This window comes from Aotus nancymaae, unplaced genomic scaffold (genome assembly GCF_030222135.1).
Source record: "Aotus nancymaae isolate 86718 unplaced genomic scaffold, 86718_ANA_hifiasm-v0.15.2.pri h1tg000006l, whole genome shotgun sequence".
Lineage (NCBI taxonomy): Eukaryota > Metazoa > Chordata > Mammalia > Primates > Aotidae > Aotus > Aotus nancymaae.
In genome coordinates, this window is record NW_026988417.1 from 38833709 (window position 1) to 38966555 (window position 132847).

At 39.8% G+C, this 132847-nt stretch overlaps 1 protein-coding gene and 3 pseudogenes across 5 annotated transcripts; 2 read left to right on the forward strand and 2 right to left on the reverse strand.

Annotated features, from left to right (window-relative positions):
- Positions 1-209: 209 nt before the first annotated feature.
- On the reverse strand, positions 210-16422 carry LOC105732683 (cytosolic acyl coenzyme A thioester hydrolase-like; annotated as a pseudogene).
- N4BP2 (NEDD4 binding protein 2) lies at positions 15650-114808 on the forward strand. 5 transcript variants are annotated; one of them, XM_064366525.1, is made up of 19 exons: positions 15650-15831; positions 30108-30204; positions 42946-43288; positions 45764-45855; positions 47804-48947; positions 52371-52495; positions 57024-57112; positions 58990-59066; positions 63466-63621; positions 65882-68244; positions 69397-69482; positions 70711-70756; positions 72358-72554; positions 77130-77248; positions 81867-82005; positions 90903-91091; positions 93248-93416; positions 99149-99272; positions 100591-114808. In XM_064366525.1, the coding sequence occupies exons 5-19, from the start codon at positions 47815-47817 to the stop codon at positions 100634-100636; spliced, it is 5058 nt and encodes a 1685-aa protein (XP_064222595.1). In that variant the 5' UTR covers positions 15650-15831; positions 30108-30204; positions 42946-43288; positions 45764-45855; positions 47804-47814; the 3' UTR covers positions 100637-114808. The 5 variants fall into 5 exon arrangements, with proteins under 5 accessions (XP_064222595.1, XP_064222584.1, XP_064222588.1 ...); XM_064366518.1 differs by lacking the exons at positions 15650-15831; positions 45764-45855 and adding an exon at positions 41272-41351 and having other exon boundaries at positions 100591-100666; positions 101516-114808; XM_064366514.1 differs by lacking the exon at positions 45764-45855.
- LOC135271978 (U6 spliceosomal RNA) lies at positions 32131-32227 on the forward strand (annotated as a pseudogene).
- Positions 89448-90591, reverse strand: LOC105732759 (heterogeneous nuclear ribonucleoprotein A3-like; annotated as a pseudogene).
- Positions 114809-132847: the final 18039 nt, after the last annotated feature.

Here is a 132847-nt window from a genome sequence, read left to right on the forward strand (position 1 = left end):
CAGCAGCTTTATTAGTGGTGCTGGGTTCTTCCCATACCTTGCAATGTGCTCAGAAGCATTCCCAAGGGTTTCCATGGAATGCCTCCTAGAGCCCGGGACAGCACTGTGTAGCACTGACGCTGGAATCATATAAATAAAGCTTTGATGTGTAGGTTTGTAGGGGAGAGTACAGGTTAACACTGATAGAAAACTTCAGACAACACCAGCTCTCAATGTGAATTGGGTTTTTGGCCAAGGAGGTAACTTCTAAGTGACTGGACACTGGCCCGTTGCCATGGCTTCTCAAGGCCCCAGCAGCAGGAGGAGGGCGTCTAGGGCTGAGGCTCCACGTGGCCCTGTCCCTTCACCTGCATCTGCAGATACCGCCCTTTGCCTTCCTCCAAGCCCTTCTCGTCCTCGGTCTTGGGCATGAGCTGGGGCACAGCAGCGACCTGCCCTCCTGGCTCAGCAACACATAGGTGAAGGCACTGGCGGCCTGGTAGGGCTTCTGAGAGCTGTCCACACCAGCGTCAGCGTCCACCGAGACCTTGATCTCCATGGACTTATTGCTTGTGAAGGTCATGCATCCTGAGATAGTGATGACGCAGCCTTTTCTGATCTTGTGAAAATTAATGGTGTTCACAGAAGCTGTGACGATGTTGGTCTTGCAGTGGCGTGCAGCCACAATCCTGGTGAGCTGGTCAATGAGCTTCATGGTCATGCCTCCATGCATGAAGCTGTACAGGGTACAGTCTGAAGGCTCCACCAGGTGGATCAAGCCGTAGCTGACAGCTCTGGGTTGAGGACTGGCTGATGTCCTCATTCTTCCACTTGGCCTCCATGCACTCCAGCTGCTGGGCTTCCTACTGCTTCCAGCCCTCCTCCTCCTGCTGCTGCTGGGAATACTCAACAGGAGGCACCTCGGGGACCTTGTCCGAGTTCTTCAGCGACAGGGGCAAATACCAGAGGGTGGCCTTATTGGCCAGTTTTTTTGCACCTGTGAGGATGTTTTCGGATATCATGTTGACCTGCAACTCCACAGAGTGCTTGGAGGTGTATGTAGGTGATCTCCAAGCTGACATGGGCCACCTCACTGATGTACTTGGGCGACAGGAAGTCGGTGTGCCCAACCCGAGCCAGCATGGCCACACAGCTGGGTGCTGATGATGGCACCCGCCTCCTTAATCAACTTCAGGACGGTCCCCCCGTGGACATTGCCGGCCACGTTGGCATCATTTGGCTGCATGATCCGGAAGATCTGGATGGCGGATGGTGTCTTGAAGTCTGGGCCCGACCATGCTGGCAGCTGGAGAGGGGGGTGGCGGTGGTGGCAGGTGACTGGCTGCAGGAGGGTGCAGGTGTCTGGCCGGCCCGGTGCAGAATTGAGTTTTAGTTTCGAGAAAATTAAAGTTTTGGTTGTTAAAATGATTGAAGTTTTGGCTAACTTCAATTTTAAAATTCACCAATAATAAAACTATTATTTATCAATAAGAAGAAATGAGTTAGAAAATATTCAATCCCTTCAATTCAGCTGGGGAATAAACTATGTTTTTTTTTTGAGATGGAGTCTCGCTTTGTCGCTCAGGCTGGAGTGCATTGAGTGGCGTGATCTCGGCTCACTGCAATCTCCGCCTCCCAGGTTCATGCGATTCTCCGGCCTAAGCCTCCCGAGTAGCTAGGACTACATGTGCATGCCACCATGCCTGGCTAATTTTTTGTATTTTTAGTAGAGATGAAGTTTCACCGTGTTAGCCAGGATGGTCTCCATGTCCTGACCTTGTGATCTGCCCACCTCGGCTTCCCAACGTGCTGGGATTATAGGCATGAGCCACCACGCCCAGCCCTAAACTATTATTTTTTGAACATCTGACACATATCAAGCATTTACTTAGGTATCTGGATCCATATTGCAATTTAATTCTTTCAACTGTCCTGTCTGGGCATAGTGTCTCAGGCCTGTAATCCCAGCATTTTGGGAGGCTGATGGGGGAGGATCGCTTGAGCCCAGGAGTTCATAGACCAGCCTGGGCAACACAGTGAGACTGCCATCTCTAAAGAAAATGAAACAAAACCAAACCAGTCCTTTTTTTTCTTTTTTCTTTTTTTGAGACAGGCTCTCACTCTGTCACCCAGGCTGGAGTAGAGTGGAGCCATCTCGGCTCACAGCAACCTCTGCCTCCCTGGTTAAAGCAATTCTCCTGCCTCAGTCTCCCGAGCAGCTGGGATTACAGGCCCATGCCACCACACTGGCTGAAAACTAGTCCTTTAAATTTAGCGTCCTGGCTGGGCACGATGGCTCATGCCTGCAATCCCAGCATTTTGGGAGGCTGAGGCAGGTGGATCACTTGAACTCAGGAGTTTGATACAGGCGTGAGCAACATGCCAAACCCCATCTCTACCAAAACTACAAAAATTAGCCGGGGATGGTGGCATGTGTCTGTAGTCAACAGCTACCTGGGAGGCTGAGGTGGGATGATCACTTGACTTTGAGAGGCAGAAGTTTAGTGAGCTGAGATAATGTCACTGCACTCCAGCCTGGGCAAAACAGTGAGATCCTTTCTACAAAAAAAAAAAGAGAGAGAAAAAAATTAGTATCCTTATCCTCACTTTAGAATTAAAGAAACTGAGGCTGGGAGCAGTTAAGTAACTTTGCAGAGATCATACATTAATGGGATGGCAGCACTAAAAATACGAACCTTCCAATTCACCATACTGCTTCTCTTAGTAAAAGTAAGTGATGATACTTTGTATCTGTCTTGTTTCACATAAATTATAATAAAGCTCCTTAAGGACGGGGCCATGTCTTAAATTTTTACAATATCCCTAATGAATTTTCAAGAAATACTGCTTGAATGGTATGGTTGGTCCCTGGTATTTAAATAATGTTATTTAATTTTTTTTTTTTTTTTTTTTTTTGAGACGGAGTCTCGCTCTTGTTACCCAGGCTGGAGTGCAATGGCGCGATCTCGGCTCACCGCAACCTCCGCCTCCTGGGTTCAGGCAATTCTCCTGCCTCAGCCTCCTGAGTAGCTGGGATTACAGGCACGCGCCACCGTGCCCAGCTAATTTTTTTGTATTAGTAGAGACGGGGTTTCACAATGTTGACCAGGATGGTCTCGATCTCTTGACCTCGTGATCCACCCGCCTCGGCCTCCCAAAGTGTTATTTAATTTTTAAATGGTACTTCAATGATAGAAATAAATTACACTTTTCTAACCTTAGTATTTATAATGCAATTACTCTGACTTATATCGGAGACCATTTTGTCATTCATCTTACATAAAAAATTATGTAAACAGGCCGGATGCAGTGGCTCACGTCTGTAATCCCAACACTTTGGGAAGCTGCAGCAGGCGGACTGATTGAGCTCAGGAGTTTGAGACCAGCCTAGGCAGCATGGCAAAACCCTGTTTCTACAAAAAATATAATTATTAGCCGAACACAGTGGCACATACCTGTGATCCCACCTACTGGGAGGCTGAGGTAGGAGGATCACCTGAGCCCAGGGAGTTCGAGGCTGCAGTTAGCTATTATCATGCCACTGCACTCCAGCCTGGGTGACAGAGTGAGACCCTGTCTCAAAAAAAACAAAACAAAACAAAAAATAAAGCATAAAATATATGTAGCTTTTTTTTTTTTTTTGCTGTCATTCTGCCATATTTGGAATGTACATTATGATACCATGCTCATATACAACATATTAAATGTATTTAACTTCATTTGCAGGCTATTTAACTCTAGGAGTTGCTTTATGAATACCATTCTGGGACTTTGAGGATTTTCCTAAGTACTTTCTGTCTGTTCAGTACTGGGAATACTAATAATAAATAAATAGTAAAAGGATAGTACTATCTATAGTGTTGAAAACACTGACAGAGAAATGGACTTTGTCTTTGGAAAGGTATTAGCCTCAAAGGGTTAAGTAGTCCTAGAACCTGAAAACATATTTTTTTCTTTTTTCTTTTTTCTTTTTTGAGTCTTGCAGAATTAGGCAGAATGGAAACCCATATTTGAATGTACCAAAATAGTTATCAGCCAAGGACTCTTCACCCTGGGACTGGTACTCTTGCCCTGGCCCTAGTGCCTTTCCTTTCATAATACAAACCAGACCAAACCAAACAAAAGTGTCTCACACTCCTCAAACTCCATCCTAATTAGCAACATTCAGAATTTATGTTTCAGGCAGGCCATCACCAAACACTGAAAAGTCTAAGTTCTTAGGCAGGGACTGAGAGGAAAGTCTAGTGGGTGGAATGTGTTACTTGGCCCCAGACCCAGCTCATATTTTCCATAAGCAAACACCACCTTAGCTTAAGGTGAATGTCTTTAAGAACACCTCTGGAGCTGCCCTCCCTCAGCTAAGGAAAGTTTTTTTGAAAAGTATAATCCAGTTTTGAGAACCTAAATAATTGCATTACGAAGAACTTTACATTTCCTTTTAACAAGCATTTACAGAAAACCTTTTATGAGGTTGGGCGCAGTGGCTCACACCTGTGATCATACCACTTTGGGAGGCCAAGGCATGGGGATCAGTTGGGGCCAGGAGTTCAAGACCAGTCTAGCCAACATGGTGAAACCCCATCTTAGGAGGCTGAGGCAGGAGAATCGCTTGACCCAGGAAGGGGAGGTTGCAATGAGCCGAGATCACACCACTGCACTGTTTGCAACATAGCGAGACTCTGTCACAAACAAACAAAAACAAGACAGAAAACCTGCTATGATAGATTTCTTTGAATGTAACTATCAAGGAACAACTCAAGTTAGCTTAGGCCAAGAAAGGAGAGATTTATTGTAAGAATATAGGGATGTTTCGAAGAAACCAAGGAGAGAGATGTAGCTGGTCCCAGGAAAGAACAGAAACAAGTTGTTGAGAGCACAGACATTATTTTCTCTCCACCTCTCCAATATCTCTTCTCTGCTTATTTCTTCTCGCTAGAGTAGCTAGCTTCCTCTGCTACCCTGGCCCAACGTAGAATATAGCTGCCTCCAACTCCTGAGTTAATCTCATACACACTCAGCAGCACAAAGAAACTGAGAAAGCCTAGGTGACAAAGAAACTGAGAATCCCAAATCTTTTATATTTTTACTTAAATGCTATTTATTTTTACACAGCAAATAGATTTTTTTTTTAAGAGACAGGGTCTTGCCCTGTTGCCCAGGCTGGAGTGCAGTGAAGCAATGATAGCTCAAGCCATCCTCTCACCTCAGCCTCCTAAGTAGCTGGGACTATAGGCACCCACCACCATGCCCAGCTAATTAAATTTTTTTTGAGGCGGGGCACGGTGGCTTATGCTTGTAATCCCAGCACTTTGGGAGGCCGAGGCAGGCAGACCACTTGTGGTCAGGAGTTCAAGACCACTGGTAGGTATGGTGAAACCCTATCTTTACTAAAAATACCCAAATTAGCTGGGCGTGGTGGTGCATGCTTGTAATTCCAGCTGCTCGGAAGGCTGAGGCAGAAGAATCACTTGAACACAGGAGGCAAATGTTGCAGTGAGCCAAGATTGCGCCACTGCACTCCAGCCTGGGAGACAGACCAAGATTCTGTCTCCAAAAAAAAAAGAAAAAATTATTGTTATTTATTTATTTTTTTTAGAGGTAAGAGCTTGCTATGTTGACCAGGCTGGTCTTGAACTCCTGGCCTAAATTGATCCTCCTGCTTCTGCCTTTCAAAGCACTGGGATTTTAGGCATGAACCATGTGCCCAGTACAAAGAGATCTTTTTGATTTAAAATTGGTACATTAGGCTGGGCATAGTGGCTCACACCTGTTAATCCCAGCACTTTGGGAGTCTGAGGCTGGCAGATCACCTAGGGTCAGGAGTTCAAGACCAGCCTGGCCAACATGGTGAAACTCTGTCTCTACTAAAAATACCAAAATTAGACAGGCATGGTGGTGCGCACCTGTAAACTCAGCTACTCAGGAGACTGAGGCAGGAGAATCACTTGAACCTGGGAGGTGGAGGCTGCAGTGAGACGAGACTGCACTAATGCACTCTAGCCTAGGTGACAAAGTAAGACTCTGTCTCAAATTTTAAAAAAGTTAAAAAAAAATTGGGGCCTGGTGCCATGGCTCATGCCTGTAATTCCAGCACTTTGGGAGGCTGAGGCAGGCAGATCACCTTAGGTCAGGAGTTCAAGACCAGCCTGGCCAACACAGCTTAATCCCAGCTACTTGGGAGGCTGAGGCAGGAGAATCTCTTGAACTGGGAGGTGGAGGTTGCAGTGAGTGGAGATCTGTCATTGCACTCCAGCCTGGGCGACAAAGCGAGACTCTGTCTCAAAAAAAAAAAAAAAAAATTGGTACATTAGCCTGGCATGGTGGTGTGCGTTTGCAGTCCCAGCTACTTGGGAGGCCGAGGCCAGAGGATTGCTTGGGAGTCAGGCTGCAGTGAGCTGTTGTTGTCCCACTGCATTCCAGTCTGGGCAATAGAGCAAAATCCTGTCTAGAAAAATAAATAAATAAATAAAATTGGTACAGTGAAAAGTCTTTTCATCCTCTATCCTCTAGCCACTGTTTGCTTTCTCAAAAGCAATTAATGAAGCAGTTTGTTCTATCTTCTTCCAGAGATATTCTATGTATATGTGAGGAAATCCATCCATCCAACAAAAAACAAAAAAAAGGAAAAAAAATCCATCCATCATCATATCTATCTATCTATCTGTCTATCTATCTATCTATCTATCTATCATCTATCTATCTATATCTATCTTTTTCTCCTCCCTCCATTTTTTTTACACTAATGGCAGCATACCATACACACATTTTTCACTGAGCACTATATCCCGGAGATGGTGCAGTATGAACATTTAGAGAGTGCCATCATTCTTTTCTGTTGCGGCATTCTGCTGTTTTTGTGTAACATACTGCTTTTAACCAGTTCCCTGTTGGTGGGCATTTAGGTTTTCCCCCATCTTTTGCTATGTTACAAACAATGCTGCATATATGTAATTTAAAACCATGCTTAAGAGTAATTCGTATTTCTTTTTCTGTGAATTTTTTAAATAATGTGTCCATTTTTAAAATAGTGGGTTGTGTCTTTTCCTTATTGATTTCTACATGTTTGTATATGAGAGAAATCAGCCCTTTGTCTCTGATGTGAATTGCATTTTCTTGTTATTTGTATTTTGGTTTTACTAATGGTCTTTGTCCCAATTCAAAAATTTCCCAGGAAGAGACTAATTGGATTAAAACACCCACTCTTGGTTAATTAACTGTGGTCAAGGGAGTAGAGTGATCTTTCAAAACCCTGGAGTCTCGTCCTGTAGAATTGGGGAGAGGGGTACAACTGACAGGGAAATTGTAAGCTAGGAAGTTACCCTAAAAGAAGTTTCGTACATTTCTTTCTTTCTTTCTTTTTTTTTTTTTTTTGAGATGGAGTCTTGCTCTGTCGCTAGGCTGGAGTGCAGTGACGCCATCTCAGCTCACTGCAACCTCTACATCCTGGGTTCGAGCGATTCTTCCGCCTCAGCCTCCTGAGTAGCTGGGACCATAGGTCTGTGCCCCCATGCCTGGCTAATTTTTTGTATTTTAAGTAGAGACAGGGTTTCATCATGTTGGCCGGGATGGTCTCGATCTCTTGACCTCGTGATCTGCCCGCCTCAGCCTCTGAAAGTGCTGGGATTATAGGAGTGAGCCACTGCACCTGGCCAGTTTAGTACATTTCAATGTGTACAGGAATGTTTTCTTTTCTTTTTTTCTTTTTTTTCTTTTTTTAACAAGAGTTTCGCTCTTGTTACCCAGGCTGGAGTGCAATGGCACGATCTCGGCTCACCGCAACCTCCGCCTCCTGGGTTCAAGCAATTCTCCTGCCTCAGCCTCCTGAGTAGCTGAGACTACAGGCGTGCGCCACCATGCCCAGCTAATTTAGTATTTTTTAGTAAAGACGGGGTTTCACCTTGTTGACCAGGATGGTCTCGATCTCTTGACCTCGTGATCCACCTGCCTTGGCCTCCCAAAGTGCTGGGATTATAGGCGTGAACCACGATGCCCGGCCCCAGGAATGTTTTCTAGTTACTGTGGATACATAGTTTGTCTAGGGGAAGAGAGTTCACAGTTTTAGCATAGAGACCAACAAATAATCACCACTGCAGTTAAGAAAGGTATATATACATTTCTGTGGGCGTATAAGAAATCGTTCTACGGCCAATGTGGGAGGATTATTTGAGCCCAGGAGTTCGAGACCAGCTTGGCTAAGATGGTGAAACCCTGTCTCCATGAAAATACAAAAAAATTAGCCAGGTATGGTGGCACATACCTGTAATGCCAGCTACTTAGGAGGTTGAGGCAGAATTGCTTGAACCTGGGAGGCAGAAGTTGCAGTGAGCTGAGATCATGCCACTGCCCTCAAGCCTGGGTGAGTCTCAAAAAAAGAAACTGTTCTATTTGGGGCATCTGGGAAAACTTTACAGGATAAGAAGGCATTTGGGTTGGGTTGTAAAACACAAATGAAAGTGAATGACTAGGTTAGCCAATGGTTCAACATCACTGGAAAGGATGTACTGTGAGGTGTATGATTGTCTCAAATAGAGGAGTAATATAACTGACAGAAAGACGTTAGCAGGGATGGTTACAGGATCTAGTTTCCTTATTGGCAAGTGATATGAAAACTTGGCTGGGAGTGGTGGCTCAAGCCTATAATCCCAGCACTTTGGGAGGCTGAGGTGGATCACCTGTGGTAAGGAGTTCGAGACCAGCTTGACTAACACGGTGAAACCCCTTCTTTACTAAAAATACAAAAATTAGCCAGGCTTAGTGGCAGGTGCCTGTAATCCAGCTACTGAGGAGGCTGAGGCAGGAGAATCGCTTGAACCTGGAAGGTGGAGGTTCCAGTGGGCCGAGATCTTGCCATTGCACTCCAGCCTGGGCTACAGAGCAAGACTATGTCTCAAAAAAAAAAAAAAAAAAAAAAGTATAGTTACATGAAGCTGGAGCTCCCACAACATGCTTACAGACAGAGGTATGGCTTCCTGTAAAGTTTCTCACAAAGACACAGAATTGTTGCTATCATACTCAAAGAAGGAGGATTATCCCGGGAGTGAGGAAGCTAACCTTGGCATTATCTAGATTTTTTTCTTTTTTTAATACTGTCTTTGCCAATCCCACCTCCACCCTTTCTTGTTGAGTTTGGAGATTCTGCCTCATGCCTGCCCATTCACTTACAGAGAAATTGGGTAAAACAAAGGTCTATTTCTCAAGCACATTTCTCAGGAGACCTACATTTCAGGGTTATTTGAGGTCATTTCTGCAGGAGTGGCAGCATTTGGAAGCAGAAGGTGAGGGGGATTTTGATTTTATCTTCAAACATGTAGACAAGTATTTCCTCCACAATGTGATATAAAATCATATGTCATGGGATACTCTCTATAAATAGAGGATTTGTGGTCAAGTAAGTTTGGAAATATTTACTACTATATCCTTTTCTTAGAGTTCATAGGCACAATGGCATATTAATAAATTCTCTGAGAATTTATTCAAAGAAAAAGCACAGAGTGCAATGAGAAGCCCTCCGGTTTCAAAGCAATACGAACTATTTATCCCTATTGAGAAAAGCTAGTAGAAATTAGAGGAGCTGTGAAATTTGTGAGAGGAGAGAGACACAATAAAATTTGATTTTTCTTTTCCTTTTTTTCTTTTTTTTAAAAAGACTGGGTTTCGGGGCCGGGCGTAGTGGCTCACACCTGTAATTCCAGCACTTTGGGAGGCGGAGTCGGGTGGATCACGAGGTCAAGAGATTGAGACCATCCTGGTCAACATGGTGAAACCCCGTCTCTACTAAAAATACAAAAATTAGCTGGGCATGGTGGCGCATGCCTGTAGTCCCAGCTACTCAGGAGGCTAAGGCAGGAGAATTGCTTGAACCCAGGAGGCAGAGGTTGCAGTGAGCCAAGATTGCGCCACTGCACTCCAGCCTGGGTAACAAGAGCGAAACTCCGCCTCATAAAAAAAAAAAGATAGGGTTTCATCATGTTGGCCAGGCTGGTCTTGAACTCCTGACCTCAGGTGATCCTCCTGCCTCAGCCTCCCAAAGTGCTGAGATTACAGGTGTGAACCATCACACCCGGACCCAGATATGATTTTTCATAAAGTTTTCACTCAGACTGGAATGCCACTGTCTTTTATTCTTAGAAGTTATATATATATTTTTTCTTTTCCTTCTTCTTGGAGACAGTGTCTCATTCTGTTGCCCAGGCTGGAGTGCAGTGGTGCAATCTAGGCTCATTGCAGCCTCCACCTCCCAGACCCAGGTGATCCTCCCACCTCAGCCTCCCACCTCAGTCTCCCAAGGAGCAGGGACTACAGGATGTGCCACCATGCCCAGCTAATTTTTGCATCTGTTGTAGAGATAGAGTTTCACCACGTTGTCCAGGTTGCAAAAATTATCTTCTTTTGGTTGGTTTTCTTAGTACCCTATTCCTTCCTTTAGGATATTTGTTTCCATATTTTAACAGTCTATGCTTGCCTTTTTTTTTTCTTCTTTTTTTTTTTTTGAGATAGGGTCTCACTCTGTTGTCTAGGCTGGAGTGCAGTGGCATGATCTCAGCTCATTGCAACCTCTGCCTCCTGGGCTCAAGTGATCCTCCCACCTGAGCCTCCCAAGTAGCTGGGACTGTAGGTCCATACCACCACACCTGGCTAAATTTTTTTATTTTAAAATTTTATTTATTTGTTTTTTACTTTGGTTAAATTTTTTATTTGTTGTAGAGATAGAGTTTCCCCATGTTGTCCAGGATGGTGCCTTTTATAGATAAATAACTGCACCAAGAAAATTACATTTTCAGCTGAGTGTGGTGGCCGAAATCCACTCACGCCTGTAATCCCAGCACTTTGGGAGGCTGAGGTGGGCAAATCACCTGGAGGTCTGGAGTTTGAGACCAGCCTGACCAACATGGAGAAACCTCATCTCTACTAAAAATACAAAATTAGCCAGGCAAACGTGGTGCATGCTTGTAATCTCAGCTGCTCGGGAGGCTCAGGCAGGAGAATCACTTGAACCCAGGAGGTGGAGGCTGTGGGCTGTGGGCTGTGGTGAGCCAAGATCACAGCATTGAAGTCTTGTTGCCCAGGCAACAAGTGAAACTTCATCTAAAAAAAAAAAAAAAGAAAATTACATTTTCTCCATGATTGAGTCCACTAATATCTGTAAGTAATAACTACTGTTTATTAAGCCTCTACTTTTATGTATATTCATTATTTTAATTAATCAGAAAGTAGTTTTTATAAATGCCATGAGAGATGAGAAAACTGAGTATTTGAGAGTTTAAGTAGTTTTCTCAGGGACAGAGCTTGAAGCGCCTTAGGTTGAGTGTGGTAAAGAAATCTTACATAAAGATGTTGATATTTATTTACTTATTTACTTTAGATAATGGCAATATTATCTACTATTTTGTTTCCACCAAATTTAAAATTGAAAAACACAAGAGTTCCAGCATACGTTGGTCCTACTTTCTTTTAGTAAAGTTCTTGCAACAATACTATTTTTTTTTTTTTGAGATGGAGTCTTGCTTTGTCACCTAGGCTGGAGTGTAATGGCAGATCTTGGCTCACAGCAACCTCCGCCTGCCGGGTTCAAGCCATTCTCCTGTCTCAGGCTTGTGAGAAGAAGCTGGGACTACAGGCACACGTCACCATACCTAGCTAATTTTTTTATTTTTAGTAGAGACAGAGTTTCACCATGTTGGCGGGGCTGGTCTGGACCTCCTGACCTCATGATCTGCCTGCCTCGGCCTCCCAAAGTGTTGGGATTACAGGTGTGAGTCACTGCACCCGCACAACAATACCATTCTTTTTTTTTTTTTTTTTGATACGGAGTTTCACTCTTTGCCCAAGCTGGAGTGCAATGGCGCAATCTCAGCTCACTGCAACTTCCACCTCCCAGGTTCAAGCGATTCTCCTGCCTCAGCTTCCGGAGTAGCTGGGATTACAGGCATGCATCACCATGCCCTCCCAAAGTGCTGGGATTACAGGTGTGAGCCACCAGGCTGGGCCTAACAAGACTATTCTTAGTTGGGAATGAAAACAATATATCAGTTATTGTGTACAAGAGGAAAAAATCGTGACACAGATTTTCTTGATTTGACATATATTTTGTCATAGAGTGATGCTCACTTATTCTTTCACTCAGTAAACATCCATGGAATGTTTATATTGTAAAAGGCTGGGAGTTTGGCAATGAGGAATACAAGGCTGAATGGGAAACTTCAAGGAATTGATGATCTAGTAAGGGAGATTATAAACATGTGAATAATTAAGCAGAATGCTTTAAGTCATAATCAAAGTATATGAATACAAAGGTGGCATAGATTATTAGTATTTTTGGTTGGAAGGAAATCATACTTATGTTCTAAACATAAACATAGACAATCATGTTTAGAATTTAGCTGTTAAATAGACCAAAGGTGGCCTTAGGTAAACCTAAAAGGTTTACTTTTGACAACTTGGCAATTTTCTTTTTTACAAAAATACAAGACATTTTCCAAAATATAAACTTTAGTCTTTCCTTAAAGGTCAGTTTTTAATCTAAAATGCCAGGATTCACTTTAAAGTATTAAGTAGTAGGCATTTTACCATTCCTCAGATTTGTCTGGCACTTTAGAGAATTCAATATTGTCACATAATTCTAACATGACCAATTGTAATAAAACCAATTGGAAAATTGAAGAGAGGAGAGTGTGAGCAGGAGTGGCACCCACAAGAGAGTTAATAATTCTTTTTTTTTTTTTTTGAGATGGAGTTTCACTCTTGTAGCCCAGGCTGGAGTGCAATGGCACAATCTCCGCTCACTGCAACCTCCGCCTCCTGGGGTTCAAGGAATTCTCTTTTGCCTCAGCCTCCCAAGTAGGTGAGATTACAGGGGTGCCCCACCACACCCAGGTAAATTATGTATTTTTAGTAGAGATGAGGTGTCTCCATGTTGGTCAGTCTGGTCTTGAACTCCTGACCTGAGGCGATCCGCCAGCCTCTGCCTTCCAAAGTGCTGGGATTACAGGCATGAACCATGGAGCCCAGCCCTAATTCTTAAATGTCTCCTTTTAAGTTTAAAGAGACTCAGCTGGGCGGGGTGGATCACACCTGTAATCCCAGCACTTTGGGAGGCCGAGGCAGGAGTATCACCTGAGGTCAGGAGTTCGACACTAGCCAGGACAACAAGAAGAAACCCTGCTTCTACTAAGAATACAAAAATTAGCCGGGTGTGGTGGCAGGAGCCTGCAATCCGAGCTATCTGGGAAGCTGAGGCACGAGAATTGCCTGAATCTGGGAGGCGTAGGTTGAAGTGAGCTGAGTCGTGCCACTGCATGCCAGTCTGGGCAACAGAGAGACTCTGTAACTGGGGGAAAAAAAAAAAATTTTAAAGAGGCATGATCTCCAATGAGAATGAGAATGATAAACAATACCTTTATCTCAGGTACTGATCTAATGCTGATTGATGCTTCACTCTTTAAAAGATGTGTTGTACTTTTCCCATTGGCTTAGAATTTGAACCAATAAGAAAGGAGGAAATCTTTATAAATATTCATAACCAAAGGCTGGCACTGTGAATGTTGAGTGAAGATTGCTTTGTTCTTCATTTGAGTCTCACTTTCAGAACTTTATGGTATTGATGTTCTTATTGCCATAGTAAGCAAACTTTAAAAACATTCAGCTCGGGTGTTGTCTTTGTGGCTTAAAATATATATTTTCCAACGTTAAGAAGACTTTATTTCTTATTGTTCTGACTTAAGATATGATGAATCCTTAACAGATGTTCAAAGGAAAATAATTTAAATGCCAGTTTTTATCATGATGAACATATTTCAAAAACAAGATATTAATTTCCTAGACTTCTTTGAAGTTGATAATTACCAGGGTTCTTTCATTTCTACAATGGCATATATTACAGTTTTTAGTCTCTTATAATGGCTGTTTAGAGGCAGAGTTAACGTTAGGTTCTCAGCAACAACTATTTATCTCTTGAGATTCTGGGTTATTACAATTTTTTTTGTTTTTGAAAATTTTAAAAGCATTAACGGTTTTTTGTATAGCGATTTTTTTTAAAAAAAATCAAGATGAAGTCAGTGATTTCTTAACATTGGGACTCAAGACCTCTATAAATACAAAATTCATAGAAAAGGAAAAAATTCCCTTATGTATTTTTCTATGTGGATGGTTTCATCAGAAAATGTACCATCTTGAGGTCTCTCCTTACATATTACTAGTTTCTTGAAAAACCACTAGAATGTTCTTATTGTGAGTAAGTGTTCCAATTAGATCTAAACGACAAAAACTATTTGCACTTGCCCCAAATTTACACTCTGTTTAAAGCAACTGCGTAACCACCATCAACGTCTCTTCGATGCAAAGGGACACTTTGTCATGAGGTTATTTCCTTTCTCAATTCTGGAAAAAAAACCCACTGAAAGTGGAATGAAAAGTAATTGCAAAGGGAAGGGGACAGAGGAAAGGAAAAAAACAGGCACCACCACCACCCAGCAAGCACAGGTGAAAAATTTACGTATCCCACTAGCAAGCACAGGTGAAAAATTTGCGTATCCTGAAAACACTGAACATTTCACATCAGAATCCAGAACAAATAAACCAGGGAAAGCAGAGTTCAGAGAAAAAAAAAAAATGGTGCAGGGTTGGGGGACGGACTCATACTAAGCGGTCGCAAGAGGGAAGAGTACGTCTTTGCTTTTTCTTGGCACCCGAAAACTCAAGCTTGATCTGGGGGCGAAGACCAGCGGCTCCGGTTCCACCGGCAAAGGCATACACATTTTTGAGCTTCCGCCTCCGAGCTCAGACCGCACGCTGGCAGTGCCAAGGAAAGTGGGCACCACGGCCGGCTCTCGGCTGGGGTTGGGCGGCCTCCCTCCGCCCTGTGGCCGCCGCCAGCCCCTTTGTCTCCCCGTGGGGTTCCAAGGCGGCCGCGCAGAGGCCGCCGCGCTCCCGGAAGACCCCCGCGGGAGGGCCGCGCACGAGTAGGCGAGTTCCCGTGCCCGCCGCAGCCCGGCCCTGCCCCAGGCGTCCACAGCCTGTCAGGCAATGCTGAGGCCGCTCGCTCGTCGCGCCGTCCCTCCCAACTTGCAGCCCGGACCCCGGGCGCAGCAGGGCCCGCCTCAGCTCTGCTTTCCTCCCTCCCCTCGCCCCAAGAGGCCCACCTTGTGTTTGTTTTATTTTGGGGGGCTCGGGAGAGTGCCGAGAGCTAGAAACAGCTGTGGTTTACCGCTTATTTTGGCAAAAATTCCGGGCCTCTTGTTGCAATGTTTCCCAGCGCGAAACAGCTCCCGCCTTCCCTCCCCGCAGAACCCGACACACGAAGAGGGGCTTGCTCCTCCAGGGACCCCCTGACAGGAGAAGTGGGACCCACAGTCAGCTCTCGCGCGAGCCCTGGGGGTGGGCGGCCGGAAGCCACCGAACCGGCGGGGCAGGACTTGCTCTCCTGAAGGAGCGGGAGAGGTGAGAGCGCCCGCGGGCTCAGGTCCCCCGGGCCGCCGCCCCGAGGCGGGGCTCGGGGACGAAGCAGAGGTCGTGGCGAACAGCCGGCGGGCTCGGGAGGGAGGGGCAGCGGTCCACCTGGGAGACGTGGCAGCCATTGCCGGCGCCTCGAGACCCCTCCCCACCCGGCCGCCCACCCGCCCTCTCGCGGCGGGCTCCTGCGCGGCTGCTCTTCCCTGGCCGGACGGAGAGCGGCAGTGTCTCCCCGCCGGGCGCGCTCGCCGCGTCTCCCCCCGCGGCCGCAGCTGCTCGCTAGCCCTGCGCGGCGCCGGAGAGCACAGTGGCGCCGGCGGGAAAGGGTTGCGGACCCGCGGCGCCGCGTTGTGCTCTCGACGACGCGGCCCCGGCTTCGACGCCCTCGGCCCGCTGCAGGAGCAGGTAAAGGCGGCGGGTGGGAGGCAGGGCAGCGGGTCAGAGGTGAGGGCCTTGGAGGGAAGGGGCCCCGGGGCGCCGAGCCGAAGCAGAGGGCCTGAGGCAGCGGCGGGCGGCGCGGCGAGCGAATCCCCAAGCCCTGAACGTGGGGCCCGGTGCGGGTCGCCTCCGGTCCGACTCGCGGGCCCGGCCGCCCGGACGGAAGGGAAGTGAGGCGTCGGCGAGAGGCGGGCCCTGGCGCGCAGCCCGAGGCCGGGCGAAGGCGGGGGCCGCGGTCGCTTCCTCGGCCTCCGAGTGCCTGGCGGGCCTCCAGGCCCCAGACACACCCCTCTTGCCCCCCGAGGTTCCTTTCGGATCTGTTCCCGCCGGGACCTGACCTTGCGCGCCTCTAGTAGCCTTCGGTGTTTCCCAGGCAGAGCCTTCTGGGAACTTCGGGCCACCTTCCTGAGTACACAGTCCTAGCAGAGCCGTTTATTTACTCCCTTCAAGTCCAGACACACCGCCACTCACAGGTTCGGATTTTGGAGACTGCGAGGAGACCTTCCCCTCCCGGGATTTGTGCGTCTTTGACCCTCGTCCCGCCTCCCCTGTCCCCATCCGCAACTTTGACCCTCACTGGGACCCTTCTAGAGCCCCGCTCTCATCGGGACCCTCTCCGAGCCGTCCCGTTGGAAATTCATCATCAATAGAGTGAGTCATTTTAGCGGGGGCACAGTTTATCCCTCATGCACTTTTGGTTAAAATACTTTTTTCCCCTCAGAAAGAGATCTAGAGTAATGGAATGTAGATGACAGGTCAGTGTCAGTGTTGGCTTCAAAGGCTCTTACTTTCGGCGGCAGTCTTTGGAACTAGGATCTGATATTAGTGGCACGGACAGGTTTGTACACATTCTCGCCATGCAGTGGTTGTAATGTCTCCATAGCACAGTTCTGGCTTGAAGGCAGGATTGGCTGCTTTTTCTACTCGACATCTTTGAGCCAATCAGCAAGGGCTGCTTGCCTGGAGACTGGTTAACTCAATAAAGGTGGCGATTGGTTGAGCTCCTGGAAGAAAATCCTGGAGATGAACCTAGCCTCTCAGAAAACAATGACTGATTTGCAGCTGTATTAAAAAAATGTTTTCTTTTAATCCCAACATCAGCCTTTCCACTCCATTTTTATTCCAGTGTTTTTCTTTCAAACACTAGCTGTCATTTGTAACTCGTTTTAACTCTCATCCTTTAATTTTAACTGTAAGACTTCTTACTCGCTTTAGGAAACGTAAACATCGTGCGTTCTGTGTTTTGATAAACGTGGTTCGATCTGCCTTTCTAACATTGTTTATTGCTAAAGGTCAGAAATTAAATCAACAGTTCTGAGTTTCGCTGCCAGGGGACCTTTATTATTTAAGTGCCGTGCTGGAGGGGGAGGGGCGGTTGGAGTGAGTGGCTGGAGGGGTGGACATAGCGGGAAGAGGAGGAAATAAATGGCTGCTCTTTTGTAAGGAGGCCACAATTTAGTTAATGAAAAAAGACTAACCTGTAAAACAATAAAGAATAAAGCAGTACAAATCAGCACGCAGTACGTACGAATGCCAGTTTGTGTACCTGTTGACTTTAGTTGATTTGAAGGGGAGATGGAAGTACTGTACTTCATAGGAAAAATGGGCTTAAGTTATGGTGGAGACATTTTTTTTCCTTCATTAAAGTATATTAAAGTAGGCATAGTATCTTGTACATGGTAGAGGCTAGATATTCACTGTAGTTGCACGTTTTACAATATTTATATTAAATCTAAATACTGTTACATAGTTGCATTTATTATTACTATTTTTTGACGTCTGGCCATATCACCAAAGCTGGAGTGCAGTGGCACTATCTAAGCTCACTGCCACGTCTGCCTCCTAGGCTCAAGCCATTCTCCTACCTCATTCCCTAGAGTAGCTGGGACACCCGGCTAATTTTTGTATTTTTTGTAGAGACGGGGTTTCGCCATGTTGCCCAGGCTGGTCTCAAACTCCTGAGCTCAAGCGATTTGCCTGCCTTGGCCTCCCAAAGTTCTGGGATTATAGTAGTGGCCAACGCGTCAGCCAGGTCATTCCATGTTTTAGAAAGCCGATTATTTTCCTTTTAATACCTCCCTTTTCTTCATGATTAGCCATGATTATGCATGTCTTTTGATATGCAAAGCAGCAACCATTTATTAGTCAATGAATTTCAGAAAATAGCTACTTACCTTCTTTGCTTTCCTTCCAGCTTTTTTTTTGGAGACAGAGTTTTTCTCTTGTTGCCCAGGCTGGAATGCAATGGTGCGATCTCGGCTCACTGCAACCTCCGCCTTCTGGGTTCAAGCAGTTCTCCTGTCTCAGCCTCCCAAGTAGCTGGGATTACAGGTGCCCACCAGCACGCTCAGCTAATTTTTGTATTGTTAGTAGAGACGGGGTTTTGTCCTGTTGGCCAGGCTGGTCTCAAACTCCTGATCTCAGGTGATTCACCCGCCTCGGCCTTCCAAAGTGCTGGGATTACAGGTGTGAGCCACTGAGGGCCCGGCTTCCTTTCAGCTTTTTATATGCAAGATCATATTGTAAATCTTGGGAAGAATCAATTGTCTATTAAATGCCTTTAGAAGTAGTTAATATTAGGAATTTAAGAAGAGATCGAGCATTTTTATTTTATTTATTTATTTATTTTGAGACTGAGCTTTACTCTGTTGCCCAGGCTGGAGTGCAGCGGCGCTATCTTGTTTCACTACAGCGTCTGCCTCCTGGGTTCAGGTGGTTCTCAGCCTCTGTTGTAGATGGGATTACAGATGCTCAGCACCACACCCAGCTAACTTTTGTATTTTTAGTAGGTATGGGTTTTCGCCATGTTGGTGAGGTGGGTCTATAACTCCTGGTCTCAAGTGATCTGCCTGCCTTGGCCTCCGAAAATGCTGGGGTTACAGGCGTGAGCCACCCTGCCTGGCCCAAGATTGAACACTTTTTTGATACCTACCTTGCCTGTTAACGAGTAAGCATACATCAAGCCCTATATCATTATCAACCTTATTACCCTCATCCTCATAGTAATGAGGTGGTGTACATGTATATTTACACACATACACACCACGCACTGTTTTAAGCACTTTGCGTATACAATTGTATTTAATTCTTACAACTCTGAGATTTGCACTGTTCTTACAGAGGAGGAGACAGACTGAGAAATATTAAGAAACTTGATGAAAGTTATCCAACTAGTGTGTGGGTGTGGAAGTGTATGAATGTATCAGGTAGGTTTCAGTCAAACCTAGATCTTTGTGACCCAAAACCTTCTTCTTCTTCTTCTTCTTTTTTTTTTTTTTTTTAAAGAGATGGAGTCTCACTATGTTGCTCAGGCTGCTCTTGAACTCCTGGGCTCAAGCAATCCTCCTGCCTCGGCCTCCCAAGGTGCTGAGATCACAGGTGTGAGCCACTGTGCCCATGCCTTGGGAAGAATATTTTACATTCTTAGCTGAGAGCTTGAATCTCAGCATTGCCCTCCAGCATTTTTTTTTTTTTGAGACGGAGTCTCGCTCTTGTTACCCAGGCTGGAGTGCAATGGCGCGATCTCGGCTCACCGCAACCTCCGCCTCCTGGGTTCAGGCAATTCTCCTGCCTCAGCCTCCTGAGTAGCTGGGATTACAGGCACGCGCCACCATGCCCAGCTAATTTTTTTGTATTAATAGAGACGGGGTTTCACAATGTTGACCAGGATGGTCTCGATCTCTCGACCTCGTGATCCACCCGCCTCGGCCTCCCAAAGTGCTGGGATTACAGGCTTGAGCCACCGCGCCCGGCCGAGACGGAGTCTTGAATAGTTGCCTGGGCTGGAGTGCAATGGTGCAATCTCGGCTCACTGCAACCTCCGCCTCCCAAGTAGCTGGGATTACAGGCACACACCACCACACCCGGCTAATGTTTTTTTATTTTTAGTAGAGACAGAGTTTCGCTATGTTGGCCAGACTGGTCTTGAACTTCTGACCTTGTGATCTGCTTGCCTTGGCCTCCCAAAGTGGTGGGATTATAGGTGTAAGCCACTGTGCCTGGCCCAGAAATTATTTTATTAGAACTATACATCTAGATTGTGGTTAATTCTTTTTTTTTTTTTTTTTTTGAGATAGAGTCTTGCTCTGTTGCCCAGGCTGAAGTGCAATGGTGCGATCTGTTTACTGCAACCTCTGCTTTCCAGTTTCAAGTGATTCTTCCACCTTACCCTCCCAAGTAGCTGGGATTACAGGCACATACCATCATGCCCGGCTAATTTTTGTATTTTTGTAGAGACGTGGTTTTGCCATGTTGGCCAGGCTGGTCATGAACTTCTGAACTCAGGTGATCCACCTTGGCCTACCAAGATGCTGAGATTATAGGCGTGAGCCACCGTTCTCGGCCTCGTTAATCAATTCTATCTGAGCTCACATACTTTAAAAATTCAGAGATTCAGAGAGCCTTTAATATATTTATGTGGCTAAGTAGCTAGATTTAAAAAAATTTTTTTTGGAGACAGTGTCTCCCTCTGTCACACAGGCTGGAGTGCATTGGCACAATTATAGCTCACTGTAGCCTTGAATTCCTGGGCTCAAGGGATCCTCCTGCAACAGCCTCTTGAGTAGCTGGGAGTATAAGCATATAACACCATGCCTGGCTCATTTAAAATTATTTTTCTGTGGAGTCAGGGTCTTGCTGTGTTGCCTAGGCTAGTCTTAAACTTGTGGGCTCAAGCAGTCCTCTCAGCTCAGCCTCCCAAGTTGCTGGGAATACGGGCCTGAGCCACCATGCCTGGCCTTTTTCTCTAAATGTAGATTGTGTGACCATATCCTTTGATCATCTATTGGCTGTTTTTCTTTTCATCTTTTTTTTTTTTTAATTTAAATTGAGACAGGGTGTTGTTGCCATGTCGCCCAGGCTGGTCTGAGACTTCTGGGCTCAAGTGATCCTCCCATCTCAGCCTCCTAAAGCGCTAGAATTACAGGTGTGAGCCACTGTGCTCAGCTGACTGTTTTTCTTAAAACTTTATGCAAGCCCCAGATATATGGTTATTAGTGTCTTTATTATTATTATTATTATTATTTTTTTTTTTTTTGAGACGGAGTTTCGCTCGTTACCCAGGCTGGAGTGCAATGGCGCTATCTCGGCTCACCGCAACCTCCGCCTCCTGGGTCCAGGCAATTCTCCTGCCTCAGCCTCCTGAGTAGCTGGGATTACAGGCACGCGCCACCATGCCCAGCTACTTTTTTGTATTTTTAGTAGAGACGGGGTTTCACCATGTTGACCGGGATGGTCTCGATCTCTTGACCTCGTGATCCACCCGCCTCGGCCTCCCAAAGTGCTAGGATTACAGGCTTGAGCCACCGCGCCCGGCCTATTATTTTTTTTTTGAGCTGGAGTATCACTCCATCACCAAGGCTGGAGTGTGGTGCTGTCATCTCAGCTCACTGCAGCCTTTGTCTGTTGGGTTCAAGTGATTCTCCTGCTTCAGCCTCTGACTAGCTGGGATTACAGGTGCCTACCACCATGCTTGGCTAATGTTTGTATTTTTATTTTTAATTTTATTTATTTATTTAGAGATGGAGTCTTGCTCTTGTTGCCCAGTCTGGAGTGCAATGGCACGATCCTGGCTCACTGCAGCCTCTACCTCCTGGGTTCAAGTGATTCTCCTGCCTCAGCCTCCTGTTGGGCTTACAGATGTATGCCACTGTGTCTGGCTAATTGTTCTATTTTTAGTAGAGACGGGGTTTTGCCATGTTGGCCAGGCTAGTCTTGAACTCCTAACCTCAGGTGATCTGCCTGCTTCAGCCTCCTAAAGTGCTGGGATTATAGGCTTGAGCCACTGCACCCAGCCTGTTTATTTGTTTTTTGAGGTGGAATTTCGCTCTTGTTGCCCAGGCTGGAGTGCAATGGCGAGATCTCTGCTCACGGCAACTTCTGCCTCGTGGGTTCAAGGGTTCAAGTGATTCTCCTGTCTTGGCCTCCTGAGTAGCTAGGATTACAGGCATAGGCGCCAGCCACCATGCTCAGCTAATTTTCTTTTTCTTTTTCTTTTTTTTTTTTGAGATGGTGTGTCGCTCTTGTTCCCCAGGCTGGAGTGCAATGGCACGATCTGGGCTCACTGCAACCTCTGTCTCCCGGGTTCAAGCAATTCTTCTGCCTCAGCCTCCCAAGTAGCTGGGATTACAGGCATGCACCATCATGCCCTGCTAATGTTATATTTTTAGTAAAGACGAGGTTTCTTTATGTTCGTTAGGCTGGTCTCGAATTCCCAACCTTAGGTGATCTCCCCGCCTTGGCCTCCCAAAGTGCTAGAATTATAGGCGTGAGCCACTGCGGCTGTCTCTAAAATATTTTAAAAAAAATAAAATGATCAAATAAAACAAAAAGTTAAAAAGGCGAGTGTAGTGGGATGATCATAGCTCACTACAGCCTTAAAAAAAAAAAAAAGTCATAGGTGAATTTATCATCCTGTCATTGCTTCATACTTCCACACTGAGAAATTGCCTTCTTCTACAGATGTGATAATTTTTCCCCAATATTTCTAAAATTAGCTCTTTATTAGAATTTAGTATAAAGTGTGATAGGCTGGGCGCTGTGGCTGACGACTGTAATCCCAGCACTTTGGGAGATTGAGGTGGGAAGATCACTTGAGGTCAGGAGTTTGAGACCAGCCTGGCCAACATGGCGAAACCCCGTCTCTACTAAAAATACAAAAATTAGCTGGGCATGGCGGTGGGTTCCTGTAGTCCCAGCTACTCTGGAGATTGAGGCAGAAGAATTACTTGACTCTGGGAGGCGGAGGTTGCAGTGAGCCGAGATCATGCCACTGCACTCCAGCCTGGGCTACAGAGCGAGACTCCATCTCAAAAAAAAAAAAAAAAGGAATTTCCCTAGTTACCATCTGCATGCTGATAATTCTCTAGTCTGCAACTGAAAGCTATTTTCTGGTAACTGGACTCATATATCATCTATCTTCATGACATGTCCATTTGGATGTTCCTATAGGTACCTCAAACTCCGCATATCCAAAACTATAGTTGCTAATAACCTTACCATCCCCAAACCAAAAACTAGAACAAAAAACTGCGTGTTTTCTGTCTTATCTGTAGGGGAAGATTAAATGAGATAGTGCATGTGTGTGGTAAGAAATCAGTATATAGTATATACTGCTAATAATAACTTGGTAGAAACCTGGCCTATTCCTTTTACTCTTTTTTCTTTCATATTCGGAATCATTACTCAGCCCCATTGGATTTTTTCTCTTTAATATCTCATGAATCTGTTCCTTTTCCCTATCCTCACTGCTGCCATCCTATTCCATGTGTTAGTTTCCTCTCCCACCTGGGTTGTTGCATGAGCCTCCTAACAGGTCATCCCTGCTTTCAGTCTTCCAGTCATTTTTTTTCCACTGTAGCTACAGTAATCTAACACATTTGAGCTTTGTTTTTGACTTTTCATGGCCTTATGAACTTCCTTTTTTTTTTTTTTTTTTTGTGAAACTTTTGAACTTCTTCACTTGGCTTTCAGGATTCTCATGATTTGGATCCCTATTGACACTTGGCTGTCAGTGCGCTACTTCCATTAAGTTCCTTGTATTTCCCCCTGAAGTGGTCAGAGTTCTTTAAATCTATGCCTGAGTACAGAAGCTTGTATCTGTCTGGAATACCTTTCCTAGTTTACTCCTTACCCTCACTTTTGTTTTTTTAACGCAGGCTTGTCTTTCAGGTCTCAGCTTAGGTGATAGCTCTAGGAGAAAGCCCTCTGATACTTCAAGTCTGGGTTACATGGGCCTCCTTTTTGTGTCCTTAGCACTCCATGTTCTTTTGTTACCTTGTAATTGCTTGGTTATTTGTCATCTCACTACATAGTGGTAAATGGACTGTCTTAAAAAATGTAATTTGCGTGGAGTGTATTGAAAAGAGAATGAGATAGTAATTTTGGGGTTTATCTGATAGGAAGAGGAAAGGGACATTATATATTTTAGATGAAAGTTTTCTAAGCTAGAGAAGGCATATCAGGCCCTTTTATAGCCTGAATGAAAAATATCCTTTGGTGTCTAAATTTTATCAATTCATTTCTCTATTAGTTAGGACTTTTTGGAGTTCAAGTAAAAGAAATACAGCTTGAAGTAGTCTGTAGGGGAAAAAGTTATTGGTTCATATAACCATATAATAGTCGTTGTATGGATAGAGATGACCATGAAGAGCTAGGGTGGGAACTTGCCCATAGTTGGGACCTTTTCATACTTACACTCTGTGCATACTGGCTTCATTCCTTTCTTTCTTTTTTTTTTTTTTCTTTTTTATCAATTATCAGTTTCTTCCACAGGAGGCTTCATTCCTGTTATTGCAAATATGTTTCTTCACATGGTGACACCTGGTTCCTAGCAGCACAGGGGTATCAGCTAGAACCTTGACCCAATCTAGCATTTGAGAGGCTGAGGTACCATGCCTAGTTCATTCTAGGTTGTGTGATATGCTCACTTACATGGCCAGGGATCTGTTAGCAAAAAGCAGACCAGACCTCAAGTAGCCGAGGGGAAGCAGTTCTGGGCAGACATAAAGAATATCTACTTTAATTCTTTTTAATTTTATGTCTATGTATCTATTTTTGAGACAAAGTTTCTCTCTTGTTGCCCAGGTTAGAGTGCAGTGTTGCGAGATCGGCTCACCTCTGCCTGCCAGGTTCAAGTGATTCTCCTGTCTCAGCCTCCCAAGTAGCTGGGATTACAGGCATGCGCCACCACACCCGGCTAATTTTTAGTCTTTTTAGTAGAGATGAGGTTTCACCATGTTGGTAGGGCTGGTCTTGAACTCCTGGCCTCAGATGATTCTCCCGCCTTGGCCTCCCAAAGTGCTGGGATTACAGGCGTGAGCCACTGTGCCTGGCCAATTTTATTTATTTATTTAGAGATGTGGGATCTCACTATGTTGCCTAGGCTGGCCTTGAACTTTTGAGCTCAAGTGATCCTCCTGCTGCAGCCTCCCAAGGTACTGGGACCACATGTGAGCCACTGTGCCTGGTCTCATCCACTGTAATTCTTAACCACCTTTCTGATTATTAATTTATTTTCATAAGTACTTTATTTGTGGTAAAGAGAGGCCCTGTATTATGGACCTGTGTATTCCAGGTACTAAAATAGTAAGTCTAGTATTTTAAAGAAGTTGGCCTTTTGGCTTGTGCTAGCTTATAAACAAGTATTATTGAGCTCTTGTTTGCTAAATAAAATACATATCTGCGAGAAGCTTACAGACTAGTAGTCTCAACAAGTAAATACAGAGATGCTAAGATAGATGCCTAGGGTGCGTTGGGAGCTGTGGCTAAATCAGGCTTTGAGATAGTGGGAAACTTTCCTGAAGGAAAGTAAATTGAACCAAGAAATATGGGTTTGGTGTGATGGGGTAGAGGCACTTCTTTGTTTGTTTTGAGATGGATTCTTGGTCTGTCGCCCAGGCTGGAGTGCAGTGGTGGAATCTCAGCTCACTGCAACCTCCGCTTCCCGGGTTCAGGCAATTCTCCTGCCTCAGCCTCCCAGGTAGCTGGGATTACAGGTGTGCGCCACCATGCCTGGCTAATTTTTGTATCTTTAATAGAGACGGGGTATCACTATGTTGGTCAGGCTGGTCTTGAACTCCTTACCTTGTCATCTGCCCACCTCGGCCTCCCGAAGTGCTGGGATTACAGGTGTGAGCTACCACACCCAGCTGGGGTAGAGGGACTTTAAGGCAGAGCATGTATAAGGCACAGAGCTAGCTGTGAAATGGCCTTCCTTGTGTGGGAAACAAATAACTAGATGCAGGTGGAGTAGAGAGTACCTGATGGGAAGGAAGTAGAAGAGGAGGCCAAAGGTAGTTAAGGGACCATGTCATAGAATTCCTTGAATGCTTTACCACAGAGTTGGAACTTGATCTTAAAAACTATAGAGAGTCATTGAAGGAAATTTAAGCTGGATCTCTCAGGTTTGAAGTGCCCATGGAATATTCAAGTGGATATATCTGTCAAGCAGTTAACTATATTGGGGTTTGGGAGAAGATTATTGAGTAGAGTCACACTTATAGGCATTGAAGCCATGGGTTTGGATGGACCTAGAAGAGGTGACTTGAACCAAAGATTAGAAACAGAACCTTAGCGAGCAATGACACTGAAAAAGTGAGCAGAAGACAGGAAATCCATGACAGAGACCAAGAAGGGCCAGCCAGAGAAACATCAGTAAATGCTGCTTGGAGTGGGAGGGTGGATTGTACTGAGTCAAGGAGTCAACAGAAAGAAGTTGAAACAACAAATATAAACTACTTTCATTTTATTTTATTTTTTAAAATTATTTCATAAAGATGGGGTTTTTCACCATGTTGGTTAGGCTGGTCTTGAACTCCCGACCTCAGGTGATCCACCCACCTTGGCCTCCAAAGTGCTTGGATTACAGGCGTGAGCCACCATGCCCGGCCTACTTTCATTTTAAGAAACTGAAACTGTATAGGAAATAATAGGAGTTTGGTTAGTCTGATCATTATCAGTTCTGTGTGCACAGAGAACATAAAATTTCTAGACAGTTTTTCCAATGCAGGAATTTCAATTTTGTAGCATTTTTAAGGACAAGTAGGAGAGGATGGAGGCTTTTTTGGTGGTGGTTGGGAAGAAAGAAGTGATTGACTAGGGGAAATGGATATCATACATGCAGTCCCTGGGGAGTACAAGTACCTAGTAGAGTATTTTGCACATAGTTTCTGGACCTATAAAGATCCAGTAAAGCGTTTTTTTTCAGGGGACCCAGAGTTAATAATTGATTATGTACTTGAAATTAAATTTAGTTCATTTCTCAGGATTTCTGTTGCCCAGGCTGGAGTGCATGGCACGGTCTTGGTTCACTGCAGCCTCTACCTTCCCGGTTTCCTGATTCAAGCGATTCTCTTGCCTCAGATACCCAAGTACCTGGGACTACAGGCATGTGCCACCACATCTAGCTAATTTTTATGTTTTTTTTGTAGAGATGAGGTTTCACCATGTTGGCCAAGGCTGGTCTCGAACTTCTGACCTCAAGTGACCCACCTGCCTTGGCCTCCCAAAGTGTTGGGATTATAGGTGTGAGCCACCATGCCTGGCTCTGTTCTCTTATTGATTCTATCTCTCTTGAGTGAACATTCTCTTTCTCTGCTAAATTACCTTCTCTCAATTTTTTTCTTTGTAGTTAAGCTCCTCATAGTTTTTTTAATTGTGGAAAAAAGTACAATGTATTTACTATCTTGATCACTTTTTTTTTTTAAGATGGGGTTTCACCATGATGGCCAGGCTGGTCTTGAACTCCTGACCTCAGGTGGTCCACCCACCTCGGCCTCCCAAAGTGCTAGGATTATAGGTGTGAGTCACCGAGCCCGGCTATCTTAACCACTTTTAAGAGTACAGAACAGTAGTGTTAACTACGCTCATTGTTGTGCAGTTTTTTTCATCTTGCCAAACTGAAACTCTGTACTCAGTGAACGCCTTTTGTCCCTCTTCCTAGCCCTTGACAACCATGATTCTACTTTCTGTGTCTAGAGTTTGACTACTGTAGATACCCCATTTAAGTAGAAACATGCAGCTTTTTGTCATTGTTATTGCTGTTTTTTTGGGTGACTGGCTTATACCACTTAGCATAATGTCCTTAAGGTTCATCCATGTTGCAGCATATGACTTGATTTCCTTTTTTTTTTAGACAGGGTCTTGCTCTGTCACCCAGGCTGGAGTGCAGTGGTGTAATCATGACTCACTGCAGCCTTGACCTCCCTGGGCTCAAGCCATCCTCCCACTTCAGCCTTCTGAGTAGCTGGAACCACAGATGTGTACCACCACACCTGGATAATTTTTGTATTTTTTGTAGAAATGAGGTTTTGCCATGTTGCCCAGGCTTGTCTTGAACTCCTGGGCTCAAGTGATCAGCCAGCCTTGGCCTTCCAAATGCTGGGATTATAGGCATGAGCCACTGTGCACTTTTTTAAGGTTGAATAATATTCCGTTATATGTATGTACCACATTTTTTTTTATCCATTTACCTGTTGATGGGCATTTAAGTTGCTTCCATCTCTTGAACTATTGTGAATAATGCTGTAATGAACATGCATGTGCAAATATCTATTTGAGATCCTGTTTTTAATTATTTTGGATATGTACCCTGAGGTGGAATTGCTGGATCATATGATAATTATATTTTTAATTTTTTGAGGAAGTGCCATACCCTTTGCATAGTGGCTGTGCCATTTTGTCTTCCTACCAGTAGTACACAAGAGTTCCAGTTTCTCTACATCTTTGCTAACACTTTTTTAAAAAAATTTTTAAATTATTTATTTATTTTTTGAGATGGAGTTTTGCTCTTGATGCCCAGTCTGGAGTGCAGTGGCACGATCTCGGCTCACCGCAGTCTCTGCCTCCTGGGTTCCGGCAGTTCCCCTGCCTCAGCCTCCTGAGTAGCTGTCATTACAGGCATGTGCTACCACACCTGGCTAATTTTTTGTATTTTTAGTAGAGATGGGGTTTCTTTATGTTGGTCAGGCTGATCTGAATTCCTGAACTCAGGTGATCTGCCTGCCTTGGCCTCTCAAAGTGCTGGGCGTGAGCCACTGCGCCTGGCTGGTGTTTTTTTTTTTTTAAATGCCAGATTTCAGTCAAGAGCTACCCATTGCATTTGGTTGTAATCTCTTGAGTCTTTTTTAATATATAGGTAGAACTGTTATCTCTTGAGTGTTTTTTAATATATAGGTAGAACTGTCTCTTCTACCCATACACCTCCTTCTCTACTCTGCTTCTCCGTCCCTGTGGTATTGACCCATTAGGTCTGTTGAGATGATTACATTTTATATTGCTGCTTGTTTCCTCATGGCAGAGTATGACTTTCTTTCTCTATCCCCTGTATTTATTTCCTTTAAATTGGGAGTTAGATCTAAAGGTGTGAGTAGACAGGTTAAACAGTTTTGGAAGAGTACTTCGTTTAGTAATTCTGTGTACTTCCTTCTGTTTCTAGTTAAGAGGCATATAATGTCTAGTCCCACTATTTTGTTGCTGTATTTGATCACCAAGTTAATGTAGTGAGAACCTTATCATTTCATTATAAAGTTATGATTTCCTTTTTGCTTCCAGCAAGTAGTAATCTGTAGGGTGGTACTTTGACATCAGGTAAATTTTTTTTTTTTGAGATGGAGTTTCGCTTTTGTCACCCAGGCTGGAGTGAAATGGTGCCTTCGCCTCCTGGGTTCAGGCAATTCTCCTGCCTCAGCCTCTTGAGTAGATGGGACTGCAGGCACACCCCACAATACCCAGGTAATTTTTGTAGTTTTAGTAGAGACGGGGTTTTACCATGTTGGGCAGGATGGTTGTGATCTTCCTGATCCTCCTGCTTTGGCCTCCCAAAGTGCTAGGATTACAGGCATCAGCCACTGCACCCGGCTCGCCTGGCTAATTTTTGTAATTTTAGTAGAGATGGAGTTTCACCATGTTGCCCCGGCTGGTCTCCAACTCCTGAGCTTAGACAATCTTTCCCCGCCCCTTCAGGCCTCTCAAAGTAATAGGACTACACTTGTGAGGCACCTCGCCCAGCCCCAAATACATTTCTTTCTTTTTTTTTGTGGGACTTTTTTTGAAATGGAGTCTCACTCCGTCACCCAGGCTAGAGTGCAGTGGAGCCATCTTGGCTCACTGCAACCTCCACCTCCCGAGTTCAAGTGATTCTCCTGCCTCAGGCTCCCTCCCAAGTAGCTGGGATTACAGGTGTGTACTGCCATGCCCAGCTAATTTTTATTTTTAGTAGAGATGGGAGTCTTACCATGTTGGCCAGGCTGGTCTCGAACTCTTGACTTTAAGTGATCCACTCACCTCGACCTCCAAAGCGCTGGGGTTACAGATGTGAGCCACCACCTTGGCCAGGTCAATTTGTTTATCAACTTTTCACCTAATGATTTTAGCATTAATTGATGATTCTTGATTAGCTATTTAATTACAGGTGAAAAAATGGTTTTGGGTTCTGTTGTTCCTTTTACGTTTAGTAGCTAGCCACCGTCTATAAAGATAAGATTTCTTTCATCAACTAAGGCTATTTTGTTACCTAGAATTAGTGTTCTACTTAAAGGCGGAAGAAATGCTTAGTTATTTTCTTTTATATAGACATTTTCAGAGTGCAGTAGTCACCTCCAATGGCAGTAAGTACAGTCTTTCTTGTCTTCTCTATTTGGAATATCATATATATTATAAATATTATATACATTTTTGACTTTGATTTCTTGGGTGATTATAGTTTGATGTGAATTTGACTTTAATATATAACTTTTCTTTTACAGTAAGAAGACATGTTGGATATCAAGAAGAGCTGTAGACTTTGCGCATATCAACCGTGGCCTTAATGAGCATGTTGCCAGCATCGATGCTGGACAAACAGTAAGTGTTACTAAAGTTGTAGAGTATGAATATTTTACACATAGTTTTTTGTTTGTTTTGAAATTGAGTCTCACTCTATCATCTAGGCTAGAGTGCAGTGGTTCAATGTTGGCTCACTCTAGCCTCAAACTCCTGGGTTCAAGTGATTTTCTCACCTCAGCCTCCTGAGTAGCTGGGACTAAGGTGCATGCCACCACATCTGACTAATTTTTGTATTTTTTGGTAGTTTTTTTTTTTTTTTTTGTGACAGTCTTGCTCTGTTGCCCAGGCTGGAGTGCAGTGGCACAATGTTGGCTCACTGCAACCTCCATCTCCTGGGTTCATAGAATTCTTCTGCCTCAGCCTCCCAAGTAGCTGGAATTACAGATGTGTGCCACCATGCCAGCTAATTTTTGTATTTTTAGTAGAGATGGGGGTCTCACCATGTTGGCCAGGCTGGTCTCAAACTCGTGACCTCAAGTGATCTACCCACCTTGGCCTCCCAAAGGGTTGGAATTACAGGCGTGAGCCACTGCACCCAGCCCAGAGATGGTGTTTCGTCATGTTGCCCAAGCTGGTCTTGAACTCCTTGGCTCAAGTGATCCACCTGCCTCAGCCTCCCAAAGTTCTGGGACAATAGGTGTGAACTACTACACCTGGTCTACATGTAGGTTTCTAAGCTTTTACTTATATATTTGAGTGACTTAAAAAAAAGCATTTCAGCCGGGCATGGTGGCTCACGCCTGTAATCCCAGCACTTTGGGAGGCCAAGGCGGGTGGATCACGAGGTCAAGAGATCAAGACCATCCTGGTCAACATGGTGAAACCCCGTCTCTACTAAAAATACAAAAAAATTAGCTGGGCATGGTGACGAGTTCCTGTAATCACAACTACTCAGGAGGCTGAGGCAGGAGAATTGCCTGAACCCAGGAGGCGGAGGTTGTAGTGAGCCGAGATCGCGCCATTGCACTCCAGCCTGGGTAACAAGAGCGAAACTCAGTCTCAAAAAAAAAAAAAAAAGGAAATTAAAAAAATAGACCACTCTTGCTTCTTCATATTTTACATATTTGTTAGCTATCCATAAATATCTGTGCACCTGTTTTATGTGTGGTACAATGCTTAGTACCATTTTGGAGTATATGTCATGATCCATGTTGTCAAGGAACATGGTTAGTTGTAGATACAAACACATACAGATGGAAATATAATAAGTCAGTAACACCAACTGACTCTAAATTAAGCAAGACTAGTACTGCAATAAATAGTTAAGGATTATAGAAAGTGTTGATGGAATATACAGAAATACACTTGGGACTAAAGCTATATAGTGTTCAGCAACAGGCTTTAACCTTTACAAAATATTTCAGAGGTCTATCTAGTTTTTACATCTTGGTTTTTTTTTTTTTTTTTTTTTTTTTTTGCATGGAGTCTCCCTCTGTTACCCAGGCCGGAGTGCAGTGGCGCGATCTTGGCCTCCCAAAGTGCTGGGATTACAGACATGAGCCACTGCGCCTGGCCAGAATATCTTTTTTTTTTTTTTTTGAGACAGTGTCTTGCTCTTTCACCAGGCTGGAGTGCAGTAGCGCAATGTCAGCTCACTGCAACCTCCGTCTCCCAGGTTCAAGCGACTCTCCTGCCTCAGCCATCTGAGTAGCTGGAACTACAGGCACTGGCCACCATGCCTGGCTAATTTTTGTATTTTTAGTAGAGATGGAGTTTCACTATGTTGACCAGGCTGGTCTCGAACTTCTGACCTGAAATGATCCTTCCACCTCAGCCTCCCAAAGTGCTAGAATTACAGGCGTGAGCCACCATGTTTGGCCAGAATACCTTTTTTGATTGTTACAGAGATCTGTTATTTTCTGGATATTGTTCCACCGAGGTAAGTTATTCAAACTTACTTGTCATGTATTACATATAGCAGATTTATTTATAAAATGATATGGAGTATAGCACATTTCCTAAAATTGGAATAATACAGAGAAGATGAACATGGCCCCTGTGCAAGGATGACACGCAAATTTGTGAAGTGTTCCATATTTTTAGCTTCAGTATAAAAACTGTACAGATATTTGTATAGCTAATAAGGTTTTTTTTAGAGAAAATGCTTTAAAAAATGCAGGTTGTACCTTTTTGAATTAGATTTTAAAGCTTCTGATGTTGAAAATTTAAATAAATAAATTTTTTTTTTTTTTTGGAGACAGTCTTGTGTTGCCCAGGCTGCAATGCAGTGGCAGGATTTCAGCCTCGTGGGTTCAAGAGATTCTCATGCCTCAGCCTCCCGAGTAGCTGGGACTACAGTCATGTGCCACCGTGTCCAGCTATTTTTTGTATCTTTAGTAGAGATGGGGTTTCACCATTTTGGCCAGGCAGGTCTTGAACTCCTGTCCTCAGGTGATGCCCCTACCATGGCCTCCCAAAGTGCTGGGATTATAGGCATGAGCCACCATGTCCAGTGCAATATTTCTAAATATTTAATGTTTTTATTTTTTTAAGTTTCTTGATTTGTGTATGGTAGCATAGCAAACTTGGAATTAATTATCTTTTTTTTTTTTTTTTTAACTTTTTGCTTTGAGTCAGGGTCTTGCTCTATTGCCCAGGTTGGAATACAGTGGCATGCTCATGGCTCACTGAGGCCTCGACTTCTTGGCTTAAGTGATCCTCTCACCTTATCCTCCTAAGTAGCTAGGACTACAGGTGTACACCATTACGCTCAGCTAATTGTTTTGTATTTTTTTTTTTTTTTTTTGTAGAGACGGGTTTTATCATGTTGTTCTGGCTGGTCTTGGACTTCTGGGCTCAAGTAATTCGCCCACCTTGACCTCCCAAAGTGCTGGGATTACAGGGATAAGCCACCTGTGCTTGGCCTCAGGCTTAGTATCAATAGTAAAGTTTGGGATTTTTAGTATATTGCATTTTGTTTTTTTAAAAAAATCTGTAATAAAATTGTGTATCTTGAAAAATGATGTTGCTTTTATTTTATTATTGTTATTTTTTATTTGTTTGAGACGCAGTCTCATTCTGTCACACAGGCTGGAGTGCAGTAGTGCGATCTCTGCTCACTCCAACCTCTGTGTCCCATATTCAAGTGATTCTCCAACCTCAGCCTCCTGAGTAGTTGGGATTACAAGTGTGTGCCACCATACTTGGCTAATTGTTTTTAGTAGAGATGGAGTTTTACCATGTTGGCCAGGCTGGTCTTTTTTTTTTTTTTTTTTTTTTATGAGATGGAGTCTCGCTCCAGGCTGGAGTGCAGTGGCACGATCTTGGCTCACTGCAACCTCCACCTCCTGGGTCCTGGTTCAAGCAATTGTCCTACCTCAGCCTCCCACGTAGCTGGGATTACATGCATGAGCCACCATGCCCAGCTAATTTTTGTATTTTTTAGTAGAGACGGGGTTTCACCATGTTGGCCAGTCTGGTCTTGAACTCCTGACCTTGTGATCTGTCCGCCTTGGCCTCCCAAACTGCTGGTATTACAGGCATGAGCCACTGTGCCCGGCCTCAGCTGGTCTTGAACTCCTAACCTCAAGTGATCCTCCTGCCTCAGCCTCCCAAAGTGCTGAGATTTTAGGTATAAGCCACTGCGCTTGGCCTGATATGGTGTTTTTTTTTCCTTCTTTTTTATTTTTATTTTTGTCCTGCAATTCACATTAATGTTTTTTTTAGTATCGATGATGTGGTTTTCAGTGGGAAGATTTTTTACTTTTTGTTTACTTATTTATTAGACATAGGCTCTTGCTGTGTTGCCCAGGATGGTCTTGAATTCTGAGCTCAAATGATCCTCCCGCCTCGGCCTCCCAAAATCGTGGGATTAGAGGTCAAGGAACATGTCCTCTAAACTTCCGTGTCCGCCCTGGAAGGTTTTTTTTTCTGAAGTGTTTATTTGTATATCTACTTTAATGGCAGTATTTATTTATTTTTATTTAGGGAAACCACAGGCAAATAATGGCAGTATTGACCGTTGTCGTAACACTATTAGAGATTGTTTGTTTATTCTGTTGCTATTTGTAGATTTCATGTTCACCCTGAATTTTAAAAAACTGCTTGAAAAGAACATATGTCCTTATTAAAAGGAAAACAAAAAACTTCACAGCAAGGTTGTAGTTATATAAAATTTATAAAACAAAAAAACTAAAATTAGCTGGGTGACACTAAAAAATTAAAACATGCTGGGATTACAGGTGTGAGCCACTGTGCCCAGCCTATATATCTTTTTATACATCAGAATTTTCTTTAATACACTAAACATTGTTTGGACACTAAAACTGCCTATATGTTTAGATCTCTTTACATACAAATAGACTATACAAATAGTGAAAAAAAGGGAATGAAAGGGATATATAGCTTGCAAGTTGGAGGAAGTATAGAGCGAAGTCCATGGTGATTCACCTTTAATTTTTTTTTTTTTTTTTTTGAGACAGTCTCTCTCTGTTGCCCAGGCTGGAGTGCAGTGGTGTAATCTTGATTTTCATTTCTCAGCCTCTGGAGTAGCTGAGATTACAGGTGTGCTACCATGCCCAGCTGATTGTTTTGTATTTTAAGTAGAGACTGGGTTTTGCCATGTTGCCCAGGCTGGTCTTGAACTCTGGCCTCAAATGATCTGCCCAACTTGGCCTCCCAAAGTGTTGGGATTACAGGTGTGAGCCACCCTGCCTGCATCCTCCAGGGTAGATCTAGCTACTCTGGAGGCTGAGGCAGGAGAATCGCTTGAACTTCAGAGGTGGAGGTTGCAGTGAGACTCTGTCTCTCTTTAAAAAAAAAACAAAACCCAAAATAATACAAGTTAGATGTTTACTTAGAGAAGGGATAAAAACAATACAACATGGCAAACAGGGTATCGTTGTTAATATAGTCAAGATAGAGAACATTCTATTATCCCAAGGATCTGTGAAATTGCCCTTATGTAGCCATACCCCTTCTCCCTCCCTCTCCCATTCCCTATTTTTAGGCTTGGTGCCACCAATCTGTTCTGCATTTCTATAATTTAGTCACTTAAAGAATGTTGTGGACGGGTGCCATGGCTCATGCCTGTAATCCCAGCACTTTGGGGGGCCGATGTGGGTGGATCACTTGAGGTCAGTAGTTTGAGACCAGCTTGGCTAACCTGGTGAAACCATATCTCTACTAAAAATACAAAAATTAGCCAGGCGTGATGGCAGTGCCTGTAATCCCAGCTATTCTAGAGGCTGAGGCGGGAGAATGGCTTGAACCCAGGAAGCGGAGGTGGCAATGAGCCGAGATTGTGCCTCTGCACTCCAGCCTGGGTGACAAGAGCGAGACTCCATCGCAAAAAAAAATATATAACCTTTTAGGACTGGCTTTTTTTTTTTTTTTTTGAGACAGAGTCTCACTCTGTCGCCCCAGGCTGGAGTGCAATGACATGATCACAGCTCATTGCAACCTCTGCCTTCCGAATTCTAACTGATTCTCCTGCCTCAGCCTCCAAAGTAATTGGGATTACAGGTGCGTACCACCATGCCATGCCCGGCTAATTTTTGTATTTTTAGTAGAGATGAGGTTTCACCATGTTGGTCAGGCTGGGCTCGAACTCCTGACCTCAAGTGATCCACCCACTCCGGCCTTCCAAAGTGCTGATATTACAGGCATGAGCCACTGCTCCTGGCTAGGACTGGCTTTTTTTTTCATTTTCTGTTTTTTTTTTTTTTGAGACAGAGTATTGCTCTTTCGCCCAGGCTTGAGTGCAATGGTGTGATCTAGGCTCACTGCAGCTTCCACCTCCTGGGTTCAAGTGATTCTCCTGCCTCAGACTCCTGAGTAGCTGGGACTATAGGCACACGCCACCACACCCAGCTAATTTTTATATTTTTAGCAGAGACAGGGTTTCACCATGTTGGCCAGGATAATCTTGATCTCTTGATCTCGTGATCTGCCTTCCTTGGCCTCCCAAAGTGCTAGGATTATAGGTGTGCCCACTGTGCCTGGCCAGGACTGGCTTTTTTTTTTTTTTTTTCTTGCCAGACGGAGTCTCACTCTGTCGCCCAGGCTGGAGTGCAGTGGCATGATCTCGGCTCACTGCAACTTCCACCTCCTGGGTTCAAGCAATTCTCCTGCCTCAGCCTCCTGAGTAGCTGGGAGTAAAGGCGCATATCGCTATGCCCGGCTAATTTTTTTTTTCCCTGTGGTATTTAAGGATTTTTTTTTTGTATTTTTGGTAGAGACAGGGTTTCACTGTGTTGCCCAGGCTGGTCGTGAACTCCTCAGGTGATCCACCCACCTCGGCTCCCAAAGTGGTGGAATTACAGGCGTGAGCCACCATGCCTGGCCAGGACTGGTTTTTTGTACTCAGCATAATACTCTGAAATTTCACCCAGGTTGTTGTATGCATCAATAGTATGTTTTTATTGCTGAGTAGTATTTCATGGAATGGATGTACTATAGTTTGTTTAACCCTTTATCTATTGGAGGTCATGAGTTGTTTCCAGTTTTTGGTTATTATGAGTAAAGCTGCTATAAACATTTGTGTACAGGTTTTTAGATGAATATATTTTTTCAGTCCTCAGGGATAAATGCCCAAAAGTGCAATTGCTGAGTTATATGGTAGTTGCATATTTAGTTTTTTAAGAAACTGCAAAATATTTTTCAGAGTGACTATCATTTTACATTCCCATCAGCAACTATAAGTGATATAGTTTCTTAAGTCTTGCCATCATTTGGTGTACCTGAGTAGCTATAATCCCAACTACTCAGGAGGGTTGAGGCAGGAGAATCACTTGAACCCAGGAGGTGGAGGTTGTAGTGGGCCGAGATCACACTATTGGACTCCAGCCTGGGCAACAGAGCGAGACTTGGTCTCAAAAAAAAAAAAAAAAAAAAAAAAAAAGGTTGTCGTTTACAAGATCCTATTGATGACATTAAGTGAGGACTTAGTGTATTTCTCTTTTTTTTTTTGAGCAATTGTGAAGGGTATTGTTTCTTTAATTTCAGTGTCTATGTGCTTTTTTGCTAGTATGTATAAATACAGTTGCTTTTATAAGTTTATCTTGTATCTTGCACCCTTGTTAAACTCACTTGTTGGAGATTTTGTAGATTCCTTGGTATTTTCTATTAATACACAGATAACCATGTTATCTCCAAATGGAGACACTTTTATTTCTTCTTCCCTAGTCTGTATGCATTTTATTTTCTTTTTTCTCTTATTTTATGGGCTAGAACTTCCAGCATTATTTTGAATGAAATTGGTGAGAGTAGACATCTTGCTTTTTTCCTAGTGTTAGGAGGAAAGCATTTAGTATTTCACTACTAAATATAATGTTAGCTGTAGGTTTTTGTAGGTGCTCTTATCATGTTGAGGATATTTTTGTTCTCTGTTCCTATTTTTCTGGTAGTTACCATAAATGGTGTTGAATTTTGTCATATTCTGCATTGATTGATATGGTTCTTTTACCCATTAAGATGGTAGATTATACTAATTTTTGAATATGGAACTAGCGCTGCCTTCCTGGAGTAAACCCCATTTCATTATGGTATATAATCTTTTTTTTTTTTTTTGAGATAGGGCCTCACTGTTGCTCAGACTGGAGTGTAGTGGTGTGATCATAGCTCACTGCAGCCTTGACCACTTGGGCCTAAGTGATCCTTTCACCTCACCCTGCCCCCCAGTACCTGGGACCACAGACATGGACCACCATTCTTGGCTAATTTTTTTTGTAGAGATGGGGTCTCACTGTGTTGCCCATGCTGGTCCTGAACTCCTGGGCTCAAGTGATCCTCCCAATTCAGTCTCCCAAAATTCTGGGATTGTAGGTGTGAACTACTATGCCCTGCCAAAATTCAGCAATATATAAAAATAATTATATCTGCTGCATTCCAGCCTGGGTGATAGAGCAAGACCCTGCGTCAAAAATCAAAAGAACAAAAGAAATATATATTGCTGAATTTTATTTGCTGGTATTTTATTAAGGATTTTTGTGTCTATAGTCATGAGGAGTATTGCTCTGTAGTTTTTTTGTACTGGCTTTGTCTGCTTTTAGTATCAGGATAATACTACCATCATAAAATGGATTGGAAGGGGTTTTCTTGTTTTCTGGAAAAGATTATGTAGGATTACTGTTAATTTTTCCTAAAAAATGTTAGAATTTTCCATTCAAGCTATTTGGCCCTGGAAATTTTTTTTTTGGGGAGTCTTAAAATTATGAATTAAATTTCCTTACAAATTGTAGTGATTTTATCTATGTCTTAGTGGATGAGTTGTGATAGTTTGTGGTTTTTGAGACAATGGTCCATTTCATGTAAATTGTCAAACTTTTATGTGTTCATAGTTTATTAGCCTTTTGATCTCTGCAAGGTCTGTAGTAATATTCCTTTTTCATTCCTGATACTGATAATTTGTGTCTTCCTTTTTCTTTGTCAGTCTTGCTAGAGGTCTTTCAATTTTATTGGTCATTTCCAGCAATTTATTTCATTGAATTTTCTCTTTGTTTCTCTGTTTCTAATTTAATTGTTATCTACTATTTATTATTTCCTGTTTCTCTTTTTGTTTTTTTCAGACAGAGTCTCACTCTGTTGCCCAGGCTGAATTCCAGTGACATGATGTTGGTTCACTGCAACCTGTGCCTCCTGGGTTCAAATGATTCTCTTGCCTCAGCCTCCCAAGTAGCTGGTACTATTGACGTGTACCACCATGCCCGGCTCATTTTTGTATTTTCAGCCGAGACGGGATTTCACCATGTTGGTCAGGGTAGTCTCAAACTCCTGACCTCAGGTGATCCGGCCACCTCAGCCAGAGTGATGGGATTACAGGTGTGAGCCACTATGCTCAGCCTGCTCTTTTTTTTAATGACAGAGTCTTGCTCTGGTCGCCTAGACTGGAGTGCAATGGCTTGATTTTGGCTCATTGCAACCTCTGCCTCCTGGGTTCAAGCGATTCTCCTGCGTCAGTCTCCTGAATAGCTGGGATTATAGACATGCACCACCACGCCTGGCTAATTTTCATATTATTAGTAGAGACAGGGTTTCACCATGTTGGCCAGGCTGGTCTCGAACTCCTGACCTCAGGTGATCTACCTGCCTCAACCTCCCAAAGTGCTGAGATTACAGGCGTGAGCTACCGCACCCAGCTAATTTTTGTATTTACTGAGACAGGGTTTGGCCATGTTGCCCAGGCCGGTCTTGAACTCCTGAGCTCAGAGTGGTCTGCTCACTGCAACCTCCCAGGGTGCTGGGATTACAGGTGCCTGCTACCACACCCAGCTAATTTTTGTACTTTTAGTAGAGACAGAGTTTCGCCATGTTGGCCAGCCTGGTCTCAAACTCCAGACCTCAGGTGATCCACCTTCCTTGGCCTCCCAAAGTGCTGGGATTACAGGTGTGAGCCACTGCTCCTGGACTGTAATGGCCTAGTTTGATTCCATTGTGGTTGGAGAACATACCTGTGTGATTTCATTTCTTTTAAATTTGTTGTGGTTTGTTTTTAGCCTAGATTTATCTTGGTATGTGTTCTGTTAATAACTTGAAAAGAATACATATTCTGCTGTTGTTGGGTGGACTGTTCTGTTAAGTTAATTAGATCCTTAATTATTGCTGTTATTGAGTTGTATATCTTTGCTGATTTTCTGTCTAGTTATTCTGTTCATTGTTGATAGAGTGGTGTTGAAGTCTTCAACTATAATTGTGAATTTTTCTATTTCCCCTTTCAGTTTTAGCTTCACTTATTTTGTAGCGCTGTTTAGTGCATATACATTTAGAGTTGCTGTATCTTTTTAATTTTTATTTATTTATTTGCGACAGAGTTTTGTTCTTGTCGCCCAGGCTGGAGTGCAATGGTGCAATCTCGGCTCACCTCAATTTCCACCTTCCAGGTTCAAGCGATTCTCCTGTGTCAGCCTTCCCAATAGCTGGGATTACAGGCATGCACCACCATGCCTGGCTCATTTTGTATTTTTAGTAGAGTTGGGATTTCTCCATGTTGGTCACACTGGTTTTGAACTCCCGACCTCAGGTGATCTGTCCCCCCACCGAACCTCCCAAAGTGCTGGTATTACAGGTGTGAGCCACTGTGCCTGGCTTTTTTTTTTTTTTTTTGTGACAGTGTCTCACTCTGTTGCCCAGGCTGCAGTGCAGTGGCATGATCTCAGCTCACTGCATCCTCTGCTTCCTGGGTTCAAGCAATTTTCTTGCCTCAGCCTCTCAAGTAGCTAGGACTACAGGTGTGCATCACCATGCCCTGCTACTTTTTTTTTTTTTTTTTTTGAGATGGAGCCTTGCTCTGGTTGCCCAGGTTGGAGTGCAGTGGCCCAATCTCAGCTCACTGCAACCTCCACCTCCTGGGTTGCAGTCTCCTGCCTCAGTCTCCCAAGTAGTTGATATTACAGGCACTCACCACCATGCCTGGCTAATTTTTGTATATTTAGTAGAGATGGGGTTTCACCATGTTGACCAGGCTGGTCTCAAATGCCTGACTTCAGGAGATGCACCTGCCTTGGCCTCCCAAAGTCCTGGGATTGCAGGCGTGAGCCACTACACCTGGCCAATTCTTAGTAGAGACAGAGTTTTGCCATTTTGACCAGTTTGGTTTTAGACTTCTGGACTCAAGTGATCCTCCTGCCCAACGTGCAACTTGCTGGGATTATGGGCACAAGCCACTGAACCTGACCAAGGTTGCTATATCTTTTTTGTTTTTTTGTTTTTTTTTGAGACGGAATTTTGCTCTTGTTGCCAAGGCTGGAGTGTAGTGTTGCGATCTCAGCTTACTGCAACCTCTGCCTCCCAGGTTCAAGTGATTCTCCTGTCTCAGCCTCCTGAATAGCTGGGATTACAGGCACATGTCACCACGCCTGGCTAATTTTTTGTATTATTAGCAGAGACTGGGTTTCACCATGTTGGCTGGGCTGGTCTCCAACTCCTGACTTCAGGTGATCTACCCAACTCAAACTCCCAAAATGCTGGGATTACAGGCGTGAGCCACTGCACCCAGCCTGGTGTATCTTTTTGATGGCTTGATCTTTTATTATTACATAGTGCCCTTCTTTGTCTCTGAAAATTTTCTTTGCTCTGAATTCTACTCATGTCTGATATTAATATATAAATGTACGTTTATTTAATTGTAATTAATTTAAATTTAAATAGGAACATGTTGCTGGTGGCTGCCATATTGACAGTGCAGTTCTGGAAGGTGGAGAGAGCTATGATACAAATTTAATTAAAAGGTAAATTTTATAATATAATAGAAGATGACAAGGGCAATGGTTAGCAGCAAAGGGGAGATTGGGGCAGAGGGAGCAGGGTATATGACTTTCAGTTGGATAATCAAGAGAGAAACCGTTGAACATGACACTTGCACAAAAATTTGAAGGAGTATAGGAGTTAGCTGTTCAGATATCTTGAGGAAGAGTATATCAAGGGCTAGCAGGGAGATAGGCCATTGTAAGAACTTTAGCTTTTTCTCTTGAGTGATGTTGAGAACTTATAGGAGTTTAGAGCAGAACCTTTTTACATTGTATAAAGCTCAGTCAGGCTGGTATATTGAAAATAGACAATATGAGGATAAGGTGCAAGCAGGGAGAACAGGTAGGAGGTTGGAATATGAGTGAAAGATGACAGTTGTCAGACTCAATGATTAGAGCAGATTTTGGGAAAAATGTTAGACATTTAGTTTTGGATATGTTAAGTTTGAAATGTTTATTAGATATATTCAAGCAGAGAAAACAAGTAGACTGTCTGTAGTTCTATTCCAGATATGATTCCTTCTCTTGTGGAGCTTACACTTTATTGGAATATGGGTGGTAAATACAATACATATATAAAAGTCCTATGGAGAAAATTCAAGTAGAAAAGTGGGATAAATGTTGTTGGGACACTGAGGTCCTGAGAAGGTAACATTTGAATAATGGTAAGAAGGTGATACGGAGATACTTGGAGAAAAGTGGCTCAGTAGAGGGAACCAAAGTATAAAGGTTCCTAGGGGAGAGCATTGCTGGTGTGTTTGAAGAAGAGTGAGGAGGCTTAGTGTGGCTAAGGGAAAGAGGATGGTACAGAGGTAACAAGTGTTCAGGTTATAGGCCATTTTAAGGACTCTGGCTTTTATCCTGAATTAGGGAGCTAGCAGATAGTTTAGTGGAAGAGAGGCATGATTCAACCTATGGTTTAATTGAGTCACTGTGGCTTTGGTGCTAGACTGAAGGGGCAAGGGTGGAAGCTGAGAGAGAGGAGACTTACAGTAATTCAGGCAGGAGGCTGTAGTAGCTAAGTCTAGGGTAGTAGCAATGGAGGCAGTGAGGAATGATAGTATTCTGGATATGTTTTGGGAGTCACACTGACAAAATTGGCTCACCAGTTGGATGTGGGATGAGAGGAGTCAAGGATTATTCCAAGATTTTGGCCTGAGTCATTGGTAGGATACAGTTGCACTGAGTTGGGAAAGACTGGGAAAAGCAGGTTTAAAGGGGGTGATGAGGAGCTGTTTTGGACATGTTAAATTTATGATGCCTGTTGGACATCTCTGAGTATAGGTGTTCAGTATGAATTCTAGTTTTATTTATGAAGACTGTTTCATGTTTTTAAAAATGAAGTAATGGTATTGAAACAGTGTATTCACTTCTGAAATATATATTGTTAACATCTTCATTTTTAACATGTTCAATCCTGGCAAAACCTGAATATTTTGGAGAGAGAGAAATTGACTACTTTTTAGCTCTGCTGTTAGAGTTGGTGGTACTTTCTTAGAGTTAAATAAAGATGTCATTCCGATTTTAGAAATGGAATATATATAGTCTGAGTGTTTTTAATTGCTTTCTATTTTAGGTCTTTTTACTGCTGGATTGTGCAAGATATTTAACCCTGTTTTGTTTGAATTATGACTTAACTATCAAACATCTTAACTAAGAAAAGGGAAACATTTTAGTTTTGGAAGTCAGAATGCCAAGGAGAAGGAAAAATCTTGGGGGAAATCCTTTTCGGAAGACTGCAAACCCTAAGGAAGTTGTCGTATCCAGTGTTGCTAGTCGTGAGGAGCCAACCACTACTCTTCCTTCCATGGGTGAGACAAAAGTTGATCAGGAAGAACTCTTCACCAGTATCTCAGAGATATTTTCTGATCTGGATCCTGATGTAGTGTATTTGATGCTTTCTGAATGTGATTTCAAAGGTGAGAAAAAGTTTAGTTTGAACCCTTTCCATCTTATAAGAAGACTTTGTGTACTATGCCATGATTAATAGTAATACAGAAAAATGTCTTACTTCTATTTTGTTCATCATCCGCTGTTGGCAAGTTACTAAGGTTGGTATTTGAGTTTGTTTTTTGGGATATGAAGAATAAAACATAGTTTCTGCTCTTAAGAAATGTCCAATTCTAGATGTAAGGTATTTGTATAGATATCATATACTATGTCTTTTGTCTTTACTCTGGAAAAGACTGGTACTACTGACACTTTAGGTTGCATAATCCTTTGTTTTCAGTGGCTCTCCTGTGCATTGTAAGGTGTTTAACAGCATCCCTGGCCTGTACCCACTAGATGCCAATAGCTTCTTACCACCCAGTTGTGACAATAAAAAATGTCTCCATATATTGTCATTTGTTACCTGGGAGGGAAAATTGTACCTGGTTGAGAACCACTGTCCTAGAATGTAAGCTCCATAAAGACAGTTTTTAAAAACTTTGTTTTAGTCCTGTATCCTCAGCCCATAAAATAGCAACTGACCTATAATAGGAGCTGAGTAAATATTTATTAAGCGATTAGGTAATTGTAATTATGGAAATAAGAGCTGATTTAAGAGTTGAGGCTAGCAGAGTAGTATAATTTCAAAATATCGGCTTTGGAGTCAAGAAACGTGGGTTGGATTTCCAGCTCTGCCACTTAACCTCTCTGAGTCTCAGTTTTCCTCTGTTAGTGAGAAAAATAACAGTATGCACCTCATATGACTTTTTTTTGGTGAGAATTGAGTTTTGTTTTATTTTTTTGTTCTCGGTAAAGTCTTCAGTATGGTAGGCTATTAATAACTTGTCATACATTGTTTAGAAGTATGTTTAGAGACAGAATGGAATTTATATAAGTTGACTAGATGAGTAAATTAAATGTTGATACCTAGTATTGTTACTGGCCATGATTAGTATAAGATAAAATTATTCTGGATTTGGGAAGTTTTGTTAATGTGTTATAAATGTCCAGTTTCAGTCATCGTGTGGTTTGTGATGTGAGCATATCTTATCCAGTTATGTATGCAGAAAACCGGTTTTCAGCTGTGCATGATGCTCAGAAATGATAGTTTATAGAGTTTTGTAAGTTACTTCAACATTTCCTAATTTTGATTTGTTTAAAATTTAATTGTTGCATATAAACTAATACAGCAATGAGGAATTACAAGAAATTCACATCACCCTATACCATAGCAAAAAAACTTATTTCTGTTTTCCAGAATCTTCTATATACCTTGTTCATAAGCATTTGAAATTTGAGTAGAGGAATTTTGTATTATGTGTTTTTAACTTAACATAAGCATTTTTTCTGTGTTGCTGCAATTATTTTTAATGGGTTTCTAATATTCTACTGAGTTGTGCTGTAGCTTAATTATATTTATGTTTTTTGTGAATAATTAATATTGCAGAGAACATCTTGGTAAAAATATATTTTTCTTTCTTTTGACTTTTCTTCTTTGTTCCAAAGTTTTATTTTCTTGCGTCACAGGGTAAGAACTGCTTTAGCTCTTGGAAGCATACTGCTGAATTGTCTACCAATGAGGTGTGCCTATTTGTAATTCCACCAGCATTGCATAAGTGTAGTGGTTTCACCTCAGCCTTTTCAACATTGTGTAGTAGTGTTTTAAGACTTTTTTTTTTTTTTTGAGACGGAGTTTCGCTTTTGTTGCCCAGGCTGGAGTGCAGTGGTGTGATCTTGGCTCACTGTAACCTCCCCATCCTGGGTTCAAGTGATTCTCCTGCCTAAGGCTCCCGAGTAGCTGGGATTACAGGCATCTGCCACCATGCCTGGCTAATTTGTTTTTTGTATTTTTAGTAGAGATGGGGTTTCACCGTGTTGGCCAGGCTGGTCTCGAACTCCTGACCTCAGGTGAGCCACCTGCCTCAGCCTCCCAAAGTGTTAGGATTACAGGCGTGAGCCACTGCACACGGCTCATGTTTTAAGATTTTAATAGGAATAAAATTGCATCTTTTCTTAATTTGTGTTTTTTTACTAAAGAGGAATGTTGAACATTTTTATACATGATTGTTTATTCTTGTATTCTTGTGTAAATTGTTCATTTGTTGAAAAAAATTTTTTATACCATGATTTTAATTTTTTTCAATAATCTGTATAAGGACTTTTTTTTTTTATGCGATAAGTATCTATCCATCTTGATCTTTAATTTACTTTTACTTAGTGTAATTTTTCATTACATACACATCAAATTTTTAGTTGATCTTTTCTGGTTTTACTGTCATGTAGATTTTATTCATAGAAATACTCCTTATGTTTGCTCTCTTTTTTTTCCCCTCCCCGCCCCTCCTTCCCCTCCTTTTGTTTTTTTCCATTTTTGGGGTTTCTGTCCTTTGTAGTATTGCTATGATCTCCTAATTGGTCTCTGCCAGGCTTGCCCCCTCCAATCCCTCTTTGTTTTTCTTCTTAAGGGAACATTAATTGGGTGCTTACTAGGTGCCAGTTCTTGTACACAGCACTTTTTCATGGATTATCTCATTTAATCCCCACAACAACCTATGAGGTAGGTGCTTTTATTATCCCCATATTACAAATGAGAAAATTGAGGTTTAGGGAAGTTAACTTGTTGAAAGTGTCATAGCCAGCAGTAGAGATTTAAATGTTGGTGTTCTGACTCCAGACTAGAGCTGTTACCCACTCTGCTGTGCTGTTTCTAGACTCATCTTTCTTAAAACAGCAAGACAAAATACAAACTACACAACCCCTCCCTCCAAACTTCAAATGCTTAAAATTCTTTTTTTGTTTGTTTGTTTTCTTTTTTTTTTTTGGGACAGGGCCTCACTCAGCTGCCCAGGATGGAGTGCAGTAATCATTTCACTCAAGTAGCCTTGACCTCCTGGGATGAAGCCATCCTCCTACCTTAGCTTCCCTTTTGGCTGGGACTCTACACACATACTACCACACTGGCTAATTTTTGTAGAGACAGGGTTTTTCCATGTTGCACAGGCTGGTCTTGAAGTCTTGGGGTCAAGTGATCTACCCACCTCAACCTCCCAAAATGTTAGGATTATAGGCGTGAGCTACCATACCTGGCCTTAAAATTTGTAATGGCTCCCTATTTGTGTTATAACAGAAAGAGCTCAGCATCGGAGTCAGACACACCAGTACTGGCTCTGTCACTTAACTATGTGACTTGGGCCAAGTTAATGTACTTTTTAACTTCATTTCTTCATCTATTAGGAATAATATACCGCGCAGTAGTATTTGAGGAGTCAGTGAGGTGATGTGTATAAAACTTCTAGCTCAAATGCTATGACTAGTAGTTTCCTTCAAATTCCTTAGAAAATAAAATTAATATTTCTTAGCATGACATACAGGACTCTTCCCAATTTCACCCAATCAACCTCCTTCTAGGGAGAGCCAAGCCTGGGTTTACCCTTTTTTCTCTGGCAAGTTACTTTTTAATCTTCAAGTTCCAGTTCATATATCACCTTATGTGAAATATTTCTCCTTTATGCTTCTATGGCATTTGTTCATTATCAGAAGTGTGCATTATTTATTTATTTTTTTTTTTAATTTTTTTTTTTTGAGAGGGAGTCTCACTCTGTCGCTCAGGCTGGAGTGCAGTGGCACGTTGTCTGCTCAGTACAACCTCTGCCTTCCAGGTTCAAGAGATTCTCCCACCTCAGCCTCCCAAGTAGCTGGGATTACAAGCATGCACTGCCATTATACTCAGCTAATTTTTGTATTTTTAGTAGAGACAGGGTTTCACCATGTTGGCTAGGCTGGTCTCTAACTCCTGATCTCAGGTGATCCACCTGCCTTGGCCTCCCAAAGTGCTGAGATTACAGGCATGAGTCACTATGCCTGGCCAAAAGCGTGCATTATTTAATCTGTATTATATTACAATGTAATTGTTTGTAATATAATTGTTTTTAATCTCTATTAGACTGCAAAATTCTTTGAGTATATTAAAGATTTTTTTTTTTTTACAAAATATTTCTGATATGCATTACATGCTCATAAATATTCTTTGTATTAAGTGAAATTCATAGTGTGGATAATGTAAATAAATTAGATTTACTAAGAGAATACATAAAACACTTAATATTTAAAAGTACATGCAATAGGTAAGTATTTGTTAAACTAGTCAACAGGCTTTAGGACTTTTATAAATAAGCCTGATACAGCTAATTACAGATACTTATATTTATATACGTATTCAATAAATTCAGCAAATAATATTTATTTGATGATACTTTATTAGCTTGGTTTATTACTATTTTCCTGAAAGAACAGGATTGCATGTCTCCATCATTCAGGCTTTTTGCTGCTACAGACTTTGGTATGTTAGTAAAATATTAATTTTTAAAAAATAACTTGAGTATTATACATTTATATTCTGTTCAATGCAAAGTCCAGTGTAATTTTAGTTGGATTTTTATAAAATTATTAAATCTGTTTTCTCTGTCTATATTTTTGTTGTTGTTATTGTTCTTGTTGTTGTACAGTTGAAAATGCTATGGATTGTCTATTAGAATTATCTGCCACTGATACCAAGACAGAAGAATCATCTTTACAAAGTTTGCTTGCTTCTGAGAACCAAGTAGGTGCAGCAGAAAGTGAAATAATGGAAAAACGTCCTGAAGAAGAGAGTGAAGATTCAAAAATGGATTCATTTTTGGACATGCGGCTAACTGAAGACCTGGATTCCTTAATACAGAATGCTTTTGAGAAATTGAACTCTTCTCCTGATGACCAAGTATACTCACTTTTGCCTTCGCAAAATGTTAATAGTTTTAATGACCCGAGTGAGTTTGTAAATTCTGATTCCAGTGATATGACTCCTATTTTTTCTACACAAAATATGAATTTAAACAGTGAAAATTTAGAGAATTCTGCTTCTACGTTAAGTTTAAACCCATTACCTTCACATTCAGTTTTGAATGAGTCCATATGTTTTATAAAGGATAACACATTGGCTTTGGAAGGTAACTACCCAGAAGATTCTCTTCTTAGTAGTTCTTTAAATGTAACAAGTGACTCCATCATGGGTGGTAGCAGTCTCAATCAAAAACAGAAAGAACGTTTAGAATCTGAGTGTGTTGAGGCTCAGTTCTCTCAAGCCCCTGTAGATTTGGATGCCAGTGAACCTCAGGCTTCTCTAAACCCTCCAGGGCTTGATTTACCAGGTACGGGTGGGGATCAGAAATCTACTCCAGTCTCTGGTATGTTTCTACCTTCCGAAGTGTTCAACTTCAAGCCACACAAACATCCTGAACTGCCACCTAAGGGGAAAGATGTAAGTTACTGTCCAGTACTCGCTCCTCTCCCCTTACTGTTGCCTCCTCCTCCACCTCCACCAATGTGGAATCCAATGATTCCTGCATTTGACCTCTTCCAAGGAAACCATGGCTTTGTAGCTCCTGTTGTAACCACAGCTGCACACTGGAGATCTGTCAACTATACATTTCCACCCTCAGTTATTTCTCACACTTCCCCATCGAAAGTATGGAGAAATAAAGATGGAACAAGCCCTTATCAAGTACAAGAAACCCCAGTTTCTCAGGTTGTAAGGAAGAAGACATCTTACGTTGGACTAGTTCTTGTTCTTCTCAGAGGGCTTCCGGGATCTGGAAAATCTTTTTTGGCAAGGTATGAGGTTTAATTGGGTTTTTAAAAAATAATATAATGTCTGAATTGGAACACAAGTGTAACTAAATATGCAAAATGCTTTCTTAGTATAAGAGATCTTTAGTAACCCCTAAAATGTTTTCCTTTTACTCAATTTTTCTAACTCTGTGTAGCTAATAACACTATTTTCTCTGGAAGTTTTTTTTTTTAAATTGAATTCCTTCATCTTGAAATATCTCTTTGAAAGACAGAAGAAAAAATTAAAGATGATTCCAAGATTGTGAGCTATTGAAGCAGTGGAAGAGATCTAATTTGAGTGGGAGAAAGATGAGTTCAGCTTTAATCATAGAGTAAAAGAGATATAATTGATCTTGATTTCATGGAATGGAAGTCTTAAATACATGAATTCTACTGGTAGTTGGAAATTCAAGATTATAGAATGTTGTTAAATAATGCTTTTAGAAATATGTGATTTGAAGGAAGAGAGTATAGGATGACGACTGGTAGTCAGAGAACTTCAAGTTTTCAGGGACTTTTCTGTTCCAAAATAAAGTACCATCAGTTATTTTATCTCATATATATACCTTTATTCCTTCTGTAGTTAAGGTAGGCTGTGAGTGCCTTGATCTGGGAGAGAGGAGTCAGTGTTAGAGGCAGTTTTTTTATGGTTTCAGTGGCATTCCTTAAAGAGTATTATTTTCATAGTCCCTCTCCATCCCTGCTTAACCTTTGAAGTCCAGAAGATTTACACCTAATCTGTTTTATTTGCTATTCTTTTTTCTTCTTCTTCTTCCAAATTTTAACTGTTTGCCTTATAATGTTCTTAGTTGGATCTCCTATTTGATCCTGGATATATCTATTCTAGTCTTATTGAATATGCATAGATAACTGGAGAATGTCCTTTATTGACTTATTTTTAGTTTTTTTTGCATATCTTTTCTGTGTCTGGGTTTATCTACCAGTAAATTCCCAGATATTCTGATAACACTTATAGGCATATTTTTCAATAGACATGTAGGCTTTTCTAACTGACTTAATAACAACAATAATAAAACAATTTAATATTATAAATGTTACAGTCAGTCATGGCAGTATGTTTCATGAAAGAGATTGGACTGAAAGGTGGAACCTTAGAAGGCAGCTAAGCTGTGAGACAAATTTGAAGAACTAGGTTTCAGGGTTTTTTAGAATCAGAGGCAGCTACAGTTAGAATGTGGGTAGAGAAAAATGTGCTTGTCACAAGGTAGAAACTTAATATTTTTTGAATGAAGAGAGAGAAATAACTAGGATAGTGTTCAGACATAGAACTTGAGTTGTCTTGGAGAGAATGGTTCAGTATTCAAACCCAAGGAAAACGATGGATACAAAAAGGCTTTTGAATTTATTGGAAATAAGGTCATGAATGGGTATCTGAGAACCAATTTTGTTGTCCTGTGAGGGTAGAAGACAAGGGTTTAGCAAGCTGTGATGAAGGAGTTAAGGGAAGGAGAGAAGTTGGGTAGTAGTTGAAAAGGGTCCCAAAGTGTAGTTACAATTTTTTTTTTTTTTTTAAATTTTGAGAGAGTCTCACTCTGTTGCCCAGGCTGTTGTGCAACTGTGCGATCTTGGCTCATTGCAACCTCCCCTCCCCAGATTCATGAGATTCTCTAGTCTCAGTCTCCTGAGTAGTTTGGATTATAGGTGCCTGCTGCCATGCCCAGCTAATTTTTATATTTTTAGTAAACATGGGGTTTCACCGTGTTTGCCAGGCTGGGCTCAAACTTTTTTTCTTCTTTTTTAAGAGACAGGATCTTGCTTTGTTACCCAGGCTGGAGTGCAGTGGCATGATCATAGTTCATTGTTACCTTGAATTCCTAGGCTCAAGCAATCCTCCTCTTTGGCCTCCCGAGTAGCTGGGACTACAGGTATGGGCCACCACACCTAGCTCATTTTAAAATTTTTTATAGAGACAGAGTCTTGCCATCCTTTCCCAGGCTGGTCTCAAAATCTTGGGCTTAAGTGGTCCTCCCACCTTGGCCTTCCAAAGTGCTGGGATTACAGGCATGAGCTACTATACCTAGCCTAGTTAGAATTTTTAAAGAAAACTGAGATATATACGTGTTTAATGGTAAAAAAAGAAGTGTCAGAGAAGGGAAAGCTAAAAAAAGAAGAGAATAAACATAGGAATTCTGATCAAATGAGCATTCACTAGCATGTAAGCTCCGTGAGTGTAAGCATTTTTGTCTTTTTTTGTTCATTAATGCATGCTCAGTGCTTAAAACAGTGTCTGGCACTTAATAGATGCTACAGAAATGGACATACATTTTCAGAAAAGGGTAATTAAAAATTTGTTAATCTTCAGACCTTTATAGTTAAAGATTTTATAGTTAAGGATAAAATGTCTTCATAACATTAAAAACAAGTTTCTGAATAATAATTTATTTATTTATTTTTATTTTTATTTTTTTTTGAGACGGAGTTTCGCTTTTGTTACCCAGGCTGGAGTGCAATGGCGTGATCTCAGCTCACCACAACCTCCGCCTCCTGGGTTCAGGCAATTCTCCTGCCTCAGCCTCCTGAGTAGCTGGGATTACAGGCACGCACCACCATGCCCTGCTAATTTTTTGTATTTTTAGTAGAGACAGGGTTTCACCATGTTGCCCAGGATGGTCTTGATCTCTTGACCTTGTGATCCACCTACCTTGGCCTCCCAAAGTGCTGGGATTACAGGCGTGAGCCACCGCTCCCGGCCCTGAATAATAATTTATATAAAGCAAAATAGACCTGGCTTAGATCAGATTTTTGGGGAATTAAACTTCTGCTTAGAGTATTTTCATTGTGACTTGTTTGAATACTATAATATGTTTACTCTTTTATTTATCTATTTGTATTTAATTTTTTTTTTCTTTTTGAGAGAAGGTCTCACTCTGTCACCCAGACTAGAGTGCAGTGGTGCAATCTTGGCTCACCGTAACCTAAACCTCCTGGACACAAGTGATCCTCCCACCTTAGCTTCCCAAGTAGCTGACCTGTAGGCACACACTACCACACTTGGCTAATTTTTGTGTTTTTTGTGTAGATGGGTTCTCGATATGTTGCCCAGACTGATTTTTACTGTTTTATTTATTTTTTTTGAGACAGAGTCTCACTCTGTCGCCCAGACTGGAGTACAGTGGCACAATCTCAGCTCACTGCAACCTCTGCCTCCCAGGTTCTAGCAATTCTCATGTCTCAGCCTCCCTAGTAGCTGGGACTATAGGTGCATGCCACCACAACTGGCTAATTTTTGTGTTTTTAGGAGAGATGGGGTTTCACCAGGTTGGCCAGGCTGGTCTTGAACTCCTGGCCTTAGGTGATCTGCAAAATGATAGTACTTGAATAATTTATTTGGTTTATGACTTTGGAAAACAGGAGAGAAAATTTAGAAGAAAAGGTAATGAAAATTATTTCATTTATCTTTCACAGGACTTTGCAAGAGGATAATCCAAGTGGAGTCATTCTTAGTACTGATGATTATTTTTATATAAATGGACAGTACCAGTTTGATGTAAAGTACTTAGGAGAAGCACATGAATGGAACCAGAATCGTGGTAAGAACAGATAATCAGATTCTGAGTAATGTTATGCATGATATAAAGAAACAATTCACTTAGTGTTTGTTTGTATGTTTGTTTTTGTTTTTTGAGACAAGGTCTCACCCTGTTGCATAGGCTAGAGTACAATGGAGTGATCTTGGCTCACTGCAGGCTCGACTTCTGGGTCCAGGTAATCCTTCCACCTTAGCCTCCTGAGTAGCTGGGACCACAGATGTGTGCCACTATGCCTGGCTAATTTTTGTATTTTTTGTAGAGACGGGATCTCACTTTGTTGTCCAGGCTGGTCTTGAACTCCTGGGCTCAAGTAATCTGTCTATCTCGGCCTCACAAAGTTCTGAGTTCACAAAAGTGATCTATTGTGCCCAGCTAAATTCGCTTAGTATTTTTTTTTTTTCTGAGAGGGAGTCTCGCTCTGTGCCCAGGCTGTTGTGCAGTTATGTAATCTTGATGGTCAGGCTGGTCTTGAACTCCTGACCTCAGGTTATCTACCTGCCTCGGCCTCCCACAGTGCTGGGATTATAGGTGCGAGCGGCTGCACCCAGCCCTATGGAGAATCTTACCAAGATATAGGAACTATATTTTCCTCAGTTTTTTTTTTCTTTTTTTAAATTTTTCAGATGGAGTCTTGCTCCGTTGCCAGGCTGGAGTACAGGGACATGATCTCGGCTTATTGCAACCTCTGCCTCCCGGGTTCAAGCGATTCTCCTGCCTCAGCCTCTCTAGTTAGTAGCTGGGACTACAGGCACATGCCACCATGTCTAGCTAATTTTTTTTTTTTTTTTTTTTTGAGACGGAGTTTTGCTCTTGTTACCCAGGCTGGAGTGCAATGGCGCGATCTCGGCTCACCACAACCTCTGCCTCCTAGGTTCAGGCAATTCTCCTGCCTCAGCCTCCTGAGTAGCTGGGATTACAGGCACGCACCACCGTGCCCAGCTTATTTTTTTGTATGTTTAGTAGAGATGGGGTTTCACCATGTTGACCAGGATGGTCTCCATCTCTTGACCTCGTGATCCACCTGCCTTGGCCTCCCAAAGTGCTGGGATTACAGGCATGAGCCACCGCCCCTGGCCCGTCTAGCTAATTTTTGTATTTTTAGTAGAGACGGGGTTTCACTGTGTTAGCCAGGATGGTCTCAATCTCTTGACTTCTTGATCCACCCACCTCAGCCTCCCAAAGTGCCTGGATTACAGGCATGAGCCACTGCGCCCAGTGCTCAGTCTTTTATGATAAGTGTACTGTAAAAGTGCTTCTTGGGTTTGCCATCTTCAGACATTGTTAAATTTTTTATATTCTTTCTTGAACTAAAGATTAAAGTAAGAATTAAAGAATAAGAAAATACCAACAGACCTAAAACCAAAGGAGGCAGTATGATTTGGTCATGAAGCTCACCCTTAAATTCACCCATTACTAGCTATACAATCTTGTGCAAGCTGGGCCTTTCCAAGGCCCAGTACCTCCTTTGTAAAAGGGAATAATAATACTTAACTCCCAGAATTGTTGTGAAAGTTAAATGAAGATAAAAAGTGTTAGCATTGGCCAGGAGTGGTGGCTCATGCCTGTAGTCCCAGCACTTTGGGAGGCCGAGGCAGGTGGATCACCTGAGGTCAAGAGTTCAAGACCAGCCTGGCCAACGTGGCGTACCCCATCTGTACTAAAAATGAAAGAAATAACTGGGCATGGTAGTACACTTCTGTAATCCCAGCTACTTGGGAGGCTGAGGCAGGAGAATCGCTTGAACCTGGGAGGTGGAGGTTGCAGTGAGCCAAGATCCTATCACTGCACTCCAATCTTGAGTGACAGAGCGAGACTGTCTCAAAAACAAAAACAAAAACAAAAAGAAAAACAAAAAAAACCAATGTTAGCATGGTTCAGCATGCCCTTATAACAGCAACAGTAATATATGTTAATAGACAGAATTCATTTTAAAACTGTTAAGACAAAACTCATGTGCCATGCAAATCACCCATTTAAATAGTACAATTCAGTGGTTTTTAGAACTTAATATTAAGGGTGTGCATTTGTCAACACACTCAATTTAACTTGGCTTTGCTGCAACTTTTAGAACATACTAAATTTTAAAAACATTTTTATCATCTCAGAAAGATTCTGTACCTATTAACTGTCACTCTTCATTTCTCCCCAGTCTGTTTTGTCCCTATAGATAATTTGCCTATTCTGGACATTTCCTACAACATGTGGACTTTTGTGATTGGCTTCTTTGAATTAGCATAATGTTTTCTTTTTTTTTTTTTTTTTTTTGAGACGGAGTTTCGCTCTTGATACCCAGGCTGGAGCGCAATGGCGCGATCTCGGCTCACCGCAATCTCCGCCTCCTGGGTTCAGGCAATTCTCCTGCCTCAGCCTCCTGAGTAGCTGGGATTACAGGCACACGCCACCGTGCCCAGCTAATTTTTTGTATTAGTAGAGACGGGGTTTCACCATGTTGACCAGGATGGTCTCGATCTCTTGACCTCGTGATCCACCCGCCTCGGCCTCCCAAAGTGCTGGGATTACAGGCTTGAGCCACCGCGCCCGGCCAGCATAATGTTTTCAAACTTCATCCATGTTGTAGCATGTATTTCATTCATTTTTATGGATGAATAATATTCCATTTTCTGGATATTTCGCATTTTATTAATCTATTCATCAGTTAATAGACATTTGAGCTGTTTTCACTTTTTGGCTATTATGAACAATGCTTCTGTAAACATAAATGTCTATGTACAACCTTTTTAGGAACTGCCATACTGTTTTCCAAAGCAATCACACCTTTTTATGTTTCCTCTAGTAATTTATGAGGGTTTCAACTTTTCCACTTCCTCACCAACACTTGTTATTGTCTGTTTCTTTGATTATTGCTATTCTGGTAGATGTGAAGTGGTATCTCATTGTGGCTTCAATTTGCCTTTCTCTGATGTTTAATGATGTGGAACATCTTTTTGTGTTCATTGTCCATTTGTATATCTTCTCTGGAGAAACATCTATTCATACTTGTTCTGTCACTCAGACTGGAGTGCAGTGGCACAATCTTGGCTAATTGCAACCTCTGCCTCCTGGGTTCAAGTGATTCTTGTGCCTCAGCCGCCCGAATAGTTGGGATTACAGGTGTGCGATACCACGCCTGGCTAATTTTTTATTTTTGGTAGAGATGGGGTTTCACTATGTTGGCCAGGTTGGTCTCAAACTCCTGACGTCAAATGTTCTACCTGTCTCAGCCTCCCAAAGTGCTGGGATCATAGGTATTAACTACCGTGACCAGCCTCCTTTGCCCATTTTTAAATTGGTTCTTTGTTTCTTCATGGTGAGTTGTTAGAGACTGGGCAGAACTTTGAAAACTTCCAAATAAATTACTTATAAGACTTACTTGTTGTGCTATGTCATTAATTTCCTGTATGGTCTAATTCCTTTGGAAAAAAGGTAATTTTATAAGAAAATCTCTTGTGCAACAGTGTATTAAAATGTTTTCTTTATTTTAGATTATTATATCTTGTGTGTATATATATTTGTCCATTTGTGTTTGTTTTTAAACTTTATTTTTGAATAATTTTAGATTTATGGAAAAGTTGCAGAGATACTATGGAGAGCCTCTGTATACCCTTCAATCATTTATCCTTCATGTTAACATCTTATATAACTAGGATATATTTGCCAAAACTAAGAAATCGGTTTATTATTATTAACTAAACTCCAGACTATAGTTTGATTTTAATTTTTCTACTCAAGTTCTTTCTCTGTTGCTTGACAGTCTTAATGTGTGGGTTTTTTTTTTTTTTTGGAGAGAGTCTCACTCTGTCACCCAGGCTGGAGTGCAGTGATGTGGTCTTGGGTCACTGTGACCTCTACCTCCTGGGTTCAAGTGATTCTCCTGCCTCAGCCTCCTGAGTAGCTGGGACTACAGGCATGTGCCTGCCACCACATCCAGCTAATTTTTCTATTTTTAGTAGAGATGGGGTTTCACTGTGTTGGCCAGGCTGGTCTTGAACTCCTGACCTTGTGATCCATCTGTCTCAGCCTCCAAAAGTGCTGGGATTACAGGTGTGAGCCACCGTGCCTGGCCTTGTTTTTTTTTTTTTTTTTTTTTTGTCAGAGTCTCACTCTGTCGCCAGGCTGGAGTGCAGTGGTGTGATCTCGGCTCACTACAACCTCTGCCTCCCTAGTTCAAGCGATTCTCCTGACTCAGCCTCCTGAGTAGCTGAGACTACAGGTGTGCACCACCACGCCCAGTTAATTTTGGTATTTTTAGTAGAGATGGGGTTTCACCATGTTGACCAAGATGGTCTCGATCTCTTGATCTCGTGATCCACCTGCCTCGGTCTCCTAAAGTGCTGGGATTACAGGTGTGAGCCACTATGCGAGGCCCATACTTAATTTTTTTGTCCTCAAAGCAATATTTAGAAGTTGAACAGTGAGTAAAATGAGCACATCTGTATTTTTCAAATTATAAAAAGATTAGATTTTTTGAAAATCATAATGCTTAATATTATTTAAAAAATGATTTTTAATTTTTTGTTGTGTTTTTCAGCAAAAGAAGCATTTGAGAAGAAGATATCTCCTATAATTATAGATAATACAAACCTACAGGCTTGGGAAATGAAACCATATGTTGCTTTGGTTAGTACCATAAGTTATCATAAGTTTATAAGTTTGTATGAAATAATTGGGGATCATTAGTTATAAAAATGAATCTCAAACGCTGAAGAATCTCAGAATCTTAGATAATCTGTACCTCAGCTTTCTTTGGTCTTCAGCAAGATGAGGAAAACAGGACATTTAGATGAGTTTTTCTATAAAGGTAAATATATTTAATTTTTAAATTCTGAAGTTCAATTTTTGAACTCTAAGGTTGTTTTCCTTTTTGGGGTCTTTTATGAAAAGGTAGTGGTACTAAATTATAATTTTCTTTTTTTATTTGTACATGTGTTATATATATTTATTTCTTTTCCTCATACTTGGCAGAATCAAAATTTGTTGGTCCTTTGCTTTTCCCAAATTTCTTTTGAAATTTTGCTATTCTGCAAAATTCAGCATTCTGTAAACTCAGCTATTTTCTCTGAATTTGCCAGATTTCTTTTAATATCTAAACCCTTTCACTTTACCTGACCTATACCTAATCCTCTTTCCTTGCTCGTTCTTTTTTGCCCAGCTTTGATGTCACCTCTTTCAGAAAGTTAACCATCTGTAATTTATTAGAAAGCTGAGTTAGGTACTCACTTATTCTGGAGTAGAAGAGAGGGTATGGCTTTATTGCCCAAGCATAGGGTTTGCCTGTTATATTATAGCCAAAATAGAATTTTGAAAAATATAATGAGCTGTTATTGGCTGGGCCTGGTGGCTCATGCCTGTAATCCCAGCACTTGGAGAGGCGAAGGTTGGCGGATCGCCTGAGGTCAGGAGTTGGAAACCAGCCTGGCTAACATGGCGAAATGTCATCTCTACTAAAAGTACAAAAGTAGCTGGGCATGCTGGTGGGTTCCTGTAATCCTTGCTACTCGGGATGCTGAGGTTGTCGTCTTTGGAACGCAGGAGGCAGTGGTTGCAGTGAGCTGAGATCGCGCCATCGCACTCCAGCCTGGGCGACAAGAGCAAAACTCTGTGTCCAAAAAAAAAAAAAAAAATTATTAAAGTTATACATGAGTTTGATAAATATTCAAAGTATAAAAAAGAATGCCAGAAGTTCTTTTCCCTAGAGGAAAATGCTTTTAGTGGTATTTTTGAGGATCTTTTCAGAAGCCTACTATGTATGTACCAATGTGTAAATAATTTTTTAAGAGAAAATTCTTTTTTTTTTTTTTGAGACAGAGTCTTACTTTGTTGCCCAGGCTGGAGTGCAGTGGTGCAATCTCAGCTCACTGCAACCTCGACCTCTTGGGTTCAAGCAATTCTCCTGCCTCAGCCTCCTGAGTAGCTGGAACTATAGGCATGTGCCACCATGTTTGGCTAATTTTTGTATTTTTAGTAGAGACAGGGTTTCGCTATGTTGGCCTTGCTGGTCTCGATCTCCTGACCTTCAGTGATCCACCCACCTCAGCCTCCCAAACTGTTGGGATTACAGGCGTGAGCCACCATGCCCAGCCAAAAATTCCTTATCTTCCTTTCTTAACATTTTTTAAGAACATTCTGTCATTAACACATGTAGAATTTAAAAAATTACTATGTAGTATTTTCATCTTGTGGTTATACCTTCACTTATTTTGTCAGTTTTATATTAATAGCCACATAGTTATTTGTATTCTTTTGCTGTTACAAATAGCTTGGCTATCCTGGCATATATCTAATATATGTATTATATAAATAAATGCTCTTATATAAGTATTTATCAGTAGCATAAATTTCTAGAATTTAATTGCTGAGTTAAAGAGATTGTATATTTTGCCAATTTAACACACTCATCAAGATTAATCTTTTACGTTTAACATAAGTTTGGAAACAATAATTTTAATTTCTTGGAAATAACTATTTTAAATTGTTTTTGTCTTTTTTTTATGTAGTCTCAGAAATATAAATATAAAGTCCTTTTTCGGGAACCAGACACATGGTGGAAGTTTAAACCAAAGGAACTTGCAAGGTAAAACTTTGAGGCTATCTAACATGCTTTTCTTATAATGGCAGACAGAGAAGGTCCATCTAGATTTTTCCCCTTGTAAATGGTGAATGAATTGATTAGATTGTAACTTAAAAATTGAGAATAGATTTTATATTGCTTACTGCTTTTTGTCCAGTTTTATGAAGCATTTCTTTGTGTTTCTAAAATTGAGTTAATTAAAAGTAAAAATTTCACTTGTCTTATATATTCTGTACCTTATTACCTTTTTTTGAGTTTTTATTTATTTATTCATTTTTAAATATAGAGACAGGGTTTCTCCATGTTACCCAGGATGGTCTTAAACTCCTGGCCTCAAGTGATCCTCCTGCCTCTGCCTCTGCCCCCAAAGTGCTGGGACCACAGGTGTCAGCCACCATGCCCAGCCCATACTTTATTACTTTGAATCATATGTTAATATCTGGAACTAGGACAGACCCTAGGATTTGGCACACCTGAACCATGTGCTACTGGGAGGGGCAGATTGTTGTAGCTGCTTAGTGACTTAGAGCACTGGAAGGCAGTACGAAAGTAGAGATGGAAAAGGTAGCAAATATCCAGCTGTACAGACACTTCACTCCCTGCCTGCCTTCCCTTAAAGCTATACTTTTTTCTTTATTTAGTTGCTTGACTTGAATAAAAATGTTACTCAAGGCATAGCCACGCAGCATGTTTTGCTTTGTGTCCTGTATTCCCAAAGAAATAGCCCTAACTTCATTTTGGTTAGCCTTTTTTTTTTTTCTTGGCAACTTAAACTAATTTTAATACTAACTAAAGGACAACCTAATTTTACTATATTCACAGTGTTATGTGATCATCAATGTTTCCATTTCCTCCAAAGAAACCCTATACCTACAAGCAGTTACTCCAGTTCCCCCCTCCTCTTGGCAACCACTATTGTGTGTTCTGTATTTATGGGTTTTCCTCTTTCGTATATTGTGTATAAATGGAACATATAATATGTGGCTGTTTGTGTCTGGCATCCTTTCACTTAGCATAATGTTTTTGAGGTTCATCCATGTTGTAATGTTTCACTACTTATTTCCTTTTCATTTCCTTTTGATAGATTACTGAGTTTGGTTTTCTCATATTTCATTTAGGATTTTTGCATCTTTTTATAAATAAATGAGATTGACCTCTACAGTGTTTTATTCCTTGATTTCTCTTGCCTGACTTTGATATCAGTTTTAAGATCATAAAATTAATTGAGAAGTGTCTCTTCTTTTCCTCTTTTCTAGGTTTATCTAAGTTTGAATGTAAGAATTTGCTTACAAAATTCTTTGGATCTGATGTTTTCTTCATGAGAATGTTTAGTTGGAATTTTTCCATTACAGCAATGTTTTCAAATTTGTTAAGACTTTATTAAAGCAATTATAGTAGTCTCTTACTGTTTACATATCTACTGTTAGCAGTTGAGTTCCTTCCTGCAATCTTAGTATATTTATATTACCTTCTTTCTTTTTTCTTTATTATTTTCATCAGAGATCAGATTTTTAAATTAGCTTTTTCAGATAAACAAGTCTCAGTTTTATTTGAACTCCATTGTAAATTTTTTAATGTTTAATTAATTTCTGCTTCTCATTCTACCTTTATTGCTTTAAAAAATGAATTTTGCTTTTTTTATTCTCTTGTTTTTTAAACTTCTTGAATTTGTTTAGGTCATTTTCTAATATGAGCATTTGATGTTAAAATTTCCCTATGTATGCCAGGTGTAGTGGCTCTTGCCTGTGATCCCAGTACTTTGGGAGGCTAAGGCAGGAAGATTTCTTGAGCCTGGGCAACAGAGCGGGACCCTGACTCTACAAAAAATAAAAAAATTAGCTGGGTGTGGTGGTGTATGCCTCTGGTCCCAGGTACTCAGATGCTGAGACGGCAGGATCACTGTAGCCCAGGAGGTGAAGGCTGTGGTGAGCTCTGATTGTACTATTGTACTCTAGCCTGGGCAACAGAGTGAGACTCTGTCTCCCAATAAAATAAAATTTCCCTGTGTATTATTTTAGCTGCTCCAAGAATTTTAATATGTAATACTTTATTTTTGTTATTATTTAGTTATTTTTTAGTTTGCATTATCATTAGTTTCATTCTTTAACTCTTGGGATATTTAGTACAGTGTTTTAACATTTCTGAACTGATGGGTGTTTTATCTTTTATAAAAATTGGTTTTCACCTTAACTGCAGTAGGTCAGGTTGTGTAGTTTGTGTGATACTAATTCACTCATATTTTATTTAAAATTTTTTTTGGTCTAGTTAAGTATTAATTTTTTATACATTTCGTATTTGTTTGATAAGAATTATATGATTGCAGTGTGTTAATATATCCATTAAATCGTGCTTATTAATTGTTAATCCTGTCTCCTGTATTTGAGAGATGAATGCTGAAATCTCCCATTATTATGTAGAACATGTGGTTTCTCTTTAGAATTCTGTCTGTTTGCTTTATATATTTGGAGGGTATTTTTTGAAATGTATACAAGCTTAAGATTTTTATAATACCCTAATTAATTGAACCTTTATCCTTTTCTAGTAATTTTATTTTGTCTTTAGTAGTGATTTTTGTTGTAAAGTGTAATTTGTCTAACATTGATAGACCTATACCAGCTTCCTTTTAGTTAATATTTATTGTTTCTTTTTTCATACTTATACTTTGAATGTTTTTATGTTAGAGGTATCTCTTGTAAGCACAATGGCTGAATTTTTCAAAATCCACTCTGTCTACCTTGGATTTTAACTGATAAACTTAGTTCTTTTATGGTTATTTTGATTATTCATATAATTGACCTTGTTTCTTACTGTCTCATTCTGTGCTTTCTGTTTATCTCACCTTTTCTGTGATTGATCTTCTATTATAGAACATTATGTAGTTAAATTTCCTATTATGCCTTATTTTAGATTTTTAAAATTGATTCCAATTTTTAAAAAATTTTATTCTTCTCTACTAATTTGGAAGTCATATATAGTATTTTTGTTCTTTTAGTGGTTACCTTATGTTTTACCATGTAGACTTTAAATCCAAAGTCAAACCATTTTCTTGGCTTTCCTCCTCACACACAGGAGGACTTTAAAACATTTTAACTCTGATACTTGCCTTCCTCTCAATTTACATGCTGTCATTGTCCAGAATATACAGGTAGTGTTTGTTTTCACTTTCTCATCTAGTTACTGCTTTCTGCTTCATTTTTTTCTTGCATCATATACCTTTCATCTGGGAATTTTCTTCTGCCTGATGTTCATCTTTGAGAATTTTCTTTACAGTAAGGGTCTGCTTGGTGTCAAATTCTTTTTTTTAAATCTGCAGATCTTTTTATTGCCCTCCTTCTTGTAAGATACTTTTGCTGGATATATATATATTCTACACTGACGTTATTTTCTATTGTTGAAGATAACACTTAGCTCCCTTCTGACTTACGTTATTATTGTTGTTAAGTCAGCTGTTATTCTAATTGTTTCTTTGTAGATAACTAGTTTTAAAATGATTTAAGAAAATTTCTGGTTGCTTTTAATATCATCTCTTTGTCTTCGGTGAATGACAACTTCAGTACTATGTTTCTGGTTAGGATTTCTTATTTTTTTTATCTTGTTTGGCATTTGTTGGCTTCTGAAATTAAGGGATTGGTGTTTTTCATCAGTTCTGGAAAATTCTCGGCATTTTTCTTTGCGTTGCTTCCGTCCCATGCATTCTCTTCTCTTTTCGGGACTTAGATTAGATGTATACTGGACCTTTTGGCTCTGGCTCCTATGACTCTTAACCTCTCATGTTTTCTATCTCTTTGCTTCTCTGTGATCTGAAACCAGACAAGATCGAGGTAGGTAAATATGAAAGCCAGATTTGCCCAAGTGGCAAATGCAAATGCCCAAGTGTCTGGATTCCTGGGATCCAGACACAAAGCCTTGAATTCAGCCCAAGACAGGAGAGTTGCAATTGAGATGTTTTCTTTAAGACAAAACCTTTGAGGGGCTAGAGCATAACATCTGGCTTCCTGGGAGATACAAACCTAGATGCTGTGTGAAAGTACCCCCAGGTGAAGGCCTCAGAATTCTCATATGTTAAGTTCAACCAAATGTGAGCTTATAACCAACACTTTTAAAAAAGCCACCATGAGTGAAAACACAAACAACAAACTTCATATTTGAACATACTAGGAATTTTTTTTCTTTGTTTGAACTTAAAGTATATAATTTAAGAAATCCTTAATAAAATGAAAATTAGAATCAAATCATGTATATTGTGTCACAATAAAGCAGCTTTGATATTCTTATCTATTAGAAATATATTACTGTTTTTCTAGACATATGTTCTGATTTTTTTTCTTTTTTGTCTTATGTTTTGATTTTTAAAACTTAATTATCAATATTCCTTCAACCCTTTTCTCCTGAAATTTTTCAGGCGTAACATTCATGGGGTAAGCAAAGAAAAAATATCAAGAATGTTGGAACATTATCAACGTTTTGTTTCAGTGCCAATAATTATGAGTTCTTCAGTTCCAGAGAAAATTGAATGTATTGAGTTGTGTGCATATTCTTGTGACGACAGAAGTACTAGGTAGGTTACATTGCCTTATGTACAAAATTCAATTTTAAACATAATTTTTTAAAAGTATAATTTTGGAGCTCATGGAATCATTGCTGATTAACTTTAAAAATAAAGTGTACTTGGCTGGGTGCTGTGGCTCACTCCTATAATCTCAGCACTTTGGGAGGCTGAGGTGGGTGGATCACCTGAGGTCGGGAGTTTGAGACCAGCCTGACCAACATGGAGAAACCCCGTCTCTGTGAAAACTAAAAAATTAGCTGGGTGTGGTGGTGCACACCTGTAATCCCAGCTATTCAGGAGGCTGAGGCAGGAGAATCTCTTGAACCTGGGAGACCGGAGGTTGCCGTGAGCCAAGATCACACCATTACACTCCAGCCTGGGCAACAAGAGTGAAACTCCAACTCAAAAAAAAAAAAAAAAAAAAAAGTGCCCTTTTGTTATTTATAAGAGTCTAGCTATAGTCTTACCTTGGGTGGGATGTATATAGTTAGCAAGAGAAGTACAAGTCCATATGAGAGATGACATGACAGTTCTTTTATTGTCCTCAGAGTTTTGTGAGTCCATGATTATGCTATGAATTCTCCTGCCAGCTTTGTGTAATCCTTGCTGCTAATCCAGTATTTCCCTTATCCTCTTGCTGTTATTATTTTGTATCCACTCAAATCACTTCTTAATTTCCTTAAGTTTTAAAAAATGAAAATAAAATACTTTTCCAAACTAGCGTTATAAAAATTATTAACGATACACTTTTATTAAATAATACAAGTCATGGCCTTCTGACAATTTGCAATCCTAGGTAGCACTGATTCTGTTTAGCATTTAAGACACATAAACAATTGAATAAATAAAGACAGCATTAATTGACAAAGTAAAGAAGAAACCAGATAATATGTAAAGGTCTGAATTACCCATGTATTATGATGGTAAGGGATACAGAGGCTCTGTTAAAAAAGAGTTGGGAATGGGGAAGAGAAAATTTATAAATGCTTTTTAAATTGAGAGACAGTATTGCAAAGTGGTTAAGAGCATGGACTCTTGAGCTGTATTTCCTGAGTTCAAAAATCCCAAAGCTTTGTAATCTTTGACAAGTTAGAAAATCTTTCTGTAGTTCAGCTCTTCATTTCTAAAATGCCAGTAATAACACTCTACTCACAAAAATCTTACAAGGATTATGAATTAGTACATGCAAGGGACTTAGAATGGCATCATCCAACACATAGAAAACTTGGTGTTAGGTATGATTTCACTTAGGAAGGTGTCTTGCTAGAGTTGGGACTCTGAGCACTCTTGAAGTTTAAAAAAAAAAAAAAGAAAAGAAAATGCATTGACAAATTGAATTGGGAAAAATTAACTGAAGTTGAGAATATAAAGATTTGCACAAGTGCTCTGCATCTGAAATTAACATTAAGTATGGCTTTAAAAAATCTTAACAAATGACATTTCAAATGAAAGCTCTTCCCTTTTTCTCTAATTTCTCTTAATTGGGCAAATAGCGTTGGTTGGCTCTTTGTGACTTTGTAAATGAAGCTTCCTCTGTATCAAATGACAGGTACATAGTATAGAGGCAGACCTATTTTACATATACTTAGCTATGTAAAACTAAGTCAGAAAGAAGCCAGGGAAGTGGTATCCTCTTCTGGGAACAAATTCAGAGCTTTAACTTTAATACATAATTAACACCTAAACTGAAAATCTCATATATACCATTCAATTCAAAAAATCGTTTGAGTGCTTCATATATGCCAAGCATTGTGCTAGGTAATGGGGTTACAACAAAGTAATGTGTTCATAGTATATTAGAGAAAGATAAAAATTAGCTTTCATAATTTTTTTTTGAGACGGAGTTTTGCTCTTGTTACCCAGGCTGGAGTGCAATGGCGTGATCTCGGCTCACCGCAACCTCCGCCTCCTGAGTTCAGGCAATTCTCCTGCCTCAGCCTCCTGAGTAGCTGGGATTACAGGCACGTGCCACCATACCCAGCTAATTTTTGTATTTTTAGTAGAGACGGGGTTTCACCATGTTGACCAGGATGGTCTCGATCTCTTGACTTCGTGATCCACCCGCCTCAGCCTCCCAAAGTGCTGGGATTACAGGCTTGAGCCACCACCGCGCCCGGCCTAGCTTTCATAATTTTAATGTACTTTATTTCTAAAATTTTCAGAGTAACTGTTAAGTGCCCTGTCAATTAATGCTTCTTTAATTTAAATCGTAGTATTGATGACAGCATTAAGAGACTTTCTCATGATACTCTTTAAAATAATCTTACAGCCCAAGAGACAAAGAAGATACTATCTCTGACAAAGAAGAAAATGTTTTATCTTCATCTTCGAAGCACCTAGAATTAATTGAAGAGAAGAATCTTGATGTAACCAAAGAAACAATGTTACCTGAGAATGTTACATATCTCTCTAATGAAGATTTAAACAAAAGAAGAAAAGAAATAAGTGATATGAATCCTAGCATTCAAAGTGCTTTAATTCTGGAAACTCCACACATGTATTTTTCTGACTCTGAAAGCAAACTACAAGCAACAGACAAAAGTGAAGAAGACCAAATAGAAATGATGGCTGTAAAACAGTATGGTAAAACTATCTCAGATAGTTCTGTAGAGAGAGTATCACCTAGTATTTGCTGTGGTGAAAATAATCAAGAAGACTGTGATTTTGCAAATACTGGACCTCTTCAGAATGAAAAATCCTCACCCTGCGAAATAGTGGAAGAAAGAGCAACAGTAAAGAAAAAAGCCTGTGGGAAACAAAAAAACAAATCAACTTTGGAAAAGTTCCCAAGACATGAGCTATCAAGTTTTGTTGGTGACTGGCCGGTTGATAAGACTATTGGTCAGAGGACAAAAAGGAACAGAAAAATGGAAAAAACTTCATCTGTACAAAGTGACAAAAAGTATAATTACCTTCAGTCACGTAAAGTATTAGATAATAGTGTATCTGTGAATATAGATGGTGTTCAGCAACGAGGATCTCCGCATGAAAGTGTAGAGGATGGCAGAAAGTCACAGTGTGATGATGCTTCAGAGCCACCCAATAGCTATAAATATGATGCTTATAAAAGTAATGAAAAAAACTCATTCAGCGTGGGTGACTGGCCTTCATCTGATTCTTTAGCTCAGAGGGAACACAGATCAAGAATGCCAAAGACTGGTTTAAGTGAGCCCAACCTAGAAACTGAAACAAATAACAAAATGAACGAAATATCCTTATATACAACACATGAGGCCTGTTGGGGCATGAGCCCTCTAAAACTAAAGACATTGGGTAGCTCCAATCTAGGAAGTTTTGAAATGCTACCCAGTGAAATGACCTGTGAGAGTCAGACTTGTGTAAGTAAAATGAGTCATGGGGAACACACATCATTGCCTCTCACTTTTACCGATAGTGCACCAACTATTTCTGGAGTAGTAGAACCACAAATGTTAGCTGAATTTCAAGAGGGAATGCCTAAGAGAGACGCTGGAAAAGAAGTAGGCATGTGTACCCAGACTGAACCACAGGATTTTGCTCTTTTATGGAAAATAGAAAAGAATAAAATCAGCATTTCAGATTCTATTAAAGTATTAACAGGAAGATTAGATGGATTTAAGCCAAAAGCTTTCAATATTAACACAAAATCAGACGTTCAAGAAGCAATTCCATATAGAGTAATGTATGATAAAAGCACATTTGTTGAAGAAAGTGAGCTTACCAGTGCAGATGAATCTGAAAATCTTAACATTCTTTGTAAACTATTTGGATCCTTTTCATTAGAAGCCCTGAAAGACTTATATGAGAGGTGTAATAAAGATATTATTTGGGCCACAAGCCTTTTGTTGGATTCTGAAACTAAATTATGTGAGGATACAGAATTTGAGAATTTCCAAAAATCGTTCGATGGATCACAAATTGGGCCTTTTTCTCTGGGGTTGAATTTGAAAGAAGTTATTAGCCAAAGAGGAACTTTAGAGAATTTTAATTCTCCTATGCCAGAGTTTTGCCATGGGACTGGTATTAGTAATGCTAACTCACAGTCTACTTGTGATGCGGAAAGAAGAAACTCAGAGCAGGCAGAAATGAGAGCTGTTACTCCTGAAAACCCTGAATCAATGAAAAGTATTTTTCCCCGTGCTGCTGTGGGTCTAAAGAATAATAATGACATACTTCCTAACAGCCAGGCAGAACTTTTATATAGCAGTAAGCAATCCTTTCCAGGTATTCTAAAAGCTGCTACCCCTAGAGATATGAGTGAAGCAGAGAAAAACCTAGTAGTCACAGAGATTGGAGACAACAAACATTCTCCTTCAGATTTCTCTGATATTTTTAACTTTGCATCTAGTACTTCAAATCTTGAATTAAATGAAGAAATTTATTTTACTGACTCTCTTGAAATAAAGAGAAATGAAAATCTTCTAAAGGATTATGTGAAATTTTTAGACACAGACTTTATGAATGAAGATGAGCAGGAAATGGAGGAAATTCTAATGGCAGCAACTGGAGTTAGTGAGGAAGATAAAACAGAGATATTGAATCCCACTGCAGTGATGGCCAGATCTCTGACCATAGACTGTCTGGAATTGGCATTACCCCCTGAACTGGCTTTTCAACTTAATGAATTATTTGGTCCTGTTGGTATTGATTCAGGTAAGGAAAAAGTAAATGACCATGTGTGTGTCTTTGTGTGACTAGACTATAGAGGGTTCTATTTTTTTTTGAGATGGAGTTTCACTCTGTTGCCCAGGCTGAAGTATAGTGCTGCAATCTCAGCTTACTGCAACCTTCACGTCCCCGGTTCAAGTGATTCTCCTGCCTCAGCTTCCAGAGTAGCTGGGATTATAGGCACATGTCACCATACCTGGCTAGAGGGTTCTATTTTGGTTGTAAAATTATTTTCTACGTTAACTGAAAAGCAAAAGTAATTTTATGTTGCTTAACTTCACATAGTGCCTTATTTTTGACACGTTTCTGGAGGACTTAAAGAAACATAATTGGGGCTGGGTGGGTTGGCTCACGCCTGTAATTTCAACAGTTTTGGAGGCTGAGGCAGGCGGATTACTTGAGGTGAGGAGTTCGAGACCAGCCTGGCCAACATAGTGAAACCCCGTCTCTACTGAAAATACAAAAATTAGCCAGGGATGGTGTCACATGCCTGTAATCCCAGCTACTGGGGAGGCTGAGGCAGGAGAATTGCTTGAACCTGGGAGGCAGAGGTTGCAGTGAGCCAAGATTGTGCTGTTGCACTCCAGCCTGGGGGAGGCAGTGAGATTCCATCTAAAAAAAATGTATATATATATATATGTATAATTATGTGTGTGTATATATATATGTATATGTATATATTTGGAAGACATAGAGAATGTTTATATGGAGTTTGTATTTATTCCATGCATAGTTTGAACATTTTCTCTGGTATTATTTACTTCACACTTAATTGTAGGGATGAACCTTTTAAAATCCTTTGATGCTACTCCAGATACCTTTAAGACAAGATTAATTTTTTAGAACACACTTACTGAAGAGTCTTGGCTAATAGAAATGAATAAAATAAACATATTTAGACTAATGGAAAGGGGTAACTTAAATAGATTTACTATAAAGCTTTGTATAACTGCACTAGTCAAGAAGCGTGAAGACAATAACATGGCATATAACAAATAATACTCAGAGATTTAGTAAATAGAAACATAAGTTAGGAATTAATAATACAAGTTAGTTTTACTCTGCATGAGGTGGTTGAGTATGTTTTCTGCAAATACATAATGAGTAATGATTACCTTTTCTTCCCCTTCCCCACAGGATCTCTAACAGTTGAAGATTGTGTGGTTCATATAGATCTGAACCTGGCCAAAGTGATTCATGAGAAATGGAAAGAATCTGTAATGGTTGGTAGGCTTCTTTTTATAAAGATCTCCTTTTTTGTCCATTTTGTAACCTTTGAATTTCAGTAAAATATATCATGTAATATGAAGGAGTTCTATTGAATTTTGACTTCGACATGGAAGAGTTCTGTTGAATTTTGACTTTGAAAGAGAATGAACTTTTACCACTTAATAGATTACTGTTTTTTTTTCTCTTTTCAATAGTTTAGATATTTCCAGACAGCCAAATTATATAATTAGTGGTGGCGCTCAATGTGATTGTTGATTTTTTTTTTTTTCTGAGACAGTCTTGGTCTGTTGCCAGGTGCCAGGCTGGAGTGCAGTGGCACAATCTCAGCTCACTGCAATCTCCACCTCCTGGGTTCAAGAAATTCTCCTGCCTCAGCCTTCCGAATAGCTGGGACTACAGGTGCGCACCACCATACCCAGCTAATTTTTGTATAGTAGAAACGGGGTTTCATCATGTTGGCCAGGATGGTCTTGATCTCTTGACCTCATGATCCGCCCACCTTGGCCTCCCAAAGTGCTGGGATTACAGGTGTGAGCCAACCTCGCCTGGCGGATTTTTTTTTTTTTTCTATTTTAGAGACAGTGTCTCACTCCCTGGTTGAGTGCAGTGGCACCATCCTAGCTCACTGCAGTCTTAAACTACTGGCACACAATCCCCCCACCTCAGATTCCAGAGGAGGTGGGACTATACAGGTGCCTGCCACCACACCTAGTTAATTTTTTTTTTTTTTAATAGAGGTGAGGTGTCACTATGTTGCCCAGGTTGGTTTCAAATTCCTGGCTTAAAGTGATCCTCCTGCCTTGGCCTCCCAAAATGTTGGGATTATAGGCATGAGACATATGCCTGGTGTGTTTTTTTTTTTTTTTTTTTTGATAAAAAACTATGAACAGCGAGTTTTTCATTCCTGGAATTAAAGACTTCAATGCTGATTGGTTAAATTTCAAAGACATTTTAAAATTTATTTTCAGACCATTCTCCATAACAAGAAAGTTTTTTTTTTTTAAATGCAGCATTTTTACCATTCTATAAGTGGAAAAAATAGGTAGCTGTATTCATATTTCATAATTTTTATTATCTAACTTTATTGTTTTACTTAGATTTAGTAAGAATGGTTTATAATTATACAAGGAGAAATGATTTCTAGAGAAAAATAATATAACCTTGTGTTGTTTACTAACTCATTCCTTGTTTGCCAATCTCTTGCCTGGCTTTTGTGTTTAGGAACGACAAAGACAAGAAGAGGTGTCTTGTGGCAAGCTTATGCAAGGTAAAGCACATATTTTTATTTCTAATGTTTTTGTTTTTATGTTGAAACTTGGTGTGTGTGTTTGAATTTTAATTCCTTCTAAATTACTTCCACAAAATACAGTACCCACAAATTTTGATTGTCAAATAAAAGTTCTATTTATTTATTTATTTATTTATTTAGAGACAGAGTCTTGTTCTGTCACCCAGGCTAGAGTGCAGTGATGCCATCTCAGCTTGCTGCAACCTCTGCCTCCCGGGTTCACGCAATTCTGCTGTCTCAGCCTCCTGAGTAGCTGGGACTACAGGCGTATGCCACCACCCCTGGCTAATTTTTGTATTTTTAGTAGAGACGAGGTTTCACCATATAGGTCAGGCTGGTCTTGAACTCCTGACCTCAGATGATCCACCCACCTTGGCCTCCCAAAGTGCTGGGATTACAGGCATGAGCCACCGCGCCCAGCCAGTTCTTTAAATATATTTAATATTTAATATTGATATAAAATAAAACTTAAAGGGGAAAAAAGCCCCTATAATATGTATTTAACTTTCATGAGTGCTGTGGAACATCTAGGGTACGCTTTCAAAGTATTTCCTTTTGAGGTTTTGCCCTGCATGAAAGAAAACTTTTGGTTTGAGAGCAATAAAGTGTTTATGTGTTTGATCAAGACCATCATTGAACTATTACTTGGCTATTCAAAGTTTTTATTGATGTCAGTATTGTTAGATCACAAAACCCAGCCTGCTTTTTGGTACATCCTGCCAACTTGAAAATATTTGATTCCAGATACTTCTCTTAGATAGTGTTGTCTTTAGTGGCTGTTGCAGGGTGGCAAACCTGTTAGTAAGCATCCTCCTTTTGTGCATGAGTTCCTATGCCTCTGCTGTCCATTCCACCCTGGGACCAAGGCAAGGAGTTCCACCTTGAATTCAGGATCCACTTTGGTCCAGACCTGTGTTCGTGTCATAGTTTCAAGAGCTGCAGCTGATGTAGGGAGAGAGATGCCCAAAGGATGGTGTGCAAATGCCAGTGTCTATTGTTTCTTCACTCTCCAGGACAGCAGAGGAATATATCAGAATGTGTTGATATCCCTCTGAGAAGTTGAAAGGTTACACATTAAAGTCTGTTACTGTGAACCTCTTAGAATTTTCAATTCCTTATTTTGAATATCATTTGCCCAGTCTTTATTGTGCGCCTTCACTGAGTTGCAGGTTTGCTAAAATAATCCATCTTCTTGGTCCTTAGAATGGGTGGGCAAAGCTGACTATAGCTGTTCTAGTTGCTAACTTCCAGCTGGCTATAGCTTCCTCTATTTACCAGTGTCCTATATGCATGTCACCATTTTTGGGGTTGATGTGATATGAAAAAGAGTGGGAAGCATTGAGTCAGTTTAAAATTATACACAGATTATTGCTCTTTTAAAATATTGCTACATTAACACATACCATTTCTTACTTGCAATTATGTGAAGATGTATTTTACAATTTCAGAGTTATGTTATATTTACAAACTGAAAATTGAAATATTGTTCATTAGTCTCTGAGGTAAATGTAACAGAGTGAATAATGTTTAATTTGTACATTTATTGTTGAGAGTATGACAGTATTTATTCTACTTTGTAGATCCTTCCTTGGTTGGACATACTGGTCTTGATAATCTTGAACAAAAATCATCTCAGAGAACAGGCAAAAAATTACTGAAGACTTTAGCAGCACCTGAAATGCTATCTTTATTGGATCATTGGAATATTCAAACTAAAAAAGTATCACTCAGAGAAATAATGTCAGAAGAAATTGCCTTACAGGAAAAACATAATTTGGTATGAATTAATATAAATATTAAGCTACTGTCTCTGATTCTGGGTTATTGTGTGTTTACTTTGTGATTTTCAAAGTATTTTCTAGTCTAGAATCCATTTTAACCTGATTGAAGTTAATGTATAATTTGAAGCTGGAGGTTTTTGCTTCAGGGAAATTAGTTGATACTCAACTATAAGCCATCCATGTTAAGTTTGTGTTGTTTTAGGTTTAATTTTATAGGTGATTGAGCTGCATCTTTCTTTTTCTTTCTTTCTTTTTTTTTTTTTTTTTGGAGACAGGATCTTGGCTCTGTCACCCAGACTAGAGTGCAGTGGTGTGATCACAGTTATGGAAAGCTTGACCTCCAGGGCTTAAACAATCCTCCCACCTCAGCCTCCTGAGTAACAGGGACTACCATGCCTGGCTATTTTTTTTTTTTGAGATGGAGTCTCGCTCTGTTGCCCATGCTGGAGCACAGTGGTGCAGTCTTGGCTCATTGCAACCTCCACCTCTCAGGTTCAAGCGATTCTCCTGCCTCAGCCTCCCAAGTGTGTGCCACTATGCCTGGCTAATTTTTTGTAATTTTAGTAGAGACGGGGTTTCATCATGTTGACCAGGCTGGTCTCGAACTCCTGACCTCAAATGATCCACCTGCCTCAGCCTCCCAAAGTGCTGGGATTACATGCATAAGCCACTGTGCCCGCCAATTTTTGAATTTATTATAGAGACAGATGTTCGCTGTGTTGTCCAGGCTGGCCTCGAATGGACTCAGTGATTCACCTCCCTTGCCCTTTCAAAATGCTGCAGGCATGAGCCACTATGCCTGACAGACTGGATCTTCTTCTACTTTTTTATTATTATTATTTGTTTGAAACAGGGTCTTGCTCTATTGCCCAGGCTGGAGTGCAGTGGTACAGTAAGGCTCATTGCAGCCTCAACTACCTGGGTTCACCTTAGCCTCTCAAGTAGGTGGGACCAAGGTGTGTGCCACCATGTCTGGCTAATTTTATTTTTTTGTAGAGAGGAGGGTCTTGCCATGTTGCCCAGGCTGGTCTTGCATTTCTGGGCTCAAGTGACCCTCCTGCTTCAGCTTTCCAAAGTGCTGGGATTACAGACATGAGGCACCATGCCCAACCAGCTGCATCTGTTTCAACTTTTAATATTTACTTGTATTTTTTATATTTCTAGAAAAACATGAATGAAATCTTATTTAAAGATAATTATATATATTAGTAATAAGAAATGTCTGTCTTACTATTAAAGATGCCTATTTTTGAAACAAAATTTTTTAGAGAAAAATTTTAGAAACTTATGAGTTTGAATTTAAAAAATTACTCTTCCTTTTCAAACAGAACCTTCACTTTACTTTGAATTTATTTTTGGTCTTTATTTTAAAATATCTAAATCTATGAAGCCATACATGCAGTTGATTTCTTTTGCATTTTTTCTTAATCTTTCTAGAATTCTGAAAATTAATATTAAATAATTCCAGACTCAAAAGGGAAAACATCTTAGAGGTTATTCAGTCTAATTCTCAAGGGAAAAAAATAATTCTTAGATGGTGTTCTTAAAACATTTTAACACTTTCTTATTCATTTGACTGCACAAAGGAGTACCTTTGTATTTGGCTGTAATACATCCAGTTAAGGCGTAGGGATTCCTCTACCTTCATATTTGTTTTTTAAGTTTATCTTGTTTAACTAAATTAGAAATATACTGCCATTCCCATCTTTGCATCCTAATACAATCCAAGAAATAACCTCTTCAGTAGATCTTAAAATTTTAGTGTCCTGTCAAATAGCTTCTTCAGTTAACATATGTATTAATTTGAGCAATGAATTTTTTTTTTCTTTTTGAGTCTCGATTTGTCACCCAGGCTGGAGTGCAGTGGCACAATCTCGGCTCACTGCAGCCTCCACCTCCGGGGTTCAAGTGATTCTCCTGCCTCTGCCTCCCAAGTGGCAGGGATTACAGGTGCCCGCCTCCACACCCAGCTAATGTTTGTATTTTAGAAGAGATGAGGTTTTACCATGTTGGCCAGGCTGATCTCAAACTCCTGATCTCAGGTGATCTGCCCAACTTAGCCTCCCAAAGTGCTGGGATTACAGGCATGAGTCACCGCGCCCAGCTAGCCCTGCTAATTTTTGTATTTTTTTCTAGAGACAGAGTTTTGCCATGTTTCCCAGGCTGGTGTCAAGCTCCTGAGCTCAAGCAGTTCACCTGCCTCAGCCTCCCAAAGTGCTGGGATTACAGGCGTGAGCTACCACACTTGACCTTTGCTTGTTTTCCTATAGATTGGGTAATACAATAGAAGCTGGGTGGCTGTGTCCCAAGGATACCCACTTTTAGATAGTGCCTCAGAAAGATCATTTTTTTTTCTTTTTTTCTTGCATAGAGATGAGGTCTTGCAATGTTGTCCTGGTCTTGAACTCCTGGCTTCAAGCAGTCCTTCTACCTTGGCCTCCCAAAGTGCTGGGATTATAAGTGTAAATGACACTGCACTCGGCCAGATAATTTCCTGATGCTCTCCTCATTCTTTGTCCCCAAAGGAGAAATACACTTTGTGTATATTTTTTAAAGCAAAAAATATAAAAATAAACTTTACACATAATATATGAATAAAATAATTAATTGTAAGATGATTAAGATTACAAGATTTTAGTTCATTGATGAAACCTCAGAATTTATAGTGTAGAAACTACGACCTGATAGATTGCTGGAAAATCTGATTATTGAATTTTTTAGTAAGTTTAGACTATATGCATAGCTTAAGTAAAATGTGAAATATTTTCATTTCTTTTTTTTTTGAGACCGGGTCTCACTCTGTTGCCCATGGTAGAGTGTGCAGTGCTGGGCTCAAGCAGTCTCTCACCTCAGCCCTTCAAGTAGCTGGGACCAGAAGCACATGTCACCATGCCTGGCTTATTTGTGTATTTTTAGTATAGATGGGGTTTCTCCATGTTGCCCAGGCTGGTCTCGAACTCCTGGGCTCAAGCAATCTGCCTACCTTGGCTTTCCAAAGTGCTAGGATTACAGGTGTGAGCCACTGCACCTAGCCAGAAAAAATTTAAATTCTCAGGTAGGTTGTTTCCATCACTCTTGTTACGTGTTTAGCTTTATCAGATCAGTCCTTTTTGCTTGTCATATTGTCACCTCTTGTGGTTCCTCTTTTATTGCTGTTTGGTGTTATAAATGGCCTAAGTATGATTAAGCTTTAAAACAAATAACAATTCTAGCATTTTCTCAGATTATTTTAATTTTGTTTATTTGTTTAATTTGTTTATTTGTTTATGATACAGGGTGTCACTCTGTTGTCCAGCCTGGAGTGCAGTGACTTGGTCTGAGCTCACTGTAGCCTTGACCACCTGGGCTCAAGCAGTCCTCCCACCTCAGCTGGGACTATAGGCGCTTGCCATCACACCTGGCCAGTTTAAAAAAAAAAGTTTTATGTAGAGATAGGGTCTTGCTATGTTGCCAGGTTGGTCTTGAACTCATGGGTTCAAGCAATCCTCCTACCACAGCTATTGTAATTTTTAGGTTTAGGAATTTTCAGTCATTTTATTGCCTCTGAAATTGTATATGAAGTTATTTTTCAGACAGCAGCATCTTTGTAGCAAACAAAATTATTTTGTTACGTTAAAATGTTGACAAATTATCACTTTAAGAATATTTACTATCATCTTAGGTTGGAATTAAAATAACATATTTTTAGGAAAGTTCTTTTGGTCTGACAGTTTAAATAGAGCAAATCTGAATATGAATTGTGAGTAATAATGTAACAATTCTTATGCAGTTATTTTGCAGTAAATATATTTGTGAAAAACTTAAAAAATAATTGTGAATTCTGAGATTTTCTGTCAATCTGAGTTTGCAACTTATTTGTACATTGTAGTTTCTACCCATTGAGGAGAATATGTTTTTGAGGACGATGTTCACAGCATCATCCAGTGTCCCTTTTGTGAGGACCCATGGGAGAAATTTCTCTCAGGTCTCAATACCAGAAAAAGCTGTACTTCTTCTGAGAAACTGGTTTGTTTTTATTTTATGGACAGTGAGAATCTTTATTTCCCCCTTTGCTTTGGCCACTAAGAATCTCAGAACTAAATTTGTGGCCTACCTGTAGCAATTGTACAAGATTTTGTGGCATGCATTTATTATATACTAACACTGCTAGCTTTATCTTATATATTTTTATCTTTATTTTCTCCATTCTGACTTCGTTTATTTATATCCTGTGGATGTGTGTTTATGTATATATATGTCTCTTCATCATTTTAATATAATGATTCAATGTGTTAGATATGCATGACTAACAGTATGTATATATATATTTACATACCCATGCACACACATACATGTATATGTGTGATTGTGTGTGTATATGTTTATGAGCAGCTTCAAATACTTTGCAAAAAATGGGATACAAATAAATAGTGCAAAAGTACTCATATTACTAATTTCAGCCTTTAATCAGTGAAGAAGTCTGTGATTGCTTTTAAATCATCAGTAATTTTGCAACAAAATAACCACACTTTTGGTCAGCGTTTCTAGTATTAAACATTTTATCTTGAAGATGATTTCTGTTTTTGTTTTAGAAAAGAGAGAGACTTATGTTTGAAAAAGATTGTGCCACTAAACTAAAGGAGAAGCAGCTCTTTGAGATATTTCCAGGCATTAACCAAAATTTTCTGGTGGACATTTTCAAGGACCACAAGTGAGTGCTAGAAAGATTGTCTGTGGTTTCTACTCTGATGTCACTGAAAGCATATGTCATATTTATTTTTCTGATAACAAAAATAATATAGGTCTATAGTAGTCCCTCCTACTCTGTGGTTATATATTCCAAAACCCACAGTGGATGCATGAAACTATGAATATAACTGAACCCTATATATACCCTATATATACTATGTTTTTTTCCTTGTAAATAAAATTTAATTTATAAATTAGCCACAGTAAAAGATTAACAACAACTAATGATAAAATAGAGCAATAATAACAGTATACTGTAATATAAATTATGTAAACGTGGTCTCTCTCTGTCTCAAAATACAGTTGTCCTTCAGTATCTGGGAGATTGGCTGCAGGACAGAAAATCTTTGACTTTATTGTTTCTGAGTGTTATGTTTTATTTAGGGAGTCTGTTATGTCCCAATATTATAAAAATATTTTCTTTATGCCGGGCGCGGTGGCTCAAGCCTGTAATCCCAGCACTTTGGGAGGCCGAGGCGGGTGGATCACGAGGTCAAGAGATCGAGACCATCCTGGTCAACATGGTGAAACCCCGTCTCTACTAAAAAAAATACAAAAAAATTAGCTGGGCATGGTGGCGCGTGCCTGTAATCCCAGCTACTCAGGAGGCTGAGGCAGGAGAATTGCCTGAACCCAGGAGGCGGAGGTTGCGGTGAGCCGAGATCGCGCCATTGCACTCCAGCCTGGGTAACGAGCGAAACTCCGTCTCAACAAAAAAAAAAAAAAAAAAAAAAAAAATTTTCTTTATTATTTAAATATCTAACTTCTTATGTGTGTGGTATATTATGAGGTAGAGATTTATAAATGAGCTAGAGATTTAACTTGTTTTTCCAAATGCCTGACCAAATGAATGGATTGTCTTTGCCCACTGGTATAAAACATAACCAGTAATGCTTACTGCATTCCCAAATACATATTTTCTTTTAAGGACTTCGATTCCATTGAGCTATTTGTTAGGTCCTGAGTTGCCACCATATTGTTTTAATTATTGTAGTTATGTTAGGTATATGAGGAATGCTCTGCTTTGAAAAATATATACTTTTCATCATGTATTTTTAAATTCCTCACGAGTTTGTTTTAAATAGATACTTTTTGAGACTCTTTTGAGAATCTAATATAGATTTTGATCTTTAGTTTATTAATATATTTCATATCAATGACAATAATGGATTTCTGGAATAAAACCTACTTTACCTTCAGATTTTTGTTTTTTTTCCTTTAATGCAGGGAGGAATTGATTTACTAGTTCATTGAAATTTTTGCAATAGTAATGAAATGGTGTTGATCTGTGATTTTTTTTTTTCTGTTCCTGGGCTGTTTGTGTCAGATTTTGGTTTCATTGTTTTATTTGGTATTAGGCTTAATAAAATAAACTGGCAGACCGCCGTTGTTCTCTCCGCTATGGAAAGTTGAAAGAACTTCATACCTTGATGGTTCTGGGCCTGTGCTTTCTCAGGGAGAGGATCTTGGGTTTATTGGGCAAAGTTTATTTTATGCTCTCTAATCATTTATTTTTACTGGTATCTTTCTCTTAGAATTTGTTAGTATATTTTCAACTCTGGTTAGTTAATTTCCTTTCAGTCTTTAATAACATACATTTAAGGTATGAATTTTTCTCTATAAGTTTTGATTTTGATATATGATATTTTAATTTTCATTATTTTCTAAATCTCAAATTTTAGTTTGATTTTCTATTTACCCTAGAATTTCTTTCATTTTTTTTTTTTTGAGATAGAGTCTCACTCTGTTGTCCAGATTGGAGTGCAGTGGCACTTTTGTGGCTCACTGCAACCTCTGCCTTCCAGGTTCAAGCACTTCTCCTGTCTCAGCCTCCTGAGTAGCAGAGATTACAGGCATGCACCACCACACCCAGATAGTTTTTGTATTTTTAGTAGAGAAAGGGTTTCACCATGTTGGCCAGGCTGATCTCGAACTCCTGACCTCAGGTGATCCACCTACCTCGGCCTCCCAAAATGCTGGGATTACAGGTGTGAGCCACCTTGCCTGGCCAATTTTTAAGACATATAAAAACATAAGTGAATTTTATGTTTAGACTTGGATCCCATTCCCAAGGTATCTCTTTATGTATATGCAGATATTCCAAAATTTAGAAAAATCTGAAATCTCAACCACTTCGGATCCCAAGTATTTCGGATGAGGAGTAGTCAACATATACTTCTTTTGGTGTGTTTTTCGGATGAGGAGTAGTCAACATATACTTCTTTTATGTGTTTGTGTGAGATAGGGTCTTGCTGTTACCCAGATTGGAGTGCAGTGGCACGATCTTGGCTCATTGCAGCCTTGACTTCCCAAGCTCAAGTGATCTTCCCACCTCAGCCTCCCAAGTAGCTAGGACTACAGGCACGTGCCACCATGCCTGGCTAGTTTTTTGTATTTGTTTTGTAGAGCCGGGGTTTCACCATGTTGCCCAGGCTGGTCTTGAACTCCTGAGCTCAAGGGATTTTCCCGTCTTGGCCTCTAAAGTGCTGGGATTACAGGTGTGAACCACCGTTCCCAGCCCAGCCTGAACTTAATATTTATTCTCTGTTGAGTGTGCAGAGTTCTAAATATGTCACCTAAATCAAATCTTTAATGGTAGTATTCCAATCTTTAATTTTCTTATTTATTTTTGCTACCTAACTTGCTATTTGCTGAGGGTTTTGTGTTAAAATCTCCCAGATGCCAGAGGGTGATGCTAGCATATGGCCACTCCTGTTTTATGAGTACTTAGGGCAAGAGCCTGAGATGAAATAGCCCAGAGTTGTGCTTCCCCAGGGAAAGGAGGGGGCTTGGTGTGTCCTTTCTGGGGATGGCCAGTGATGGGTTAGCCAGGCCCCTCATGTTAGGTGGCTGATTGCCTCCATTTGTCTGCTGATACCTTCTCAGCTAGCAGTAGGTTCAGCTTCATCCTGGTAAGACGGGTAGGTGGGCTCAGTTACTACAGTATGTGCTTGAGGTATAATCTTTTAGGGCTGTGACCCTCAAACAGTATCAGAGTTAGAGACTGACTTCCAGCCTTTTGAGCAGGTGGGTGATTTTAAGGCCTGGAAAGATACGGTTTATTGTTGGTAACATCCAGCCCCTGGATACTGATATCCTTTGTGTTGAGCATATCTGACGCAGCAAGATGAGAGGGCTGAAGTGGAACTGGTAGTTGCACATGGCTTGCCTTCAGAGGTGGTCTTTAATAAACTGAAGAATAGCAAAATGCCACACTATTTTGGATAATTAGTTAACCACATTTCTTTCTTCCTTGCTTTCTTGCTTTCTTTTTTTTTTTTGAGACAGAGTTTTGCTCTTGTTGCTTAGGCTGGAGTGTAGTGGCACTATCTCGGCTCACTGCAACCTCTGCCTCCCAGGTTCAGGCGATTCTCCTGCGTCAGCCTCCTGAATAGCTGGGATTACAGGCGCATGCCACCATGCCTGGCTAATTTTTCTCATATTTTTAGTAGAGACAGTTTCTCCGCATCCTCATTGACACATGTTACTATTTAATACCTGTCTTTTTTTATTATAACTATTGTAGTGAGTGGGAAGTTGTTTTAAGAATGTCCAAGGAAACCAAGTGTGAATCCAACAAAGGATTTAAGAAGAATAGGTGCTAAAATGAAAGAAAGATTTGTTGTGAATAATCTGCACAACAAAGAATTAGCAATTGAATTATCAATGTATTACCTTTTGGTATTCATTTAGTAGCTGGGATTACAGGCACATGCCACTATGCCTGGCTAATTTTTTTCATATTTTTAGTAGAGATGGGGTTTCACCGTGTTGGCCGGGCTGATCTTGAACTCCTGACCTCAGTTGATCCACCTGCCTCAGCCTCCTAAAGTGCTGGGATTACATGCATGAGCCACCACGCCCTGCCTAATTAACCAAATTTCAAAAAAAATTCGTATGTGCTCAGTTCCTCAGTATCTGGCCAATGGAAGAGGTGAGAGACATAAATAGTGTGAAATACTGAGCAGCATAAAAGCATATGTAATTTTTTTGAATGATTTTCTTTAGATATTGGAACATGAGTGTATCAGACATTTGTCAATTTGTAGAATTTCATTCTACAGATACTATAGTATCACCCTCAAGATATGACTGTATAATGCGGGCATGAGAGATAGGGTAGTGCTTTACTTTTTATTTTCTGTATCCTTACTTAGAGTTTGACTAGAATCCCATGGTAAAAGTAAACGGGATTTTACACAATAAAAATGTCAGCTTAAAGGTCTATTGTCTGTGTTTGTTGTTTGAGGGAAACCAAGTGTGAATCCATCAAAGGATTTAAGAAGAGTAGGTGATAAAATGAAAGATTTGTTGTGGATAATCTGCACAAGAAGATGAGCAATTGAATTATCAATATATTACCTTTTGGTATTCATTTTTTGAAAATTAGTTTTTGAGAACCTATTACTTGATGGTTTCCTTCTGATCATTCTTGATTATTTTTTTGAGATACACCATGAGCATTTAACTTAAGCCAGTTTTTCATATTCTTGTAAGATGTTTGAAGATTCTTGTGTTAATGTCTCCACATAACTTATTTTCATTTACTGATATTATGTTTGTTCTTAAATTTTCTACAGCTATTCATTAGAACACACAGTGCAATTTCTAAACTGTGTTTTTGAAGGGGACCCTGTAAAAACAGTTGTAGCTCAAGAGTTTGTTCACCAAAATGAGAATGTCACATCTCATACTGGCCAGAAGTCTAAAGAGAAAAAGGTATGGAGTTACTAAGTTTTTTCTACAAGGGTAGATAACTGTATATAAAAATATAATTGGTTTATTGAGTATAATAATTTAATGATTATTTCTCACCATTTTGTCTAGACTGGAAATTTAATCACCAATGGCATATTTGGCTTAGAATATCTGTGCACTCTAAATGATGAATTTATAGTTAATTTTTTTTCTTTGTGTGTATGATAAACAGGCACTTGAATATCTGCAACTTGTGTATACTTGGACACAGTAGAGTATATGGTTTAATTGAATAGCTATAAGTTTGTAAATATGATGGGTCTTGAATATAAACATGTGGGCAGAAATACTTAGCCTTTTGGGAAAGTGCCAAATTTTTTCTCAAAGAAAATGGCTCCACCATTTTATATTTCCACTAGAACTGTATGGGGGTTACAATTTCTCTACATCTTCACTGACGTGTTATTATTGAATACCTGTCTTTTTTATTATAACCATTGTAGTGAGTGGGAAGTTGTTTTAAGAATGTCCAGGATTTGTTTTAATCAGGTATAGTAAGACATGCAGAGATGGAAATGTTGTGAAGGAAGTTTATTATACTCATAGAGCTCTTGAAACAGGAGGTATGGCTTGCTACCCAGGGCCACATGGGGAGCCAGCAGGATTGGTCAGGAAGCAGGAGTAGGGGGGAAATGTGGAGAAAAGCCTGTATTTTGGATTCTATGAGAAGGAATGTGCAAGGCGGAGTAAGCAGGTTTAGGATTGGCTAGTTTAAATAATTTCAGCAGGCTCTGGAGCATAGGGACTTTCTCTGTTTGTCTGATAATTGGCCCTAGGGTGATTAGGGCAGGTGGATAGTGCCCTGGAGTGGGAGAACCCCATTCAAGGAGGAGGTTGGAGGCCTAGATTCTGGATTGGTTGGTTTGCAAATGAAAGGCGTGCTCCCAGACACGTGTTTGTTATCTCTAGGAATTAGCTAAACCTGAGGGGGTTGTGAGAGTGGATGGAAATGAGGGGACAGAGGGAGCAGCCTCTCTAGCATCATGAAGGCTGCAAAAATGCCAGCACCAGAATACAGAAAATAAAAGCCATGGTTAATACAGAAGTGGTGTCTTTTGGTTTTGATTTGCATTTCCTTGATAACTATTGATGTTGGGCATCTTTTTATGTGCTATTGGTCATTTGTACATCTTTGGAGGAATGTCTGTGCATATCCTTTGCCTATTTTTTTGAGACAGAGTTTTGCCCTTGTTATCCAGGCTGGAGTGCAATGGCGCGATCTTGGCTCACCGCAACCTCCGCCTCCTGGGTTCAGGCAATTCTCCTGCCTCAGCCTCCTGAGTAGCTGGGACTGCAGGCACGCGCCACCATGCCCAACTTTTTTGTATTTTTAGTAGAGACGGGGTTTCACCACGTTGACCAGGATGATCTCGATCTCTTGACCTCATGATCCACCCGCCTCGGCCTCCCAAAGTGCTGGGATTACAGGCATGGGCCACCGCGCCCGGCCCTTCCTTTGCCTATTTTTAAATTGGGTTATTTGTCTTTATTATTGAGTTGTAAGTGTTCTTTATATACTCTAGATACAAGTCCCCAATCAGACCTGTGATTTGCAGATATTCTGTCCTTTCCATAAGTTGCCTTTTCACTCTGTTGTTTCTGTTGCAACACTGAAGTCTTTTAAATTTGATGCAGTCTAGTTTGTCTACTTTTCCTATTGTTGCCTGTGCTTCATTGCCAAATCCAATGTCATGAACTTTCCTCCTGTATTTTCTCTAGGAGTTTTATAGTTTCAGGCCTTTCATTTAGGTCTTTAATCCATTTTGATTTAATTTTTGTATATGTTGTGAGATAGAAGTCCGAGTTGATTCTTTCACATGTGGATATCCAGTTGTCTCTTGGCCATTTGTTGCAAAGACTATTCTTTCCCCATTAAATTTTCTTGGCACTCTTGTTGAAAATGAATTGACCCTGGCTAGCCATGTGCAGAAAGCAGAAACTGGACCCCTCCCTGACACCTTACACTAAAATTAACTCCAGATGGATTAAAGACTTAAACATAAGACCTAACACCATAAAAACCGTAGAAGAAAATCTAGGCAAAACCATTCAGGACATAGGCATAGGCAAGGACTTCATGACCAAAACACCAAAAGCATTGGCAACAAAAGCCAAAATAGACAAATGGGACCTAATCAAACTCCACAGCTTCTGCACGGCAAAAGAAACAGTCATTAGAGTGAATTGGCAACCAACAGAAGGGGAAAAAAATTTTTGCAATCTATCCATCTGACAAAGGGCTGATATCCAGAATCTACAAAGAACTAAAACATATTTACAAGAAAAAAACAAGCCCATTCAAAAGTGGGCGAAGGATATGAACAGACAGTTTACAAAAGAAGACATACGTGAGGCCAACAAACATATGAAAAAATGCTCATTATCACTGGTCATTAGAGAAACGCAAATCAAAACTACACTGAGATACCGTCTCACACCAGTTGGAATGGCGATCATTAAAAAATCTGGAGACAACAGATGCTGGAGAGGATGTGGAGAAATAGGAACACTTTTACACTGTTGGTGGGAGTGTAAATTAGTTCAACCATTGTGGAAGACAGTGTGGCGATTCCTCAAGGACCTAGAAATAGAAGTTCCATTTGACCTAGCAATCCCATTACTGGGTATATATCCAAAGGATTATAAATCGTTCTACTATAAGGGCACATGCACACAAATGTTCATTGCAGCACAGTTTACAATAGCAAAGACCTGGAACCAACCCAAATGCCCATCGATGATAGACTGGACAGGGAAAATGTGGCACATATACACCATGGAATATTATGCAGCCATCAAAAATGATGAGTTCGTGTCCTTTGTAGGGACATGGATGAACCTGGAAACCATCATTCTCAGCAAACTGACACAAGAACAGAAAATCAAATACCGTATGTTCTCACTCATAGGTGGGTGTTGAACAATGAGAACATGTGGACACAGAGAGGGGAGCATCACACACTGGGGTCTTTCGGGGGGAAATAGGGGGACAGCAGGGGATGGGGAGTTGGGGAGAGATAGCATGGGGAGAAATGCCAGATATAGGTGATGGGGAGGAAGGCAGCAAATCACACTGCCATGTGTGTACGTATGCAACAATCTTGCATGTTCTTCACATGTACCCCAAAACCTAAAATGCAATTAAAAAAAATGAATTGACCATAATCGTAAAGATTTATTGCTGGACTCCTAATTGTATTCCATTGATCTGTATGTCTTTCCTAATGTCAGTACCACTTGTCTTGATTACTGTAGCTTTGTGGTAAGTTTTAAAATTGGGAAATGTGAATCTTCCAACTATGCTCTTTTTTTTTTTTTTTTTTTTTTAAGATTTTGGCTATTCTGGTGCCCTTGGATTTCCATGTGAATTGTAGAATTAGTTTGTGAATTTCTGTACAGAAGCCAACTAGAATTTTGATGGTGTTTGTGTTGAATATGTAGAGCAATCTGAGGCGTATTGCCAATTAACAATATTAAGTCTTTCAATTCATGAAATGGAATATCTTTCGGTTTATTTAGGTCTTCTTTAATTTCCTTCAACAATGTGTTGTAGTTTTCAGAGTATAAATTTTGCACATCTTTTGTTAAGTTTATTTTTTTATTTTTATTTTTAAGAGACAGGGTTTCACCATGTTGGTCAGGCTGCTCTTGAACTCCCTACCTCAGGTGATCTGCCTGCCTCAGCCTCCCAAAGTGCTGGGATTACAGGCATGAGCCACTAGAGTATTTTATTCTTTTTCATGCTGTTGTAAATGGAATTATTTCTTTTGTTTGTTTTGTTTCTTTCTGGTCTGGAATTATATTGTCTTTTTTAAAAATTTACTTTTTTTTCTGAGATGGAGTTTCGCTCTTGTTGCCCATACTGGAGTGCAGTGGCATGATCTTGCTCGCTGCAACCTCTGCTTCCCAGGTTCAAGCAATATACCTGTCTCAGCCTCCTGAGTAGGTGGGATTACAGGCATGCGCCACCACACTTGGGTAATTTTTAAATTTATTATTATTATTATTTTTTGAACTTATTCCACTTGGCAGGCTCAACACCTGGGTAATTTTTTTTGTATTTGTAGTAGAGACAGGGTTTCTCCATATTGGTCAGTCTGGTCTCAAACTCCCGACTGCAGATGATCCACCCGCCTCGGCCTCCCAAAGTTCTGGGATTACAGGCGTGAGCCACTGCACTGGGTCTACTTTATTTTTTGATATTAATTTTAAATTAAAAAGAGACAAGGGTCTTGCTGTATTGCCCAGACTGGTTTCATCTCCTGGGCTCAAGCAATACAGGCTTGAGTCACCGTGCCTGGCCTGGAATTATGCATCAATTTTATTTTTGGATTGTTTATTACAAGTACATTCTCTCTCCTGATAACATGCAAGGCACTGCGAGTCATTATGCTAATAGGGGGTGATAAGAGGGTATGATTGCTCAAAGTGGGAGATGATTAGAAATGTAATCAAAGGGCAGGTGCGGCCAAGGTGGGTGGATCACCTGAGGTTGGGAGTTCGAGACCAGCCTCACCAACATGGAGAAACTGCTGTCTTTACTAAAAATACAAAATTAGCCGGGCGTGGTGGTGGCGCATTCCTGTAATCCCAGCTACTGGGGAGGCTGAGGCAGAAGAATTGCTTGAACCCAGGAGACGGAGGTTGCAGTGAGCCAAGATCATGCCATTGCACTCCAGCCTGGGTAACAAGAGCGAAACACTGTCTCAAAAAAAAAAAGAAAGAAAGAAATGTAACCAGAAAGTTTTTGTGAGTTATGCCTTAGCCTTGTCCACAAAATGTAGGCAGGTATCTCAAAACTGATTAAGATCTTTTAAGATTTTTGAACAGAATAATCTGTCTCTTTGTTCTCCCAGGATGCTCAGGGACCACATTGCTATAGGGGATATCCTGGTGCCAGTAACATTTTGGTTCTTCTCTTTTCAAGAAACTAACATTTAAAATTCCGTTGTATTAATGCTACTATTTTTTTTTTTTTAGTCTTTACATTTTATAGGTTTGTTACCACAGGAAATTTTAGTGTTGTAATGCATCATGCTTTCAAGAGAATATTAAGTAAATTCCTAGGAAGCAAATATTTCTTTTTGGAGACAGGGTCTTGCTCTGTTGCCCAGGCTGGAATTCAGTGGCACCAGCATGGCTCATTGAAGCTTCAGCTTCCTGGGCTTAACTGATCTTGCCTCAGCTTCCCGAATAACTGGGACCAGGCATACACCATCATGTCTGACTAATTTTTAAAGATTTTGTAGAGTTGGGTCTCACTCTGTTGCCCAGGCTGGTTAAATTGTTAGGCTCAGGTGACCTCCTGCTCCAGCCTCCCAAAGTGCTGAGATTACAGGTATAAGGCACCTCACCTGGCCACAGGAAGCAAATATTTCACTTGGCCCTTGTTAATGAAGTAATAGTAAACCATGTCACTATGAAATAAATATAAAAATAAATTTCAGTTGTATTTTAAAAGAGAGTAACTATTTGAGAACATGTCTTTCATTATATATATATATATATATATATATATATATATATATATTTATTATTATTTTTTTTAATTTTTATTTTTGAGACGGAGTTTCGCTCTTGTTACCCAGGCTGGAGTGCAATGGCGCGATCTCGGCTCACCACAACCTCCGCCTCCTGGGTTCAGGCAATTCTCCTGCCTCAACCTCCTGAGTAGCTGGGATTACAGGCACGCGCCACCATGCCAGCTAATTTTTTGTATTTTTAGTAGAGACGGGGTTTCACCATGTTGACCAGGATGGTCTCGATCTCTTGACCTCGTGATCCACCCGCCTCGGCCTCCCTATATATATATTTTTAAGAAAATGAAAAATAAAGGGTCTCTTGCCAGAGAATCAAATATGATTGTATTTTTTTAGTATAAATAACTACAGAGACCCTAATGCTATGAAGTATTTATTAAGTTCATAATGTGAGGCACTATTAAGTTTTCAAAAGTCATAGAAAGTAGTTTTATTATCCTCCCCAAAGTCTTTGATTTTATCAGCGAATCAAGCAATGCATTCATAGAATATTTAAATGTTAATATAAAGAAGCTTGTGGATTAAGCAATGATAAGAGTGACATCAGGAGGTAGGTTCTATGAATATTCTTATATCAGAGACATCCTTGTGTTCTTTCATAAAATAATTTGGGTATCTGTTACAAAAATATATCAACTGATTTGCTCTGGTATTGAGTTAGGAGTATGGTGATGTCTACTCTTTTTTTTTCTCCTTTCTTTTCTTTAACTCTTTAAAGCCTATGGAGTTCTGGGGCTAAATGAGCAAAATATAATGAATGAAGAAATTGTATAACCACCTACTATTATATATGAGGCCAGTTTTTCCCAATCTTTCTTGACTTCTGAACTCTTTACAGACAGGAAATGAGAAAAAATCATACTTGCCAGTTAATAATTATGGCCAAGTGCCGTGCACAACATATATATATGTGTGTGTGTGTGTATATATATATATATATATATATATCTGTAGAGACAGGGTCTTGCTTTGTTGTCCAGGCTGGTCTTGAACTTCTGGTTTCAACTGATCCTCCTGCCTCAGCCTCCTCTTGCCTCAGCCTCCTCTTGCCTCAGCCTTCCAAAGTGCAAGATTATAGGCATGAGCCACCATGCTGAATATCTTTTATTCTTTTGACTTGATTTAGTGACCTAATTTTTTTTAAGAAATTTTGAGATTTTTTTTTAATTTGAAGGCAATCTTAATGCTATTAAATTCACGAATGCTAATTTAAATACCCAATCCTATTTATCTAAAACACACAGTGCAAATGCAAATATCTTTTCTCTCCACTTGTCAGCACCTGCTAATATCATGAATTGGAAATGAGGAGAATAGATTCCCCTTAAACTGCAAGTCAGCAGGTGTTTCTTTACAGTTAACTTTAGCAAAATTCATACAAAATAGTAATTAACAGTGATCTTATTAACTCACAAGTAAACACCTTTAAAACTGCATTTTGTTAAAGTTTCTGTACTAAAATATAGAAAAACTAAACTACACAAATATTGAAAAATTAAAAATTTCTTAATTTTTTATTCCTGGTAGCACTACCATAATTTACAGGGCAATATACCTGACAAAAGTATAAAAAAGACAAAGCTACAACAGATAAAAGATCTCAAAAATGTACATCTAATTGATACTATATCGCAGTAATCAGTAGCTGCAATTTTGCAAACTATGGCTATGACAGTCCTGAACAAGAAGGGTTTTCTGTTTAAGCTGCAGTGACTTTTCTGACTGTAAATCATCGTTTCTTCTGTGGCACATTTTTACAGTTCCTCTAATGCTTTTGAGCTATTGTCTCAAAGTAACCTGCAGCTTTCCTGCCAACTCCTCGCTCTCACTCCTGCTAAGAACTGTAGCCCTTTTCTGCTGTTTTTAGAACCTTCTGCTGCTATATCTCCCACTTCCACCACCAGATCCATAACGACCACCATGGGGACTGCCCGAGCTTCTTCCACTGAAACTGTCCCCTTTCATGAGTTCATAATTTGATTGCTGTTGTCCACTATAATTCCCAAAATCATTATAGTTTCCACCACCGCCATAGTTACCACTGCCAAAATTTCCTCCTTCATCGTAACCATCATATCCTCTACTGCCACTATATCTACCACCTTGGTTTCCATATCCTGGTCCACCACCACCACCATAGCCCCCTCTACTACTATAACCAGGACCACCACCATAGTTGCCACAATCACCTCCAAATCCATTATATCCACCATCACCTCCTCCATAACCACCTTTGCTGCCACCACCTCCACCAGCATAGCCTCCTCTTCCACCAAGGCTTCTACCACGGCCAAAATTATCTCTATCATCTCTGAAGCTTCCTCCTCTACAACCCATAAAATTGCCAGGTCCACCTCCACGACCTCTCTGTGATCCAGCAGACTGCATCTCTTGTTTAGAAAGGGCCTTTTTCACTTCACAGTTATGCCCTTTAATAATGTGGTATTTCTGAACAACAGTTTTATCAACTGTATCACCATCATCAAAAGTTACAAAAGCAAATTAATTCTCTTTTTCCCCACTCTGCCTGTCTTCCATAACTTCTGTGGTTTCAATCTTGCCATACTTTTCAAAGTAGTCTCTCAAATTATATTCTTCTGTATCTTCTTTAATGTCGCCAACATTTTTTTCTTCACTGTTAGATGGGCACCAGGCTTTATAGAATCCTCTCTAGAAATAGCTTTCTTTGGTTCCACTACACACCAGTCAACCTTGTGTGGTTGAGCACACATTGCATTCACCTCTTCAACACAAGAATAAATCACAAAACCAAAGCCTCTGGAACATTTTGTTTGGGGTGGGTCTCTCATCACACAATCTGTGAGTGTGCCCCATTTCTCATAATGTTCTCTTAAACTATCATCTGTAGTTTTAAAGCTCAGACCACCAGTGAACGGTTTTTTCAGCTGCTCTGATTCCTTGTGATCATGGCTCTCCTCCCTCTGGCAGTGGTGCAGCGATGGCTGGAGTTGGGCTGGGGACCACCAGATAGTGGTTTTACCTCCATTTTGAGACCAGACTCACCTCTTCCAACTCGAGTTCAATAGCCCTAATTATATTTTGATAATTTTAGAGAACTCTTCAACATCTCCAGAGATAAGAGTGGTTAAAGAAAGGGTAACCTTAATGGCATAAAAAAGTTAATGATAGTTGATACATGGCTGACTTAACTTACAAGGTAGACACTGGAGAGAATCTGTTTCCTGAGCAGAGAGATGAAAATATATGAGAGCCCAGTTTTCATGTGCGTTGAGTGAAGGTATAAGGCATTAGTTTTTTAAACTGTGTGTGTATTACTTATTGTTTAAAATCTTATAGCCAAATAAATTGAAAGAGAATGAAGAAACACCAAGTGAACTGTCTTTCCAAGACTTTGAGTACCCAGACTATGATGACTACAGGGCAGAGGCTTTCCTTCACCAACAGAAGAGGATGGAGTGTTACAGCAAGGCCAAAGAAGCTTATCGGATAGGGAAAAAACATGTTGCCACCTTTTATGCCCAGCAGGTAAAGTGGAAAACTGATTATATATTTTTTTCTTTGTCAGTTATAATAACTAAATAATCTTGAAGCAGATAACACCCATATTGTTAATAGATTAAGTTACTCTGGGGAATGTAGTGGTTATATAAGTGACATAAATGAGGTATCCTAAGAAATGTATGGTCCTGGGAATTTAATCTCCTGCTGTTTTGAACATTTGAAATGTTCAGCTTCTGTGGTTGCTTTTGCATTTACTGCTTAAGTGGAATTACAGTTTATTCTGACAGTCCATATTTCTGGCAGCAGAATATTAATACTGACCATCTCAGAGTGGGATTAAAGGGGTTTTGTGCCTTCTATCATGTTGAAATTTTTAGTAATATATCACTTTCATAGTAGAAAAATGACATTAATATTTTTTAGGGAAGTAAAATTTCTACCTGGGGTCATTTGACATGGTTTTATAAGGAAGCTGCTTTTTTTTTCTTTTCTTTTTTTTTAAAGATAAGGTCTTGCTCTGTTGCGCAGGCTGGAGTGTAGTGGTGCAGTCTCAGCTCACTGCAGCCTTCACCTCCCGGGCTCAGGTGATCCTCCTGTGTCAGCCTCCCAAATAGCTGGAACTACAGGCACGCACCACCAGGACAAGCTAATTTTTGTATTTTTTGGAGAGATGGGGTCTTACTTATTATGTTGTCCAGGCTGGTCATGAACTCCTGTGCTCAAGCAATCCTCCCATCTCAGCCTCCCAAAGTACTGGGATTATAGGCGTGAGGTACCATGGCCAGCAAGGAGTCTGCTTAAATTTTTATGTTTGTGTTTCCATATGGGTTACTTCTTTGTGTTTGAGCAGAGAAGAGTATCAAACTGCTGTAGCCCTGTGACCTCTCACTGTAGTCCTTGGGGGATAGCTTCTAGGGTAAGTAACTATAAGATGTTGAAGGTGACCAAGATGAGACCCAGCATTATCGAAGCATACACAAATAATAAACCAGTGGTTTTAAAAGCAAAAACAAAAAAAAAGTAAATAAACCAATGGTTCCTTCTTGAAATAGTGTATTAGAGTTCTCTAGAGAGACAGACCAGTAGGATATATGAAAAAGAATTTATTAGGGGGAATTGGCTCTCACAATCACAGAGGTGGAGAAGTCCCATAATAGACCAGCTGTAAGCCAGAGAACCAAAGAATTCAGTAGCATGGCTTAAAGCCAGGAGTGTAATGCAGTCAAAGCTCAAAGCCTCAGAACCAAGGATACTGACAGTGCAGTCCCCAGTCCAGGACCAAACACTCAAGACCCACCGAGAGGCAGTTGGTGTGGGTCCCACAGTCTAAAAGCTGAAGAACGTGGAGTCTGAATTCCAAAGGCAAGAAGAGAACATCTGCCTGTTTGTCCTAGCCAGCCCCCAGCTGCCCACATGGTTGGTATCCTAGCCAGCCCCTAGTTGCCCACATGGAGGGCAGATCTTCTTTCTGTCCACTGACACACACGTCAGTCTTCTCTGGAAACACACTCAGACACACCCAGAAACGATGCTTCACCAGCCATCTAGGTATTCCTCAGTCCAGTCAAATTGATACCTAAAATTAACTGTCACAGATGGGGATTGTGTTTAGTTAAGTTTCCCACTTTTACGACTTTTGGTTCAGAAAATATGTTAGAAAGAATGACTCAGTAGTTTAAGTACTGCATTATTATTATTATTTATTTAGAGATATTCTTGCATTGTCACCTGGGCTGGAGTGCAGTGGTATGATCTTGGCTCACTGCAACCTCTGCCTCCTGGGTTCAAGTGATTCTCCTGCCTCAGCCTCCCAAGTAGCTGGATTACAGGTGCCTGCCACCACGCCAAGCTAATTTTTTGTAATTTTAGTAGAGATGGAGTTTCATTATGTTGGCCAGGCTGGTCTCAAGCTCCTGACCTTGTGATCCGCCTGCTTTGGCCTCCCAAAGTGCTGAGATTACAGGCATGAGCCACTGCACCCAGCCAGGACTACATTATTAATACATTGAAATTTACCTAAATTTTGGTGCATTATTGTATATTAAACTCAATGCATTAAGATTTTAGATTTATTTTTCCCTTTTTTCTCCTGGCCTTTTTATTTGGGGCACTATTAATTTTCTCATCACCCAAGTAGCAAATATCAAAAGTGTCCCTTGGTGATATGTTTATGATTTTAGGGTACTCTTCATGAACTGAAGATGAAAGAAGCCAATCACCTTGCTGCTGTGGAGATCTTTGAGAAAGTCAATGCCTCACTGCTGCCACAGAATGTTTTAGACCTCCATGGGCTGCATGTGGAGGAAGCTCTAGATCATTTGATGAAAGTTTTAGAGAAGAAGACTGAAGGTAGGACTGTGGTAATCACAAGTTTTCAATAGAATATATGTCTTTGCTTATATTGGTATAACTGGCAAATTCAGGAGAGTCTGAATATGTAGGCTGAGGATATCTGTGCAACATTGTAAACATTTGTGTTAGTCATTCTTCAAGAGGACCTTCTTGGAAAAGGATCCTCATTGGTATGACGATTAACATTTTCTTCATTTGTATTCCTGTGTTGTATTTATTAGAGGGAGGGCATGGTGTAATCTGCGAATCCTCTCTGACTTATAAATGAGACCTTTCAGGAATATTACATATCTTTGTACAATAGACGTTTATTAAACTTAATAGATATTTCTTGGATTTTAATTTTTCAGTAGATGTTTGATAAAATACAGAAGTAAATAAGGTGATAGGATTTTTACAGTGATCACAAAAGGCAGAATTTCTAAGTATTTGCCGTGTGGCCGTGCCCCCTTCTTTTCTGCTTGTGTCTTGCCTTTGCAGGTTAATAGGAAAGACCACTGCCAGCTTGTCATCTAAGTTCAAACTTTTCCCAGGACTTTGGATGAGCCTCAATTCAATGTTACGTACTTCACATACATTAAAGTATTTTGTTGGTTTAGCATCTTGTTTACTTTTCATCATCATAGGGTAAATTGTCCTACTGTCACTTGTCTGATTGTTTCCTTGTGATTAGATTCAGTTTAAAATATTTTTGGGTAAAAACACTGTTAGGTGATATTAAGTTAGCCTTGGTGAACACATCAAGGGATAGAAGTGGTCAGTTTGTCCCATCATTGATCATATTGTTTGATTTCTTAGCTACGATCGGACTCTGAAAAAGCATTAGGATAAATTCTAAAATCCCTTGTCTCTTGCCCACCTCTCCAGTCTCATCCCGTGCTTTTCCTCCTTTTCTGTATGTTTAACTACACTATCAGTCTTGACCCCCATCCTAGTTAGGCTCCCTGTTAATAGCTTCTCATAGTACTCCTACTTCTCACGGTGTTTATAAAAGCTTATTGTATAATTGGTTATTAAAGGTCTGTCTTTTTGGCCAAGAAATGAGCCAGTATTGATTATTGAATTATTGTATATAGTGCTTTTCCTTCAACACTCAAAAAGTTTTTGAATGAATGACTAACAATAGGTATTCCTCTCATTTTTTTTGACAAATAAGATTGTTTATATTTAAAGTATGCAATGTGATGATTTGATAAATGTATACATTGTGAAGTGATTACCACAGTGAAGTAATTTAGCACATACATCACCTATTATTGTTACCATTTTGTGTGTGTGGAATGAGAACATTTAGGACTTACTCTGGTAGCAAATTTCAAGTATATGATAATAGTGCTATTAAATATAATTAACCATGCTACACATTAGCTCACCAGAATGTATTTTTTTTAGAACTGAAAGCTTGTACCCTTTGACCAGCCTTTCATTTCCTCCACTCCCTGGCCCCTGGCAACTACCATTCTATTTTGTTTCTATATGTTTGGCCTTTTTAGGTTCCACAAATACGTGAGATCATACAGGATTTATCTTTCAGTGTCTGGCTTGTTTCATTTAGTATAATGCCCTCCAGCTGTATCTGTATTGTTGCAAATGGCAGGATTTTTCCCTTTTTAAAAGTTTTTAATTTTTTATTTTTGTTTAAAAGAAATAGGACATCTCAATGTATTGCCTAGGCTGGTCTTGAACTCTTGGGCTCAAGTGATCCTCCCACCTTAGCCTTCCAAAGTGCTGGGATTACAGATGTGAGCTACCACACCTGGCCTGAGCCACCATGCCTGGTCCCTTTTTTATTGTTGAATAATATTCCATTGTGTCTATATCATTTTTTTTTCCTTACCCATTTATTTGTTGATTTACATTAGGTTGTTTTCACCTCTTGGCTGTTGTGAATAATGCTTCAGTGAACATGGAAGTGTAGCTATCTCTTAAGATACTGATTTTGTTTTCTTTGGATGTATGCTCAGAAGTGGGATTGCTGGGTCATACACAGTAGGTTTATTTTAAATTTTTTGAGGAACCTCTATACTGTTTCATCTCATTTTGTAGCAGAGGAAACTGATTACTTAAAAAATTTATTGAAATGGAAAATAGGCTGGGTGTGATGACTCACGCTTGTAATCCCAGCACTTTTGGAGCCTGAGGCGGGTGGATCACCTAGGTCAGGAGTTCGAGACCAGCCTGACCAACATGGAGAAACCCTGTCTTTACTAAAAATACAAAATTAGCTGAGTATGGTGGTGAGCGCCTGTAATCCCAGCTACTTGGGAGGCCGAGGCAGGAGAATCTCTTGAACCTGGGAGGCAGAGGTTGCAGTCAGCCAAGATCACACCATTGCACTCCAACCTGGGCAGCGAGAGTGAAGCTGTCTCAAAAAAACACAAACAAAAACAAACAACAAAAAAAACAGAAACAAAAATACAATATGTCTTTACAGAAGCTTGAATATGAATTTCTGCAACAGCCAAAAAGTGGGAATAACCTATATGTTCATTAACTGATGAACACAGAAACAAAATGTGGTAAATCTATACAATGAAATTTAATTTAGCCATGTAGAGAAATGAAGTACTGATACATGCTCCAGCACAGATGGACCTTGTAAACATTATGCTTTGTGAAAGATGAAGACAGATAAAAAGCCATATGTTGTATGATTTCATTTTTACCAATTGTTCGGAGTATGTAAATCTAGAGAGACAAAAAGTAGATTAGTGGTTGCTGGGACCGGAATGGGGAGAATATGGGCAGTGACTGCTAAGAGGCACAGAATTTCTTTGTGAAATGATGGAATGTTCTGGAATTGTGTTGGTTGCACAACAAACATGGTGAATATGCTAAAATCCTTAATTGCATATTTCAAAATGGTTAGTTTTATGTTATGTGAATTTATCTCAATTAAAAAAACTGTTTGAAGAAAAAAGAGTTAAATAATTTGCCCAAGGTGACACTTGGTCAGACCCAAGATGCAGATCCTTTCTGGAAGCCAAGGCCCATCTCCTAGCACGTGTTGCCACCTGTAGTAGCCTGTAGTTACCGTCAGTCAACACTAGATGGCAGTATTGTTGAATAGAAATGTGTCCAATGGAAGATTGTGGCTCTGACCTGCATTGCTTTTTGTCCTGATGAAGGACTGTTAAAATTGGAAATGAATTTTTTAAAAAAGAGAGACATCTTGACCTTATGTCCCTTCTGATTGAAATATATAATGCTACCTATGAAGTATTTTTGCCCCAAAATCAAACTAGGAGCAGATCAAACCTTTAGAACTGACTACTATTTTATAGGGATTTACAGGAGACAGAGGAACGTGTTAAACAACACCATAGGAGTACAGTCAGCGAAGTCCAGACTGTGAAAATCTAGGATAGGCTGGGTGCGGTGGCTCATGCCTGTAATCCCAGCACTTTGGAAGCCTGAGGCAGGCAGAGCACTTGAGGTCAGGAGTTGGAGACCAGCCTGGACTACATGGTGAAATCCCATCTCCACTAAAAATAAAAAATATTAGCTGGGCATGGTATCTCACACCTGTAATCCCAGCCACTTGGGAAACAGAGGCAGGAGAATCACTTGAATCCAGGAGTTGGAGGCTGCAGTAAACTGAGATTGTGCTGCTGCACTCCAGCCTGGGCAACAGAGTGAGACTCCACCTCGGCGGGGCGGGGGGTGGGTGTTGGGGTGGAGGGAGAAAGTCTAGGATAAATGATCCAGTTTTTTTTCAATAAATTGTGAAGAAAAACACCAGGGGAGGGGAAACTTTGTTACTTAAGAAATTTATCAATCAAATACAATGTATAGACTTATTTCAGTCTTGATTCCAACAAATCACTGTTAATACATAGTTTTGAGATAATTGGGGGAAATTTTTGGAAACTAATGATATTAAGGGACTTTTATTTTTTAAGATATGATGGTGCCATTATAGTTATGCTTTTTAAAAGGAGTCCTTATCTTTTATGAGATATGTACTGAAATATTTGCAGTTGAAATAAAAAATCTGGAGTGTGCTTAAAAATGAGTTAAACAGTTCTTTCAACGGTGTTAAACAACAAGAATAGCCTGTATTTGGGAAACTAAACATATACATTAATTCATGCAACAAACATCCTTTAAACTCTTACTTGAGGAACTAGAAAATATTTTCAGAGCAATAAGTGAACTATTAACAGGTGATATGGTATAAATGACTGACCTAAGTGATAAAGGGAACCATAGTGAAGAGAATGAATTATGGTTAGAGATTTAGTTGTTATTATTATTATTTTTTGATAAGTAAACTTTTCCTTTTTGAGACAGAGTCTGGCTCTGTTGCCCGGGCTGGAGTGCAGTTGGTGTGACCTCGGCTCACTCCTCCCAGGTACAAGCCATCTCCTACCTCAGCCTCCCAAGTAGCTGGGACTATAGGCACGCCCCACATAATTTTTGTATTTTTAGTCAAGTTGAGGTTTCGCCATGTTGCCCAGGCTGGTCTTGAACTCCTGAGCTCAAGTGGTCCACCTGCCTTAGTCTCCCAAATTGCTGGGATTACAGGTGTGAGCCACTGTACCTGGCCAAAGCAAACTTTTATATGTAATATAACATATGTAAAGAATAGTGCACAAAGTTACAGTGCAAAAAACATTGTAAAAAGTCTGTAAAAAGGTTTTGCACTATATACCTAGAATTTTGTGCACTGTGAATACCCTTGTGAAGCTAGCACTCAGTTGAATTTTGAACAACATATTGCTTGAAGTAATGGATGGGGAAAAGAGAAGAAGATCATAAACAGACAAGTAATTAGAAATGCAAGAGCAACATATTCTTTTAAAATTCTAGGCTGAATATCATCTTGGGGATGTGATACTTGAAAAAGCATTTGTTTGTATTCTTTTGAAATATTAACACAATTTAATAAGCAGACCTTGAAATGTTTATATTGTGTATGTTTGTATTTTAAATTTAATAATTCAACTCATTAATAGTTTTTTTGTTGTTGTTATTCTGTTCCAGCTTTTATTAGTTTTCAGGATGTATATCCTTGATTTTCACAAGATCATTTTCAAAATGGAACTTCAGTCTTTTAGGAGGCTCAGAGTCCTTTGATGTTTTAAGAACTATCAGGAAAAGTTTGTTAACAATTGATTATCTTTAATAGAAGGACTGCAATCCATGCTGTGATTAGTGGATTTGCTAATAGCTATTACTGGAAGATAATCTATAAAGTAGTTGTGTTATCCCATTTTCCTGATGAGAACATAGGCATAAGAGAAACTAAGTAACTTGTCCATGGTCACACAGTTGTTTAGTGTCGGAACTATGATTCAGAACAAAGCTTGATAGCTTTAGAATATTTAATTAACAGGGTTGTGAAGATTCTTAGTTAATATATATAAGCCATTTAAAGCAGTACTTGACTCCTTGTGTATAATAGTTGTTAAGTATTGTTAATGTTATTATTGCCATTATTATTTCAGGGAGAACTTCTGGTAGTGCACAGAAATCTCTTTCCCTCTAAAGGAAAAAGTCCCACTTAAGTCTTTTGATGGATAGATTACAATGAGGCTATGTATTTTAAAACATTATTTTGGGGGCTTTTTGAGATAGCAATTCTATCTCACTATTACTGTTTTGAGATAGCAAACCCCAAAATCCTCATGAAAATAATTTCGTGTGTGTTTGAATAGCTAAGGTTTGTTTTCTATTGACAATGTAAGATAAATGAATTTTAACTCCCCCAATTTCTATTGTAACAGAATTTAAACAGAATGGTGGGAAGCCCTATTTGTCTGTGATTACGGGGAGAGGAAACCACAGCCAGGGAGGAGTTGCTCGCATCAAACCAGCTGTCATTAAACACCTCATAAGCCATAGCTTCAGGTGAGTGTAGATTTCTGTTATTGATAATGACAACTGCCCATATAGATCTGTATCAGAGATTTCTGTGAGTATAGATTTCTGTTATTGATAATGGCAATGGTCCTAATATAGCTAGGTAAATAAACACTAAAAGCGTGCTCAGAACGATCTGTTAAAAGAGTTAACTAGATTTAATCATCTGATTTTAGCCACAGGTTGATAAATTATGATATAATTTTCTCTGCTGGATTTATGTTGTCTGGTAAACCAGAAATAAGGAAAAATGTGTTTGTTGCCAATAATCATCTGATAAAATTTCTATCATAAATTTAAATTTTTAAAAGAAAGTAAATATATGTGTTTTTTTGATAATGTATTATGCAAAATAGATTACATATATCATATTTTAAGATTTGCTCTTATTCTTTTGAAAGAAAATAAATATTTGTGGATTTTGGATGGAATTGGGGGCTTCTATTGAAATGTAGTTATAATATGGTTATGTTTAAACTTTAGCAAAAATGTTCCAGTTAATATGAATTTGTGTTTTCGTAAGTTAAATGCCATAATGACCTGTGTTGACAAATATGAAATGTTCTTTTTCATTAAGTGATAATTATTTAGTAACAGAAAATGACAAAAAAAGTCAAACATGGAAAATCTGTTGATGGATAGATTTCCCGCAAATGTGTATCATTAGCTCCTACCTACCAATTTCAGTGTAGCATATTTATTTTATGCCACATAATAAGTTATTATTTGGCTACATTATCAAAAATGGTAGCATAATTATGAGCATAAAACAGGTGACATATCAAAATTATTTTTGACATGTCAAGATTATTTTTATAAAAGAAGTAGTTAGACCGGAACATTGTCATGCTGAGATTAATTATTTTAGAGACTAGTCTTTCTTTAAATTCTCTACAGATGAAAGCATCACATGGCCAGATTAGTCAGACTTACCTGATTAATACTGCATTTATACTTTCTATCAGAGATTTCTTCTTGGTGGTTTCATGATGCATCAAGGACTTTATTCTTCCTACAGCATACTCTTTTTCATGAAAATAAAGTTCAGGCTTCACAGGTTTTGACAAATCTTAAGTTATACTAACTGCTAAGTCAGGATCAACCCCCAGTTTTAAATTATTTGTTTTGACTGTAGATAAAATGAACATAAACGTAGATGTTAGTCTTGGATATTGTCTTAATAAGGGTTAATACTTTCGTAGTAAATATTATGTTAAGCATAGGTACTTGGAATTGATTACAAGGTATATTCCCTAGCTAATTTGAAATTTTTATCTTTAAAATAACTCTTTTCTCATTTCTGCAGGTTCTCTGAAATTAAACCAGGGTGCTTGAAAGTCATGCTAAAGTAAAATAAACGTCCTTGAATTAGAAGTATGAAGGTTTGTAGGTTAAAATTACTTTTATTTGAAGTAATTCTACCCTAAACATGTGTTTTATTATAAATAATATTCAGGTATGAAACAAAAAAATTACGATGTTTTTCAAAATCCAAGAGAGGTTTTTTTTTTATTAAATGAATCAAATGCAAATGTATTTCCTGTTAAAACTATTACAGAGAAATTTTATTGATTACAAAATGTCTAAGAAAATTATCAGCTACAGTTTTAAAGTTTAAAGTGCTCTGATTGTTTCTCAGAAAAGGTTATCTTTGTATTAATTGTTGTGGGACATTTAGTAATGTCCTAAAAGTCTTTTGTGAGACGTATTTAAAGTGCTTTGAGACCTGATTCATGCCCTCAAAGACTGGTATTAAAAGAAGAAAAAGGACATAGTAGTGGTCAGTAAAGGAAAAAAGGAGATCTAACAAAAACACTTGAATATTTTTTATTTTCAAAACTAAACACATAAAATGCTTTTATTTTGCCGTATCGTACAGGAAGGAAGACATGTTATTGCACTTTCTTCTGCTTTGTATGTGATCTTGATCTTTTACCTTTTGTTCTGTTCTTCTGTGTGCATTTTATGGGAAGAAAGTTGGGTCTGAGATTATATTGCAATTTTATACTTTATATAGACAGAAAAGTTTTCAGAGAAAAAGAAATGGTTAAATATCTTCCAGATGTTGCTGCCTTATCAAAATGCTTCTAGAACTGTCTATATAAGTGGTATTTCAGACAGTACTAAATACTTATACTTTGTTTTTGAGGCATGTAATTTTTAAACTGCAGTAGGTTAAAATTATATTGACTTAAAAAAATGTAGAAAATATTTTGGTTATAATTGTCCAGGTGCAGTGGCCCATGCCTGTAATCCCATCACCTTTGGAGGCCAGGTTGGGTGGATCACCTGAGGTCAGAAGTTCGAGACCAGCCTGGCCAATGTGGTGAAACCCCATCTCTACTAAAAATACAAAAATTAGCAGGGCATGGTGGTGTGCACATGTAATCCCAGCTATTTGGGAGGCTGAGTCAGGAGAATTGCTTGAACCTGGGAGGCGGAGGTTGCAGTGCACCAAGATTGAGAATGCACCATTGCACTCCAGCCTGGGTGACAGAGCAAGACTCGGTGTCCAAAAAAAAAAAAAGAAAAGAAAAAATCATAAAAGGAATCCTTACAAATTTTCACTTTTATTTCAAAAAAGAACCAACTTTCTCAAAGGAAGTTTTCATTAACTTGTGTTGTTTGGTTAGCTTATAATTTGTTAGTATGCAAGTTAAACCTGTGTAAAGGAGGTTATAATGTGGTTAAGTATAATTTTCCAATATGAGACAATGGCTTAAATTTGTCTTTGGAAATGGAGAAAATTTTCACCATAATTTAATTTTAACAAACAGTTGTGTTGCTTTTTGTTAAGCTTAAACATTTTGGATCAGGAATTATAGGATTGAGTTTGTACCAAAAGAATCATGAAGTACCAGAATGGTTTTCCAAAAGAGCAAACATTTCAATGAAAATAAAACCCCAAAACATTTTTTTATATATCATGATTGCATGCTTTTAAAATAAGGAGCCTTATCATTGAATTTTAGTTCCATAAAAATAAAAATACATGTTTATTATTTAGAAATGATCACTGACTGGTATTTGAAGTATTATTCACACTTATGTTTATAATAATTTGTTTAATACCAACAGTTTAGCACACTTTTTTATAATATCTAGAACAGTTCTATACATTAAAAATAAAGCAATTCCTTTTGACAGCTTACTATAAACTATAATTGTTAATGAAATGAGATATTTCTATGTATAAATTAATGTAAGAGTATGAAAAACAATGCTAAAATGTGGAGTTATTGGAATGTGTGCAACTGCATACTCACTTTCTGTGTTTTTATATTTCCTTACCTGGTTTTTAAAAACCTAACTTTTGGGCACTTCAGCTAGACTTATTTCAATGTTATAATTATGAGTAATGAAGGAGCAGTCAGAAGTTGAGGTGTGGTATTCTGTGGGCAAAAACCAAATGAAAAAAGCTATGTTGTTTATTATATCAGTGTTAATATTATGCCTTATTTTGGTAAATCTTATAGTATATCTTAAGCATTGTTGATAAATATACAGGCAAAGTTTGAGCATCATATGTATTTTTATGAAGTTGCTTAATTGTAACTTGCCTTCCACCCCACTATCTAGCATAGTTTAAGCAACACATAATTATGAAATAAAAGTTTATAATCCCTCCTTTCTTTTTTTTTTGGCAGTTTCTAAATCCTGTATGCTCAAGGTAAAGATAGTTTGGAGATTATAAAAGTTTTCTCTAGTACCCATTTCTAAATCCTGTATGTCAAAGATAGTTTGGAGATTATAAAAATTTTCATGTGTTGGTGTAGGTTGAGTATCCCTAATGAGAAAATTCAAAATCTGAAATGCTTCAAAATCTGAAACTTTTGAGCACAGACATAATGCTCAAGGGAAATACTCATGGAGCATTTTGGATTTTACATTTGTAGGTTAGCGATGCTAAATAAGTAAATATGATGCACATATTCTGAAATCTCCCCACAAACCCCAGCAATCCAAACACTTCTGCTCCTAAACATTTTAAGTAGGAGATACTCACTCAGCCTGTATATTTGTGCCAATACATGACTCATTAGAATGGTTCTTTGTAAACTTAGTATTTTAAAAGTACAGCACTTCTGTAGTTTGGAAGATTTCAGTAATAATTATATTCATTCAGTAGTCTCTTACCGTTATCTGCCAGATGGAAAAGGAGAACTAATGTGGAAACCCCAGAGGGTGTCCAGTTGGACAAGGGAGACACTTGACGCTTAACAGTGTTTTCAGTCTGTCCATCTCTTATTCCAATGTCAGAAATAGAAGTCTTTTTTTTTTTTTTTTTCATATTTTGGCTCTTCATATTTCTCTACATTATTTTAAAGTTACAGTTTCTTCAGTTTGTTAGTATTTCCATACTATTTGCAAGTCTATGGTTTTTAAATACAGGATATATTATATGGTAGAAAATTTGACTTTAAAGCATCTTGAGTATTATATTTTGAAAAGAAAAGCTATACTGCTCTTCTGGATGGTTTCCATCCTTTATTTTGGTCTTTTTCTTTTTGAATTCAAGGGTTTTGTATGCTTAGAAAGTGGACATGTATAATAGTGAGATTGATTATTTCTGAGCTGGAAATTGGAAACTTTTGAAACTCAGGAAATTGCTCTGACAATATTTTAACTGCTCTCAATTTAAGAAAATGACTATGTGTATAAAAAAGACAAAAATAAGGTGTGCTGTGTTTTCCAAGTGCTTTTCCATTGTGCAATGAGGTGAAGTTTGGTAATTTTTCGGTGTAGTAGTTAAATATTGCTTATTTTTATTTACATGTAAAGAAAACATTTAAATGTTTATGTGGCCAAAAAAGTGTCATTTAAAAGGTAAAGTAAGTTTATGTAGAATGTATGTTAACGGTGCTTATTTTTAAAATGTAATTCAAGTTTACAGTATTACTTAATGCTTCTTTACAGAATTTAAAAGAGAAACAAGGCTAGAACACATCTATACCCTGAAGAGCCTTTTATAACTTCCTATTATATGATGACAAAGTTCATTATTTTCCTTAAAGTTGAGCAGTTGACTTTTATGGTCCAATGATGAACTTATACTTAATAAATGAATTAACTGTGAGACTTCTCATTAAAATACAATATTGTAGCTATCAGTTAGAGAATATATTATAAAATTTTCAGGCAGTATATCAGAAAAAAATGTTTTATTTGTACTGTAAAGAAAATGTGATTTTGCTGTTAACTCTGTACTTTTTAAATTGAAAATGTTTTATAACTTTGCTTTTAAAATTTCTTATGAAGCCATTTGCAAATTACATGCTTAATTTAATAAAGTACTTTAGCCACAGTCCAGTGTGAGGAAATCTTTCATTTGATGTATTAAGGTTAGTGGTTTAAATATTTTTAAATATTTATGTGTAACTTTGTAATTTCAGGGTAAAGTGCCATAAAAATTTTATTTCTGTGCCACAACTTTTCTTCTAGTTTATTTTCTGTAGCAAATTAGAGTCCACTTTTGAACCTGATAAATGGATTAGCTATGGTTTGTCTCTTCACACCCTGTATCTTTTGACTGACATCAGAATTAAGAATTATATCTCTTAGAGGCCAGGCATGGTAGCTCATGCTTGTAATCCCAGCACTTTGGGAGGCTGAGACAGGCAGGTTGCTTGAGGTCAGGAGTTTACGACCAGCCTGGCCAACATGGTGAAATTCTGTCTCTACAAAAAATACAAAAAATTAGCTAGGCATGGTGGCTTGCACCTGTTATCCCAGTTTTTTGGGAGGCTGAGGCACAAGAATTGCTTGAGCCTGGGAGGTGGAGGTTACAATGAGCCGAGACTGTGCCACTGAACTCCAGCCTGGGCAACAGAGCAAAATTCCTTCTCAAGAAGAAAGAAAAAAAAAAGGCTGGGGGCAGTAGTTCACGCCTGTAATCCCAGCACTTTGGGAGGCTGAGGTGGGTGGATCACCTGAGGGTAGGAGTTTAAGACCAGCCTGACTAACATGGAGAAACCCCATCTCTAATGAAAATACAGAATTAGCTGGATGTGGTGGTGCATGCTGTAATCCGAGCTACTCAGGAGGTGGAGGTTGCAGTGAGCCGAGATTGCGCCATTGCACTCCAGCCTGAGCAACAAGAGCAAAACTCCACCTCATAAAAATAATCTCTTAGAGACTCAAGTAATACTTTAAATAATATTAATGACCTTTGGACTTTGTATTTGAGTCCAAAGCAGAGTTATTCACTCATTTTGCAAGGACTTAAACATATTTATCCAACAAACATTTAGAGCACTTGTTATTGGGGTTACAGTGTAAATGTGATAGAACTTTTATCCGGGGTTATAATTATTCTTATCAACTACTATGTGTATAGTGACTTATACTATGATACTTTTGTATATGTTATATTTTAAATCTCAAGAGAATTTTATTACATAGGTAGTGTTATCCCAATTTAATGAATAAAGCCACATAGAGAAGTTAACTGGTTTGCTGTTTAATGTCAAAGGTATAACTTGAACCTAGGTTCTCTGACTCCCAATGTAGAGCAGCTGCATTTGTGCTAAGAAAGAATAGTTACTTATAAAGAGATAATATTCTACTGTCCTCTCCAGAGAATTGTGGCTCAACAGTATATTTTTTTGAAACCTGACATCTATGAATCTGCTTTCTTCCTTTATATGAAAGCTGGTACTTTGGAAAACTCCAAATTACTAGTAGCTAAAGGTAAAAGGTTAATTTTTTTCTTCCTATAAAATTCCAGAGATAAAAATTCCAGGACTGTTGGGAATCTTCTTTTTTTTTTGGGATTCTAGGAAAGTTCACCATTCTGCCATACCCAAGATAATGGCCTTCATTTTCCTAGGCCAGGGTGGGTGGCTACATCTCTGACTCTCAAATCTATATTCTACTGGAGGAAAGACAAAGAAAAAGGGAGCAAAAGGCAAATGCCAGTGGTCTTAAAGATGATATTTGGAGGCTGCCGTAGGATACTTCTACTTACATCCTATTGGCCAGAAGCTAGTCATGTCATGTCTAGCTGCAGGGGAAGCTGGGAAATTGTCTTTTTCAGACTGCCATGTTCTGCTGAAATTTGATATTCTTTTGGAGGAAAGAGAATGGATATTAGAAGAATGAATAGCTGTGTCTGCCATATCATTTTTTATCATTATATGCAAATGATGTGAAAATCAGTTCTCGATACATTCCTTCAACAATCTTTGTTGATGACTTCTGAGTGTTAGGAATCAAAGAAAGAAAATCACAGTTTTGTTTTTTTTTTGAGATGGATTCTCACTCTGTCACCCAGGCTGGAGTACAGTGGCACAGTCTCTTGTGTACCTGTGATTACAGGCACCCACTACCATGCCCAGCTCATTTTTGTAGTTTTAGTAGAGACGGGGTTTCACCATGTTTTGGCCAGGCTGGTCTTAAACTTCTGACCTTAGGTGATCCACCCGCCTTGGCCTCCCAAAGTGCTGTGATTACAGGTGTGAACAACTGTGCCCGGCTTGGGAATTTTATTCAGGGAGGATTGCTCTATATGATCCTGTTCTAGCCTCAAATAGGAAAGAACTAAATGACATGGACTAGCTTAATAAGTGCTAATGGCAGGAATTACTTTAGTCAAAGCATGTTCTTGGCATTGCTGCATCAGCCTGCCCTATTTAATGTAGGATATATTTACAGATGTCTCCCACTTAGGATGGTTTGACTTACTATTTACAGATGTCTCCCACTTAGGATGGTTTGACTTACTTTTCAATTTTATGATGGTGTGAATGCCATATGCATTTAGTAGAAACCATCCTTCAAAGTTTCAATGTTGATTTTTTTTGTGTGTGCTAGTGATGGGTTAGGGATATGCAGTGTGATACTCTCCTGTGATGGGTAGCGGAGTCAGCCACGCTAACATTAACTTTTCTAAGCACATTTAATGTAGGCTAGGCTAAACTATGATGTTCCGTATCTTAGGGGTATTGGATGCATTTTCCACTTACAATATTTTCAACTTATAGTGAGTTTATTACATAAGTGACCCCATTGTAAGTTGAGGAACATCTTTATTTCACACACGTTTCTTATTTAGAAAATTCAGACTGGGAGAGTTGGGGAAACAAAATAATTCTGAATGAAATTATTAAACACACACTAAAAACTGCATAGTTGATAAGATAAAAGGGGCTTAGGTCAGAAATCTAAGTGAAAATATTAGAGGCAGTTTTGCAAAAGGTGCCTCTGCTCCTGACTCATGTTGAGTTTCAGTTTTCAGTTTTGGGGTGGAGAGACAGATGACAAAGGGCAGCAGACTTTAAGACACTCCATAAAGCTAACACCCCACAGAGCTTTGTCCTCAGTGGGGATGGGGATGAATAAAATAATTTCGCCCTCCTTCCCACCCCCAGAAGGGCTGCAAGGAATATCGTCTTGGCATGAGCGGAAGAGGTCAAATAATCAGTCAATCCTGACAAGTTAAAATCACTACTGGCCCTCGCAGAATAACAGCCCGAAGTCATAACACCTAGAGTAGTTAAAAAAAAAAAAAAAAAGCGGAGAATTGAATTGGTAGAGGTCCTGGCCATTAGCTACCTGGCAAATGCAAACACAAATTTTCTCAGGGAGAATCCACCCTCATCTTGGAGAATTAGGTCTGATCAAGGCTGCGGATCCAACAACCCATTTATTGGGATTACAGAGGACAGAGGAATATGTCAGACATCACCATCGGGATGCAGTTACCAGGATAGACTGGGAAACTGACAACACAGTTTCTTTAAGTTTCAGATAAAATAAAACCACACAGGTGGAGGGAGAACTTACACATTGAGGCATAAGCATATACCAGTTGCAATTTGTGGACCTTTTTTAGGTACTAGTTGACAGTCACACGACAGTTGGCAATGTGAACATTGACTTGATAATTAAAGAACGATTGTTTTTTAGGGATGATGTGGCTGTATTTTTAAAAGGATCTCCATTTTTAAAAAAGAGATATGTGCTGAAATATGTATGTAAAATGATACAATGTCAGCGATTTAGTTCAAAATAAGATGGAGGAAATGGGCGTGGGTACTTAGGAAACAAGATTGCCCATAAGTTTGTAAATAGGAAAGATGGGTGTTATACGAGAATGTCTACTTTTGAATATATGAAAAGCTCTATAAAAAAGCATTTTTAGGCCGGATGCGGTGGGTCATGCCTGTAATCCCAGCACTTTGGGAGGCCAAGGCAGGTGGATCACAGGGTCAGGAGTTCGAGGCCAGCCTGGCCAAGATGGTGGAACACTGTCTCTACTAAAAAAACAAAAATTAGCCAGGCATGGTGGCGAGTGCCTGTAATCCCAGCTACTCAGGAGGCTGTGGCAGGAGAATCGTTTGAACCTAGGAGGCAGAGGTTGCCATGAGCCGAGATTGTGCCACTGCATTCTAGCCTGGGCGACAGAGCAAGACTCCATCTCAAAAAGAAAAAATCATTTTTAAAAATTTGGTGGAAGAGCTGGAGAAGTGGATTCTAGATCTGGCTTTGGGGATGAATTCCAGAATGCTGCAGAATTAACCTGCATAGTAGCTGCTACCTCTGCTGTAATTTAAAGGTGAGGAATCAGGAGGCCACCATGGCACTATTGCCACAACTATCTCTTACCATTTTCAGAGCTGGTGACTAGGCACCAGAAAAGTGTTGTAGAAAACCTGACATCTCCACCATTTGCCTTTTGAGCAGAATGAGCCATACCAGTGAGTAGATGGTCTCCACCTTACTTTTGCCTTCCAAATCTCATTGGACTGTATCTAGTTGGTAGAAACTAATGTATTCTAACGTATATAGAATTTTACTTTCAAGAAAGATCTGGGAAATGTTTTAAATTTTACAGAAAGACTTATTAGAAGTAGAGCTGGGGCCAGGTGTGGTGGCTCACACCTGTAATTCCAACACTTTGGGAGGCCAAGGCAGCCAGATCACTTGAGGTCAGGAGTTTGAGACCATCCTGGCCAAGATGGTGAAACCCTGTCTCTACTAAAAATATAAAAATTAGCAGGTGTGGTGGCACGTGCCTATAATCCTAGCTACTCAGGAGGCTGAGGCAGGAGAATTGCTTGAACCTGGGAGTCAGAGGTTGTGGTTAGCCGAGATTGCACCATTGCACTCCAGCCTGGGTGACAGAGCGAGAATCCGTCTCAAAGGAGGAGAAGAAGAAATAGAGCTGGAGGATTAATATCAAATGTTCATATTTGCTACACTGATGGTACTTGTCAAACCAGGTATAGAAATAAAATGGCTTGACATATTAGTCACAAAAGCATTGCATGTCAACTGAGGTAATTAGAGATGTGGCAGGGAGTACCCCAAGTCCAAGTCCAAGATAAACAGGGTATATTTCAGGAGCATTGGTTTTACTCAATGGCAAATAATATACATTATTATTTAATGTAGCTTATTGGTGTATGTATTAGGGTTCTCCAGAATAAATAGGAGATAGGGGATTTATTAGGAGAATTGGTTCCTGCAATTACGGAGGCTGAGAAGTTCCACTCCAGGCCACCTGCAAACTGGAGAACCAGGGAAGCCAGTAACATGGCCCAGTACAAGTCCGAAGGCCTCAGAGCCAGGGAAGCTGATGGTATATCTCAGTCCAAGTCTAAAGTTCTCAGAATCCAGGGGAGAGGACCCCATGTGGGCCTCTCCAAAGGCTGCTTGAGTGTCCTTAAAAGAAGGTGGCTGATTTCCCCAGAATAGGTAATCCATGTGAGCAAAACAGAAACAACAATACCTTTTATGACTTATTATTGGAAGTTTTTTGCAGTTATCTGCCAGATTCTATTTGTTAGAACCAAGCCACTGAATTCAGCTAACTTTGAAGCATAGTAGGATTAGCTCTACCTTTTGAAGGATACAATGTCAAAGAATTTGTGTATGCATTTGGAAGCTGTTATGTCTACTATGTTCTAGGCACCACTAGATACTTTGCAGATGTACCCAGTATAGTCATAACCACCCAGTGGGGTAGGTATTACTGTCCGCATGGCAGACATTGGTGTCCTACCCAACAGGTATTCTTTCTATCACAGCTCTTTTTGTTCAGTTATCTGGTGGCAGTGTGCTCAGAGAAGATCAACCCCTCTGTAGCTCCTGCAGGTGAATTTTGATTGGTGGAAAAGCCCATCATGGCAGTGTCATTTCCCCTTGCCAGTGACTAAAGGATGGATATATGATCATGCCAATGAGAATTCTGTTAGAATGGTTCCAGGAAAGGTTTTCCTCACGAATACAGAGAAACACATAGGGAGAAACACACTCTTGTTCAGTGAGACTCTGTTTCTGTATGTGATGTCTGGGATTGCAGTTGCCTTGTTGAAACCATGAAGAGACAAACCTAAGGCCCAAGCCAAAGTGCTAAGGATGGTGAGTGTATGTGTAGAGAAGAAAAATCCTCTGTTTTTGATGATCTCATTGAGCCCCTGAATTAACCCTGGAACTGACTTTTAGTGAGCTACCTTTGTTTGGGTTTTGTGTTGCAGCTGAAAGCATCCTAATGACTTGATGTACCCCATTTTACAGACTGGGAGACATGTTCAGAGAGATTATAGAATTTGCCAAAACTTTCTCAGCTAATAATAGCAGAGCCAGGTTTCAGACTGAGATGTCTATGTTCTTAGCACCTAGTACTTTCTTTATCACTTAAGTGACTTCTCAAGCAATTCTCAGGAATCAGAGAGGAGAAACAGAGATATCAGTTGGTTTCAGCAGAGGTAGTGATTGGCAGACAGGTATGAGAAGGAGTCAGTGTGGGAAGGAAAGAAGACAAAATTCAGGATGCTGTGTGTGTAAGGTTGAAAAACTCGACAGTTAGATACAGGCTGGTAAGGAGTCAAGTGGAATCCAGAGGGGGCCAACAGACTGGAATAGTGGAGGTGAGTAGTGAAGGTATAGTTGAGGTAAGAACAGATTCAGAAAGTTTGAGTGGGGAGGGAAAGTGGAAGGAGGTTGTAGGAAGGCAGAGAACTTTAGAGTTCAGGATATTCGGATGTGGGTGTTTGTTCTAAGGGAGTTTGATTTGTGGCTGAGCATGGAGATGATGGTATACAGAGTGGAGAAGGTCACAGAATTGATAGCAAATTTCTGGATCATCCACTTTGTGTACATATTAACTATGAAAGGGATAGGTAGTGCAGTGGAGAGAAGATTGAAAGTCAGTCTGCTGTAAGTCTGGGTGAATTAAAAATGTTTTCTTTATTTGCGTGGTCCCCATTCTTCACACTGATAGGATCTGACTCAATACAGCCCCACGTTGAAGAAAGATTTATAGATTATTCTGTTTTAATCTGCTGCTTTGGCCAGACTGGAGAGACGAGATGGATAGGGTCACTGGGAGGGGCCGAAAGGAGATGATTGTGAGAAATGGAGTTTCCTAGGTCTTTCTGAAACAGTTTTCTGCAGCGGGATCTCACTGTTTTGTTTGAAGTTGCTTGTTGCCTGTTTATTTAATCCACCTGAATTTATGAAAACCAACAAAATAGGCTTACAAATTACCCTTTATTTCAGATTATTGCAGTTTCCCTATTTTTAGAAACAAAGGAAACTCTGCTGATCCCTTTGCTGATACTCTGAAGACTGCTGATCTCTCTGCTAGTTGTAGAATAAGAAGAGCTTACTGTCTTAAGCTCTGGGCTATGATTTTCTTTTCATTGTTCTGTCCTTTCTTAAGTAAAATTAATTTTTTCTTTCAAAAATAATTTTTGGCAGTGGGTTACATAGGAATCTATTTTTAAAGTACCTTATGAATTTTATATTACCTTCATGGAATCATTAGTTAGAATATCTGAATATAGTTTCTCCTTTGTCCCTTATATTTCTTGGTTCCTGTCCTTAGAGTCTTGTTAATAGTTTTAGGTCATATTTCTGTGATTTTGTTGTAAGCTAACTCAAATCTTTTTTTGGAAATAGGATAAAAATCAATCTGTACTTTTTTTTTTTTGACTTACTCTGTTACCCAGGCTGGAGTGCAGTGGCGCGATCACAGCCCACTGCAACTTTTGCTCCTGGGCTCAAGCGATCTTTGTGCCTCAGCCTCCCGAGTAGCTGGAACCACACGTGCGCGCCACCACTTCTGGCTAATTTGTGTATTTATAGTAGAGATGGGGTTTTGCCATGTTGGCCAGGCTGGTCTTGAACACCTGGTCTTAAGTGCTCCATCTGCCTTGGTCTCCCAAAGTGCTGGGATTACAGATGTGAGCCACCACCTGTAGTTTAAGGGATAAAGAAGCAAGGAAAAGAGTACTCACAGTGTGATCCATTAGTGTGTTTTTTGAAAGGATATGTGTAGATAGATCCACTGATATACTACTATACATCTCTCTCTATGTACATATATGTGTGTGTATATGTATATATAAATGCAAACCCACACATAGAGTGAACAGAATAGATTCTAGGCCCCTTATGATTCAGCTTCAGAGGATTTCATGTTCAGAAGTCAGTATTCCTCAAAGAACTTATAGGAAACATTTGTGTTTTATGTAGCACAAGCTGAAGTTGGTTTTCCCTACATATTCTGTCTCCCACTCTCACATCCCATATATACCCCAAAGCCTCTGTCTCTGTATTTCTTCCTCTCCTCCTTTTCACCAGAACCCTCCCTGACATCTCTACCACTGCTAGGCCTTACCTATATCCCTTCCCATTTTCTTTCTGTTTTCTTCTGCCTGTAGTGAATAGTTCTATGCCTTTTGGATATAAATCTCTCATCTCAGCTTCCTTGGTTCTTCTCATAGAACACACCTCCCTCCCATTTATTTTATCTACACACTAAGACAATGGAAGGAGGGAGTATAGCCAGTGGGAAGCAGTCAGGGTGCAAATACTGGCATTTTTTTTTTTTTTTAGTAGGCAGGAGGAAGAAAGTTATGAATACTCCCATAGTAGTAAGTTTTCCCCTTTTTCACACAAAGAATTTCTGAAGGATTCTGTAAGTAACTGTGAACAGCAGGTTATCTTGTGGGATAGGCCTGTGGGGTCAGAGGTAGGAGAGTGAGATTTTGCCTTCATTGTCTGAACAGTTTTTGTTTTAAAACTACATATATTGCTATTAGAAAGCCATTAAGAAATAGAGATAATTGGCTGGGTATGGTGGCTCACACCTGTAATCCCAACACTTTGGGAGGCCAAGGCAGGCGGATCACCTGAGGTTGGGAGTTTGACACCAGCCTGACCAACATGGAAAAACCCTGCCTCTACTAAATATACAAAATTAGCTGATATGGTGGTGCATGCCTGTAATCCCAGCTACTCGGGAGGCTGAGGCAGGAGAATTGCTTGAACCCGGGAGGCGGAGGTTGTGGTGAGCCGAGATCGCGCCACTACACTCCAGCCTGGGCAACAAGAGCGAAACTTCTTCTCAAAAAAAAAAAAAAAAATGTGTGTATGTGTGTGTGTATATATATTTAATAGATGTACTTTTTATTTTAAAATTTTGTGGATACATAGTAGGTGTATACATTTATGGAGTACATGAGTTATTTTTGATACAGGCATGCAGTGCATATAATCACATCAGGGTAAATGGGATATCCATCCCCTCAAGCATTTATCCTTTCTTTGTGTTACAAACAATTCACTTATTTAGTTGTTTAAAAATGTACACTAAATTATTGTTGACTGTAATCACTCTTTTGTGCTATTAAATACTTGATCTTATTCAAACTATACTTTTACAGTTTAAAACATAGTGAAAATGTTATACTTGATATTAGAGTGAATTATCCAGTGTACAAATTATATGTATTTTATTATGTTTCTCTTTAGGCTGCCTTCTAGTACCAAATGTGATAGTCAGATAATTGAGCTGATATTTGTGATGATCTGATAGTATCAGGAAAAGCACTAATCTGCCCTTTTAACTCATAAATGGATACAACTGCTGGAAGAAGGGAGGACAGATCCAAGAGATCTAATTGGAGTTCCAGAGTGAATACAAGAGAAAAGCCAGATTTAATAGAAGTATATTTCCTGAGCTGAATAAAGCCTTATATTTGCAGGTTGAAAGTGTTCTTTAAATTCCAGGCAGGATTGATAAGAAAAGGCATATAGCTAAACATACTCTGACAGAATTCCTGAATCTCAAAGTTAAGGAGAAAAATATATAAGATTCCAGACAGAAAGAAGCTATTTACAATGGGAAAAGAATTGGACTGGCATCAGACAGTGGAATCATATCTATACCTGTTAAGAGAAAAGGAAAGTAACCGAAGAAGTCTCTTTCTAGCCAAGCATCGTTCACCTGCCGGAGTGAAAGAGATGCAGAAAGGATTCCAAGACTCTATCATCTGCATATCCCCATATGAAGAAAATGAAAAGAGGACTAACTAAATAACAAATTAATGAGAATAGAGACTTCAAGAAATGAGAAGGTAAAGTAGAAAGGGAAAATGATGAGTGAACCACAAGCTTTGTAATATACATTGGCATGTATATTAATATACTTGGATGATGATGAAATCACTGGAAATGTGTACTGTATGTGTTAAATAAATACTCTTAAGATAAATGAGACTCACTTAACTAGAGCCTGGGAGTAAAAGTTGCAGTTTTTCTCAGCAAAACCTAAGAGGTGGTATTGGAGGAAAGGGAGGAAGAAGTAAAAACATTCTAAAAGTATTACCTTATTGGGTGGAGGGAAAGTATCAAGGAATAGAGTAACTTGGTGGGGAAATAGTATATTCTTACTATTAATAAGAACAAAGTAATAAAATATGTGTTTAATGATGTGTGTTAAAAAAGAACATAACCACTAATGGAGTGGGAAAGCATATCGTTTTGAAATTATAAGAGGAAACAAGGGAACAAACTGTAACTTGATCTTACCAGTATATACAAAGAAAAAAGAAAATGAAGTAAGTTTAATAGTAAATATAAGCAAGAGAGAAGGAATAAAATGAAGAATATTAGTGATTATATTAAGTGTAAATGAGCCCAATTCTCCTATCGAAAGACAGAGACTATCAGAATGGATTAAAAAGGAACCCAGTGAATATGTTGTTTACAAGAAACACACTTAGATTGATAAAGAAATATTTAAAGCAATTGGAAAAGTGATACTACAGATATATAAAGAAATTAAAAATTAGGAGAGGCAGTATTAATATCAGAAAAGGTGAGACAAGCCGAACTAAAAAGGGAGAACAGTACCTACAAAATCATAATATATGCAGCCGGGTGTGGTGGTTCACGCCTGTAATCCCAGCACTTTGGGAGGCCGAGGTGGGCAGATCATGAGGTCAAGAGATGGAGACCATCCTGGCCAACATGATGAAACCACGTCTCTACTAAAAATAAAAAAATTAGCCAGGTGTGGTGGCAAGTGCCTGTGGTCCCAGCTACTCAGGAGGCTGAAGCAGAAGAATCACTTGAACCCAGGAGGTGGAGGTTACAGTGAGCTGAGATTGCACCACTGCACTCCAGCCTGGTAACAGAGCAAGACTCCATCTCAAAAAAAATAATATGAAGATTAGCATCGAATAATATAATAGATATATACATAAATCAGAAGATTGTTATAAATGTAAGGATAACCTCATAAAAATGAAATTTGTGGATTTCACTACACCTGTTTCAGAACTAGACAGAGCTAGTGGACAAAAAATAAGAGACCATAGAGAAACCAACTGACCCATTGGCTTTAATAAATGTATACAGAATTATACATTCTTCAGAGAATAAATATATATTTTCTAAATGGTCATTAACAAGTTACAAAAATGTATCATAAACTTGGCCACAAAAAATAAAAAATAAGGGCTGGGTGCAGTGGCTCTCTTCTGTAATCCCAGCATTTTGGGAGGCCGAGGTGGGCGGATCACCTGAAGTCAAGACCAGCCTGGCCAACATGATGAAACCCCTTCTCTACTAAAAATACCAAAAAAAGCCTGGTGTGGTGGCACATGCCTATAATCCCAACTACTCAGGAGGCTGAGGCAGGAGAATTGCTTGAATCTGGGAGGCAGGGGTTGTGGCGAGCCAAGATCATGCCATTGCATTCCAGCCTGGGCAACAAGCGTGAAACTGCATCTCAAAAAAATAATAATTTAATTATTTGAAATTTGAGATCACCCTCCTACTTAATCATTGGATCAAATTAGAAACTAAATTGAAATTATAAACTTTTTAAAGGAAAAAAGGGAAACTTGGCATAACCAAACCTACAAGACCCAGCAAGGGCTGTACATAAAATACATAAAGGTTGGAAATTCAGTGCTCATTTTTTTAAAAAAAAGTAGGCTGGGTACGGTGGCTCATGCCTGTAATCCCGACACTTTGGGAGGCCAAGGCCAGTGGATCACCTGAGCTCAGGAGTTTGCACCAACATGGTGCAACCCCGTCTCTACCAAAAATACAAAAATTCGCTGAGCATGGTGGCAGGTGCCTGTAATCTGAGCTACTCGGGAGGATGAGGCAGGAGAATTGCTTGGACTCAGGAGGTGGAGGTTGCAGTGTTGCACTCCAGTCTGGGTGACAGAGCAAGACTCTATCTCAAAAAAAAAAAATAAAATAAAATAAACCATAAAAGAAAATAGAGGAGGAAATTAATAAAAGACTCATTAAAGAAATTTAGAAAAGATGAAAATCTCTGAAAAAAGGTGAAAATCAAATTCACCTTATGAACTTGAGGGTAAAAAAAACTTTTAAAAATTAAAATACACATTTAACCCAGCAATTCTGTCTATAATTCTCATGGAAATAAAAACACAAATTCTAAGATACATACCCTCAATCATTAACTTCAGTTTTATTAGGGGGCCTACTTACTATGTACACTGGTCATCCCAATTTAAGAGTTCATTGTAGCCGGGCGCAGTGGCTCACGCCTGTAATCCCAGCACTTTGGGAGGCCGAGGCGGGTGGATCACAAAGTCAAGAGATCGAGACCATCCTGGTCAACATGGTGAAAACCCATCTCTACTAAAAATACAAAAAATTAGCTGGGCATGGTGGCGTGTGCCTGTAATCCCAGCTACTCAGGAGGCTAAGGCAGAATTGCCTGAACCCAGGAGGCGGAGGTTGCGGTGAGCCGAGATCGCGCTATTGCACTCCAGCCTGGGTAACGAGCAAAACTCCGTCTCAAAAAAAAAAAAAAAGTTCATTGTACTAATATATTTAAAGATTACAAATAAAAAAGAAAATGAACTAGGTAGTTGTCTAGTAAGAGCACATGCAGGAAGGCCGGTTGCGGTGGCTTATGCCTGTAATCCCAGTGCTTTGGGAGACCGAGGCAGGCAGATCACTTGAGGTTAGGCATTGAAGACCAGCCTTGGCAACATGACAAAACCCCTGTCTCTACAAAAAATACAAAAATTAGCCGGGTGTGGTGGCACATGCCTGTAGTCCCATGTGCCACCACAATCCCATGCTACCTGGGGTGGGCTGAGGCAGGACAATCACTGGAATCTGGGAGGTTGAGGCTGCAGTGAGCTGAGATCATTCCACTACACTCCATCCTGGGTGACAAAGTGAGACCCTGTCTCCAAAAAAAAATGCAAAAAAAAAAAAAGCACATTCAGGAACTCAGCAGACCTCATCCAGGTCTAATTGGAAAATTGTTTCTAACTGGGAAATTGTTGACTACACCTTTTTTCAGCTGTGTCTTTTTGGCCAGATGTTACCAGATGAGATCATTTCCTGTTCAATAGCTATATCAGGTCATGCATTAACTTAAATGATTGGGTTAATATGTCATGGGCCATTTAAGACAGTGCAATTGCATTTCACGTATCATCATTTTGCTCAATAATGTCTTTTCTATTTTGGTTCCTCTTTGATATGTTGGAAAGGGATTGAAACTAGGAGATAAGTGATATGAAAAAGGCTTTTACACGTTTATGATTGAGAGGTTTATTTACTTTCTTGGGAACTTGAGAATACAGTTTTAACATTTCAGCAAAAGTAGATTGGTGTATATTTTATTTAGGGATGCCCAATTTAATGACTTTATCAGTTATATTGGAGTTTGGTCAAGGCATTTAGGTATATTTAACCTATCTTGCTGGGTTGCACATTTAAAGGACTGGGCTTCCACTTTTCTCAGGCTATCTTCTGCCCTTGGCAAGTTCCTCCAACGTGAAGTGCCAGGGCATGATGTCACCTTCATTGTTTGTCCATGCCTTATGCCAGAAACTAGCCAGGAAACCAGGATCCGAGCTCCAGGAGAAGGCTGCCAATGCCATTGGCAGAAGGAGAGTGCCATCTTGTTTTTTACTTATTGCTGTTGAGCCTGGTATCGGTGCTACATTTGCTTCCCAGGATAATGGTGTGTGGTGATTCCCATGCGACATGGCCAGAGAAGCATTTCAGTGTTATCTGATGCCACTTAGGTTCAGCTTTGGATCATCCTCTATGATGTGGACTGGGTGTTATGGCTTGAATTGTGCTCCCCTAAAATTCATATGTTGAAGTCCTAACCCCCAGTACTCCTGAATGTGACCTTAATTGGAGGAAAGGTCTTTACAGAAGTAATCAAATTGCATTAGTCAGGGTTCTCTAGAGGGACAGAATGAATAGGATGGATATACACATGAAGGGGAGTTTATAAGTAGTATTGACCCATATGATCACAAGGTGAGGTCCTACAATAGACCATCTGCAAGCTGAGGAGCAAGGAAGTCAGTCTGAGCTCTAAAACCTCAAAAGTAGGGAAGCTGGCAGTGCAACCTTCGGTCTGTGGTCGAAGGTCCAAGAGTCCCAAAGCTGATGAACTTGGAGTCTAATGTTCAAGGGCAGGAAGCATCTAGCACGGGAGAAAGATGGAGGCTGGGAGACTAAGCCAGTCTAGTCATTTTTTTTTGAAATGGCGTCAGGCTGGAGTGCAGTGGTACTATCTCAGCTCATTGCAACCTCCACCTTCCGGGTTCAAATGATGTTGGCCAACATGGTGAAACCCCATCTCTATTTTTTAAAAAAAGTCAAAAGCTGGGCGTGGTGGCTCACGCCTGTAATCCTAGCACTTTGGGAGGCCGAGGTGGGTGGATCACCTGAGGTCAGGAGTTCAAGATCAATGAACTTTTATATTGAATCTATGAACTTATAGATTATATTGAATCTATGAACTTTTTTGCTTTTTTTGCAAAAAGCACCACCCAGTATGTCCAGTTGATGCCTCCTTGCTGTTAGTTTGCTCCCCCAACTTCCCCTCCCATTGTCCCCATCCCTCGACCCCCAGCCCAGAACAAAAGAGGATCTTCGTGTATGTCTAACTCTACTATTACCATCAGTAGAGGCCCTCTCTTGCACATCAGGCCAACTTCCCCTTGAACCTCTTGTCCCCTTAGAGGAACTAGTTTAGGAAACCTCTGTTCTCCCACCAATAAATTGCTCAGATCCTGGGTATGGACAAATTGGCAACCCAAAATTGCAAAAGGTAGCTGATTACCCTAAATGCAGGAACTCTCTGGAAAGCACCCTATGATGACAAATAGTTTTTGCTTGAATATAGCTGGATGAAGATGAGAATGTGATCCCTGACAGGTTAGATGCTGTGGGACTAAAACCTCTGTCCTCAAGGATATGTAATAGCAGGTAAGAAAATAGGACACTCATTGCTATACTAGGAGGCAGCATTTGTAGTAAACACTACGTGAGAGGTATGAGGGAACAGAGGAGGAAGTTCGTTTTGACTGGGGCAGCCAAATAAGACTCATGGTGGTGGCAGGGCGCGGTGGCTCATGCTTGTAATCCCAGCACTTTGGGAGGCTGAGGCAGGTGGATCATGAGGTCAAGAGATCAAGACCATCCTGGCCAACATGGTGAAACCCCGTCTCTACTAAAAATACAAAAATTAGCTGGGCGTGGTGGCACGTGCCTCTAGTCCCAGCTACTCAGGAGGCTGAGGCAGGAGAATCGCTTCAGCCTCTCCTGAAGGAGCAGAGGTTGCAGTGAGCCAAGATGGCACCACTGCACTCCAGCCTGACAACAGAGACTCCATCTCAAAACAAAACAAAATAAAAACACCAAAAAGACTCATGGTGATGAGCATCAGATGGAGATTAAGGGAACTATGCTTTGTGCAAGGTAACAATGTATTCCCAACGACACCCTTCCTTGTAAAGTGAGTAGGAAAACCGGCTGACAGTCAGTGGGTATACACCAGTGCAAGTGGACCAGTTAGTCACAGTCAGAGTCAAACTGTATTCTCACTGCATAGAGCCTGGGCCAAACTCTTGTTGAATATTTTGCATATCAGTGCTACTGGCAAACCAATATTTCCTTTTCTCTGTGTTATCACTTTCTCTTTCCTCTCTCCCTCCCCTGTCTTCTCCCCTTATCTCCCTTTTCTCATCTTTTATTTCTTTCTAATTAACTGATGACAAGAAATAGATGGTCCGGATTTGAAGTTGTGCTCATAAACATTTCTTGGCTTATTTCTGATAATAAAGGCAATAATGCTTGCGAGGAAAAACACTAAAACTACAAAGATGATATAAAGCAGAAGAAATTTGAAGTCTTTATTAATCTCATTTAAAACAAACAACTGGATAACTATTATCGAAAAGACAGGAGAGGCCGAGCACAGTGGCTCACACCAAATTCTAGCACTTTGGGAGGCTGAGGCGGAAGGACTGCTTGAGTCCAGGAGTTTGAGACCAGCCTGGGCAACATAACAAGACACTGTATCTACAAAAAAATAAAATATCAACCTGGTGTGATACTGCGCGCCTGTAGTCCAAGCTACTTGGGAAGCTGAGTCAGGAGAATCACTTGAGCCTGGGAGATGGAGGCTGCAGTGGGCCGTGATCATCTAAAGAAACTAAAAATAAAATTAGTAGATGACCCAGCACTATTTTAACGTCTCTGTATGTTTGGCTTTTTATTTTCTATATTTCGCATATATATATACCAGGCTTGGTGTCTCATGCCTATAATCCTAGCACTTTGGGAAGCTGACGTGCATGAGGCCAGGAGTTTGAAACCAGCCTGGGTAAGATGGGTAATATACCAAGACCCTGTCTTTACTGAGAAAAAAAAAATCAGCCAGGCACAGTGGCATGCACTAGTAATTCTCCTACCTCAGCCTTCCGAGTAGCTGGGACTACAGGTGCATGCCACCACGCCCAGCTAATTTTTGTATTTTTAGTGGAGACTGGGTTTCACCATGTTGGCCAGGATGGTCTCAATCTCTTGACCTTGTGATCCACCCACCTCAGCCTTCCAAAGTGCTGGGATTACAGGTGTGAGCCACCACAGCCGACCAAGTTTATATCTTAAGCAGAGTGATCCAGGGACCAAAAGCATCACCCTAGTGAGCGAGACTCTGTCTCAAAAAAAAAAAATATATATATGTAAATTTTTTATATTTTTAAATATATAAAATAAAATTTTTAATTTTTAATATTTATATAAAAATTATATAATTTAAAAAATTAATTTATATATATAAATTTTATATAAATATTAAAGTATTATATATATTCTATACTACAGAATATAATATAAATTTTAAAATTATATATATATAATTTTTTTCACACACACACACACACACACACACACACACATATATATATGCCAAATCTTTGCCCTCAATCCCTCCCCTAAAATAGTCATTGGTGGCTCTAGCTTCTCACTATATTGCTAACCCACTGTCTCTTCTTGTCTTTCTTTTCTTTTTCAAGCAAGCTTGAAACTTCCCCAACTTTCTGTTCGTTTCTTCTGGATAGCAATTCAGGGCTATTGTTCTCATCCCTTATTCTCAAAACATTTTTGCTACTAGCTCATCTTGCAGATTAATATATCAATTAGGATTAGGTTAAATTGTGTGTGACAGCAAACCCCCAAACAATGGTGGGCTGTGCAAGATAGAAGATGATTTTTCCTCACTGTGCAAATGAAATCGAGAAGTCGGCGTTCCAAGGCTGGTCCGGCAGCACTGCCATCTTCAAGGACTCAGCTTTCTTCTCTCTTGTTTTTCTGAGCTCAACTCATGGCTTTCATTTCATGGTTCAAGTTGGCTGCTCAAACTTAAGCACCCAAGAAGGAAGGGACAAAGAAGAAGACCAGGCGCAGTGGCTCACCTGTAATCCCAGCACTTTGGGAGGCTGAGGCAGGCGGATCACCTGAGGTCAGGGGTTCAAGACCAGCCTGGCCAACATGGTGAAACCATCTCTACTAAAAAATACAAAAATTAGCTGGGCATGGTGGTATACACCTGTAGTCCCAACTATTCGGGAGGCTGAGGCAGGAGAGTTGCTTGAATCCAGGTGGCGGAGGTTGTAGTGTGCTGAGATCTTGCGATCTTGCTATTGTACTTCAGCCTGGGCAAGAGAGCAAGACTCAGTCTCCAAAAAAAAAAAAAAAACGAAAAGGAAGGACAAAGAAGAGACGACTTCCTCTTTTCATTAAAGATATTCCTGGGGTTTCTTGGAGGTTGCTTACATCCCATTAGCCAGGACTTAGCCACGTGACTACATTCAGCTGAAAAGAAGACTGGGAAAAATAACCTTAATGGCTACAGCGCTCAGTTGAAAATTATGTTCTATTGCTAAGGAAAGGGATTTTGGGGGATAGTCACCAGTCTCAAACACAACTAACAGTGTCTTACCTTGAACACAAGGAAAGGCTTTTCAGGCTGATACAGGAAGGCGGATACACAGAGGCTCACAGTTTGAGCCTGTGTTTGCTGTGGCTCAAACAGGACATGGGTGGGAGATCAGGCCAGAAAGAGAGGCAGATGCCACGTTAGGAAAGGCTTTGAGGGTCAGGCTGAGAAGTTTGCTTTCATCCGGTAGGCAGTAGGGAGCCAAACAGATCCTTATATTTGATATAAATGCTTCCAGGGATTTAAGCTAATTGCTTGACTGAGTTCATTTTTATTTATTTATTTTGAGATAGGGTCTCACTTTGTCACCCAGGCTGGAGTGCAGTGGCAAGAACACAGCTCACTGCAGCCTCCACCCCCCCAGGCTCAAGCCGTCCTACCACCTCAGTACCCCAGGTAGCTGGGACTACAGGTGTATGCATGCTGGGCTAAATTTTGCATATATATATATATATTTGCCATGTTGCCTAGACGGGTCCATTTTTTATATATATGTATATATAGAGAGACGGAGTCTTGCTCTGTTGCCCAGGCTGGAGTGCCGTGGCCAGATCTCAGCTCACTGCAACCTCTTCCTCCCAGGTTCAAGTGATTCTCCTGTCTCATCCTCCCAAGCAGCTGAGATTATAGGCACCTATCACCATGCCCAGCTAATTTTTGCATTTTTAGTAGAGATGGGGTTTCACCACCTTGGCCAGGCTGATCTTGAACTCCTGACCTCAGGTGATCAACCCTCTTTGACCTCCCAAAGTGCTGGGATTATAGGCGTGAGCCACCACACCTGGCCCCATTTTATATTTTTTAATGTAAAAATTGTGGCGTATAAGTCCCAACATTTAGAAAACAGAGGAATGAATAAAACCAACCATTGGAAATCATGTTACACCAAGACAATTCCTGTTAGTGGTTTGGCTTTGTTTCTGCCTGGTCTTTGGAAACACTGTTGTAGTCATAATGTGTGTGTACAATCCCAAGTCCTGTTTCTCTTTCTTCTTTTTCTTCTCTTTCTTTCTTTTCTTTTCCTTTCTTCCTTCCTTCCTTCCTTTCTTCCTCTTTCTTTCTTTCTCTTTCTCTCTCTTTCTCTCTTTCTCTTTCTTTCCTTCTCTTTCTTTCCTTCCCTTCCTTCCTTCCTTCCTTCCTTCCTTCCTTCCTTCCTTCCTTCCTTCCTTCCTTTCTTTCTTTCTTGATGAAGTCTTGCTCTATTGCCCAGGCTGGAGTGCAATGGTGTGATCTCTGCTCACTACAACCCCTGCCTCCTGGGTTCAAGTGATTCTCCTGTCTCATCTTCCCTACAGGTGTGCGCCACCATGCCTGGCTGATTTTTTGTATTTTTAATAGAAATAGAGTTTCACCATGTTGGCCAGGCTGGTCTCAAACTCCTGACCTGGTGATCCACCCTCCTTGGCCTCCCAAAGTGCTGGGATTACAGGTGTGAACCCCTGTGCCTGGCCCTGTTTCTCTTTTTTACTTTACTTTGTATCATAAGCATCTCCTGATGTGGTCACATGATCTTCTTAAATACGATTTTCAAATAACTGTGTAACATCCCAGTAAAATAATCTACCAACCATTTCTGTACAGTGTTCCACATTTTGGCCATTTTGGTTGGGTATTGACTAAATTATTTTTTACATTTTGTAAGAGGTTGATTGCTTCAACTTCATAAGATTTTTGTTATTTGTGACTATATCATTAGAAGACATTCAATTTCAAGCATTAGAGTAATGAACTGTGGCTTAGGTAAGACATTTTTCTCATATAATAAAAAGTAAGAGGTGGTAAGTGGGTCAACAATGTCAGACTTCTGCTGTGTCTCTCTGCAGTTTTATGGATTTCTTTGCTTGTCCTCAGGGCTTCTGCAGCCCTCAAGACATCTGATTCTGACACAACTACCCCCAAAGCACACAAGGAAGATGGGTGCTCCTTGCTATGTCTACTTAATCTAACTGATGAGGAGCACCTCTTCCAGGAGCAAGCAAGACTTTCCTGAACATTTCATTGGTGAGGACTGGGTCACATAGCCACTCATAGCTGCAAGGGAAGCTGAGAAGCAGGAATCTGAAGATTCTTTTTCTGTTTTAGACATCATGATTCATCACCTGGAACAGAACATTTTGTCCATCCCAAAATAGAGGTTCTTTTAGCAAGGAGGAAGACATGACTATCGGGCATCTACGTTAAACATGGGACTTATTGTGGAGACATAGTCATCTATGTTAAACGTGGGACTTATTGTGGAGACAAAGAAAACCACGAAAATAATTTTTCAGATAAAGTTCTCAGAATCTGCCCTGTATTGCTGCAGGGGCTAAAATGGAGAAACAGGCCCTCCAGATGCAGCACTGGACTTTGTATTATTATTATTATTATTATTTTAAGCAAATGATGAATGGTTTTGCTGTATATATATTTTTTCTTTACAATGAAACTTCATCTGCCTTTTTTTAAAATAAAAAATTCCCAGCCAAGCAAAAAACTGAAGTGAAACCAAATACATTAGAGAATCACTGAAGAGAATAAACTATATGAGTATAGCTCTTTATTAAAAATAGATTGTAGTTATTTTTCTGATTATAGAGTTAATCCTTATTGATCATTAAAAATATGCAGAGTAGAAAAAAATTAAAGAAAAAAGTGAAAAAATTATCTCCAATTTTACTATTCAGAAGCAGTCACTATGACTATTGGGTCTAATTATTTGTAGCCTTTTGAACATATGAATAAATTTTTTTCTTATCTAATTGGGATTTTGGCTGGGTGTGATGGCTTATGCCTGTAATCCCAGCACTTTGGGAGGCTGAGGCGGGTGGATAACCTGAGGTCAGGAGTTTGAGACCAGCCTGGTCAACATTGCAAAACCCTATCTCTACTAAAAATACAAAATTTATCTGGGTTCAAGATGAAATTCGGGTAATAAGAAAAAAAAATTTATCTGGGCGTGGTGGTGCACACCTGTAATCCCAGCTACTTGGGAGGCTGAATCACTTGAACCCGGGAGGTGGAGGTTGCAGTGAGCCGAGATCATGTCATTGCACTTCAGCCTGGACAGCAGAGCGAAACTGTCTCAAAAAAAAAAAAAATTAAAAATTTAAAAAATAAATAGAGATTTTTACTGTACAGATAGTTTAATTTTGTAGCTTACTCTTTATAATAATAAATCTATGTTCCTTTAAAAATAAAGGTTTTCACTTTTTCTTTTGCTTGTCTCTCTTTCATTTGATGTGTACCTGTTGTTGTATTATGAGTTAACTTAAACAGTAATTTGTCTTCTGGAAGGGGAAATGCTGTAGATGTACATTGATCAGGGAGTCCCCTTACTCATTGGCTGTGTGGCCTTATGTAAGTTGCTTCACCTTTCTGAGCTTCAGTTTTCTCATTTATAATATGAAGATGTTGATAATATTAGTAATAGTGGTTTTTGCTGTTTTATGGTTTTCTTGTGCTAAATAAATGATAATATAAAAGGACATTGTAAATTGCATCTGAAAGACAAAAATTTAAAGTTAAAAGAAAACTTAGTAAAGCTAATATCCTTTCAAAGTATTTTTAGAAATCTCATTATATTTAGAAGATTAATTTAAAAGACAGAAATTAGAGAGTAATTTTATTTTCTATTTTGAATAATAAATACCATAGACATAAGTTCATTCAAAATTGTAAAACTTGTTTTGTTTTTGGTAAACATTTGAAAACTTAAATTTATTATCTGGAAAAAAGTTTAATAGAAATTTTGCTTTTTAAAAGGTTTATGTGGTTTAAAAAAAGCAAAAACATTTGTTTATGACTAATCTTGAAATTTTATGTGTAATTTAAAATGTCATTTAAGCAGGAAGGTACTCATTTAGGAGAAATTACAAAAATATTCCTTTTTCTTTTAAATGATTAAAAAATGCACAGCTACAATAATTTAGGTAATAATAATAATAAGGAGAAAGCAGCAGGGTGAGTTTGAAACCATGTCGTGCAATCGTTGACTGCACTCGTCACAAACATGTTTTCCTCTAATGAGCATCAAGCGTTTCCCACTACCTCTTTCTTTCTGAGCACAGACACTGAATTAATTTCCCCGAAACCTCACTTTTTTATTTCTGAGTACTCCTTTATCTTCCCATGAGAAGATAAAGTCACTAAGATAGCCCAGGATGTGTATCCTAGGTATCATTTCCATTATAAGGGAAAGTTAAGACAGGGCTTCTAAGAGGTTTAATGCAAAACCCTCTGGAATCCCTTGTTTTTGGAGACTATCTGGAAGTTTGAATTGGCATTGGGTTGGAATCCTCTAAATATGACCCTGTGTAAGCTGAGTAATGAGGAAGATGACTTTGCTATGCTCAGCTGTGGATCAGTGATTCTCCTCTGAGAATCAATTGCTATAAAAATCACTGGTTATTATGTAAAACATATTGTCACTGAAGCAATGACAGGGGTTTATAGAGAAAATTTAGGTAGACTTGTTCAACGAAGTTAAGAAAAAAAAGAACAACAACTTTTCATGTGGTTCATATAAATGGTAGATGCTCATTATAGAAAATTTGGGAAATACGTGGCTGGGAGGCATGGCTCATGCCTGGAATCTTTGCTTACCTCCTGCTGTGTGGCCCAGTTCCTAACAGGCCACAGATGGTCTTCGGCCCCAGGATTAGGGACCCCTGACCTAGAGGTTGCTTCTATAAACATCTACATGTGTGCATATAACAAGTTGAATCCAAATTCATTTTGTAACCTGCTTTTTTCACCTAATAGTATATTGTGAGCATGTTCCCATGTCATTAAAGATCCTTTGATTTGCAGTGAGCTGATATTGCCTGCTTCCTAGGACTGAGCCACCAGGAGCAAAGAAAGCAAATTAATGCTTTCCAGAAGGACATGGTTGACTCTGGTGCTCGTACTTGTTTCTCTTTCATTGAGCCCATGACTCTTTTTCCTGACGAGCAATGCCAACTGGTGTCAAGTCTCAGCTGACGACATCTTTTGTTGTTGTCGTTGTTGTGGTTTTATCTGTGGGCCTAATTGCAATTTATAAATAAGTACATATTTTCACACAGATGTTTTAAGCCGGCTTGCATCAGTAGTAAAGTGAATGAAATTCAGAATTTTACTTAACTGGCTCAATATTTATCATTTGTCTTGAGCAGGGGATTCTTCCAAGACAAGAAATTCATTGGTGAGGAAGAAGGGATATGCTAATCTGAGTCTGGCTTACCAAAGCCCTGGCCAAATTATTCCTGATTTGCCAACAGGTCAAATATAAAATTTATCTTGAAGTAAGGAAAACTTAAAGCGTGTGCTATGTGCTGGCGAGTTGTTTTTCTCAACCATTTTTAATACTATAAATGGAATCTTTAAAAACAAATAAACAAAATCTACATCCAAAGCCAAAAATCTGTACACATTCTGAACATCTGTGCAAAAAAATTTTAAATGGCTACGTGTAATTAAAACTGGTAATTTACTTTCCAACTCAGGACATACCCTGACTTCCTTATTTTGGTTATATGTTCCTATAAAATTCATTTATTTTTTAAATTTTTCTATTTTTTGTAGAGATGAGGTCTTGCTGTGTTGCCCAGGCTGGTCTCAAACTCCTGGGCTCAAGTGATCCTCCCACCTTGGCCTCCCAAAGCACTAGGATTACAAGTGTGAGCATCTGTGCCCAGCCTAAGATGTATTTTATTCACTTAAGAGAACTACCTGTTCAGATTATGAATTGACAAGTCATATCAATTCTAGTTTTGTGTGACTTTCAGAAGACAATCACACACCTCATCTATAAATCAGCATATGTCTGTAACATCTTCCAAAACTCAGGAGGGCGGGTGAAAGCCATTTTCACACATGTTGTTCACATTGTCAGCAGAAACTGTGTGGTAGTGGGTGAAATTCCTTTTGCTTAGTTGTACAATGGCGGTAGCTAATAAAAACGGCATTTAAAAATGAATGTCTAAAACTTGTGCTAACACAGGAAATTACAGGCATTTGGGAATAAAAAGACAAAAAGAGGCAAAGAACTATTCTTTAAAAGTGCAAGGAACAGAGAGAGGGGAAAAGAAGAGGTTTCTTCTGGAGGGGGGAAGAAGAAACAACCATAAAATGTTTCTTCTTTTTTGGATGAGAATAGTTGTAGCCTTTGAAGTTTAAAATCGATCTTAGTCAAGGAGCCATTTGGAATTCAGGATCAGGCAAACTAGCTTGAGAGGTTGGGGTATTCACCTGGTGGAGAGACCTAACAAGTAATATTTAAATGATGCAGCTGTAGCCTGAAGTTAACGATACCAAGGATATTGGCAAAATTCATGTGGCCCTGAGCAAGATACTTAAGCTGTCTGTGCCTCAGATCCCTCCTTAGCAAATGGAGATAACAATGGTACGTACCTCATAATTATTGGGATGATGAAGTGGGAAAATGCATATAAAGTGCTTGACTGGGCCCGGGCGTGGCTTACACCTGCAATCCCGGCACTTTGGGAGGCTGAGGCAGGCGGATCTCTCGAGTCCAGGAGTTCCCGACCAGCCTGGGCAACATAGTGAAACTCCAACTCTACAAAAAATACAAAAATTAGCTGGATGGAGTGGTGTGTGCCTGTGGTCCCGGCTACTCAGGAGGCTGAGGTTGGGAGGATCACCTGAGCCCGGGAGGTGGAGGTTTCAGTGAGCCAAGATTGTGCCAGTACACTCGAGTCTGGGTGACAGAGTGAGACCCTGTCTCAAAAAAAAAAAAAAAAAGTGCTTAACTGACAGATGTAGTGCCTAATAAATGGTAAGTCAGTGTGACTTTTGTTATGAAGTTATCAGTATGCTCTGATTAAAAAGATCAAGGGAGGCCAGGCGCGGTGGCTCACTCCTGTAATCCTAGCACTTTGGGAGGCCAAGGCGGGTGGATCACCTTAGGTCAGGAGTTTGAGACTAGGTGACCAACATAGTGAAACCCCTTTCTCTACTAAAAATACAAAAAAATTAGCTGGGCATGGTGGTGTGTGCCTGTAATCCCAGCTACTCGGGAGGCTGAGGCAAGAGAATTGCTTGAACCCGGTAGGTGCAGGTTGCAGTGCACCGAGGTCGTGCCACAGAACTCCAGCGGGACTCTGTCTCAACAACAACAATGACAACAACAAAAACCAAAAAAAAAAACCAAAAAAAAAACAAAAACAAAAAACAAGGGAGCAGAGAATAAATAACAAGCTGACGAAGAAAGCAGCATGATGGTGCTGTGTCTTGAAAAAGCTCCTACAACCCTACAACCCTGGAATTTTCCACTAGCTGCTTAGCTCTGGTTACAGTTCTCTCTCGATGGCAGTCTGTGATGAAAACAACTTTCAAAGATTCAGCGAAGAGACTCAGAAAGGACTCAGAAAGGTGGAGGACTGAGCAGTTAAGTGGATGAATGAGGCTGAGAGGTGAACACCAACTTGCCCCTGGGTAGAGCTGCATGGTATGGGCAGAAGAGGAAGCAGACTGTGCATCAGCAAGGAGGAGCCAGGACTTGGTGACACCTACCAATGATCATTAAACCTATGGGTTTAGGCGGATGTTAAAGACCATTGAACATCATGGTGGGGTGCAGTGGCTCACACCTGTAATCCTAGCACTTTGGGAGGCTGAGGCAGGCAGATCACCTAAGGTCAGGAGTTGGAGACCAGTTTGGCCAACATGGTGAAACCCTGTCTCTACTGAAAAATACAAAAATTAGCTGGGCATGGTGGTGGGCCCTGTAATCCCAGTTACTCGGGAGGCTGAGGCAGGAGAATCGCTTGAACCTGGGAAGTGGAGGTTGCAGTGAGCGGAGATCGTGCCACTGCATTCCAGCCTGGTGACAGAGGGAGACACACACACACATGCACACACACACAAATAATAATATCATTGAACATTAAAATGGCTTTTGGATATTTTTATTAAAACCTTACCTCCTCCATCTTTCTGTCAAGGACTTTCCTGACCATCCTTTTTACATATGCACTCTCCAAGTTTTCTATCCCCCTTCCTTACTGTGTTTTTCTTCTTAGTAATTAGCTCATGGTAACATATTCTACTACTAGAGTTTCATGTTCATTGCTTTTCTTCCTAATATGTAGATATAAAGTCAGGCAAGCAGGCTGTTTTTGTTCTTGTTCACTGCTGTCTCCCCAGCACCTAACCCCGTGCTCAGTAAGTATTATGGCAAGTGTTCAATACATATTCGTTGAATGAAAGGAAAGGATAAATTCTCATTTATCTTAGGGCATTTGTAGTGGGGCGACCAAGTGGCTTCAGGAGGCACCTCTGAAGATTCCGTGTTGCTCAGATTATGCATAAGAAATAAAATATCATTAACAGTTCAGTTTTAAAATTTCTGGATCCTTTTAAAACATCATTGCAACGAGAAACACATGACATTAGAATCCTCTGAGTGATGTGTGAGCTTCTGTGACTTAATTCCACCTGAATTTGGGCCCTGCCAAAGCTTCTGAAATTTTGCTATTCGACAGTTGTTATTTAAAGAGGGGGTAGGGATGGAAAGGGCAAAAAAACTCCAGAAAGCAAAAATCCAAAACAGGAGTGGCTAATAACAGCCACTATGTATTGAGTATTTACTGTATTCCAAGCACTAGTCAGCTTTTAAAAAAATTTTAAATAAAACTCTTCTAAGTTAGATATTATACCTGTTTTGCAGACGGGCAGATCAGGGCCTCGTTCTTAGTAATAAGTGGAGCTGGGATTCTAATCTTGCTTTGTCTGAATCCAGATTTATACTTTCTCCAAAACATCAGATTGCCTTTCAGAGTAAGCTTCAACCTGTTCCCTACAGAACAGTGAGGGGATCTGTTATTTTAGAAAAGATGGCAAGTTAACACTTGGTCTGCCCTGCCTTACAACTGAAATCTTTGCAACGCCTGCTGTGAGCAGATGTGCTTGGTTGCAGTTAGTTACCCTGTGATGTTTGTGCTCAAACTGAAGATCCCTATCAATGCAATGGGTAAGACATGAGTTTGAGAAGAAGCAGTGATGACCTTCTTCCTCACCCTTTACGCTGATGAATTTCGACATCACTGTGCATGTCCTGTACTTTCCAGTCACTCCCTAGGAGCTCGGGCGCTTGACCCAAAAACACTGCTCTTAGTAACACTGCATTTAAACTTCTCCACTGGACTTACTTTCAGAGCCTGCGGCACAATCTTTAAAAACTTTGTCAATGATGGCAAAATGTTTTTCCTTTTAGAGTGGATTCAATTTTAGGAGACGGCCATTCAGAGCTACAGTCAGTGAATAAGGTGGGTTAAAAAGCCAGGTACGATTTTGAGTCAAAAGCAAGTTGTGAACAGAATGCAGAGATGCTGGTTTTATTTTGTAGTTGATGAAGCTGTCTCTGAAGGATGTAGTAAAAAGGGTCTAAATGCACTTAAACTAATATCTGCAATATTGCAAAAGTGCATCCACTATCAAGCGACTGCTTTGAAGGGAAACAATCATTTGACTACATTTGCTCTGCTCTGACAGATTTTAAAAAAAAGGTATCACAACTTCAGAGCCACACTTGAATCATTACTTCGGGTGCTATCATCTTCTACAACAAGACCTTGTGTTGTTATGAATTATGGCTCTACAATAAAAAGAACCAGGATGTGAATGTTTGCTAGATCAACCCAGTTATGCAGAGCAAACAAACCAGGATAAACACGGCGGCTGAGAATCCTGAGAACCGAATATTCACTGAAACCAAGAAGCAATATGTTATGTTACATTAACATATTTAAAAAGAAAATAAATGATGAGAATAACAGCAGGGGAAATGTATTTTTATGGTTATGGCAATAAAAGAGAAGCTAGAAAATGTTTCAGATACTATTAACTGGTTAAGGAGGCTGTTTTTTTTTTTAATGAATTAAAATGCATAAAGAAATCACCCATGAGATTTCTAGCTGGTGGCATTTTGAAGCGATTTCAGTATTCAGAATTTAAGAGGGTATTTTATATGAATGTATTTTTACACTAAAAGCTACATCAGAATTAAGATCCTTCTCAACATTTTACAGTCCCCATCATG

What these genes read in the sequence shown, in the direction of transcription:
- N4BP2 (XM_064366514.1), top strand. Translation starts at nt 43,060, where the DNA reads ATGCCAAGGAGAAGGAAAAATCTTGGGGGAAATCCTTTTCGGAAGACT. An exon ending in TGTGACGACAGAAGTACTAG is followed by an intron (nt 63,622 to 65,881) that starts GTAGGTTACATT and finishes ATAATCTTACAG; the next exon opens with CCCAAGAGACAAAGAAGATA. An exon ending in CTCATAAGCCATAGCTTCAG is followed by an intron (nt 99,273 to 100,590) that starts GTGAGTGTAGAT and finishes TCATTTCTGCAG; the next exon opens with GTTCTCTGAAATTAAACCAG.